Here is a 144,179-nt window from a genome sequence, read left to right on the forward strand (position 1 = left end):
CTTGTTTGTTGGAGCACCAGCATTGGTTCTTATTCTAATGGGTTTCTATCTACATAAATCTATACTAATAAAAGGAACATTTTGAAGCTCAATAGGACGTCTACATCAGCGAAAAAAACTTCTTCTAAAAAATGACACGTGGCATTAACAAAAAAAAGTATACATATAAAAATAAATAAATAATAAGTAAACATACAATATAAGAAATAGACATATTACATTAAACAATAATAAGTAAATATACAATATAAAGAAAATAAATAAAAAGTAAATATACAATAAGAAATAGAAATATTACATTAAACATCTATCATAATTTATCATCTGATTTAAAATCAAGAAAATTAGAATATGTAAATATATAATTAAAAAATGAAAAAAAACTAAATTAAACATCTGTCTAAAAATTTATTTATTTATACTAATAAAATGGAGCTTTTGAGGCTCCATAGAGCGTCCACATCAACGCAAAAAAAACTTCTCCTAAAAGATGACACATGTCATTAGTAAAAAATAAAAAATAAATATACATATAAATAAAAATAATAATAAGTAAATATAGAATATAAGAAATAGAAATATTACATTAAACAATAATAAGTAAATACACAATGTAAAGAAAAATAAATAAAAAAGTAAATATAGAATATAAAAAATAAAAATATTACATTAAACATTTATCACAATTACATTAAACATCAATCATAATTTATCATTTGATACAATTAAGAAATTAAAAAAAAAAAATCTATCTGAAAAATATATAGTAAAATAAATAATAACTAAATACATAATATAAAAAATAGAAATATTATATTATACAATTATCGTAATATTAGAAAAAATATATATAAAATATAAGAAAAAATAAATATTAAGTAAATATAGTATATAAGAAATAAAATTATTGCATTAAATATATATGGTAATATTATCATTGATGTAAAAGCAAGAAATTTAGAATAAATAAATATACAAAATAAGAAAGATAAACAGTAAGTAAATATACAATATAAAAAATGGAAAAACTAAATTAAACATTTATTTGAAAAATGTATAGTTAAATAAATAATAACTAAATATCCAACATAAAAATATTAGATTACACATATATTATAACATTAGAATAAGTAAATAAGGAACATTTTGAGGCTCAATAGGACGTCCACGTCAGCGAAAAAAACTTCTTCTAAAAGATGACACGTGGCATTATTAAAAAAAAAAACATATGAAGAAAAATAAATAATAAGTAAACATACAATATAAGAAATAGACATATTACATTAAACAATAATAAGTAAATATACAATATAAAGAAAATAAATAAAAAGTAAATATACAATAAGAAATAGAAATATTACATTAAACATCTATCATAATTTATCATCTGATTTAAAATCAAAAAAATTAGAATATGTAAATATATAATTAAAAAATGAAAAAAACTAAATTAAACATCTATCTAAAAATTTAGTTATTTATACTAATAAAATGGAGCTTTTGAGGCTCTATATAGCGTGCACATCAACGAAAAAAATTTCTCCTAAAAGATGACACATGTCATTAGTAAAAAATAAAAAATAAATATACATATAAAGAAAAAAAATAATAAGTAAATATAGAATATAAGAAATAGAAATATTACATTAAACAATAATAAGTAAATACACAATGTAAGGAAAAATAAATAAAAAAAGTAAATATAAAATATAAAAAATAGAAATATTACATTAAACATTTATCACAATTACATTAAACATCAATCATAATTTATCATTTGATACCATTAAGAAATTAAAAAAAAATAAAAATCTATCTGAAAAATATATAGTAAAATAAATAATAACTAAATACATAATATAAAAAATAGAAATATTATATTATACAATTATCGTAATATTAGAAAAAATATATATAAAATATAAGAAAAAATAAATATTAAGTAAATATAGTATATAAGAAATAAAATTATTACATTAAATATATATGGTAATATTATCATTGATGTAAAAGCAAGAAATTTAGAATAAATAAATATACAAAATAAGAAAGATAAACAGTAAGTAAATATACAATATAAAAAATAGAAAAACTAAATTAAACATTTATTTGAAAAATGTATAGTTAAATAAATAATAACTAAATATCCAACATAAAAATATTAGATTACACATATATTATAACATTAGAATAAGTAAATAAGGAACATTTTGAGGCTCTATAGGACGTCCACATCAGCGAAAAAAATTTCTTCTAAAAGATAACACGTGGCATTAACAAAAAAAAAAAATACATATGAAGAAAAATAAATAATAAGTAAACATACAATATAAGAAATAGACATATTACATTAAACAATAATAAGTAAATATACAATATAAAGAAAATAAATAAAAAGTAAATATACAATAAGAAATATTACATTAAACATCTATCATAATTTATCATCTGATTTAAAATCAAGAAAATTAGAATATGTAAATATATAATTAAAAAATGAAAAAAAACTAAATTAAACATCTATCTAAAAATTTATTTATTTATACTAATAAAATGGAGCTTTTGAGGCTCCATAGAGCGTCCACATCAACGAAAAAAAACTTCTCCTAAAAGATGACACATGTCATTAATAAAAAATAAAAAATAAATATACATATAAATAAAAAAAATAATAAGTAAATATAGAATATAAGAAATAGAAATATTACATTAAACAATAATAAGTAAATACACAATGTAAGGAAAAATAAATAAAAAAGTAAATATAGAATATAAAAAATAGAAATATTACATTAAACATTTATCACAATTACATTAAACATCAATCATAATTTATCATTTGATACAATTAAGAAATTAAAAAAAAAATTATATCTGAAAATATATAGTAAACTAAATAATAACTAAATACATAATATAAAAAATAGAAATATTATATTATACAATTATCGTAATATTAGAAAAAATATATATAAAATATAAGAAAAAATAAATATTAAGTAAATATAGTATATAAGAAATAAAATTATTACATTAAATATATATGGTAATATTATCATTGATGTAAAAGCAAGAAATTTAGAATAAATAAATATACAAAATAAGAAAGATAAACAGTAAGTAAATATACAATATAAAAAATGGAAAAACTACGTTAAACATTTATTTGAAAAATGTATAGTTAAATAAATAATAACTAAATATCCAACATAAAAATATTAGATTACACATATATTATAACATTAGAATAAGTAAATATAAAATATAAGAAAAATAAATAATAAGTAATTATACAATATAAGAAATACAAAAAATACATTAGACATCTATCTAAAAAAATCTATAATAAAATAAATAATAATTAAATATAAAATATAAGAAATAAAAATATTACATTAAACATATATCGTAATATTACAATTTGATTTGAAATAAAAATAGTTAGATAAGTAAATATGCAATAAAAAAATAAATATACAATATATGAAATGAAACAACTACATTAAACATCTATATTTTTATTACTTCCAAAAAAATTTATAAGTAAATATACAATATAAGAAAAATAAGCATACAATATAAGAAATATAAATTTTACATGAAACATAAGCATACAATATAAGAAATATAAATTTTACATGAAACATCTATTATAATATTATCATTTAATATAAAAGCATGAAAATTAGAATAAGTAAATATACAATAAAAAAATAAACAATACGTAAAATACAATTAATAAATGAAAAAACTAAATTAACATCTGTCTCAAAAAATTTGCAGTAAAATAAATAATAAGTAAATATACAATATAATAAATAGAAATATTATATTAAACATCTATCGTAATATTAGAATAAGTAAATACAATATATAAGCAAAATAAAACAAATCTGAGAAACATACAGTAAAGTAAATTATAAGTAAATATACAATATAAGAAATAAAAATATTACATTAAAAATTATTAAGTAATATTACCATTTGATATAAAAGTAAAAAAATAGAATAAGTAAATATTCAATATAAAAAAAATAAAAGTAGGTAAAATGCAATTAAGAAATGCAAAAACTACATTAAACATCTATCTGAAAAATGTATTATTTTATATTTTTATTATTTAAAAATACAATAAGTAAATATAAATTTTTAATATTATAATAAATAAATATAAAATATAAGAAAGAATAAATAATAAGTAAATATAATATCAAAGAAATAAAAACATTACATTAAATATATATCGTAATATTATCATTGATATTAAAGCAAGAAATTTAGAATAAGTAAATATATAAAATAAGAAAAGATAAACAGTAAGTAAATATACAATATAAAAAATAGAAAAACTAAATTAAACATTTATCTGAAAATTATATAGTTAAATGGAAAATGTATATTTAAATAAATAATAAGCAAATATACAATATAAGAAATATAAATATTATATTAAACATCTATTGTAATATTATCATTTGATATAAAAGCAAGAAAATTAGAATAAATAAATATATAATATTGAAAAATTCCCTATGATAGTCTTTTTTAAGTTTTTGTTACAAAATAACTATAAACGAGGTTAAGACCCGCGCCTTGCGCGGGATGAATATTATATATAAACTATTTTTAAGTATTATATATTTTTACATATTATGAAATAATAAATATATATTGAATAATTAAAAATTTAGTAATTATTACGTATATAATTAAATTGGTACAAATACTTAAATAAATTTTATTCAAACACTTTTTCTATTTTATATGTATAAAATTAAGTATAAATGATATTAACATAGATATATAGTACATTTTTAATATTGGCATCTGTTAAAAAGTATTTTATACTCATATTATTTTTGATCATTTGTATTTTTTTATAACAAAAATCTTAAATCACCAATAACAATAAAACTTTTGTGGGGTGTTTAATAGTTTTAGTAATTTATAATTTCAAAAACATTCAATGCAAAGTTTAAAATCTAAAAATTATGTTGTCAATAATTGTTCAAAATGTTTATCCAAAAAATTCAAAGCAACTTTCGAAATTAAAATACATTATGTATTTTATAAGGTATATAAATTATTTTAAAAATATTAATATACATATATATATATATCTAATATTTATTAAATGAGACTTCCTACTTATGTAATTTTGTAATCATTTGTATCTTGATATAACCATGAATCACACAAATTTTAATGTGAGATTTTTAACAACTTTAGTCATTTTTATTCGTTTTTAAAAATTCAAAATATAACATATACGAAAAAATCTAAATTTTTATTTTAATAAGTTAAAATTTTTAAAAATGATAGAGAATAGACTATTTTTTATCAAATCTTTATTATTCAAAATCATTAATTGTCATATATACTTTAGCCACATTAGGTAATTCCGTGAATTTTATTTAAGGAGACAATGAAGAACATTTATGATTAATTTATGGTTAGTTTAATAAAAAGCTTATTATATATTTATATGGACCAACATATTTTTCTAAGGATTCTAAGAATGATTGTGGTGATGACATGTGGCTACAAAAATATGTTGTAATGCTTCTCTTTTAATATATAAGGGATGAGAAAAATGACCAAAATAATTCTTATTAAAGAGTAAAAATACATTTATACCCTATGGTTAACTAACATAAATTTATGGTTTAGAGTTAAGGGGTGGGATTTTGAGGATAAGATTTCAAATTTTTTAAAATAAAAATAATAAATTAAATTTTTCAAAACAAAAAGGGCTATTTTGGTCATTTTCCTTATTGAATGCTATTTTGTGAGAAAAATTTAAAAGATCTATTTGAGAGAATTGCCCTACAATATAAGAAAAAATAAATAATAAATAAATATACAATATGAGAAAAGAAAAACTATATCAAACATTTATCAGAAAGATGTATCGTTTTCCATTTTTTATGTTGTATGTTTACATATTATTTTTTGAAAATAGAAATGTAAAATGGTAATCTTACATATGTTTAAAGTAATATTTCTATTTTTATGTTGTATGTTTACATATTCGAAATTATATATAATGTTTTTTGTTTTTTTTTTATAAAACAGTAATGTTACATTATGGAGATAAGCCGGTATTTGTTTTAAGTGAAAAATGGTAATGAATTTTTGAGGATAGGATTTCAAATTTTTTAAAATAAAAATAATAAATTAAATTTTTCAAAACAAAAAGGGCTATTTTGGTCATTTTTCTTATTGAATGCTATTTTGTGACAAAAATTTAAAAGATCTATTTGAGAGAATTGCCCTACAATATAAGAAAAAATAAATAATAAATAAATATACAATATGAGAAAAGAAAAACTATATCAAACATTTATCAGAAAGATGTATCGTTTTCTAATTTTTTCTAAGGAAATATATATTCACATAAACATACAATTGAGAATTTGTTGTTGTTCATAATACAACGTTCAAAAAAATAACTACATGGTTAACATTTGAAAATAAAAATAGCCCTGCGCGTAGCGCGGATTAACTCCTAGTTAATATAAAAAACTTGTGGGAAAGAAGACAAACGAAAAAACGTCTCTCAGTTAAGAAAGATCTTATTTATTAATTAGGGTTAGACGTAGGACGGCTGAGTAAGTAAAAAATTAACAGAATATATATATATATATTTTAATATACATCTAAAAGTATTTAGTTTACTCTATTGTTCTTCTTAGAAATAACATGCTTGCCTATTTAATAAGAAATTTCTTAATTGATGTAATTAATTTTTATCATAATTGTTTTAAAAAGTTTATTATAAAAGTATGTAAAATAAATTAATCTGAATTATACCGTTGAAATTAAATAGAATACATTAATCATTTTTCCTTCTTAAGATTTTTTTTGAATACTTTGGTACTTTTATTTTATTAAATTTATTGATTTAAATAATTCAAAAAAGTGTATACATTGGTACTCTTTAGATATATATCTAAAATTATCAAATAAACTATGTCATCCAAATTTATTAAGATTTTGAAGCAAATATTATTGTTAGGTTTTGGATTATAATTGGTGGCGGTTTTATTTCTATTTGATTACATTTTGAATAATATTTATGTACATTGGTTTAATTATATATATGATTAATTATGATTTACTTAAAAAATTTAACATATTTTTTATTTTAAAAAATTAATATTTTCTTTAGTAATATTTGTTTTTAAAAAGATAGATTGTGTATAACAAATAAGATTCATTCCTAGACTCATTCTTTTAAATAAAAAAATTTTGTTTTGAACAAATTTAAAATAATATTATTCTAATTAAGTTTTAGTTTCTTTTATAAATTCATGTAAAATTTATTAAAACTAACTCACATATTTTATTTATTTAAAGATATTTATATGTATATTCAAAGTACAAAAAAATAAATAATGAAAGATGTAATATTCACATATATGATAAACCATCATCAAAAGAGAAAAACTAATTTTATTTATGTATAATATATTAGTATATTTTTGTGTTATATTTTAAAACAGGATTTTAGTTTGTATATTAGAAAATTAGAAATGACTTTTATTTTTTATATAAATTTATGTTAATATATCTAAATGATTGAACATAAAAAAATATAATATTAATTTATTAAAATATTTATATGAAATAGTTTAGATTTTGATTTAAATATTATTAGTATGATATATATATATATATATATATAATGATTTTTCATTCGAAAAAGACTTGTGATTAGAAGATGATTTTAAATAATTTTATGGAATATTAAATGTTTTGTTAAAAATACTTGGATTAAATAATAAGAAGATAAAAGAAATAAAAAAATCTTAAAATAAGTGATGAGGTGTTAACTTTTGGTACACCACTTGCTTAGATGGCTTCATTAGAAAAGAGAAAATTCAACTTTATTAGTATAGATAGATTGATAAACATTGTAACATGTGAACTATGTTACGTGTAATCACTAAAATGATTTATATAGTTTTTAGGAATATATTGGTTCATTTAAATATATAGTATATGTTTTTACTAAACTAACCATTAAAAATATTATTTTTAAAATAAAAACTACGAAACTACATAATGTGATTAAAATGTATAATGATTTTGAATAATAAAAAGTTTGATAACAATTTATGTAAACTCTATCCATTTTGTTTAATTTAGTATTATTAAAAAATTAAAAAAACACATAACTATATAATAAAAATTTAATTTTTTCTTATATATTACATTTTGAATTTTTTAAACATTATTTGATTTGTTTTACTTTGAAAATTTACGGAAATCTGAAAAACAAGATATCCAGAAAATATACGAATAATTGCGGATATTATAGAATACTTATGAATATTTCGTCCATTTTATTTGATACAAATAATGGATAAAATTTGATACAAATGTTCTTTAAAATATTTATTTTACATGATGTATAAAATAAGTAATGAAACTATTTTGTAAATTTTAAATTTAGCTAACAATAATAATAAGACAAAACTTAAGAAAAAGTTATCATTGTCATATATTTGTTGGTTTAATATTTTATAACCAATGATGTGCATAGAATTTATTAAATTATATGTTAAAATAATAATCATATAAATAATAATCTAAATTTAATGAAGATATACATGTATTAGTACATCTTTTGGAGCGTAGCGGGTATCATGTTCCCAAAATTTTAGTATTTGTATTATTTCGATTCTAACAGATATTAATTTTTATTATTTGCTTTGGTTCGAAAATTTACGTTTATCAGGATTTTTGGATCGAATTGAAATGAATAATGAATCAAATCAGAATTTTAATAAAATGCCTAGTCCTGTTGAGCATCATCTACTTCGAGGAATACTTTTTGGGGAACTTTGCATGTTGTTCTATTTTTGAGAAAATTGATAAATTGATGAAAGGAAATAACATAAAATATTAGTAAAGAATATATTTGTAACATTCTGATTTCTGGTATATATGTGGAAAGGTTTAAGAGAATTGATTTGGCTACCTATGTCATCAAATGCGTTTACTTTTCCGTCACACATCCATTTAAAACTACAGAGTTAAGTGTGCTTGAGCTGCAGTAGTGAAAGGATAGATGATCTATCGAGAAGTGATTCGGGATACCGTGCAAGTGAGGCCAAAACACGGGAAAAGATCATAGGGTGATTGCAGGGTCAGTAGACAAGACTTTCGAGCCTTGAAAAAATTAACGCACAGCCTATCGCACAGAACGGGCCCCACGGGTCGAGAGACCAGGCGTGGGAGGCCCATTAGTCCTTGGGTTCGTGGCGTTACAAGTGGTATCAGAGCATATTAGCCATCTCGGTTCTGGATCGAGAGGCGTTTTGAGACTTGTCGTGGTGTGCTACGGGGGCGTTGCGCTCTGTGAGTGAGGATGAATTGTAACATCCCGATTTCTGGTATGTGTGGAAAAGGTTAAGAGAATTGATTTGGCTATCTACGTCATCAAAATGCACTTACTTTTTTCGTCACACATCCATTTAAAATTTTAAAGTTAAGCGTGCTTGGGTTGGAGTAGTGAAATGATGGGTGATCTCTTTGGAAGTGATTCGTTATACCGTGCGAATAAGGCCAACACATGGAGAAAAGTCATGTGGTGATTACAAGATCAGTAGACAAGACTTTCGAGCCTTGAAAAAAGTTAACGCATCGCCCATCACAACAGGACCCACAGACCGAGAGAGCGGGCATGGAAGGCCCATTAGCCGTGGATATTCGTGGCATTACAATATTAGACTCTCATAGAAATAATTTTTATGGTATAAATATATTTATATAGAAAATAAATCAATTTAACTATAAACTAATATGGTTATAGGTAAAAACAGTGAGTTTTCTCTCTAAAAGATCTATCTCCCGAGCGAAAACCCTATCTCCTCCTTTAGGGTGGCCGGCGGTGTTTCTCCTCCTCCGTTGACTCCGGTAGCCCCCCCCCCCCCCCCCTCGTTATCTTCCTTCCTCTCGCCTCTCCTCTTCCTCCTTTCCTCCATTTTCGCGGTGTAGATATGGTGCATCCGACCCGGATCTCCGCAGAAGCAAAGTGGAGGAGTGGATATGTGGTTCCTTTGGTCAATCGGAGTGGCTGTGGTTCAGATCTGGCGAGCTCTGTCTCTTTACTCTGCCACCTCTGTTTGATCTTCTCGACTAGGGTGCGTAAGTTCGCTTGGCTGAAGGCGCTTAGAGTTCCTCAGACAATGGAGATGCAGTGTTTTTTCCGCTCGTCTCGGTTAGTCTCCGGTGGCGTATTTTTTAACCCGATCAACCATTCTCGCAGGGGCTTCTATGGTGTTTCTTTCGTTTCCACGCCGGTTTGGTCTGTTACGGGATCTCCATAGCGGGGACGTGTATGAGGAGGTGAGGAGTCGGTCTTGTCAACCACGACTAACCTCTTTGGTGGTGCCGCATGTGTAGTTAACAAGGAATGTGGGTAGATCTAGGGCTGCCCTGGTCCACTTTGCCTTCTGGTGGAGTAGTTGGTTATGTCTTCGTAGTGCAGGTTCGAGAGTGTGTTGCGGCCCATGGTTAGTGATGTATTGAGATTTTTCATGGTTTTAAGCATCATTTTCATATTCATTTAGATCATTTTGGATGCATTTAGAGTTTAATTAGGTACTGATATTACGTGTATACGCACACCAAATAACCTAATGTGCACACTACCACAATCGAATGGTATGTCGATGTAGCACTTTAGGATCGAATCCACAGAGACCAACTGTTACACTTTATTTCTATAGGATCAATATTAAGCTAAAACAATATGGGAGTTTTAAGATTGAGGTATTATAACAGAAAATAAAAGACTAGTTAAAAGGTTTTCAGATGATTAAAAGAGCTAGGTTCAGGGTGATTCATTGGGATACTTAGGATCATGAGCTACACAACTATTCAAGAAAACAATATGAGCCAATCTAGAACTTGAACAACAAGAATAGATAAACCCACTGTCGTGGTGTCTACCAATTTATCAAGCAATCCTAATGCCTAAACTGTCGTTTGGATCAGAGAATGATGACAAGCATTAAGTTCAGATTCAATTTGTTCACGATTCGCCTTAACATCAGCTTTCGTTGGCTAAGGACAAATCGCCTATCTATGCTATTTCCAGTAACCTAAAACACTTTTGATGAATAGATTAAACTTGTGATCAGATGCTAAATGGCCAGTTTAACATAAGCAATAAGCATAACAATAGACAGAGATATCAAAGAATAACAATCCTATTTGTGTCTAGCTCAATGATCCATGATCCTTAACACCCTAAACCTAACAAGCGACTACTCAGACATGGACAAAGAAATCACAGAGACAAAGACTGAATAAAACATCATGCAATTCAATAGAATAAGAATAGGGTTCAGGATAATCTTCTCTATGACGAGAGAGATGGAGCCTTCTCCCTTTACAATAAGCAAATCCTCAAATTCTAAAGTCTCCAATGGTTTTCTTCTGTCTAGAATAGCGTAGAATGATAAAGAGAAACAGAAAATATGATATATCAAAGCCACAGGCGGCTGGGAGACAAAATATGGATAATTATGACAAATCCCGTAATGATTGTAGTTTCCTTAAAAATCTCTGCCGCTGGAACACTCACTCGGAACAGTCACTCGGGTTGCTCCGCTATCCGGAACAGTCATCAAGACTGTTCTGCGTGAAAATCACCAAATTGCACTATTTTCTGCCTCTTTTGTTCCAGCTGGTTCATCTCCCATCCAATGCAACTCCAGACCTGTAATGACTCGAAAAGGACTAGGAAGACTCGATAAAGACTTGAAAACCAATTTAAAAGCATATATACAAGATGTATAAAACACCATATATCAATTCCCCCAGACTTAGATCCTTGTTTGTCCTCAAACAATGTCAAGTATCAAGAACAGGGAGAAAGGTTTGAAAGTGTGGGAACTCTCCTATTCTCAGCAACCATACTTTAACCACGAATCTCTGAACCATACAAGCAGTAAAACTAGGACAACACACCCTTACCGGAACCCCACTGACTGCTGTTCAAAAATCGGCTCCATACTCTTCATCTCAAACCTGAAAAAGCAACACTATCGAGACAGAACTCCCTACATTCATTTAAGAGTAGCGTGAGCTTCTCATCACAGGCATCATTCAGGGTAGACGGTCTAGGTGTGGAACAGGCTATTTAATGGTGGAGTTAAGAGTGTTTAGGGGCTACCATTTCATTGAAGAGGATGCAGGATATCACACAAAATGGCAAGAGAGGATAGATCCATTGATGTCCACAGCCTCTACTCGTTTTTGCTCTATCTGGTGCGACTGTTCTGATGGCGGAACAGGCAACTGATTGTTCTGCGTTCCACTTTCCTTTTGGTACCCACTCCTTTGTTCGATCTTCCCAGTGGCTCATGTTTCTTTTCTTTCTTCCCCTTCTCCATCACATTAATCTCGTTTTTTTTTTTTTTTTTTTTTTGAAGACTGATATGGTGATGTGACGAAGAAGGAGGTAATACATGATCGTTCTGAGTGCCACTGGTGGTTCTGATTTTGCAACCATTCTGGTTCTCCACCCCTGCTCTTGCGCAGTTCATTGGTTATGGAGCAGTTGCTCCCTTAATCTGCTTGTTCTCCTTTCTGACTGAATTTCTGCAGCAGTAACGAGTAGCAGGCTGCGTTGATCCTTTCCTCTCCGACCTTTTTGCACATATCTGCACATATGACACTGAAAAACAAATGCATGAAGGTGGAATAAAGGCTAAGGTGCAGGGTGGGAACTAGCTAAAGATGAGCTAGCCACTCAGGATCAGCAAGATGGATAAAAAGGATAAGAAGTCCTGAGTGTGTTCTCGTTTCCCTGATCTAATGCCCATAACAAGAAGAATTTCAGTCAAGATTAGGTTCAAGTAAGGTGGAGTTAAGTCTACCCAGTGTAACCTGATCGGCTGAGAACTTCTGGAGAATCAAGTGAGATATGTCAGGGTGTTCCAGGTCCACATGTGTGTCTTTCGCCACTGCTAAGGTCACTGAATAAGATAACTAAAGCACGAGGTGGTCAGTGATCAACACAGAATAAGGTCCTAATTCCCACAAAGTTTTGACTGACTCAATAAAAACTGACTCAAATTGACCCAAAAGAAAAACAAAAGAAAGAAACGAGTTAGTAAACGACGAAAACCCTCCCCCGGACTTACTTCACAACGTCCCTGGTGTGAAAATAAATCAGAGAGAAGGAAAAAACAAGAATAAATTATTTTATTTTTTTTTTTCGAGATACTTACCTGGTGCGGAGCAGCCTGACAGAGCAAGACGCGGTTGCTCCGGTAAAGGATGCTCTGGAATGAGAGCAGCCAACTGCTTGCTCCAGTCAATGGTCTCGGATTTTCTGATTTATGACCTGAGACTCAATAAACTAAAAACAAAAATAAGTAAAAAGAAAATCCTAATGTTAATGACACTTACCAGTGGGTTGCCTCCCACCAAGCGCTTGGTTTAAGTTTCTAGCTTGACTTGGTGACTGGGATCAGTCGGGTTGAGCAGGAGGGCTTGTTCCAAAACAAGCTCCACAATCAGACATGTTCAGCTCCAGAACTCTGCTCAACAACCCTTTCACAGCAGCTTTCCCTTTCTCCTTCAGCTCATGTGTGAGAATAGCTCTGACTTTAGAGAAAGGTTTAGAGGTACCCTTGCACTTTACCTCATACTCAATGGAGTTCTCATCACACTTGAGAGGTATCAAAGTCATTGTAGGATCTCCCTTGATCCTTTTCTTCTGGACTTTCTGTTTCACCCTTGAATTCCCTCTGAATTTAGTAGGATCAGTGCTAGGATCTTCATCAGAGAACAGCCTGCTCTCACCCTTATCACCATGCTCCTTCTCTGGAACAACCTTCAGCTTTTCTACATCAAACACTGAGATGCGAGAGGCGTGTGATGAGGAAGATCTGGTGGGTACAGCCTTGTAGAAAATTTTCTTGTTGATGTTGGAGAAGCAGACTCTCTTGTTGGGCATATCGATGGTTGCTCCAACAGTAGTCATGAATGTCCTTCCAAATATCAAAGGCATCTCATGATCCTTGTTCATCTCAACAACTTGAAACTCAGCAGGAACAATGCATTCCCCTACTTGAACATGAAGGCTGCAGATGGTTCCATATGGGACTGCTCTGGAAGAGTTTGCAAAGGTCAGGGTCAGCTGAGAACGCTCAACATCAGCAATACCTAAATCGTCTACAATAGCCTTTGAGATGAGATTCACACAAGAACCGGAGTCACAAAGAGCGTCCTTGAAGGTTGTTCCTGCGATGGAACATGGGAAAACAAACTTTCCAGGATCATTAACCTTAGGCAATACCTTCAGTGCTGGTGTAGACAGTACTTTGGTATAGAGGACCTTGATCTCCTCTTGAGTCTCTCTACAGTGTTTAAAGAACTGGAGCAATGGACGAATCTGCAGAGCATCTTCGAATGCAAGTTCTTTAGGAAGCCTTCTCACCATCTTGTTAAAACCTATCAGCTGCTCTTCACTAATGGGATCCATCAGATGTCTAGGTGGAATTGGATAGGGAACCTTGGGAACATAGACTCGAGATGGTGGAGTCTCAGCAGGTTCGCTAGGAGCAGTCACTCCAGAGCTAGCAGACTGCTCTGCTCTCTCTTTTGCACCTGAAGCAGTCTCAGCAAACGGCTGCTCTATTGCATTACAGTGCTCAGTCCTAGAATTTTTATCAGTTCTTCCAGGAAGCGTCTCTTGTTGCCTCTTGACACTCTCAACTGTTTGAGCAAGCTGAACATCGATCTTTCTTATATGGATCGCAAGATTGTCATACTTGTTATTCAGCTCAGTGAACATGTTGCCCATCCTGGTGTCTATTTCCGTGGTTACCTGATTCAACGCCTTGGCCTGAACCTGCTGACCCTGCAACAGCTGTTGCATCATCATACCCAGACCCTTCAGCTCATCTGGTTGACTGTTCCCGGAAGCTGGAACAGCATGCGGATTGCTCTGCGGTTGTCGCTGGTTCTGGTTCTGAATATGCCCGGCCGTAGGTTGTTCCATGCTGAAAACGTGCCCTTGGTTGTTTTTCAGTAGCTGATAAACCTTGGCAGTCAGCTCATCTATTTTTGGGCGTCAGAACTTTTTCCTTTCTTGGAGCAATCACTCTCCTCTTTCTTATTAGCTGAGCTAGCAGCCATGTTCTCAATCAGCTTAAACGCTCCATCAGTGGTTTGAGTCATGAAGTCTCCATTGCTCGCAGAGTTTAGAGCACCTTGGTATTTCCAGTCCACTCCATCATAGAAAATGTCCAGGAGGTAATCATCATCAAATCCATGGTGAGGACATTCTCTGCGATAGTCATTAAAGCGCTCCCATGTGTCGCAGAAAGGCTCATCAGTGAGCTGTCTGAAGGAGGTGATCTTGTTCCTCAATGCAGCTGTTCTCGCCTTAGAGTAGAAATGGCTGAGGAACGCTGATCGGACCTGTTCCCATGAAGTGAGAGAGCCGATAGGGAGAGAGTTCAACCACCTTGCAGCTTTTCCATCAAGAGAGAATGGGAATAACATGCACGTGATGTAGTCTGGTGGAACACCATTCACGCGAGTGAAACTGCAGACTTTTTCGAAGCTCTCAATATGCTCCATTGGAATTTCTGTAGAGAGACCAGAGAACACCTTTCTCTGTACTAGACCGATCAAAGCAGGCTTGATCTCGAAGTCCTGCCTGGTGCAGAGTGGAGGAACAATGGCAGAGCGCGTAGTAGGGATGTTACGCGGAAGGTTTCTCTGCCCGATTGGAACAGTCTGCGCTTGTTGTTCCTGCTGCGCGAGAGCAGCCTGTTCAGCAGCATCCTGCTGAGCTTGGATGGTCTGCTGCATTTGTTGCATCTGCTGCTGCATGAGTGCCATAGCCGCAGCGAGATCATCCTGATTGGCGTGATCATCCATAGTGGTGTCAGTTTGCCTTGGCTGTTGACGATTTGTTCTTTCTAACCTTGCTAGCTCCTGGTTGGTAAATGTAACTAACTTTCCTTGTGCGTTTCTCCGAGTATGTCTACTGGTCATGCACCTGGAACATTAGCTGCAACAAAAAGGATAAGGCAAGTTAGAGGTCTTAGACTAAATAAATAACCAAAAAATAAAGGTAAAAAGATGGTCCCCGGCAACGGCGCCAATTTGATATTACGTGTATACGCACACCAAATAACCTAATGTGCACACTACCACAATCGAATGGTATGTCGATGTAGCACTTTAGGAATGAATCCACAGAGACCAACTGCTACACTTTATTTCTATAGGATCAATATTAAGCTAAAACAATATGGGGGTTTTAAGATTGAGGTATTATAACAGAAAATAAAAGACTAGTTAAAAGGTTTTCAGATGATTAAAAGAGCTAGGTTCAGGGTGATTCATTGGGATACTTAGGATCATGAGCTACACAACTATTCAAGAAAACAATATGAGCCAATCTAGAACTTGAACAACAAGAATAGATAAACCCACTGTCGTGGTGTCTACCAATTTATCAAGCAATCCTAATGCCTAAACTGTCGTTTGGATCAGAGAATGATGACAAGCATTAAGTTCAGATTCAATTTGTTCACGATTCGCCTTAACATCAGCTTTCGTTGGCTAAGGACAAATCGCCTATCTATGCTATTTCCAGTAACCTAAAACACTTTTGATGAATAGATTAAACTTGTGATCAGATGCTAAATGGCCAGTTTAACATAAGCAATAAGCATAACAATAGACAGAGATATCAAAGAATAACAATCCTGTTTGTGTCTAGCTCAATGATCCATGATCCTTAACACCCTAAACCTAACAAGCGACTACTCAGACATGGACAAAGAAATCACAGAGACAAAGACTGAATAAAACATCATGCAATTCAATAGAATAAGAATAGGGTTCAGGATAATCTTCTCTATGACGAGAGAGATGGAGCCTTCTCCCTTTACAATAAGCAAATCCTCAAATTCTAAAGTCTCCAATGGTTTTCTTCTGTGTAGAATAGCGTAGAATGATAAAGAGAAACAGAAAATATGATATATCAAAGCCACAGGCGGCTGGGAGAGAAAATATGGATAATTAGGGCAAATCCCGTAATGATTGTAGTTTTCTTAAAAATCTCTGCCGCTGGAACACTCACTCGGAACAGTCACTCGGAACAGTCACTCGGGTTGCTCCGCTATCCGGAACAGTCATCAAGACTGTTCTGCGTGAAAATCACCAAATTGCACTGTTTTCTGCCTCTTTTGTTCCAGCTGGTTCATCTCCCATCCAATGCAACTCCAGACCTGTAATGACTCGAAAAGGACTAGGAAGACTCGATAAAGACTTGAAAACCAATTTAAAAGCATATATACAAGATGTATAAAACACCATATATCAGGTACATAGCATATGCATGTGGTATTTTAGGTTTGGGAAAGCTCATGTTGAAGTTTGGAGAGTCTAATGGGCACGCATGAAAAAAGGTGAAAAGAAGCTTCGACCGCAGACGAGTTCTGTGGACCAACCCTATCTGCGGATCATGGGCAGTGAAAACAATTTAAGCTGCACAAACCGTGGATAATGGCTGCGGGTAATTGCAGTTCGCAGAATGGTGGCCGAGAGGTTGATTTGGTGTGGATGAACGGCGGGTCACGGACGCGGGTTGAGGCCATCCGTGGGATTGAACGAAGGTGAAGCGCAGACATCAACTACGGACGAGCATGGTCCGGGATACGAGGCAGAAAGGTCGAGTTTTTATGTGGACAGACCGCAGACCACGGCCGATGCCAAGACCATCTAACCCATTTCTCTATCGGGTCAAACCCGGGTTTGTCGGGTCGACCCGTTTCGAGTTTCAAGCTACTATAAATACATTTTACACCTAATTTTAGACTTATCTTGTTTTCTCTCTAAACACATTGATATATTGGAGAAAACTTGAATCTTTAGTAATATAATCTTTCTTTCTTGAGTAATCTGAATTTATTTCATCTTCTCAACATGTTTTGTCTTGAATCTATCATGAGTTTAAAGTTAATCATCAAGATCAGTGATTAGATTTATTAAGTAAAGATTTTGGGTGTTTAATGTTAGATTTATATGTTTCATTGCTTATTGAATGTGTTCAATGCTAGATTAGTCTTGAACTCTCTAATCTTGATCTCTAGACATTTCATACCCGGAAGGTGTTTGATGAAATGTCTGAACCAACTCAACTTTTCTCTAGCTTGAATAACCAAAGAGGTTTGATGTTAGGATTGTTAGATGGTTAATAAACTTGATTTAACTTCATTTTTGAGTGTATTAAGCCAATGGGAATTGATGTTTAATGCATAATGACATAGGGATTTGTATCTTGGGAAATAACTTATCTAATATTGTGATCTAGACTTAAGGAAACCTATTGATTGATAACTTGTCATCCTATATTGGATCTTAATCACTTGAAGTCAAATTCGCATGAGTCCAATTTATCTATTGATTGAAAGTTTAGTTAATTGCTTTGCTTAGTTCTTGTTACCTGTTTCTATTCACATCAACTACACTAATTGCACTTAGATTAAGCATTCTCTTGTATTATCTTTGCTTCATGATCACTTAGGATTGGATTGACATCTATCTATACTACTTTGACATAGGATTGTTAAAAGTCCTTATCATTTAGTCCTTCGCCAATAAAGCTTGACATGTTTGGGGCGTGTTGCCTTGGTCTCGGGTGTAGTTGGTTTGTCCATGAAGTCCGCTAACTGCGAGGACTTAGCAAGCTTTTTTTGACAACCCGATCATTAAGAACAGGTCACCGGGTACGCCTAAGTCTATCGGGTCCGGCTCTCGCTATAACTGCAGGTCAATTATGTGGCAAGTGATGGTTCCTTTCCGATGTATTCTTTGTGTACTACGATTGTGCTTGTAGTCAATTCATATGCTTCCTTAGGTTTGAGTTTGTGTTATTTTTCTTTCTGGTAATTTTCTACAAGTTATTTTTGTCAATTCTGTAAAAAATTCAAAAGCGGATAATAAATTTTTTTAAAAAAATTACCAAAATAATAATCAACAGCAGCATCCTGCCATCGAGACATCATCGACGTTTATATCTGGTCATAGGGTCGATGACGTTAATATCCTTCGTAGGGCAATGACATTAATATCCTTCATAGGGTCAACAACGTTTACACATGCCAGTTCTTTAAATAGTAAACAAATAAAACTCGCGATTGCAATGTCTAAATAGTACTTCACGATTACGAACATAAAAAAAAAACTCACAAGAATGAGAAGTAAATAAAAACTGTTTTTATTAAGGATGATGTGAATATCATCATCACCAAAAAATAATTTTGAATGAACCATCAATAAATCCTTGCTTATAAACTCCACTTTATCACAAAAAAAAAAAATCAATGTGGTCGTCAATAATCTTAAGCCATTCTCTTCATCTTGAGAAAAGGCTGATGCTTCTTCATGATTACGAAGGATATCATGCAATTCCACAGCCACAAGATATGCGACTAATATGTATCTTCTCCTTTAAAATGGATTAGGATCCTTAATACTGATACCATATAAATTAATATTAGTAAAGTTAACGAAGTATATAAAGTTCCTTTAGTCTTTGGTTTGTTTAAGTGTTGACTACTGCTTCAAACCGGACGGTCTATATGCGAGGTTCCAAGACGATGATTTACAAAACAATTATACAAATTAACGGATAAAAAATTTAGAAGAGATATTTAGCATGATGAAAGTAAAACCGGTTAGGCATTAATTTTCATAAGACGATTTGGATGCTGCAATTAGACATAAATCCTCGTAAAGCAGATACAATGATTTATTGTAGAGTCGTCTATGTAATAACTTTTTTCTCATAATTGTAATGCACTATAATAAATCAGCATTAAAAAACATGTTTTCTATTATCTTGCAGTTATATCCCTTATATACTAAAACATAAGTCACTTGACCAACAAAAATTTGCCATGTGTAATTTCTTACAAACGCTAAAAAAAAATGTTTTTAAAAAATTAAAATTTAACATATTACAAAAAAATTTATCAAAACTCTCTCACGCCCGTTTAGTTTTATGTTTTATGTAACAGCAAAAAAAACTTTCCTATTTTTTTCTCTAACTGTTATCGGGACACGTTCAAAAATTCAGCAACTCGTCTATATAACATTCAATCAAAATTTTATCCGTATTTTTTCTCTCTTCTTCTTCTCTATTGATTCATCTTATTTTCTTTTTTTATAACAATTTTCTATCATTCTTTCTTCAAAAGTATAAGTTGAAGATTCTATCAAATTATACTTCTATTTTATAATTTGATTTTTCACAAGGGAATGGAAAGTCACAGTTTTGTTTCACAAAGTACAACTGTCACAGACATGAAGTTATTCTCAATGTGAAAATCTATATTCTTATGGACAAAAAGGTAAACACATTTTATTATGATATGTAAAACTGTTTAAATAAATGAAACTCAGTTTTGTATAGATTTTTATATAGCAGAAATATAATTCAAGCTTCTCTGAAACAAAACAAGATAAAAATTAAAAGGGAGTTAGAAAATTGAGAGTTATGTTAATTTCTATTATGTCATATATGTGAAGCTCGGTATGGAGAAATATTCCAATTTAAATACTAAGTATTTATGTTTATACTATTTTAAAGTTTGTTAACTCTACTAATATACCTATGAAACTTTTTGCAGATAGATAATTTGGATATGAAAACGTGTCTGCAGATATATTCATTTAAGAGATTTTAATTACAGATAACATACATTTGATATTAAATATGTTCTATGAAATCTATACTTTTATACAATGTGCAAGTTTAAGTGACTTTGATTTGAAAACAAAATATGTGATTAAACTAGAAATTTATTTTGATATGTTGATAATCATTATAGTTTTATGATCAAAATTTTTGGAATACAGTAAAAATAATTGACATGTGCTTCGCAGGGGAGGTAATACTGGTAATCTTAATATTTAGGGAGTAATATTACAGTTAGGTATAATTATTTATGAGAATACTACCGGGGGAAATGGTCAGGATAGGTGACAACGGTGCAGTGGAAATAAATGTTCCCCGCACTTGTGTGAATTTATGATGAAAATACTTTGGCTATAGCATAATATTGTATAAGGAGAACACTTAAATCAAACCAAAATTTTTTGGTGAAGAACTCATTCGATGCGAGGAGCAAAACCCACGGGCTGTACTCCGGAGTTATTAATGAATATGACTACAACGACATCCTCCATGTTCCACAAGAACAGATCTATAACGCGCAACTTCTCAACACACAAAAAAAAAACTGAACAAGAGGGAAATACAAGGATTCCGGTAAACAAGGACTAATTCCTGTTGGAATTGTTAAACTCCTGTCCAACTCTATATTATCCGATTAGTACGATATTGTCCACTTTGGACTTTAAAGGCTGGCCCGCATGGATTTACTTTTGGTTTCCTTCCCAAAAGGCCTCGTACTATTAGAGTTGGACATCTCTTTATATATTAGACTTTCCTTTGTCTAATATCCGATGTGGGACTTAACTTGTTATCTCGCATTTTCCCCCTCAAGCTAAGGATCACATCCATCTCATGTGTTTCCTTCGGCGAATCATCTTTGGCACCACCTTGTACCGGTAATCGCATGGCTTCCTTTGAGAATGTTTCTCCCACTACATCTCGGTCCTTTGAGATTGTCATCACATGTTCCATGATCATCTTGACTATTTCTGCTGAACCTCCCTTATTCTTACTTGAAGTGTATTTTGGTCTTCTTGCAGATCTTCGTCAATCTGGTGCTCTGATACCAATTGTTGGGATTGTAAAATTCCATTCCAACTCTATATTATCCGATTAGTACGATATTGTCCACTTTGGACTTTAAAGGCTGACCCGCATGGATTTACTTTTGGTTTCATTTCCAAAAGACCTCGTACTATTAGAGTTTGACATCTCTTTATATATTAGACTTTCCTTTGCCTAATATCCGATGTGGGACTTAACTTGTTATCTCACAATTCCACCACAAAAAATTCTAAGATATAAGTCAAAACTACATCTCCCTAGTTTTATATCAAGCAGAAAAGATCTATCTCACCATTGAACTTCCAAACACTTAAAATAACACATGCTGAAGGACTGTCAAGACCAGCCACGCTAAAATCTAGATTCTCGAGAAGCCAACTGTTGAAACACAAATCTCACTCTTGAATCTTAAACCAACAGTCACAAAACTTCCTACAATATAATAGCCAGATTATGAAACGTTTAAGCCCCACAACTTTGTCTTCACAGACCCAAACAAATCTGCTTTCTTCTCCTTAATTTCCTTTCTCCATTCTTGAATATCTCCTTTAGACATCTCTCTTGGTCTAACTTTTCTTTTCTGTGCATTCTCTCCACAAAACTAGGCCAAAAGATTTATACAGTGTCTTACTAACTCTCAAGGCTACCATTGGTCCAAACCCAAAACTTGTGATATTATATTGTCACTTAAAAAAACATAACAGTCAATGTCTGTTTCTTGCCTATGTCAATCTACTCGCTATATAAACTTTTGAATTTTACTACAATCACATCTTCTGGTTTCCCCACTAGAAAAATAACAAGCTAAAACTCATTCGAAGAATTTATCAAAAGTTTTTCTTATTAGCTAAGAGCTAATTAGGAATTTTTCGTTCTATTAAATAAAATCTACCTCATTGCTATTTACAATTTTTTTCCAAAATGATAGTAATAATGAATTAACCAATCACTACTGCGACAAACAATCCAACGTTTTTCTCACTGAAATGATTTGAAGAGCAAGCCACCGTAAAAAGCCACGGGTTCCATTCAGCGAAACCTCTCCCAAAATATCAATCAAGACTATAAGACAAGAAAATGTACACGTCACTTTTCTTTGCGAAGGCTATATAAACCCATTGATTGGTACAATGTTCCATACAACACAAACACATACATCTACAAATTAATCATGAAGCATATTGGGCTCACATTAGTTTTTCTTCTAGCTGTGGCGACTTGCAAAGCTGATGAAGAAATTACTTGCAAAGAAACACTGTCAACATGTGGTCATACTGATCAATTCAACAGTGGCAGTTTCGAAAAAGACTTCATCTTCGGCGTTGCATCTTCTGCTTACCAGGCATGTAACAATTCAACCATTAATTATTATTGTGTTGCCAGACTTCACATTTGACGTATATAGTAAATCATTAAAAACACTAATACGTTGCATGGTTGTTTCTATTTATTTGTTTATTTCAGATAGAAGGTGGCGTAGGTCGTGGACTTAACGTTTGGGATGGCTTCACTCACCGATATCCAAGTTTGTCGTTTGCATGGTTACATATGTATAATGTCTCTTATATGTTTCTATACACTTATAGTTATGTATTCATTTACTATCAGACAAGTCAGGGTCCGATCATGGAAATGGAGACACTACTTGTGACTCATATTCGTATTGGGAGGTAAATTATTCAATATATACATATGAGTCATATGATATGACTTATATATATATATATATATACTATATATAAAATATTTAAAAATATTATATATAAATAAAATTTTCTATTTTTATATCAATACCATTAAAACAAGATCATTCCTAACTTATACCTATTAATGAAAATTGTATTTTTTCTCAAAAATACCCTTATTTTTACAAGAGATTAATAAAATTCATTAATGGTATTTAAGTCTTTTGGTTTTGGGTATACATATACACCTAAATGGATCTATAAATAATGTGCCTATATATATATTTAAAAGATATACTAACTTTAAATTTAATATAAGTATAAATATATTATGAACTATAAATAAACTAACGAACATAAAAATATTATTTTCTTAAATATACGTATCAATATTCAAAATGAGATCATTTGAATATTATAAATATTTTCAATACAAACCAAAATCATATATCTTACACCATGTATCATATACATATTTGAATATCGTTTTTCCATGTATAATGTTATATTAAGAGTGTTCAACAATATTTTAAAAACTATCTTAAAATCAAAATTTAAATCTAAAATAAAAACACAAACATATATAGGTTATTAATAACAGAAATAAACTAATATTGTCATATTAATAAGATTTTTTATATTATCATTTTTTATTTGGATAACATAATAAAATTTCATCAAATTCTAAGGAATCACTAATTTATGTAATATTAAAAAATATATGAGTAATTTAATCATTTGAAAAAAAAATACTATCAGATATTTTGTGTTTTATCGGATCAATGGTATCGGATCGCAGGTTAATAGTGAGTTTTTGGGTTTTTTACCTGGTGATATCAGATTTTTAATTAACTAATTTTTCATTAAATCTGAACCGGATTACATACAATGTATCGGGTCTATAGGTTCAACCACGAATCTAAGCCGGATATGAAAACAAATCTTAAAACTCAAACATTATTATAGAACAACTACCATATTTCGAACAAATACCATATTTTAAAGAAAAAAACCTAAAAACTCAATTGTTATAGTTCGAAACAAAAAATAATAATAGTTTATAAATCAGTTTTCGATTAATAAATGAAAAACAAACAAAACCCGCGTTTTCTAAGCGCGGGTCAAAATCTAGTTTTACTTTTATTAGTTTAAAAAATAAAACCATAATGTAATTGTTTTTAGTTTGATTTATTCAAGTTTACTTTGATCTTTTAATTTTTCAATATTTAACTTTTGATAAAAATAATTGAAAAGTTACTTTATTATATTATTCTTTATTTAATTACCATTTTTAAATATTTCTATATGTACACTTATTTTAATAATAAAAATATGATTCATATATTGATGTAAAATTTTAATATTCGTAATTATTATTTAGGACTTATATATAAAAACATATTATTTTAATAGATATAGAAAAATTATTAGGTATCATAAAATGAATATTTACTAAGAAAAAATATTTTTGATATAAAATTTATTAGTTATTACTATATTATGAAACTTATTAGGTATCGTAAAAACATATAGAAATTATGAATACTTACCAAAATGAATATTTACTGAGAAAAAATATTTTTGATATAAAATTTATTAGTTATTACTATATTATGAAACTTTTCCAAAAATATAAATCCGTATATAGAAAATCATCATTATTATATTTAAGAAATCTTACCAAAAACATAAATCTAAATATAGTAAATTTTACATGTCACAATTAGATTTATGCCATGTCATATTTCTTTTACGCCATGTCATATTTTTTGTGAAAGTTAATGTAGTGATGACACATATACAAAATCACTTCTCAAATTTAGTCTAGGGTATATATATATATGCTAACTAATATTACTCACTGAATAATCTACCAGCTACGTGTGGAATGACATGCGATTGTATATATAAACTGCAGAAAGATATAGAGGCGCTGGTCGAACTCAATGCTACTGGCTACAGATTTTCCATTGCGTGGTCAAGAATCATTCCAAGTATGTAAACATTATAGATCCATGTATATAATATACATGTATGTATATATATATATCGTAATCTTCGATTGTGATTATTTAGAAAAAGTAAATATAGTGTACATTTATATGAACAGGAGGAAAGAGGAGCAGGGGTGTAAACCAAGAAGGTGTTAACTACTACCGCGGACTCATAAATCGCCTCGTTGAGAAGGGCATAACTCCTTTTGTTACGCTCTTTCACTGGGACCTTCCTCAAGCACTACAAGATGAGTATGAAGGTTTCTTGGACCCCCAGATAATGTATGCGGAGCTGTTTATTAAAGATGACAACATATAAAGATTTGTTCTAGGACTAATGAAATGACAATTATGTAATATTCGCAGAAATGATTTCAAAGATTACGCAGATCTATGTTTCCAAGAATTTGGTGCTAATGTAACGAACTGGATCACGATTAACCAGCTCTACACAGTGCCTACTAGAGGCTATGGATTTGGATCAGATGCACCCGGTCGATGTTCTCGAGCTCTTGACCCTACATGTTACGCCGGAAATTCTTCAACTGAACCCTATATTGTTGCACATCACCAGCTTCTGGCTCATGCCACGGTGGTCGATCTTTATAGGAAAAATTATAAGGTGATTTCTCCATTAATTTGTATAATGTGTAATCTATGATTTAATCATATTATTGTGTATATAATATCTGCATGACCACAGCATCAAGGAGGTAAGATTGGACCTGTGATGATAACTAGATGGTTTCTTCCGTATGATAACAATGATCCAGAAAGCAAAGCTGCAACCGAGAGGATGAAAGAATTCTTCTTGGGATGGTATATGTTTACAAAATGAAATAATTTTATTAGTATTATCTTATGTATATACAAATTGATGAAAAAACATATGTATCCACATCAGGTTCATGGGGCCGCTAACAAACGGAGCATACCCTCAAATCATGATAGACACTGTGGGTAAACGGCTTCCATCGTTCACTCCAGAAGAATCCAAACTCGTAAAGGGTTCATATGATTTTCTTGGTCTCAACTATTATGTCACTCAGTATGTCCAGCCAAGTCCTAATCATGTTGATTGGGCTAATCACACTGCCATGATGGACGCAGGCGTAACACTCACATGTACCACTCCATATAATTTCATTTATTTACAACCTTCCTTTTAAGTACTTTGTGACCATTAATTATATCATCTTTGTGTTTACAGATCGTGATATAAATGGTCATGACATTGGTCCACTGGTATTTATGCATATGATCCATACACCCATATTCTTTCATTTATTTTGAAGCAATGTTCAGTTTTCTGATTGCTTTTGTTTGCTTTCATTTCTAAGTTCACTGAAGACAAAGTTGATGCGGCCAAAAACACCTATTACTACCCAGAAGGCATTTCTTACGTAATGGACTATTTCAAAACCAAGTATTATAACCCGTTAATCTATGTAACCGAGAATGGTAAGTTCTATTGTTTATCTCTAAATTCATCTATACATGTGATTTAAATTTGGTTCAAGAAATTGACACAAAAATATTGTGGAATTTTTCATGATATGACGATTTAATTAGGATTCAGTACCCCGGGTGATGAACCCCGTGAGGCCGCTAAGTTAGATTGCAAGCGGATTGATTATCTCTGCAGTCATCTCTATTTTCTCAGTAAAGTAATCAAGTGAGTTGATGCTACTCTCATTCCAGTGTTATATATCAAGTAATCAAGCGGATTGTACTCTCATTCACTGGTCCTGCTTTTAGGGAGAACCATGTCAACGTAAAAGGATACTTTGCGTGGTCTCTTGGGGATAATTATGAATTCTGCAAAGGATTTACCGTCAGATTCGGACTCAGTTACATTGATTGGAATAATATCACTGATAGAGACCTCAAACAGTCTGGCAAATGGTATAAGAAGTTCATTATCACCAAGGACCTTCCCAAGAAAGATTTTCTCCGCTCCAGCCTCACCTTCGAGAAGAAGAAGAAGTTCGCAGATGCATGAAATACCCATTATCAAGATCATCTTCATGTCTCCTCATACTACTTGCTCCATAGATAAGGAGCTTTTTCTACCTACTGTACTAAATAAAAGTTCCCAATAAAAGAAGATGATCCATATTAATAAATACTACTTTGCATACTATGTCAAGGAATGGACAAAAGAACCCAACCAAACTTAATTTAAGGCTCAAACTAAAACCAAAATTGATAAGTATTTATACACTAAATATTTTGGGGCAGTTTCCAAAAATAATCCAAAATGAATTTGAATGCAAATCTAAATTTTAAATTCAATCAAATGCAAAATATCTGATATTCTTAAAAAAGGTTCTAAAAAACAAAAAAAATAAATAAATAAAGGATAAAACAAGAGGAACCGCTCCCTAAAATAGGGCTTTTGGAATTGATAAGAACCTATACGTGCCCTCTTGGTATTGGTCGCCTCTCTTGGTCATGCTTTTTGTTTTCTTTCTCAAAAAATTTGTCGTCGTTCCTCGTTGTTGTTGATCTTCATGAAATGGTCGTGCGTGATGGATCGACGAATCTGGGTTTCCAAGAGCGTTCTGCAACTCTCGTTCAGCCATGTCTGATTTCTGCTGATTTGGATCTTTGATCCTTGAGTTTTTAACAAATTACGGTTTGACCCCAAAAACTTCTGTTTGTTATAGAAAAGTCCTCAAAACTGTCCTAAAACTTCAAATTGTGTTTTCCAGCCCTCTCTTTATGAAATATGTACAAATGCAACATCTAATGACACCTAAATGCAACTTCTAAACATTAAAATTGATCAAAATTAATAGCTAAAAACATATGAAAACACTATACATTAGTTGCTCTCTTTCTCCAAAACCGTCTATGAAATCAAGGTGAAAATTCGAATTCTTTGAGTCCGTGATAAGACAATACATTATGTTTTTTGTTACAAAATGGTTAGTTGAGACTCTAATGACATTCTTGATCTTTTGTTACACAATTGTGACTCTTGTTTGTTACTGAACTTGCAGATTTGTTGTATGTCTTCTCCAACTTGTCTCGGAATGTTAACTTCATTGAACATATGAAGCTCACCGGAATGTTAAATTCGTTATATAAATTTGTATTTCTATTTTTCATATGTTTTATGCCATATTTGTTTAAATGTTATAAAATCCAATAATTTATAAGTTTTGTAATATTTAAATTTAATTTCAAAAAAAAAAAAGTTAAAAACCTCGTAGGGATTCTTCCATTGGACCTTCACACAACTAATTACATTAATATGAGTTTTAAACTTCATAAAGTACATAATTAGCTATTAAATTAATTTTAAGAATCCATTAAGGACTCTAACCAATGGAGGTGGTCTTAAAGGACGATAAAATTACAACTGTTCTTTTATGATTAAACAAAACAAAATTTTTTATGATTAAAAGAAATAAAACTGTAGAAAATTTTACGGTTATAACCCTGAAAAAACTTCTCAAAAAGTCTAGGAATATACTTCTTGAGAAGTCTATGAAAACACTTTTCGAGAAGTCTATTCATATATTTAAACTTGAATTTATAAATATTTTGCTGCTGTTTCATTTTGTCCTGACTTAAGGTCATATGAACTTTCTTTTGCAGTAAACTATGTAATCCTTGTGTAGTGAACCATGTTTATATTGGAATTTTTCTATTTGTGTATTCTAATAATTTAGTTAAAACAAATGTTCCAATTTCTGGTTTGACCAACAACTAACGACATATCCACGAACAACACACCTTACGAAACAATAGTCTGACCAAATGATACCAAATAAAGAGATGAAGAAGAGATACAAAAAAGCTGTGACGTTTTCATCATAAATGAATCGCTGCGTGTTAGACATAACGGCAAGCACACATCTTTTAATGGTGCTATAGACGGAGGGGATGATTCATTAAAAAAGATTATTTGTGGGGGGGGGGAGGGAAGGGAAGGGTTTGTACGGTAAATCTTTAATTGAGGGGTTTTTATCCGAAATAAACTTAATTGAAGAGTTTTTGCATTAAAAATCCTATAATTAATTGGGTTGATTGTAACTTATTTTAGCCGTTGAATTTAAAATATCTTACACAAATAAATAAGCCAAAATTTAGGCAAACAATTAGCAGTCTAGAAGTCAAGTAGTACATCACATTGATGGCCCTCTATGTTATGATTTGTTTTTTTTTTAATTGTGTGGGGGTTATTTTTCTTTTAGGCAAGCTTTTGGGTCTCTGTCTAGTGTCTACCATATTTATACAATACTCAACTCTATATCTACGATCTATATATGTTACTCTTTAAAAAAGTTGAAGAGGGGTTTTTATCCGAAATAAACTTAATTGAAGAGTTTTTGCATTAAAAATCCTATAATTAATTGGGTTGATTGTAACTTATTTTAGCCGTTGAATTTAAAATATCTTACACAAATAAATAAGCCAAAATTTAGGCAAACAATTAGCAGTCTAGAAGTCAAGTAGTACATCACATTGATGGCCCTCTATGTTATGATTTGTTTTTTTTTTTAATTGTGTGGGGGTTATTTTTCTTTTAGGCAAGCTTTTGGGTCTCTGTCTAGTGTCTACCATATTTATACAATACTCAACTCTATATCTACGATCTATATATGTTACTCTTTAAAAAAGTTGAAGAGGAAGCTAATATCCATATATTTAATTTATGCAATATACCAACTGTGTGAATATATATTTATATGTATGCACATTCCTCTATTCTACCGTAATGACTTCAAAACTCTACTTTATTTTCAAAATATATAATCTATACAATACTAAAAGGACTTGAGGGTCATCAGCTAGCTATGCCACATAGGCAAAAAATTCATGGCCAATTAAATTGACATCTCAGCTTTAAAATCCATGTCATCCAACGAAAAGAAAAAAACCTACAATTCAATCGGCGATTATGAATCGTTTCTTCACCCTCTTTCATCAGTTCAGCCATTATAACTCCTTCAAAACATACAAACCGACGATATGAATCCACTCTCTTATTCTATATAAGCCAATGACGATCCAAGTCCATAAGTCCAAACTCACAGGTTTTGTTTCTTTAGCGTATATGTTTTCTGTATTTATACACAGGCTCAGTATGTTAATTAATCATCTCATCGAAAGAGGAGCTCAGTGTAAGTAACATTTAACATCGCATGCTTTGGATACTACAATGTAACAAGGCGTTCGTTGATGTGGTTAATCAGCTCGGTAGATGTGAACGTGTGTAAGCTTTCTTCTCTTTGTTCTTGAAAAGTTAACATCTCTTGGCTTCCTTAAAAAATAAAAAATTTGCTGGTTTGTTAACGAAATTTAACAATCATTTAGATCGTCTAGCTGATGGAACTCAAGATAGCGATGGTAAAGGATAATAAAACTCAAAGACTGTTTATCCTCGGATGGATATGTTCCCATATGTGTCTTAGGGCGAAAGATGGATCTCTATTCAGTATACTCCTCTATACTTATGTTTTGATTTTCAAAGTATTGAATTTTTTTGTGTTTTCTCCACTCATCTCCTAATGTTGTTGTCATCTCTTCTTACCACAGAGGAGATCCTGGATAACTGGTCTAGGTCAGAAGATATTCAGTCATAACGGTCTCTGGATCGCTTCTTTGTGATTCATGGTATGTGATGTTTCTCATATAGTTAGTTTCACCATTTGCATTTTTTTTTTTTTTTGGAACAACCATTTGCATTTTAAAACTGATATTTTCTGTTGCAACATCAAATATATTTGATTCATTTGGTGAGCAGATTCCAATTCTGTCATACGTGTATCTGAGAGTGAAGGAGATATGAGCAGAACTGGACATAGAAAGGTCTCTGACAAACAAAAAGGAGATATGTCTAACGGGGAGTGTAGACCATCACTAGATGGAGATTAGACCCCGAATAGTCAATTTGCAACTCAGAGTGGTGACCAAGACTGTCCTGGTAAGACGGTTTGAATTAAAAAAAATGTATGTAACAGTGAATCGATCTTGAGAATGGAAGATCGTAAGAGACGTACAAAATAATTTCTTTTGAACTTCCATAAGTCTCATTTCTTTGTCATGAATGCATAGTCTAGTGAGCTACGTTGGTCAAAGAAATGCTATGTGGTCGCATGTACAAATTTAGATGAAAACAAGATTATTTGGAAAAAGGAGGAGGCTTTGATGATCCTTACATTGATTTCAGTTGTGCGAACATTGCTTCTAAGTTCACTGCGAAAAGCACAAGGCAGTGTAGAAGAAGGTTTGGTTACAATGATGTATTTCTGGGTTTTATTTTAACGCCTAAAATGAGTTTTTATTTTATTTTGCAGATGGTGTACATATACCTTACGACTATGATCCTCTGAAGAAGATGCACTTCTGTGTGTGGTTAGATATTTTTAATCACATACGTTTATAGAGTTGGCACCCGAAGAAGATGCATGCTACACCAGTTTCTTAAGTTCGGCTTTCATTGAGGTTTGATTACCTTTTTCCTGGATGCATCATGTTTGTTGTTATATTGACATCATCTTGATAGATGTCTTAGCTTAGAAACACTGATCTGAGAAGTCTATTACAGATGGCTCGACCAATAAAGACTAAATTTGTGTAAGTAAGAAAAGCTCAGTCCACACCAGAAATTTGAAGATGCTAGAGTCTAAGGTATCTCTATAATCTAATGTCTAATATTATAATTAAATTAATTTCTTCTGATTTTCTTATTACAGTTATCATCCCTATAATTGTTCATATTGAGCTGTTGCAAATATGAATATTTTCAGTTGATTTTTTTGTTCTGATGGCTTAAACGATCATCTCCAACAATCCCGTTGTCATTCATGTCCTTTCACGTTCTCTTTTCTGTTTTGAAATTAGTCCTGCAAATTCAAGGTAATATCAGTAGTGGTATAGCTTTGCAGAATCTTTGGAAAACATGTTCTCTTATACTGTGTTGCAGTTCTTAGTCTACATTGATTCATTAGCTTCTTATAAAGTTGCTTGGTACTGTTATGAGAAAAAAAATTGATTTTAGAAATTTCAAATCTAGCAAAGTAACGGAAAGAATATGATTGGGACCCTGTTTCTTAATACTCCAAGAGAATCCCGGTGTTCAGATCGCATACCGGTTTGTGAAATATTTACAGTAGAATTTGGTACGAAGAGTCTGAACAAAGGTAAATTCAGGAAGGGTATTCTTGCGCAGCTACATGATTTGTTGAAGATTGCCTCTACAAAAGCATAGTTTTAACTACGATTATTACCGTTCTTTTTGAGAACGAAATATATGATTTGGAAAAGTACTTTTTTTTTCTTCATTGTATAGCTATATGTTTTTTTTAGCATTAGCCATCATGATACATATATAAAGATACTTTAATGTTATCAGATGAGATCAGTTTACATATGGAGTTAAAATCTTAGTGGCTGCTATTGAACTCTCCTATAGTCCTATTGACACTCAACCTTCCACTGAATCCAACTATGACAGCTGCAAAATCCAACTGATTTCTCCCAAAGAAGAAAAAGATGACGATGAGGTCTCATAACTTGATCAATAACTATTTATGCTTATAATAATGAGTAATGACTGTGTATTATTAGTGTGTAACAGGTTACGAGGTGAAGAAAGTTAAAGAAGAGTCATTTTATTATCACATAAGTCAACTTAAGACAACGAGTAACGACTCTAAATGATATAAATTCTGAATAATGAAGGGGAGAAAGAAATATAGAAAAGGAGAAAACTAAAAATAAAATTAAAAGTAAAGTTTTGTTTTGTTTTAAATAGAGAAAATATTACCCTACAATTATTCTTTTTGGAGTAAATAAGCCTAGCATTATTTTCACTTGATTGGTTGAAAATGAAGTAATTTAGCTGAAAATATTTATTCTAACTTATATACTTTAGGGATGTTATAAGAAAAAACGGTTGTCAAAAGAAAAGTTATAAGAAAAAACATTCAATATTTTTTCTATCTGCAAATTCTTTTAATTTTAACTAAAATTAATAAATAAATTTATAATATGTAATCCGCGCGTAGCGCGGAAACGGACCTAGTAGAGTTAATAGCTCTAGTTAAGGTGGTAGATTATAGTCTGAGCTACATTCACTATAGGTATAAACAAAGGTGTTTTTTTTTTTGTGAGAGAGTAGTGAGTATTAGTACTTGGGGAGTTTAGAAACAAATTCAGACCCCAAAAGCCTAACATCCATCGATAATTTGTTGATTTAACAAAGCTGTGAGTTCTCATGGAAAATATATAAGGACATGTGTCAGTAAACTCCCTTTTCACTAAGAAAGAGAAAAATCTCTACTTTAGTACAGATAAATTACTTTTCGATTAGGAATATAGGTTACTAAATATTTATTCTAATGATTTCTTTTATAGCAAAGATATCTACAGAATCAAGTCACTGCTCACCCATGAGATTGCAAATCTAAGCTTTTGCGTTTTGCATGGATTATATTTACCGAGTTGGGTCAGGTGGGTGTGGCCCCTTTGACACGGCATGGTCTTTCTCCCACCGAAAAAAATAATAATGAGAGCGAAACAAAAGCAAAAGTACTAAGCTGGGTCAGGTCTCAGGTGGGAGTTGCCCTTAAAATTTTCAAGACTTACAAATGCGTACTGTACGTGCTATCCTGTATGTGTATGCGTTCACATCATATATCAAAACTGTATATTGTAATGCATATAGTTTTTTTTTTTGCAAATTATACTCTAAATGGATATTATTTTAAGTTTCTCATCTAAATCCATTATTTTTTTAATAGATAACTAAAATATCTAATACAAGGAGAATAAATGATTTGTATGATAAAATATAGAGAAAACACAATATATAATAGTATATAAAGACTACGAATATTCTTCTAGGTTTAAGTTAATATTTCATCCGTTCCTGAAATTAAGATTTTTTAGATTTTATTCTTCTTCTACAAAAATAAATTTTTTATACTTTTGAGAAATATTAATTGTGAATATTTGAAATTATTAAATTTTATTGGTGAATAGTTATTGGAAAGTGTATTGAAAAATAAATTGTAAATTCAATTGTAAACATTTATTATATTCTTAATAAACATGAAAACTCTAGAAAATCTTACTTTCGGAAACAGAGAGGGAGTAGTAAAGATAGATATTAACTTTGGAAACAATCTAAACTTCATTTAAAACATGATCAGAAAGTATAAAATATATTATATACGTTTCCAAAATAATCACACCGAATTTTTCATCATTAAATTGATATCCGCAAATATTTGGATCAATAACTATATTTTGATTCATAATATCTATCAAGTATATATTTTTGAATATGCTGAACTAGATTCCCTAAATATTGGTGATGCCTTTTTTATAAGACATAACAATTTTTTTTTTGGACAAAACATATTTTTGGTTGTTAATTAAATATGAAGATAAATATTGATCTTTGTATAGGTTTAAGTTTAATAAAATATTAAAAACTAGAGGGGAGCTATATGAATATTTTCACAAAATAGTAGTTAGGTAAATTAAAAAATAATCCACTAAAATTATAAAAAAGTTTAACTCTTCAAAATTAACTATATGAGGATAAATTTACAATTTTTTGAATAATTTATAACATCTATGAATATTTTTAAGATACAAAAACAAAAATGTATCTATACTATTAAACACATAATCTTATAACTAAAAAATACTTGTCTATTTAAAATAAGAAAAAAATCTCGCACTTTGAAAGCGCGGGTTAAAATCTAATATATATATAGTTACATTCACATATATATTATCTATTTTACGTGCATGACATGAAACATTTATAAAAACTTCTGTTTTCATATTATAAAATCTGATTATTGCTGAATACATTTTTAGTGGTCACAATTTATTTAGTATTTATTTTTTTCTCAATTAAAAATAATTACCGTATCATATCTATCAAATAACAAATACATCAAAATCTTAGAAAATCTCTAGATCTAACAAGTGAATTACTCAGATATTATAGTAGAAACATAAATCATAATATGAAATAAGAAAATGTAAGAAATATTGGAGGTTTAATCAATCTCCAAAAGAGGTCTGATATTCTCTCCAAAAACCTCTCTAAAAAAACTTAAACTAAATAGTGGCTGTAAAATAGAGATATATATATAGGTTTAACACATTCATGGGTTTCTTGAAAGTTTCTCCGGTTTTGTCAAACCGCACTAGCGTTGATCGACGCTCACATCATATCTCGACTCTCATCTCTGCAAAACTACAAGTTGTCTTCTCTTCAAGCTCCATTTTACTCCATAATCTTCGATGTACTCCAAAACACACCTAAACTTGTAAATGATCTAAAACAGACGCAAAGTACATAATAAAGACTCTAAATATGGCCTACAATATATCCTAATAGTGGTAAATTCTGAGACCTATCAACTTCCATGTGAATGGTGGGTGCAGTCCATCTGAGTTAAACCACTTTCCAAGCATCTTCGTCTAATCCACGGATTATATGTCTCAGACAAGCCTTCCAATGACCAAATTGTCTTCATCCAACATGTAGGGGCTCAGTAGAATTACGAGTTCTCTCATGGTTTCAAAGACTTCCATAGGACCTCAACATGTATGTGGATAGGAAATCCAAGTGGCAACCTGCTATGATACCAAATGAAAAGTTTATACTAAGCAAAACCAGGAAGAACACAAGGGATTAGAAGCCATGTGTCTCTTATTATTAAGAATCAGTTAAATAATCTTACACATTTATTTAATCTGAATTACTGAACGTTACACACGGCTTGAAACAAACCAATTATTATTCTACCCTTTTGCGTGACAATACCAGTTGATCACGTTTCCAGTTCACTCACCTCTGAAACTCCAAAACCTTTTTATGTCTCCATGAGAATACTATGCCAAAAATTTAACTTTTTCCCTAAGTCTAAGCTATGATATATATGATTTCAATGTTTCTTATAGTGCAATATACCTTTTCCTAAAAAATAGCATCACCACATCTTCCAGTTTGTGATATGACTATCTTCTAGTTCGTTAATCACGTTCAAGATGAACTAATAAGAACTCCCTACATCACACGCTTAATAGTTCTTTCTGTCCACGTAGATGTGGTACACATCATCTTCATCTTCATGTGTAACACAACAGAAACATACCAGATTTCACACTTTTGAATATGCACGAGTCAAATTCCAAGGAACCATGTCAACCAACACTCTTTCTGTGTCATTTCACCAAGATGTCAAGTTCCAATTAATTTCTTGAGGTTACAGATAACCTCAGTATGGTAAAGACTTTGATAAGAAGATTTTGTCTAAAGTTATCTCATTTCAAAATCAGTTGGTTCGTCAATTGTCTTTTCTTATCAGTTGATCTCTTTGACTCGGGACTAAATGATGCTGGAATTCGTATTCTTCCGTAGAACTTCCTGGTTAATCTCATAAAAGACATCAATCTATGGCAGTATATTTCTATTCTACAAAGAAAGATAAATCTCATCTACGATTACATTTATTATTTATCCACCTCAAAATGTTACCGTGACCCTGAGCTCTGATACTAATTTTTATGTTGAGAACCTTTGGCGGATCTAAGAGGATTTATAGCTGGGGGTACTACCTTAGAAATTGAATAAGCTGGGGGCGCTATCATATAATTTGAGTTAGTTAGAAAGCATTTGCATATAATTGGTTAAAGAAAACAAAAAATGAACCGGGGGCACGTACGTCCGCCACTGTTGAGAACATCAAAATGACCCTTACAATCACAAAATCGACCCACTAAACCCCTAGCTAACAATCTCGCATCTCTCGTTCATGTTGGATCAATCATGAGAAAGACAATTTGTTGAGTTCTCAAGATTAAACCGATCAAATGTACGCCTTGGCAGGGATCTCTTCCTAGGAAGATTTGAATAGTTACGAAAAAAAGAGAATCAAGAGAGAGATATTATAAAGCTTCAGAATAAAGAAAGCAAAACTGAATAAGTTGATTGACTTCTTCTTATAACTCTATTTCTATTAGCTAGGAAATAATGTTGTTGGTGAACTTTATTTATCCAGCATTGAATTACTAAAATAAAAATAAATATATTTTAGGAAAAATAAAATAAAAATATCATTTGTCTTGCGGGTTTTTCATAACTTTTGAAATTCTTAAATGAATAACTTTGGAACAAAACTTATGTTCAACCTTTAAATTCACTTCTGTTTTCAGGACCAATCAAAGTGACACGTAGATAATTAATTAAAAAATATTAAATTTATTTAAAAATAACTAAAAAAAAGAATAACGTCAATTTTAACGACGATGATGCCGCCAGCTAAAGCGTAAATCCTAAATCTTAATTTATAAACTCTAAACCTTAAATTCTAAACCCAAACCCTAAACCCAAATCATAGACCTTAAATCCAAATTGTATACCTTAAACCCAACTGTAAACCCTAAACCCAAACCACAAACTCTAAACCCAAACCATATATCCTAAACCTAAATCCTAGACTCCAAACCTTATAGCGTCTAGGTTTAGGGTTTGGGTTTAGCGTTTACGGTTTGGGTTTTAAGTCTAAGATGTGGGCTTAGCGTTTACGGTTTAGATTTTAAGTCTAAGATTTGGGTTTAAGGTATACAACTTGGATTTAGGGTCTAGGATTTGGTTTAGGGTATATGATTTGGATTTAAGGTTTACGGTTTGGTTTTAAGGTCTAAGATTTGAGTTTAGAGTATACAATTTGGGTTTAGGGTTTAAGATTTGAGTTTAGGGTATAGAGTTTGGGTTTAAGATTTACGGTTTAAGGTTTAGAGTTGAGAATTTAAGATTTTGGGTTTACGGTTTAGCTGTCGGCGTCAGCGTTGTTAAAATTAGCATTATTCTTTTTTAATTACTTTTAAATAAATTTAATATTTTTAATTAATTATCTACGTGACACTTTGATTGGTCCTAGAAGGAGAAGTGAATTTTAAGGTTCACCGTAGTTTTTGTTCATAACTTTGAGCTATATCATTATTCAAGCTCTCTACTTTCTAGTTGCACTGGAGGATTCTCAAATCCTCTTAAAACTTGTGTAAACAAAAAGAACGATTTGTGTTCAACAAAACAAAAAAACAAAAAGAACGACAACAACCATTGCGCAGCGCAAGATTCACTTAGTAAGGAGAAGAGAGTAAAGCTATGAATCTAAACCAAGTGGCTCCCACTGAGGAACTCTCTTGGTAAAGAACCTCCCAATAACTCTGGAATCAAGAATCTGAAGAGCTCCTCCAGATTTAACACATCTTGGTGTCTTGTACTGATTCACTGAAGATCCTTGTGAGATGCTAAAGTCCATTAAGGCATCAAAAGTACCCAAACTCACCACTCTTATCTCCAAAGCCCCTATTGATCTATCTTTGTTCCTGCACCTCCTGTACACGTAATCCAGACAATCCTCCACCTCAGAGCAACAGTCCTCCATCATCTTCTTGTCTAGCTTTGGTGGGTCATTGTCGTAACGTGGCTTCAGCTCCCAGAAGAGCACGTAATGCCCTGGGATTGATGACGTGTCCGCATAGCTCGTGTACTCGGTGAGCAAGAGACCTTGGAGATGGTTGAGTTTGGCTTGTGTCACTGCCTTCATGAGATCTTCTTCGCTGGTTTTGTCTGTGTCGATGCTTAACACAACGTTTCTTCGCTCCACGAAACTGAATTGGGGTGCCTTGTTGTGGAAACCTGTCACCTTTAGGATATCTCCAACTCTGTATCTGTATAAACCTGTTTAGGAAAGATCCCAAGACTACTTGTGTCACACGTTACTCTCATTACGTGAAATAATTAGGGCTGGACATTTAGACACCCAAATAAACTGAACGTGAAAAATTAAAACATTTTCAAAATTAGTTGTAGTTTCAAAAAATATAAAAAATATTCTTAGTACAACGTTTAGGTGAATCCTTGCTAAACGCCTAAACCTTCTCTTATATCAAACTGTAATTAATATTTTTCCAAACACATTAAGGTGTGTTGAAAATAAAACATTGCTCCATATTATAGATTTATATATTTATTTAAAATATATACAAAATACATTTAATTTTACCAACCAGATGTAATATTAATCAAAATAACATTAATGTGTTTATTTATGTTTCTACTATGTTTTTAAAAATGAATTTAATACGAACTGAGCCAAATGCAAATTGTTGGTTTGGTGTACGTTTTTCAAACCCTAACTAAACCGGAACGAACCAAAAATGTCAAGAGATAACTGACCTGCGAATGTTGTGATGATGAGTTCATAGTACCGTCCAATTTCCACACTGACAAGATCGACAATACGGTCTTTGTCCGTAAGGGAAACATCATCCGTAGAACGCGATTCAAGGTGAGTCTCTTCATGAGACTTATCATCAACAGGCAAGAACTCAAAGTAAGCCATGTTAGGAAGAAGTGTGTAAGAAACATCGGATGGCTTACACAGAGGATTGATGTTGAGACCAAAGAAACACTCAGAGGAAGCATACATAACCGAAACCAAAGGCAAACCTCCGCTATAAAACTCGAGTTTCGGAATATACTGAGCCATCGATCCGGTCACAATCACCTCAATATACTTCGTCTTAGGCCAAATCCTTTTCAAGATTCCTTCCCGCGACTTCGCATTGAACAAAGCCTCGATCTCATCAGCCAGTTCTTGGTTAGGACCGTTAAGGATTGACAAAACCGAGTCTCTACAGCCCGAGTCAGTGATCCAGCTAGCGACAGTACCGGTTCTAATGTCAGCACACAGTTCGGTGAAATGATTCTCCAAGAACTTGACCGCTCGAAGAAAGGCGGAAGCGAAGATAGCACCGAGTCTTAGGACATCAGATCGCTGGAATAAACCGCAAAGAAGCTGACAGTACATGCTTTGCTGGCTGTCTTCACAAAGAATGGCATCGTTAGGGCTAGTGATGACATTGTACTTGTTGAAAGGCCTGTTCTTGAATTGTTCACTTTTGTAGTAACTGGTTAACACAGGACGTGCCTGTAGACCAGAAGGAGTCTTGATCTCTGGTTTTATGAACAAAAGGTACATTCCTTTTCCTTCATCAAGCCCATTCACAAACCTACAAATGAACCCACATTTAATCCATTAGAACTACAATGTTTATGATTTTTGTAAGGAGATTTGGTTTAAATTGAGAAAGTAGTAATATTACTTATTCATGACGGGCACAAGCATATTGTAGAAAAATGTCTTTCTATCCAACTCTTCAGCTGTAGAAGGCATCAATTTTGGTTTTCCACCCGAAGTTCCCGAGCTGCATCATATATTTTATCCAATAACCAAGAACTTTAGAGATTTCCCTAATTTTATATAAAACAGAAATTTTATAAACTAATACTCAATAAATTAATAAACAGCATAAATTAATAAATTTATCCGGTTTCAAATCAGACCGATATAAATATGACATAATTCGATAAACAATAAGATAATGATATTTAAGTAGAAAACTCTTAACTAAATATATGGTCCCATTAAAATCATAAACTAATAATTACCACATATATAAATTTTATTATAACATAAACAAAGGATTTTATTTTTAATTTGTATTCAAAATAAATTTCATCTCTAATTTTTATTCAATATTTTGGTGTTATTTTATCTAATTACATATTAACGAATTTAGAGGGTATCATACATTTTTAACATACATAAAATGCATCAAATATTCTAATTAAATTATAAATAAATTAAACTATATAAAGTTTAAATAATATTTATATATATATATATATATTGTGAAATAAAATTATTTTTGTATATAAAATAATAAAATATCATAGTCCCAAAATTATTAATTTATACAGTTTTTACTGTACATGCTAAATAGTTATCTAAACTCTTTAATGTGATATTTTTTAGTGTACCATCCATGGAAATTTATCTTAATAGAATAATATGTTAAGACATTAATATTTTTTGCCAGCATGAAATATATCAAGAGTATATTTGTAAGAAAATGATTGATTAATTAATTAAAAAATAAACCAAACAAGAATATTGCATATCTTTTTCATATACTTTTAATTTAATTTTAGATATATTTATTTATTTTGTACATAATATTATAAAAATTATTTGACTCTGTATTCTTATAAATAAAAAAATCTGTTCGTAAAGAAACTAAAATAAAATTATAGACTAAAATTCTTTATTTTTATTTTAAATAAATAAATATTTATATGAGAAATTGCCATAAATAAATAAATATTTTAAATAAATAATATTTTTTGAAAAGAAATAAAGAAATTTTTTTTTATTTAAACATAAAAAATATTTTTATTTTTTATTTATTAAAATAATGATTTATTATAATATATATAACAAAGGTATAAGAGTCTTTTGTCACTTAATGAAGAAGACATTTTTTAAAATGTTCCTTTATTGGTGGTAAAGATGAAAAGTGATATTATGAAAGTTGTAAACATAAAATTTTCCCTATTTATATTGTTCGTATATCTATATATATATATATATATATATATATATATATCTAATATTAAGCCAAATGATAGTATTCACCATACAAAAATTTATAAAACGGGTTAAGTTGTTAAATTAAGTACTATTTTATATACAATTTTCATGAATACCATAAATAAAAATAAAATTAATTTATAATAATATCTTTTATGCAAAATAAAAATAAAAATAATCTCACATTTTAGAAGCGCGGATCCCTAACTATTATCTAGTTATATAGGAATGTAATGTAAAACCACATAAAAATATCTAACCGTTCTTTGTGTTACATTGTTAATTAAGATCATGTAGAAATATATATGGATAGACTTTTAGTTTATTTTCATTTTGGTATTTATTGCTAGCATGATTTTTAAATATTGAAAAGCTTAAATCCGTAATAAAAAAGTACTCAAACAAAAAAACTGACTTGTTAAAATTATTGTGTAAACATATATATGGTGGTAAGATGAAAAAAAAGATTTGTAAATAATAAGTTTTTGTTCTAAGGTTTCAAGGATAACATAATATGGTGGTGACATATAAGGATAACATCATGTGTGTAATTAATATCTTCTTTGTATTTATATAGATAACATATTCAGAAAGTCATTTAATTACCTTGTGAGAAGCTCAGTGATGGGTTGAGCAGAGAGGATATCGGATGAGTCTCCATCAGAGATTCGTTGGATGAAGGGCTTTATGTCTTCATAATTTACCACAGGGGCTTTGTTCTTGAAATTTTCTTGAATATTGCAAGATTCTCCATCAAGAAACGACCTGAGATATTCGGTTTCTGAATTTTGAGAGAGTATTTGGTGGAGAACTTGTTGTTGAATGGCATCAGCATTTGTGGTTAGATCCTCAAGAAGCTGGAGACCAGCCTCTGTATCGTTTGGATCATAACTTGGTATCATCATTTTGTTGTTGCAACTATAAGTTTAGAAAAAAGACTTTTTTTTTTAGTTGAGAGATACTCTTCAAAGGTGGTGGTGTCCGAGCAGAGAGAGGCAAGATATGGCTTATATAGTAAAGTAGTGGAAAGATTTTGGGAAATGATGAATATAAGAATATTTAAAAATTTTCGATTTTAGCTGTTATAACAAGTAAATTCGAATTTGTTATCCAAGAAAACATGGAAGTAAGAAACAAATCTTTTAAAATAAGGAAACATATACATTATTTGTTGAAAAAAACAAGGAAATTATCTTTTACAATTACGAAAATATGGAAGTAAGAAAAAAAATCTTTTAAATTAAGGAAACATATACATTATTTGTTGAAGTAAAAAATAAGGAATTTTTTTCCAATTTTTAGCATTATATTTTTCAGTTTCTGATCAGTTTTAAATACACGTAAATATATTTGTTTATTCAGTTTTTCTTGAAACTTATATCTGAAACAAATATATATATATATATATATATATGTATATTCAAAAAATTATAGTATATTGACATATTAGTGTACTAATCAGATTTTAAATGAAAATATAATATAATATGCTCAATGACGCTTGAAAACATATATTACAAGATCAGAAAAAGAAGATGTGAATTTCGAAATAATCTATACTATTAGTCAAAACTCTCAGATCAGAAGTCTTTTTGCAATTAGGGTTACTGATTTGGGGATTTTTGAGTCGAGGATTTCTGGGAGTTATGTCGCATGAGGGGATTTTAAAATCGGATTCAAAAAATCACGTCGTTTTTGCACCCTTCGTGTTATTTTTAAACATCTACGTGCTTAAATGAAACGTCACATTCAATTTAATGGGTCTCTGTTCAGAATAGACGGCACCATTGATGGAGGATTACATACAATAACGTTTCAATAGTTGAGGGTTCAAAACAAAAAGTTTTAGTTGAAAGTTTTCCATCCAATCTAAAAATAGTTAGGGGTTTAAATCGCTAAAATCCAAGGGATTTTAAGCATCTCGTGTTGTTTCTGTAACTAAATGAAACGCGGCATTTCATTTTAACGGATCTCCGTTCATATAAGACGATTTTGTTGATCGAAGGTTAACGACATTAACGGGTTAATAGTTGGAGGTTTAAAAACATGAAGTTTAGTTGGAGTTTTCAATCTGATTTAAAAATAGTTGGGGGTTTAAATCACTAAAACCCTATTTATATTATATTTGGTTTAGTAATATTTAATCAACTATATTTTATTTTATATATATATATATATCACATAAGAAAAAATGAATCATCTATCTTTTAAAATACATTTCTTTAGATAGTCAAAATCACTCATTGTGATAATTTCTGAAAAGAGTTGCCAAAATATTTAAAAATATTATAATATTATGCCAATTGTTGTTTTGCTCTCACGTTAAAATTAATGCCTTTGAAGTCTTTATTTACTTTAATAAATAATTAAATTAGATTTGTTAATATATATAATTACCCATAATTTTTTAAAAAATTATTAATTTCATAATCATCATTATCTAAAAGAATTCTATACAATGTTATTCAAAAATATTTACATCATAATCTTTTTAAAATAAATATAAATCTATGTATATAGTTTTATGTATATATGACTGTTTTCAAAAACTTTACGTAGTAAAAGATATTTTATTAAAATAGAAAAAAGTTTATCATATATAAAAAAATTAATATTAAATTTATTATTAAATATTTCAAAAGAATAAGAATAATTTATTTTAATAGCTTTGAATTGATAATATAATTTCTACAATTTTTTGTGTGCTTATTAAGTCCACAAAACACTTACTATATTAATAATAAGATGATTACAAAACTTAGTGTACAATATATGGAATTTAAATTTCCTAACATTTACGTAAATTGTAACTGCCACTCAGTGTCGTGCCAAACAATTAGGTGGCTTAAAGCATTTTAAAAAAATGTGGCCTTCATAAAATTTTTTTGTCTCTTTTAAAACATCGTCTCAAAGACAAAATTATGTGTGTCCATCGAGAGGGTCAAAGTTTTTTAAAAGTCACGGCTGGAAAAAGTTTTTTTTGTTTGTTAAATAAATTAAATTTTCTTTTAATGTCATTTTGATAGCTATAACATTAGAAAGTGGAAACTCGTAAAAAGAAACGAGGATCATGCAGAATTCCTTTAGTTGTTTTTTTTAAATTATTCTTAATATATTATCTTTTGCTTATTATTAATTTTTACCAAAACTCCTTACTTATGTATATATATATTTCAGTTCAATATATTCTGTTCAGGTAAAAATAAAAAAAATATTATTTTATTTTGATATAAAGTAAAATATGCGGATCGTTTTGCGAAAAAATTATAAAAAGATAAGGGATGAATCAACACAATAATAGCACAAGGTTCTCTCGAGGGAATGACACATCAGATGTTTAGAAGCCTGTGAGACTGCCGTGTCAATTAATGAAAAAAAGTAGAAAACCAATCAAAACATTTCATTTATACACATAAGTTTTAGTAAACTACACATAAGCATAAACATTTGTTCAATAAGCGATTTTGTTAATATCAAACCAATCTCGGACAAACCCATAGCTCCATCGTAGCCAAGTAGATTCTTCCTGCAATATTTTGGGTTTAGCCGTAGATCTCGATTTCTCATCAATGTCACACAGACCGGAAATAAAAAAAAATACATGAAATATATATATACAATAAAGAAATAATTATATTTAGGGTTTATAACTATTACTTGCAGCATAAGTAACCGGATAAAGGGCACTTCACCTCACGACAAGGCTCACGGTTGATGATGGTGGCTCCGTCGGAAAGGGTGTGGCTGATGACATGGCTGTGAGCTTCTGTTGTGCTTAACTCACGGTGGTGAAGAGCAATGACAGATCGCATCTCTTTGGAGATCCACCTTCCTCTTGGCACACGACTGAACAACATGACGACAAGAGTGGCGATAGAATCATGGACTCCGCAGTGACAGCGCAGCTTTCCGGTGGACTGTGATAACTCTGACGTCGAGCGATTGTGGTGAGAAGTGCAGTTGATGATTGAGACAAGAGATGGTGACGATCGCAACACTCCTCTCCATATCGGTACAGTTACAACGTCAAATAAAAGGAGAGGGGATGGGAAAGGTGACGCATGTTTTAGAGAAAGAGGTACTTACGTCAATATAAATACTTACACGGCTTAAGAAAGATTAAATAATTGGTTTGGGTTCTAAAATTATTAATTGAACCAAACAAACAGGATTTAGAAAAAAAAAAACACCGGGTCAGGTCGTTACAATTTTGACTTGTACCAATCAGAAGTCTGATCGCCAATGTCCACATGAGACAAATTAAAGACTACCTAAAGATGTTAATAACTTTAAATTTAAACATGTTGGTACTAAATAAATCTTCAAATGTTAATAATTTTAAATTTAAACAAATAACAATTATCAAATTGAAAATATTTTGATAAAAAATATGGAAACAATTCCCGCAGCGTAGCACGGGTGTTTACCTAGTATGGAGTAATAAGATATTCCTTACTCAACTTTGGAGTGAGAGATTTGAAGCATCAATGAAACGCCTGCACTTTGTACATAACTAGCTAGAGATACAAAGTGATTTAATTGGGTTAACCTTGTATACTGATGTGCGAATTTCCAAGGACTAATTTTGACAGGTCTCTTTGGAATCCTTTAACCCCTCTCTTCTGAGTCAGTTGCATCTGGATCTACAGTCTACGGAACAATTCCAGGGTCCAAATGAGGAATAATTACTTCATCCTGCAACGAAAGTAAAGAGTATCAAGTTGAAGCTACATGATATTGATGTATTTAGAGTTCGTGGAAAAGCAAACGGTACCTGATAATCAACAAACACTCTCGGAGGAGTGCACCAATAGCCCCCTTGTATGGTAGACAGAGGGAGCTTCCACCACTAAAGCCGGTCGTGGCAGATCCAGAGGGAGATTACATGTCAGTCATTTCTCATCATTCGAAGCTCCAGCTGGCGCCTCACTCATTGCTCTTTAGGTTGTAATGGCCTTAATTATGGGTATCACACAGAAAAAAAAAATAATTGACAAGGCTTAGAACATGTATCAGCCAACTTACAAACAAAATTGAGGACATAAATTATATACAATAACACATCGCTTTTTACAAGTGATGAGACTAGTAGCAGAAGAAGCACAAACAAGCTAAAGAAACAAAACACACCAAATGAGGAATGAGATAAGTACGGTACCTAACCTAAACCCGACTAGCAAGGTACAGAAGGAGAAACGAAATGGTCGCACTTTATTACAGCTCGCACTAAGATTCCTTGTTAAGGACTCACGGGCTCGGTAGAAATTGGTAGGGCTTGCCAAAGCCTGGCTCCTCCTAACCGCAGAAGCCAAAGAAAACAAACCAAGGGATAGCAAAAAACTAAAGCCACCGAACACGTACCTGAACTTATATGATATCTTCTTGAATTTGTAAAAAAAATTTTTCTGAATTTAGCAATGTCTTCATAAATGTGTAAATCAATTTCTTGAATGTAACTTGTTTGTATATTTTGGAAGTTCTTCAAAAATGTGTATGACATTTTCGTGAATTTAATTTATATGAATATTAAAAAATATTATTTAATGTATAATATATTTTGAAAATTTACAAAGATGCTTTTATATATGTATAATATCTTTATAAAATTTAGATATCAAAATCATGAAGGTCTTAAAAAAAACTTTAGGAAGACGTTATACATATTTAAAAATTGTTAATAATTCAAATTCAGTAATGTATTCATAAATATATATATATATATATATATATATATATATATATATATATATATATATTTATAGGGGTTATTGGTTGTTGTATTTTAATAGATTTGAAAATCTGAACTAAATCTAGTGAATTGGTTCTGTGATTTTCAAATCTGTATTAAAATCATGTGTTATTGGTTTAATGATTCATAAATTCTATATCAAATCAAGTGTTATTCAATCGTACGGATTTACTAATAAACGACGAAGAAGTTGTCTTATTCCCAAACTGGGAAACTGGAATCAACTGATTTGAAAGTGAGATAACTTTTTCTTCCCAACTCCTATGAGGTTTTTTCAACTTCCTGGTCATTTTCCACCACTTTATGTATCCATATCAAGCTTCTTACAAAGTGTTTCATCCTGGTTCGATTGGAACGGCGAAGAAGTTGTCTTATTCCCAAACAGGAAAACTGGAATAACCTGATTTGAAAATGGGATAACTTCTTCTTCCCAACTCCTATGAGATTGTTTCCACTTCCTGATAATTCACCACCACTTCCAACTCCTATGAAAGTGGGATAACTTCTTCAAGCTTCTTACAAAGTGATTCATCATGGTTCGATTGGAACGACGAAGAAGTTGTCTTATTCCTAAACTGGAAAACTGAAATCAACTGATTTGAAAGTGGAATTTGAATGGATTTGTTTGGATTTTTTAGTTAAAAATACAAAGACTCAAATCCTAGGAAAAACCTCTCGGATTTGCATAATTTACTTGGATTTATAAATACTATATGAGTTTCTAAATCAATCAAAATATATAAACCAATAACACCTCAGAAAGTTTTCATGAATTCACATTTAAGAATTTATGAAAAATTTCCAAAATTTTATGAAGATATTATACATATTATTTATCAATATCCTTCTAAACTTTACAAAAGAAATATAAATTTTACTTGTTGAATACAGATCTTAAAATATAATTTAAATGATAATATGTGAATAATAAACTACAGAACTAAAGATCTATTTTTCATAATAATCTAGTGTCATTAATTTAAAAGAAACCTAATTTATTAATTTAGACTTTTATATTTTCATCCCTCAAAATAATTAAGTTAAAATATCCCAAGGAAATTTTCCTTAATTTTAATAAGAATCTATACTATTATTTATGAAGTGATTTAACTTATTTGTCATGATTTCCATGATTTTAGGTAATTTTGCTTATTTGTCATGTTTTAATTATGTTTAAGCTGAGTCATTAATTTATTAATAGTTTTTAGTTGAGTCCATAATTTATTAATTTAAATAATATAACTATAAAATATGTAATTAGATATATAATTATTTGATTTGGCTTATTTGTCATGTTTTCCATGATTTTAGTCAACTTTGTTTATTTGTCATGTTTTTATTTATGTTTTAGCTTAGTCACTGATTTATTAATAATTTTTAGCTGAATCACTAATTTATTAATTAAAACAATATCCGTAATGAATTTTATATATAATTAAAAATTAATTTTGATTTAATAATATTTAAATCTATATGTTATATTAATTGTTTTTTATTTGTCATATTTTATTAGGTTTTAAACTTTTATATAGGTCATTGACTTATTATTATTTTTTAACTGAGTATTTATTATTTTTCACAAAATCCGTAATGAATTTTATATATAATAAAACACGCATTTTATTTATTTAATATTAAGTATATATGTTATATTAAATAATTAGGTATAAACTAATATAATAAAATTGTGAAAATATATTTAAAAATGAAGAGAATTATTATATATATTGTGTTGCTATCTGAAAACAATATTTTTATTATAAAATTAAAAAACTAAGATATTAAACAGTTTATAATTAAATATTAGTTTATAATGCTGATTTTTGGATTAATAAGATATAAAATAATGAGTATTCCTAAGATAGTAAGATTATTATACCCGCATGTGCGGGCAAAACACCTAGTATATAATAATTGAAGGCCTAAATACATTTTCTGACCTAAATATATTACATCCGGCCCTGGTGAAGACGATTTTAAGATTTTTCTTCCGTTCCTCTATCTATTATATTAGTCTGCGTCTGCTCTTGCTTGTTGCCTATTCACCGGACAAAACCTAACTCTCGTATTCTCTGAACGATAAGAGAACCTTGGAGATCTTTGTGAAGATATGGACGACAAGATCAGTCAATTACCTGATGACTTGCTCTTGAAGGTACTAACGTTTCTTCCAACGAAAGTTGCCGTAAGCACAAGTATTTTATCTAAGCGATGGGAGTTTCTTTGGATGTGGTTGCCTAAACTTGAGTACGATGATAGCGAATACTCGCCGGGAGAACGCTACAAATTATACTCCTTTATTGATTTGAGTCTGCCATTACATAAAGCTCCAGTCATAGAAAGATTACGTCTCAACTTTGACGTATACGGCAGATCATACCGAGCCTACAGTATCGAGAAGTTGGTTTTAATTGCAGTGACTAGATGCGTCCGTGAGTTAAGTGTCACACTTGTATCTATGCCTTATAAATTTGCTAGATTACCGAGTAATTTGTTTACCTGTAAATCGCTGGTGATCTTGGAACTTACAGGCCCTATTTTCGTGAATGTTCCTCGTATGGTTTATCTCCCCTCCCTGAAATTTTTGATCCTTGGATGTATGGTCTACTCAAATGAAAAATCTCTTCACCAACTTCTTTCTCATTGCCCTGTTCTTGAGGATCTAGTTCTGGAACGTAATGATGAAGACAATAATAGTCCATTTACATTGAGTGTAATTGTCCCGTCCCTGCAGAGACTAACCCTAAAGATATCTAGAGGATATCATTTTGAAGGGCTTGTGATAAACACTCCTTCTTTGATGTATTTCAAAATTCTGGATTATTTAGAAGAATATGCACGTGATGATAATAGTAATTACTCGTACTATTTTGAAGATACGCCTAAGTTGGAGGAGGCAGATATTGAATCGACATACCCTGATATCAACAAGTTTGTTAGATCGATCAGATCTGTTAAGAGGCTTTCATTATGCATTAGAGTCAATGCTGATGAGGAGGTAACAAGTTCCCATCTATCTATCTATCTACCTCATTTTAGAACACCAAACCAGGTTTTATTGACACTACAAGAAAACATGACAAGTTTTGACCAATTTTTTTACCACTTAAATGATCAAAACAATTTTTGACCACATTCGGACCATTTTTTGACGATTAAAAAATGTGGACAAAAAGTGGATAGAAATTACTGACGATTTTTTTTTATTAGAAAATGGTCAAAAAATTGTGACCAAATATTGGCGACTACAATATGGTCAGAAAAGTGGTCACAATTTGATCAAAACGCAAGTCCACTTATATTTATAAAATCTAAAAAAGATCAAACAATAATAGAAACGATGTCGTTAGTGGTTTGTTTAATAAAGTCAGATTGTCTTTAACCTAATCCTTACTTTTTCTAAATTTATCTTTTTATCTCAACGCCGCCGATTCTCAAAGAATGCCTACTCGAGAGGAATTTCTGCGTTTTCTTCAACAAAAGCCGATTGGTGATGAAACACCAAGTTATGTTGATTCCTTTCAAGTATTTGAGACTTACTTCTCTCAACCAAAGCACTTCTCACAACTAAACCCGGCCAATATCAACGTCACACAGATACCATCAAATTCGACACACCACTAGACTTTTCCGTTTGCAAATTTGCTAATCCCGGTATGCTCAACTCACCACTAGTATTTGATTCTATTAGTTGTTCTGAGCTGCTGAAAGTCTCTCTTTGTTACAGCTTTACAGAGACACTACGCGATCTTGCAAGCCATTGCATTGGATGAAGACGAGCTTCGTGAGACTAGAGATGAGACTCTTCCTGACGAAGAAGGAATGAACAGGTTACAACTTTTTTGAAAAAAACTTTGTTTTACAAAATAAAAATGTTGGGATCTTATCTAGTGAACCTTTTTTATATTGCAGACCTGGAGTTGTATAAGCAATAGAAGAATTTAAGAAGTCTAGCTACAGCGATGACTCTGAAGAAGAAAGTGATTCAGAGGAAAAGAAGAAATCAAGAAAGCGTGAAAACATGAAGTTATAATCATCTACCTCCCGATGTGAAAACGTAATGGTTCATTATTATGCTTCCATCTTATATATTAAAACAGAAGTCACAATCTTGATTCATGTGTGATTTTTTTTTAAAATGGACCTAATGGATCTATTCATAGAAATTCATACTATATTTTAATTCAGACTAATAATAAATATAATTTTAAAAATATTTTAATCATAGTATCTTTTGATATCTTTTCATTTTAAATATAAATATATTTATTTTAAAATTCTAACAAATCTGTTTTACAAGATTTTTACAAGATCTTCATTTTTGAAGTATTTAAATATTTTCACTAATTTCAAAATTAGTTTAAAATATTATTATACATTAATATATTCAGTTATATAAAATGAAAAATAAAAAATCTATAATATTTTAGTTATTATATAATCATAATCAATCATATTAAATTAAAATTATTATATTGATCTAAATATAATAAAATTATATTAAATTTATATATTTATATATTTTATTTTCGTAATTATAAAATATTTATGTTCAAAAATAAAATCAAATATGTTAGTAACATGGGTTAACATTATCAAACTATATAATACATGTATAAAAATTAACATGTATTTCTTTAAAGTTAATAATATAAAATCTTTGTAACTACTTTACTCATAATAGATTTTCATTTTAAATATAATATATATTTATATATTATATTTTAAAAATTCTAATAAATCTGTGTAATATTTAAATAATAACTTAATGTATTTTAAGTTATCGTTTAAAAATGAAAATAAATAAATTATATCCTATTTTATCTACTTTTATAGTCATGATCATGTTAAAATATAATTATTATACTAAAATAAATATTATAAAATCATATTCAATTGATAAATTTATAAATTTTATTTTCATAAATATAAACTATTTATTTAAAATATAATATGATGGTAGAACGACTTAAAATTAAAAAACTATATAATAATGTCTAAAAATTAACATATCTTACACTTTTATATATACAGTAATAAATTATCTAAAATGAATAAGTATAAAAATATTGGTAAAAAGAAATCCAGTTTTGAAATACGGGTCAGAATTTAGCATAAATTAAATATAATTTTTTTTTTAATATATTTTTTTATGAATATATTAATTTGCTTAATAACTAAATGCAAATACAATAAGATAAATATATAATAAGAAGTGGCAAATACATAAAGTTTAAACAATTAATTAATTATAACATGTAATTATAAAATTATTGTATTTGAAATAGTTATATAAGTATTTAAGTATATGATTAACATTAAAAATATATACCACTTATGTTCTAAAACAATAATTTATGTATAGAAAAGTGAAAACAAACACCCGTGCGGTTGCACGGGTCAAAATCTAGTTTTGTGGTTAAAACTTTAGTAATGACTAATTGTAACTTTTTTTCTTAACGTTGTGTTAAAACTTTATTTAAGTATTATGCTAAGACTATTTTGTTGTTAATTATTCATGTTTTCATTATAAAATTTATTTGATTTAGTTATTTAGTTATATTAAATACAATCTTGTTGATTAATAAATAAAATTGTTATAAATTGTTATAATGTCGAAAGAAAACAGTGGTCAGCAATTCGTCAATAAAATAGGTTAGTAACACGTCAGGAAATGGTCAAAAATGTTGTGACCAGTTTATGACGAAATTTCTGACTACATTACTGACCATTTATATGGTCAAGAATTTTTGACCACCTTCTAACCAAATTTGATTTCTGACGGACGATTTTTGACGACTTTAGAAGGTTAGAATTTGGACAAAAATGCTTGTTCCTGACCATTTTCTTTCCTATTTAGTGGTCAAAAATTAAACAAATTCTTGTAGTGTGATGCTGAAGCCTTTGTTATTATGTGCAGGCTTTATATCATGAGGGTATTGTATTTGACCAGCTTCAGCATCTAAAGCTATGTTCATGTGGTCCAAATTGGTCAAAATTACTTGTCCGGTTACTCAAAGATTCTCCTTTGTTACGAGACCTTGAGATCTATCTGAATGAAGTAAGTTTCTTCGATAGATCTATCCTTTTGGTGTTATAATTTACTGTAATATTTAAGACATAACTCTTTATTTTTTTTTCAATTTTAGGATCATACATCTTCTAGAGTGGATGCACCGGTTTCCTGGCAGAATCAACTGGATTGTGTGCCTACATGTTTATTGGCAAGTCTTGAAACTTTCAAGTGGACAGTGGTGTATGTGGATCACAAGAAGAGATAGATCTGGTGAAATATATCTTGAGAAATGCTCGGTGCTTAAAGGTTGCTAAAATCTTGTTTGGGCCATCGTTTTGTCAGCAAGAAGAGGAGAAACTTGAGATGGCAAAACAAGATTTGTCACTTTCTTTCAGAGGTTCAAAAACATGCCAAATCGTATTTGTTTGACGTATTTGATATGCATTTTATGTAGACATATATCTATATTCCCATTGCCAGATATTGTTTTTCCAACTTGGACAAATAGTATATGAATTTTGAAGAAACATTAAAGTTCTCCTTCCCTTATTCATCTTAAAAACTGATAAATTTTGTTTAAGATGATAAACTCATCCGTCCATCTGAGCATGCTTCTTAACACGGCTTTTGAACTGCCTAGATCTGCTCTTGTGCCTTGAGATAACTTATGTTCTCCCTTGCCCCTTGTCATATCTAAACCACGCTTGAACTGGATTTCAATCCTCTTGTTTGCTGAAAGCTCCCCTCCTCCGGGAATAATCATTTGGTCTGCCGGGTTTATCTGCAACTCTTGCAATGCCAGCTGAAATTCGGGAACCATGTGACAACACATAAGCTGCTCCCAGCTTGAAGCATCGAAAAGAGTCTTCCAAGGGAAAAGAATAGTGTGGACAGACGCATCACAAGGATGTCAAGCATCGAGAAGGTTTTACTCATTGATAATTACGTCCATAAGAAAATAACGCTTAAAGAGTTCTTGAGGCACAGAACAAGGTACAAAGAGGAATCTGTTGGTGATTTCGATAATCAACCTGCATTGAAGTCTCCCTCGCCTTAAGCGAAGAAGATGGCACCTAGAAAGGAGAAAAAAAATGAACAGATATCAACATTTAGAGTTCAAGATTGTGAGAGAGACAACAATATCTTGTAACGTGGAGCAAAACTAAGTCAGAACTTTGCTGTTTGAATACAAAGGGTTTCTCTGTCGGCATGCTTTGATGATTCCGCAGATGTGCGGTTTCGCCAGCATCCAGCCTCATATATTTTGAAAAGGTGGACTAAAGATGCTGAGAGTGGAGCATTGGCTGGTGAAGGATCAAACATTCTTCTTATCGCATGGATCTCCCACATTGAGCATTGATGATAAGTTAGAAGCAAGACAGTTCTTCAATTTTGTCATCTCTGCTCACTGGGACACCGAGTTTCCATACGTCAACACTGTTCCCAGAAACTCCACCATCCACGATTTCTATGGCTTTCCTGATCCCATGTATAAGACTCTCCCTCTTCCTCTTTCTTACAAAGAAAAAACCCTAACCTTTGTCTGAACCTGATTCTAATATGGATAAGGTTCTGTCCTAAACCGTACCCATATAGCTGATCGTTGAAAAGATTCATCAATTTTCAATTTGGTGTCAATTACATCAAAAGTTTCAATCTTTGTGGTCAACTGGATCAAAAGTCTCAATTTTTACATAATGGGTCAGTTTTGATTCTTGCAGCTGAAGTATAAAGCACCAGGAGCTAAATGAACTGGGGAAAAAGGTTAAAGAGTTGCTAATGGGAGGAGGAGGAATGAAGCGTGTTGATGAAGATACAGAGAGAGGACTTGATTGTGGAGCTTGGCTGAAATGTTGTGTATAACTGACTAATTTGGGTTATGAGGCATTAGTCACAGAAGCATTTATGTAACATTTCACATTTGAAACACAAAATGTCGATGATGAATCTGGTCAGAAATCGATTAAGTGTGATTGGAAATTTCTGTTCTTAAGTTTAAAACGGACATTTATATTATAGATTTCTTAATATATACTTCTTCCATTTCATAATATATGGTTTTTCAAAATATATGATTGTTGAAATTTCTACGCTAATTTTAACTTTATTAAAAATTGTTCAACCAATTTCATTTTACAATATTTTTATGATTGTTGGATTATTTTTAATATATACTATGACTGATGTTTCCTTTTAAAGTATGTTTTTTAATCTTTGTGTTTTTAGGCATAATCTTTTTTTAAATATTTGTACTTTTAGGCATAACTTCTTCTTTTACATCAAAAAATTATCTTATATATTAAAACAGAAGTCACGATCTTGATTCATGTGTGATTTTTTTAAAAATGGACCTAATGGACCTATTACTAGAAAGTCATGTTACATTTATCATATTAATTGTTTTGTCATTTATTTTCAAATTAATGTCACCTAAAATCTCACATTATCAACTCATCTTTTATTAATCGTGATGATTTCTTTTTACTATATAAAAAATCAATGACATGTGTCTCATAGACCAGATTTATTATGAATGACCATACATTTAATGTTACTAAAAGTATACATTAGTTCATAAATTTATGATAGTCTTATTTCATATGTCTCTGTCGTTTTCATTAAATACTTAATCGTGTACTATATTTAACCATATACAGATAAACGTATCTCATGGCCATAACTTCTATGACAATGCTTGACCAAACTAACTTTGTTACTAACAGTGTTTTATTTTTAGTAAACATGCTTCAATGATATTTGAGTTAGGATGCTCTTTGAATTTATTGTTGCACTTGTGTTAGTCTTATTTGAGTTATTGTTCTCTTTGTATTATATGATCTTTAATTTTTATATACTGAAACACAGACATCATTTGGAGAAGATGAAGTTAGCTGTATTCAAAATAATAAAACATCAAATACGGGTATATTCATTTAACAGCAACAATATTTGTTGTTTGTTACAAAAATCATATCTAAATGGTATAATCCTATAATTCTGTTACTGTAACATTATTGGAAAACAATCAGCATAATATCAAAGAAAAAATCTATTCCAATATTAAATAATATAATTCAAAAAGTTACTAAATTCAAATTACGGGTATATTATTTGCCCGCAACTATATTGGTCGTAGATTTAAAAATTTCACTAAACTTAAATTGATGGAGTCTACGGTAGTTACTAGAAAATAGTTTCATCTCACCATGAATTTCTATGTATATTATATCATGAAATGTTTTTAATTTAACATATTAAAAACAGATATCAGTGTTTTTAGTTTAATATTCAATCGTAATAATATTCAAATATTAGTGTAGATTAATATTTTAATATGTTCATAAATACAAATAAAATTACTAAATAATAAAATATTTATTTATATTACTTATAATTTTAATTAAAAAAATTACAGGTAATATTCTATTTCAATAAAAGAATATAAATACAAATAATATTTAAATTTGTTGAACTTTGCATATATTAGTGAGAAAATCTAATAAGATAAATATATGTCACAATTACATGTAATAGTTCAAAAAATTTAATTGAATAGACAAACATGCACACTATAAAATTATTGTATCTAAAAAAGTATAAAAACTTTAAATATATGATTAATTAATAAAAAATATATACCAATAATAATGTAAAAACAGATGTATATGTTTATAAAGTGAAAATAAACACCCGCGCGGTTGTGCGGGTCGAAATCTAGTTTTATTATTAAAATTTAAGGTTGTCTAGGAATCCATACCAAAATAAAACAATCAACAAAAACAAAATTTCTATGAAAAGAGCGTGCAATTTTACCTAAAAAGTTTGATGTCCGGTTTTGGCTCCTTCCAAAAGTTATGTAATCTTCCTTGTAGATATATCTGCCAGTTCGATCCAAAAGTTAATTTGGCCATATTGTCGGGTCTTGAATCATTGAAATGACATTTTTGCATTATGTCCTAAAAATGACATGTCGTGTATTGAACATATTCTACATCGACTAAATAAGTGCATCCAATCATCATGTATGCAACGGTAGCATAACTTCTTATATTATAAAACAGAGAGTGTATTATATATTTATGGAAATAATTGAAAAGCATAAGTTTAAAAATAAAATAAAAAATTTATTAGCTAAATGATAAGGGAAGAATGTGGTTTTGGTGATGCACTATCTGTACTATTAAAGTAAAATCTCTATTAGGATTTTGCCATTGATTTTTAATTTATTTACATTGTCATGCCATTGTTTATTTTTAGGATTTGTTTTAATTAATTTCACCCATTTAATAAGGAAACAAATCTTTTGAACATATTAATTTTGTTTACATATACAAGTTTGTTTAAATTATTTGTAAATAACAAGTGTTTACTACGCTTATACTTAAGCAATTAATTATTGCTATTATTTAGGTCTTTTTAGTATTAAATAGTTTATGGATTTATTTAAGAGAAATTTCCAAAGATAGACATAAAATTTTTTTTGTCACATATATAGACCTTAAGAATAAAAATGACCAAAATAGACTTAATATTTTATCAAAAGAAGTAAATATACACTTATGTAGGGTTAATTAATCTAGACATTAGAGTTTAGAGTTAAGGGGTGGGGTTTAGGGTTTAAGGTTAATTTAAGGTTTAGGGTTTATAATTTAGAGTTTAGGGTTTAGGGTCGAGGAGTAGGGTTTTGAGGGTAGGATTTCAACTTTTAAAAATTTTAAAAAAATTTAAAATTTTTAAAATAAAAAATGTTATTTTGGTCTTTTTAGTTTTTGGGATATATTTTTGTGACAAAAACTTAAAAAGGTCTATTTGAGAGAATTGCTCTTTATTTAAACTAACATATCACATTTTACAGCACAAATATTTCTTTATTTGTCTTTTCAGGTTACAATATAAAATTAGTTGGAATTTTAAACCAATGATTACTATTTTCATAGTATTGATAAATTTTATTTAAATAAAATGATTACTATTTTCATAGTATTGATAATTCTACAAAAAACGTTTGTTTAGTATTTTGAAATATAGTTAGAAAAAAATGAAGTAATTTGTTTTTTTTTTGAATAATTGATAAACATGAAAATTTATTGGGTTAGACTAGTTTATTTTTATTATATATTACATAATTTAAATCAAAATAATTTTATATACGATAAACTATTATAATATTTATGGCATCCAAAACATATACATACCAAAAATAAAAAATATTACAAAAATATTAGAATATTTAATATATGTTTACATAGTATATCTTTAGAATGGGTTAAAATTTAATATAATTATAATATATATGTGCCAAAAATAATAATATTAACACAACAAAAAATAAAATATCAAAAATTAAAATTTTGTTGGAAAATAATCCCGCGATTTCAATAAAGATATTTGATTTCAATAAAAATCTAGTAATTTTCTTATAGGAAAAGGCAGACAATAAAGATATTTGATTTTCTTCTTTGTTTCGTGTAAGTACACGATTTCCTTTACTCATTTGATTTCACATGTTCCCGGTTGCCTTTAGTTATTTAAGTTTAAATTGTTGACAAAAACGAAAATCGATACCGTTTTACTCAAACTCTTTTATTTTCTAAGACATAAGGGTTTGTCCGAGGTTTATTACACTGATAAGAAGTTTTGAGTTTTAATTTACTATAGATTTTGACTCTTAAAAAGCGTGAATATTTTTTTGTTGACCATAAAACAAAATATTAAATGAATTTATAACTATTATTATATATCTATAATATTTAAAAAGTGTTCTATTATTATTATTTCAGTCTTGTACAATGTTTTTCATTGAATTTTCATATCCGAACCAGACTTGTGGTCGAACCAATAGATCCATTTACTCGTATATAACGAGGGTAAGATATAATAAAACAAACATGGTAAAAATACCTTTAAATACGGTTTATATCGTATAAGCTGTGGTGTCTTAGATGTCTAAAAGTATAGATAGGCGACAGGTTTTGAAAGTCAAAAGTGGGTCAAATAATTTATATAGTTTTGTAGTCCATGGTGTACGAATATTTTAAAACGGTTCAGTTATAAAATTGTGTAACCGATTTGATGGTTACAGTGAAAACCGGAGACATTAGTAGTGTTTAATGCTGATCACATATTGTCATAATATATAGGGGAAAGAGATAATATATCGACTCAGCAGTTATATCATCATTTTCTTAATTGGTATAATCTTATCAATTTTATTCTTTACAATATCCAGTTCTCCGTATTATTGTCCCATCATAAGAAACATAATCGTTGGATTCGTGTAAACCCAGAAACGATGATACAAGATTCTGCCAAGCATTAGCGAAAGAAATGCTCATTTTTTACAGCATGAGAAAAGAGCAACACATTTTGAAATCGACTCATGGTCGAGTATCCTGGTGACTATGCTTGTATATCATCCTTCAAAATCAAGTTTTATAGCATATAATCTGATTCAGTACAGAAGAAGTATAGTACTTCATAATATGGTAAGCTACAAACCAACCTTTTCGTTCTTGAGAGAACTCTTACAAATTTGCTTTCATTTAGTTGAAAGTACTTAAACTACATTGTTTTAAACTGTCACGTTCATGAAATTCAAGTTTTTACCAAAAAAAAGAAGCTTACATTGGATTTGTTTTGCGGGATTAAGTGAAAAGATTTTTTTTTTTCTAATCTATCTGGAACGGGAGATTGTGGCTCATGCTCCTCAACTTATTGGTAAAGAGTGGGGGTTACATCTCTGTATAGAACTGGGATTATGAGATTGCAAGAGGCTTATTAATTATTATGATCATGCGATACCGCAGAAAAGGTTTTTTTGACTATCAAATCTTTGAGACGTACGAGGTTCCACACCTGTATCTGAATTTTGATGATCGCATTTTCTGTTAAAATTGCAAAAAATAATTACAATACATAATTCCAACAGAGCATTTCGGACCCTGCATTCAAATATAAGCATTATATGAACTTGCCCTTGAGATGACATATGGAGGAAGAAGCTCTTTAAAAACTGTCTAAATGCCCAATAAGATTGCCCCTAATTCGAATTGTAGCTCAACAGGAATATTACTTGGTTGTACAAAGAGTAAGGAGTATTCAAAGTCTCGATGTTGGGTTATTGAAAAAAAGGTATTTTTTTCTTGTTTTGTACCAAAAGCACAAGAAATAAAAACTGCTACGAAGGATACTGATTTGCAGATAATCAATAACGATGTTTTAAGTATATAATCTATATGGCTTGGTCTTACTTTTCTTTTATCGGTTGGAGAGACATAGTCACTCGTTTCATGTGATAAAGCATCGATCAACGAATCAATAGGATATGCGGTGCGGTGAGGTTAGTTGGTAAGTGTGGCCTTTTGGAACACATGATACTCTCTTTTCTTACTTAACGGATGGCTTGTTTGTTGGAGCACCAGCATTGGTTCTTATTCTAATGGGTTTCTATCCAGGGGCGAATCCAGACCATTAAAGTAATGGGTGCACTATTGATGTTAAAAAGATAAAAATGCATTAAACAAGGATCGAACCTGTGAAATCAAGGGTGCACAAGCTTCTTTTTACCATAAGAGCTAACGAAACTTTGATGTTTTTCCTTATAAAATTTCGGATTTTAACATAATCGTGGGTGCACGTGCCCACACATCCTAAGCCCTGGCTTCGCCACTGTTTCTATCTACATAAATTAATATAAAAAACTTGTGGGAAAGAAGACAAACGAAAAAACGTCTCTCAGTTAAGAAAGATCTTATTTATTAATTAGGGTTAGACGTAGGACGGCTGAGTAAGTAAAAAATTAACAGAATATATATATATATATATATATATATATATATATATATATATATATATATATATATATATATTTTTTTTTTGATGAAATTTAAAATTTATTGATCCATCGGGAAATAATGTTATGTACAAGGTACAAATATTGAACTAAGTTTCCTCTATGCTATGGTATGATAAATAAAGAATGATCTGATCTAGAGAGTGGCCTCGAACCATCGCGTTAATAGTCCTCCGTATTTGTGGTCCGGTTTATATCGAAGGGAGACAATCCTATTTCTCATGGCTTTGTCAATCCTTCTTCTCATCTGATCAGTACTCATACCAGGCTGTTGGTGGCGCCTAGCATTCCTCTCCCTCCATACATGATAGACTGTACTCTGGAATAACATTCTTGCAAGTATGGTATCCAATCTCTTATCGGTCATACGCTGCAGTCGAGTAATGGTCCACTGCCAATCTGGATTGATTCCATTTCCAACAAGCCGGCGTGCAAGCACTTCCCAAACTGTGTATGAATATGGACAGGAAAAATAAAGATGATCTCTAGTCTCGTCTCTTTCTCCACAGAACACACATCCCTGCACCATCCCCCACTGTCTCATTCTATCCCCTGTAGACAATCTGTTCTTGATAGCTAACCAAAGGATGAAGGCGTACCTTGGAACGCCTTGTGGCAACCAAACCACTTTGCTCCAAAGAACTTTATCTCTTTTAACCCGCACTTGATCCCAAGTTCTTGATGCTGAGAATGTAGGCAAGTAATCATCCTCCCCATTCTTCCATAGTACTATATCAGTACCATTCTCAGGTTTAGGAGGAGTGATTGCCAAGATGCTGCGATATAGCTCCTGAAAACGTCGACATCTCTGCCCTCTGACGGCCCAACCCTCCATGTTCACAGCATCACTTACTCGAGCATGTCGTAAAACTCCAAGATAAGTGGTTCCAGTTGCGCCTGTGATATCGATCAAACGTCCCTTCTCCGTCCAGTTATCAAACCAAAAGTGGCATTTCTGGCCGTCTCTAATGTCAATTCTAAGAAAATCATATGCCTCATTCCTTAACTTCAGCAATTTCCTCCATATCCAGGAACCTTTAGAATCATCTCTAACATCCCAGAAAGAATTATACTTGAGGAGATAATGCGTTACCCAGCTTACCCAGAGAGATGACGATTGAGTGAATATTCGCCATATGAGCTTCATAGCAAATGCCTTGGCTGAATCCCGCAACTTTCGGATCCCTAGTCCCCCCTCCTCCTTCGGAAAACAAAGATCCTCCCAGCTCACCTTTGCCTTGTGAGTTTGTGTAGGCGATCCAGACCATAGAAAAGCGCTACACATACTCTCAATAGTGTCAAGACACTTGGCAGGTAAGATGAATGCAGAACTCCAAAAATTAACAGTACTAGAGATGACTGATTTTATAAGTTGTAATCTGCCTGCAAATGAGAGAGCTCTGTTAGACCAGCTAAGCATCCTCCCTCGAATCTTGTCTATCAGTGGCTCATAGTCATGACTAGTAAGAGATTTCGTAGTCAGTGGCATGCCCAAATAACGGATAGGCAACGTTCCAACTCCAATACTCAAAGCCGCTGCTGCGTCTAGAAGTGGATTCAGATTATTTCCGGAAGCATAGAGTGAAGATTTAGCTACATTGATGCGCAAACCTGACATGCGTGCAAATCGGTTCATGACTCCAATGACTCCCAAGAGCGACTCTGGCGTGCCATTGGTGAAAACCAGTATGTCATCGGCAAAACTGAGATGCGTAAGCTGAACCCCCTGACACTGTGGGTGGTAGTCAAATTCGCCTGCTTCTGCTGCCTCATTCAATAGTTTCGAAAGAACATTACTGAGAATGACGTACAGGTATGGTGAGAGAGAACAACCTTGGCGTATTCCTCTGGCACTTGTGAAAAAGCCCTCCAGACTCCCGTTAACTGACACCGAGAATGCAGCCGTAGAGATACACAACCTGATCCAATGAATGAACTGTGAGGGAAGCCCCATCGCTTGTAGAACCGAGATAATGAAGGACCATTTCACTGTGTCGAACGCCTTCGAAATATCAAATTTGATGGCACACTTCTCTTTCTTTCCATTCCTGTGATAACCATCCACTAATTCCGAAGCTAGTAAGACGTTTTCCAGGAGAAGCCGCTCAGTAATAAACGCACACTGATTCCTCTCAACAGCATCCGGGAAAATAATCTTCAGCCTGTTAGCAAGAACTTTAGATATCACCTTATATAATAGATTGCAGCAAGCAATGGGCCTGTAATCTTTCATAGTCTGCGCATTTATAGTTTTAGGGACCAGAGTGAGAATAGTAGCATTTACTCCTGTGGGCATGAAACCGAAGAGAAAAAAAGATTGCACTGCAACAATGAAATCCCTTCCTACTATAGGCCAAGCAGCTACAAAAAATTCCTTTGTGAACCCATCAGGTCCTGACACCTTATCATTAGGAAGGGTGTGAAGCGCCTGTTGAATTTCAGTAGATGTGACAGGCCCTACTAAAACAGCCGCTGCTTCCCTTGAGCATCTATACGTCAACAATGTCTGTAATGATGCCACTAAGACGTCTTCCGTTGTAGGATCCTGACTCTGTAGAAAGCTTTGAAAATGATTGACCGCCTCCCTTTTGATATCAGGTAGAGAAGTGAGAACTTCGCCTTGTGCATTGATAAGACATCGAATAGTATTCCTGGCTACCCGAGTTTGTACCATAGAGTGAAAGAACTTAGTATTTTGATCCCCAGCACCCAGCCACCGTACACACGATTTCTGCCTATAAAACTTTTCTTCTATGCGAGCAAGCTTACTCCACTTCTCCTCCGCTGCCGCTGCTCGAGCAATGTTTGCTGGAGAGGGGTCAAGAAGTACTTTGTTTTGCCAATCACAAAGTTCCTCATATGCTTGCTTTGTGCGAACTGGGAGGTCGCCATAGTGAGTTTTATTGAGTGCTCGAAGAGGCTGCTTGAGGAGCTTTAACTTCTGATGGAATCGAGTCAGAGCTGTTCTGGAATGAAACAAAGCTGCCGAAGTGTCCCAAACGCCTTTGATAGTAGGAAGGAAATCGTTGTGTTCCGTCAAGTAGTTGAAGAAACGGAATGGTTTCCTTGCTTCGTTAGTGGTACCAGTAAGTCTTATCAGGCATCTCGCATGATCGGAAATGCCTCCTGCATCAAAGTGAGCACAAGATTGAGGATACCGACTCAGCCATTCTTGATTAACCAACGCTCTATCCAGTTTTTTGCCAATTGGGTCCCCTTCTCTTTTATTCCACCAAGTAAACATGGCCCCTGTGTACGGCAAATCCATCACTGAACAATCAGTTGTAGCTTCCTGAAAATGTCGCATACCTACTTGATCAGTACGATAATCCAGAGCACGGGAATGTTCACTAGAAGCTAGTGTGACATTAAAATCTCCAAGTAAAATCCATGGGAGTGCCAGATGACTATATGCAGCCCGTGTACCCCGCAACTCCTCCCACAGCTGCACTTTCTCAGCGGCAGTATTAAAAGCATATATAGCAGAGCAGATAAACTGGTCCCCTGTGCTTGGTATCTGTATTGCACATGTGATGACTTGAGCACTCATATGCAGCTTCGTTACTACAACCTGATCACTCCAACAAACCCAAATCCTCCCCAGAGGATGGTAAGCATAATTCGTGAGAGAACTCCACTGCGGTAATGCCGCTAGCATACATCTTTGATGATTACCTTCCTGCACCCTCGTTTCCAGTAAACACCCGAACAAAGGCTTCTCAGCTTGAACCCAGGATCGAAGAGCTCTATGCTTGCATGGCATGTTGAAGCCACGCATATTCCATGCGTAGAAGGACGTCATATCTTCCTAACGGAAGATTTTTTGGATGTGCCTTGTTTACCCACATACAACAAATCCTTAGCACGAATCACTTTACTACGGGAAGGTTTATGAGCTGAACCAGCTGCAATTTTCTTGCCTCTGTGAGACGCCTGCGTCTGTTGCCTGTTCTTCCCCTCTTCTTTACTTTCTAGAATCTCACCCTCTTCAGTCTCCTTTCCATACTCATCTTTATTATCCTCCTCTTCTTCCTCATCAATGTCCTGTAAGGGACTAAACCGAGATGGTGAAACCACCAGTTCTTCATCTGCTACCAAATCCTTACCCTGCTTCTTCCCTTGAACCAGTGCCCAACCTTCTGCTACACTTGCCCGAAACGCCTCCGTCGTAGGCTCAGATATCTGTATGGCCTGCAAATCCCCCATACCGAAAGTCTTCTTTTGTGCAGTGTCCTCTTTTTGATGATCAATACCCTTATCAGTCTCTACTAACTCAGCGACTTTATCAGATGACGGCTTAGGAGTGAGAGCTTCTAGGTCGTGTAGCAACCTCTCAATCGTGCCTTCCACACTGATAGCTTTGCCTCCATCTTGAGGTATAGCAGCAAAGTTAGAGCTTAAAGCTTTATCATTTTCTTTAGTAAGAATTTTGATTTCCTTACTCGAACAATCCTGACCTTTATGCCCCCATTTTTTGCAGACAGTGCAACGTGAGGGCAACCAAGGAAAGGAAACATCAATCTCACACGTACGTTCATCCTTGTCCCGAAATGAAATCTTCTCCACCAGCTCTTGATGAAGATTAACCTCCACCAGAACCCGAGCAACATCCAACCGAACACATTTCTCAGTATTTGGATGGAGCTTCACAAATTTACCCGCTGCTTTAGACAGGCACCTCAAACCTTTGTGGGAATAGAGATTATTAGGTACACCCCTTAAATCAACCCACAGTGGCATAGACGAGAGATCCGGAGGGTTAAGAGCAGACTCCGGTGACCAAACATTCACAACCAGCGGTATGTCCGCAATGTGCCAATACTTTCTCTGAATAACTCTGGCTCTCATCTGACTGTTTTCAATCCTAAACAAGACTGTATTCTTCTCAATGAACTGTACATCGATCCTAGTACCACCTTTAGGAGCAGCCCAGATACGGTTGACAGTAGCGTGGATTGAACCTACATGGGGTGCATCTCCAATGAAATATCCCACAACATAGCTCTTCCAAAGCAGTTCAGCCTCATCAAAGATCGCATCCGGTATCGCCATAGAGGCAACCCCGTTAACGATATCAATAGACGCCTCTGCCTCAACTCCATCTTGCTGCCTCTTCACCCACGGAGAAGACCTTGTCGGAGCCGGCACAGAACCAGAATCACCTTGCTCCTTGGAACACACCGGGGCTATGCCCACCAGTTGATTCCCCATTAAACCATCTTCCACTCCTCCCGTGTGCTTTGGTGAGCCCTCCTCCTCGCAAATCTTACTCATCTCAACCAAACCCATCTCCTCCCCTCCCGATGTCTCCTTCGTCCTCTCCAGATCCGGTATCGACCTAGAGACCAATCGTGCTTCTCCATCCGTGAGATTTTCTCCGTCGCCGTCGCCTATTAGGGTTTCGTCGCCCATGTTTTTTTATTTCCTCAGATCCAAATCATCAATTCTATATATATATATATTTTAATATCCTACTATATAAAAGGAGCTATTTTAAAGGCTTCTAAAGTGTGCCACATATGCAAAAAATTCCTGGCCAGTCAATCTAACAGCTCATCTCAAACTGGGCTGATATTCATGTCAATTACGAAGCCCAAACAATTTATTTAAATCCCAGTCAATACTGAAGTCAGCCCAATATCCATTTACGGTATATGATACCAAGAAACTAAGAAGCTCATTCTATTTTATGAAATTACATGCTTTTGTTTAGTCTTTCGCCACAGTGACCGGAGGCGTGTTGAATCACAAAGCTTCTCACGCATCCCATTATTATACTATTTCAATTGAGGTTCTTAGTGTTGTTCTAACTTATATTTAAAAATAAATTTTATTAAATGTTATAGATTTTACTATTATCTTAATAAAATTTAATATAGATTTGATATATATTATATCAAATTATATAAAACTAATAAAAATGATATAAAATTGTATAATTATCAAACATTTGGCCTAAACAATATTTTTAAAATTTTGTAGATATATAAGAAACTAAATATCATACGATTAGATATTAGATGTTTAAGAATTGCATATTTTTAAAAGCTTTAGTAATACAAATTGTATAATTATATAAAAATAATAATATTACTAAATCTGGAATGGTATATATGAATATATATTTATTTTATAGATGATGCATAAGATATTACCAACATTAAATAAAATTATCCGTCTCATGTTTATTTTTTTAATTGTAGAGATGACATGTAGCAAAATGCCCAAAATGACCCTAATACCCTAGATATATAGAAAATATAAAAATTTGAAATATAATACAATAATTATTTGTAGATAACTGGTACGTTTAACTTTGTGGGACAAGGAGACGTCTAATTTCAGGGAGTAAAATCGCATATCTACCAGAAAAAACTAAATCGTAATCATCACAAGTATCATTCTACGGTTACATGAAGGTAATAAACTAAACATAAAGTTTATGTCAAACTAAATTCTTACAAATATTTCATTTTTTCAGGGAAACTATCACTCACAACCACACCTGGATCGCGCTTCTACTTTGACAACAATATTGATATCATACAACGCTTCCAAAAGAGGAATAAATGTCTATCCTAAGCCTCATAGCAAACGACACCAGTCAACTTTTTTAAAATTTACGTTACAGCTTTCTACGTCAATTAAATAGGCACACTAAAATACTATTTTCTCTTACGAATATTAAATTCATCAACATAATTTATTATTCAAACTTACTTTAGTTTATAAAAAAAAGTGATCACCGCTTCCAACGTCTTCGCATTATAAAAGAAACAAAACTTAACTTACACTTTCAGAAACTTTAAAACTTCCAATTTTAATTAAACTGTTCTTTAATTAAACATGTAATCCGCGCGAAGCGCGGACACGGACTCTAGTACATCTAAAAGTATTTAGTTTACTCTATTGTTCTTCTTAGAAATAACATGCTTGCCTATTTAATAAGAAATTTCTTAATTGATGTAATTAATTTTTATCATAATTGTTTTAAAAAATTTATTATAAAAGTATGTAAAATAAATTAATCTGAATTATACCGTTGAAATTAAATAGAATACATTAATCATTTTTCCTTCTTAAGATTTTTTTGAATACTTTGGTACTTTTATTTTCTTAAATTTATTGATTTAAATAATTCAAAAAAGTGTATACATTGGTACTCTTTAGATATATATCTAAAATTATCAAATAAACTATGTCATCCAAATTTATTAAGATTTTGAAGCAAATATTATTGTTAGGTTTTGGATTATAATTGGTGGCGGTTTTATTTCTATTTGATTACATTTTGAATAATATTTATGTACATTGGTTTAATTATATATATGATTAATTATGATTTACTTAAAAAATTTAACATATTTTTTATTTTAAAAAATTAATATTTTCTTTAGTAATATTTGTTTTTAAAAAGATAGATTGTGTATAACAAATAAGATTCATTCCTAGACTCATTCTTTTAAATAAAAAATTTTTGTTTTGAACAAATTTAAAATAATATTATTCTAATTAAGTTTTAGTTTCTTTTATAAATTCATGTAAAATTTATTAAAACTAACTCACATATTTTATTTATTTAAAGATATTTATATGTATATTCAAAGTACAAAAAAAAATAATGAAAGATGTAATATTCACATATATGATAAACCATCATCAAAAGAGAAAAACTAATTTTATTTATGTATAATATATTAGTATATTTTTGTGTTATATTTTAAAACAGGATTTTAGTTTGTATATTAGAAAATTAGAAATGACTTTTATTTTTTATATAAATTTATGTTAATATATCTAAATGATTGAACATAAAAAAATATAATATTAATTTATTAAAATATTTATATGAAATAGTTTAAATTTTGATTTAAATATTATTAGTATGATATATATATATATATATATGATTTTTCATTCGAAAAAGACTTGTGATTAGAAGATGATTTTAAATAATTTTATGGAATATTAAATGTTTTGTTAAAAATACTTGGATTAAATAATAAGAAGATAAAAGAAATAAAAAAAAATCTTAAAATAAGTGATGAGGTGTTAACTTTTGGTACACCACTTGCTTAGATGGCTTCATTAGAAAAGAGAAAATTCAACTTTATTAGTATAGATAGATTGATAAACATTATAACATGTGAACTATGTTACGTGTAATCACTAAAATGATTTTTATAGTTTTTAGGAATATATTGGTTCATTTAAATATATAGTATATTTTTTACTAAACTAACCATTAAAAATATTATTTTTAAAATAAAAACTACGAAACTACATAATGTGATTAAAATGTATAATGATTTTGAATAATAAAAAGTTTGATAACAATTTATTTAAACTCTATCCATTTTGTTTAATTTAGTATTATTAAAAAATTAAAAAAAAACACATAACTATATAATAAAAATTTAATTTTTTCTTATATATCACATTTTGAATTTTTTAAACATTATTTGATTTGTTTTACTTTGAAAATTTACGGAAATCTGAAAAACAAGATATCCAGAAAATATACGAATAATTGCGGATATTATAGAATACTTATGAATATTTCGTCCATTTTATTTGATACAAATAATGGATAAAATTTGATACAAATGTTCTTTAAAATATTTATTTTACATGATGTATAAAATAAGTAATGAAACTATTTTGTAAATTTTAAATTTAGCTAACAATAATAATAAGACAAAACTTAAGAAAAAGTTATCATTGTCATATATTTGTTGGTTTAATATTTTATAACCAATGATGTGCATAGAATTTATTAAATTATATGTTAAAATAATAATCATATCAATAATAATCTAAATTTAATGAAGATATACATGTATTAGTACATCTTTTGGAGCGTAGCGGATATCATGTTCCCAAAATTTTAGTATTTGTATTATTTCGATTTTAACAGATATTAATTTTTAGTATTTGCTTTGGTTCAAAAATTTACGTTTATCCGGATTTTTGGATCGAATCGAAATGAATAATGAATCAAATCAGAATTTTAATAAAATGCCTAGTCCTGTTGAGCATCATCTACTTCGAGGAATACTTTTTGGGGAACTTTGCATGTTGTTCTATTTTTGAGAAAATTGATAAATTGATGAAAGGAAATAACATAAAATATTTGTAAAGAATATATTTGTAACATTCTGATTTCTGGTATATATGTGGAAAGGTTTAAGAGAATTGATTTGGCTACCTATGTCATCAAATGCGTTTACTTTTCCGTCACACATCCATTTAAAACTACAGAGTTAAGTGTGCTTGAGCTGCAGTAGTGAAAGGATAGATGATCTATCGAGAAGTGATTCGGGATACCGTGCAAGTGAGGCCAAAACACGGGAAAAGATCATATGGTGATTGCAGGGTCAGTAGACAAGACTTTCGAGCCTTGAAAAAATTAACGCACAGCCTAACGCACAGCCTATCGCACAGAACGGGCCCCACGGGTCGAGAGACCAGGCGTGGGAGGCCCATTAGTCCTTGGGTTCGTGGCGTTACAAGTAGTATCAGAGCATATTAGCCATCTCGGTTCTGGATCGAGAGGCGTTTTGAGACTTGTCGTGGTGTGCTACGGGGGCGTTGCGCTCTGTGAGTGAGGATGAATTGTAACATCCCGATTTCTGGTATGTGTGGAAAAGGTTAAGAGAATTGATTTGGCTATCTACGTCATCAAAATGCACTTACTTTTTTCGTCACACATCCATTTAAAATTATAAAGATAAGCGTGCTTGGGTTGGAGTAGTGAAATGATGGGTGATCTCTTTGGAAGTGATTCGTTATACCGTGCGAATAAGGCCAACACATGGAGAAAAGTCATGTGGTGATTACAAGATCAGTAGACAAGACTTTCGAGCCTTGAAAAAAGTTAACGCATCGCCCATCACAACAGGACCCACAGACCGAGAGAGCGGGCATGGAAGGCCCATTAGCCGTGGATATTCGTTGCATTACAATATTAGACTCTCATAGAAATAATTTTTATGGTATAAATATATTTATATAGAAAATAAATCAATTTAACTATAAACTAATATGGTTTTAGGTAAAAACAGTGAGTTTTCTCTCTAAAAGATCTATCTCCCGAGCGAAAACCCTATCTCCTCCTTTAGGGTGGCCGGCGGTGTTTCTCCTCCTCCGTTGACTCCGGTAGCCCCCCCCCCCCCCTCGTTATCTTCCTTCCTCTCGCCTCTCCTCTTCCTCCTTTCCTCCGTTTTCGCGGTGTAGATATGGTGCATCCGACCCGGATCTCCGCAGAAGCAAAGTGGAGGAGTGGATATGTGGTTCCTTTGGTCAATCGGAGTGGCTGTGGTTCAGATCTGGCGTCAGATCTGGATTTCTGGCGAGCTCTGTCTCTTTACTCTGCCACCTCTGTTTGATCTTCTCGACTAGGGTGCGTAAGTTCGCTTGGCTGAAGGCGCTTCGAGTTCCTCAGACAATGGAGATGCAGTGTTTTTTCCGCTCGTCTCGGTTAGTCTCCGGTGGCGTATTTTTTAACCCGATCAACCATTCTCGCAGGGGCTTCTATGGTGTTTCTTTCGTTTCCACGCCGGTTTGGTCTGTTACGGGATCTCCATAGCGGGGACGTGTATGAGGAGGTGAGGAGTCGGTCTTGTCAACCACGACTAACCTCTTTGGTGGTGCCGCATGTGTAGTTAACAAGGAATGTGGGTAGATCTAGGGCTGCCCTGGTCCACTTTGCCTTCTGGTGGAGTAGTTGGTTATGTCTTCGTAGTGCAGGTTCGAGAGTGTGTTGCGGCCCATGGTTAGTGATGTATTGAGATTTTTCATGGTTTTAAGCATCATTTTCATATTCATTTAGATCATTTTGGATGCATTTAGAGTTTAATTAGGTACATAGCATATGCATTTGGTATTTTAGGTTTGGGAAAGCTCAAGTTGAAGTTTGGAGAGTCTAATGGGCACGCATGAAAAAAGGTGCAAAAGAAGCTTCGACCGCAGACGAGTTCTGTGGACTAACCCTTTCTGCGGATCATGGGCAGTGAAAACAATTTAAGCTGCACAAACCGTGGATAAGGGCTGCGGGTAATTTCAGTTCGCAGAATGGTGGCCGAGAGGTTGATTTGGTGTGGATGAACGGCGGGTCACGGATGCGGGTTGAGGCCATCCGCGGGATTGAACGAAGGTGAAGCGCAGACATCAACTACGGACGAGCATGGTCCGGGATACGAGGCAGAGAGGTCGAGTTTTTATGTGGACAGACCGCAGACCATGGCCGATGCCAAGACCATCTAACCCATTTCTCTATCGGGTCAAACCCGGGTTTGTCGGGTCGACCCGTTTCGAGTTTCAAGCTACTATAAATACATTTTACACCTAATTTTAGACTTATCTTGTTTTCTCTCTAAACACATTGATATATTGGAGAAAACTTGAATCTTTAGTAATATAATCTTTCTTTCTTGAGTAATCTGAATTTATTTCATCTTCTCAACATGTTTTGTCTTGAATCTATCATGAGTTTAAAGTTAATCATCAAGATCAGTGATTAGATTGATTAAGTAAAGATTTTGGGTGTTTAATGTTAGATTTATATGTTTCCTTGCTTATTGAATGTGTTCAATGCTAGATTAGTCTTGAACTCTCTAATCTTGATCTCTAGACATTTCATACCCGGAAGGTGTTTGATGAAATGTCTGAACCAACTCAACTTTTCTCTAGCTTGAATAACCAAAGAGGTTTGATGTTAGGATTGTTAGATGGTTAATAAACTTGATTTAACTTCATTTTTGAGTGTATTAAGCCAATGGGAATTGATGTTTAATGCATAATGACATAGGGATTTGTATCTTGGGAAAGAACTTATCTAATATTGTGATCTAGACTTAAGGAAACCTATTGATTGATAACTTGTCATCCTATATTGGATCTTAATCACTTGAAGTCAAATTCGCATGAGTCCAATTTATCTATTGATTGAAAGTTTAGTTAATTGCTTTGCTTAGTTCTTGTTACTTGTTTCTATTCACATCAACTACACTAATTGCACTTAGATTAAGCATTATCTTGTATTATCTTTGCTTCATGATCACTTAGGATTGGATTGACATCTATCTATACTACTTTGACATAGGATTGTTAAAAGTCCTTATCATTTAGTCCTTCGCCAATAAAGCTTGACATGTTTGGGGCGTGTTGCCTTGGTCTCGGGTGTAGTTGGTTTGTCCATGAAGTCCGCTAACTGCGAGGACTTAGCAAGCTTTTTTTGACAACCCGATCATTAAGAACAGGTCACCGGGTACGCCTAAGTCTATCGGGTCCGGCTCTCGCTATAACTGCAGGTCAATTATGTGGCAAGCGATGGTTCCTTTCCGATGTATTCTTTGTGTACTACGATTGTGCTTGTAGTCAATTCATATGCTTCCTTAGGTTTGAGTTTGTGTTATTTTTCTTTCTGGTAATTTTCTACAAGTTGTTTTTGTCAATTCTGTAAAAAATTCAAAAGCGGATAATAAAATTTTTTAAAAAAATTACCAAAATAATAATCAACAGCAGCATCCTGCCATCGAGACATCATCGACGTTTATATCTGGTCATAGGGTCGATGACGTTAATATCCTTCGTAGGGCAATGACATTAATATCCTTCATAGGGTCAACAACGTTTACACATGCCAGTTCTTTAAATAGTAAACAAATAAAACTTGCGATTGCAATGTCTAAATAGTACTTCACGATTACGAACATAAAAAAAAAAAAAACTCACAAGAATGAGAAGTAAATAAAAACTGTTTTTATTAAGGATGATGTGAATATCATCATCACCAAAAAATAATTTTGAATGAACCATCAATAAATCCTTGCTTATAAACTCCACTTTATCACAAAAAAAAAAAATCAATGTGGTCGTCAATAATCTTAAGCCATTCTCTTCATCTTGAGAAAAGGCTGATGCTTCTTCATGATTACGAAGGATATCATGCAATTCCACAGCCACAAGATATGCGACTAATATGTATCTTCTCCTTTAAAATGGATTAGGATCCTTAATACTGATACCATATAAATTAATATTAGTAAAGTTAACGAAGTATATAAAGTTCCTTTAGTCTTTGGTTTGTTTAAGTGTTGACTACTGCTTCAAACCGGACGGTCTATATGCGAGGTTCCAAGACGATGATTTACAAAACAATTATACAAATTAACGGATAAAAAATTTACAAGAGATATTTAGCATGATGAAAGTAAAACCGGTTAGGCATTAATTTTCATAAGACGATTTGGATGCTGCAATTAGACATAAATCCTCGTAAAGCAGATACAATTATTTATTGTAGAGTCGTCTATGTAATAACTTTTTTCTCATTACTATAATAAATCAGCATTTTTTTTTTTTTTTTTGACAGCAAGACATTCACAGACTCATATTGACTCTGTAAACCAAATCGGCAACTCCGCATCCATATGAACGATGAAAGACGGTTGTTTTCTAGCACTACGTGCCAAGCTATCCGCCCTTTGGTTCTCCGTTCGGGGAACATGGATGATGTCTGAGTTGAGGAAGCTTCTTCGTAAAAGCTTGATATCTTCCAGATAGGTTTCAAATGCTGGTCATTCTTCTGGTTCCAAAACCATCTTCACCAATTGAGAACAATCCGTTGCAAACGTAACCTGAAACTGTCTTAGATTCTTCATACATTCCATTGCCCAAATCAACGCCTCCATCTCAGAATGAAGAGGTGACAGACACGCCCTGACATTCCTTGCTCCTAATAAACCATCAAAACCTGGTAAGGTACTATACCATCCTTGTCCCGAAAAAAGTTCATTCTCTTTCCACGAACCATCTATAAAACACCAGCGTCCTGTAGTTTCTAATGTAGGTCGGGCCTGTACTTGCCTCTCCCTTCTTTGATCAGTGTTAACATGTGCTTCAGCCCAAAGTGTCGATTCCAGTTCGGCTAATCTAAGTGTTTCCCTTGGATCAATATCCAGATTACTAAACACTTTATTGTTCCGACCTTTCCATATATACCATAATATCCATGCAAATTGGTGGTCATCCATCTTTGGAGTAACTCGCCAAAAGAGATGATCCATGTTACCAAAAAACGAACAAGTTGGAAAAAAATCTGGACTCGATGGTATTTTAGATAGTGCCCACACTTGACGTGCTGGAGGACATTCAAAAAACACATGATTAATTGATTCCTCCGGGTCTCCACATCGAGCACAACAAATTTCTCCTTGTATTCCTCTCCCCCGTAGATTCTTCATTACCGCTATACAACCTGAAACGAGTTGCCATAAAAAGTGCTTCAACTTCGGTGGGCACCGCACTTCCCAGCAAAAAGCTTTTAACGGATCCACTGTGGGTCCATAAAAATCTGGTGGTTTTTCCTTATCAGGATATACCCGTTCCACCTGATACCCTGATTTGACCGAATATTTCCCATTATTAGTGAAATGCCATCCATTCCTATCATCCATCTGAGTTCTACTTAATGGAATACTTTCTATAATTTGTGCATCATGAGGATCCACCAAAGCCCTGATTGCCTCAAGATTCCAAGTTCGGGATTCCAAATTAATGAGGGAATCCACTGTAAGATCCGGGTAACTGTTGTGAAGATTTTTGTTTGCTGGTCTCGGGCGAGTGGCTGGGATCCAAGGATCATTCCATACAGAAATAGATGAACCTGTTCCCACCCTTTTAATTAGTCCTTTACAAACCAGAGATCTAGCAGAGATCATACTTCTCCAGCCATATGACGGGGAGTAAGATCGGATCGGTTCAAGGGGTGAAGCATTCCTATAGTACCGTCCTTTAAAGACTCTAGAGAAAAGAGTGTTTGGTTTCTCAATCAGCCTCCACAGTTGCTTTCCAAGCATCGCCGTGTTAAAATCCATAAGATCCTTAAAACCTAATCCACCATTGTCTTTAGGGAGGCATAACTTATCCCATGATTTCCAATGCATGCCTTTTGTGCTCCCTCCTGGACTCCACCAAAATTGAGCTACTGCACTCGTTAATTTTTTAACAGTAGCTTTTGGTAATCGATAAACAGACATGACATGATTTGGCAGAGCCGTAACCACCGACTTAATAATCACCTCCTTCCCACCTTTAGTAAAATATCTAAAAGTCCATCCATTTACCCTCTTATTCAAACGTTCTTGAACAAATCCGAACACTTGGACTTTAGATCCCCCAAGGCTTTCGGGTAACCCTAGATAAGATCCCATTCCTCCTAAATTCTGAATACCCAAAATATCCCTCAACTCTTGTCGACTGGACTCTTCAATCTTATGACCAAATTGAATTGAAGATTTCTGAAAATTTATTTGTTGCCCGGAAACAGCCTCGTACTCTTTTAAAATCCTGAGAATAGTTTGACATTCTTCTCTGTTTGCCTTGCAAAAGAAAAGGCTTTCGTCGGCAAATAATAAATGTGATATTGCCGGACAAGCTCTTGCTACCTTCATACCGGTTAATTGTTTTACCCTCTCCGCTTTTTTGATATTCACAATTAAAGCCTCAGTACATATAATAAATAAATACGGAGACAAAGGATCCCCTTGACGTAGACCTCGCTGGGGAATTATAAGGCCTCGCGGCTGGCCGTTGAGGAGGACCCTATATTGAACCGAAGAAATACATTCCACCATTAGATTGATCCAGCGAGGATCAAACCCCATTTTGTTAAGAAGGGCCTCAATAAAACGCCACTCTATCCTATCATACGCCTTGCTCATATCCGTTTTAATGGCCATAAATTTATTTTGACATGACTTATTTGTTCTCAGACCATGAAACATTTCCTGAGCTATAAGAATATTATCCGATATTAACCTTCCTGCCACAAAAGCCGATTGCGTCTCTGAAATTAATCGTGGGAGGAAAATTTTCAGTCGTTGACACAGAACTTTCGATATAATCTTGTAACCTACATTGCATAGACTTATCGGCCATAGTTCCATCATCCTTGTAGGTCTCTCTACTTTTGGAATCATGTAAATATTAGTAATATTTAATCGTGGATCCAAGTTGCCTGTAACCAAGAAATTATTCACCATCTCAACCAAGTCCTTCTTAATAATATGCCAGGAGTGCTGAAAAAACAGGGCTGTCATTCCATCCGGGCCTGGCGCTTTCTCTGGATGCATCATGAATAAAGCCTGACGAACCTCTTCCTCTGTTGCTGTTCTCAATAGTATCTGATTCATTTGGGGGGAAATAGACGGCACTATCTCATCCAGAAAATTATCAAAGTCCGTTGGATTTGTAGTATTAAAAAGACCATCAAAATAATCCACCGCCACCTTCTCAATCCCATTTTCCTCTGTAATCCAATTTCCGTGTTCATCATGGAGTCCCACTATTTTATTACGGACCCTACGCTGCTTAGTCAGAGCATGGTAAAATTTGGTATTAAGATCTCCAGATGAATGCCACATATTCCGGCTTTTCTGATGCCAATATTCCTCTTCATCTTTATACGCCTCTTGTAACTTTCTGGATACCTCAAGGATGTCCTCTTGTGATCTACTATTATCTGACTGGACCTCCTCGAGTGCATGTTGAAGATCTTTAATTTTATCATTTCCGTATGGTTGATTATAATACAGCATTAAAAAACATGTTTTCTATTATCTTGGAGTTATATCCCTTATATACTAAAACATAAGTCACTTGACCAACAAAAATTTGCCATGTGTAATTTCTTACAAACGCTTAAAAAAATAAAATGTTTTTAAAAAATTAAAATTTAACATATTACAAAAAAATTTATCAAAACTCTCTCACGTCCGTTTAGTTTTATGTTTTATGTAACAGCAAAAAAAACTTTCCTATTTTTTTCTTTAACTGTTATCGGGACACGTTCAAAAATTCAGCAACTTGTCTATATAACATTCAATCAAAATTTTATCCTTATTTTTTCTCTCTTCTTCTTCTCTATTGATTCATCTTATTTTCTTTTTTTATAACAATTTTCTATCATTCTTTCTTCAAAAGTATAAGTTGAAGATTCTATCAAATTATACTTCTATTTTATAATTTGATTTTTCACAAGGGAATGGAAAATCACAGTTTTGTTTCACAAAGTACAACTGTCACAGACATGAAGTTATTCTCAATGTGAAAATCTATATTTTTATGGAGAAAAAGGTAAACACATTTTATTATGATATGTAAAACTGTTTAAATAAATGAAACTCAGTTTTGTATAGATTTTTATATAGCAGAAATATAATTCAAGCTTCTCTGAAACAAAACAAGATAAAAATTAAAAGGGAGTTAGAAAATTGAGAGTTATGTTAATTTCTATTATGTCATATATGTGAAGCTCGGTATGGAGAAATATTCCAATTTAAATACTAAGTATTTATGTCTATATATATAAAAGAAGCATTGTATCTCTCCTGGGCATGCCAGCTCAGATGCCACGTCGGAAATAGAAGCTCTCTCGCGCTGCCACGTCGGATCCGCACCGTTTCACTTAAGCGTTGCTCTGTCCGAACGGGCTTCACGTGGGCTTCGTCACGCGCTAATCAAATGTTTTCTGTCGCGAGGCCCGTCCGCATACGTCTTCTACGGGGAACCCTAAACAGATGCTCCCTTCCTGTTCTTCGTTCGTCGCCTATCGCCGCAGCGGCTGTCTAGAACCTGTAACGGTTTTGCTTTCAATCACCTTAAATCGTCTTTAATTCACCAATAATGGAGTTTCAATAGGATGTAGTCTTGAAGAATCTATGTAAGAAGCTTCGTTTGCGTCTTTACGCCTTCCTTTCTAATCCTTTGAAACGTTAATGGTTATTTATTCATGGTTGTCTAATCTATGCAAGTTGGTCTCTCAGCACCTATAAAAGGTAAGCCATCTTTCCTTGAACATCATCCTCTCAATCCGTGATAACACCAAAGTTAATTCATTATGTGAGTGGCTAACTCATCAATCCTCTGCTTTAATGGATTCTCTAGCTGCGACACAAGAAGTTACGATGAACGGAGTCCTCATCGGTTTGAATCAGCCCTAGGGACGACAGAGTCGCGGAGATCTTCGATTCCGTACCTCTCATTCCTCCTCTCGAGATCTCTCGCTCATCATGGTCACTCTCTCTTCTTCTTCTTATGATTTTAATAGGCTTTGAAATTGAACTTTGATATTGGATTACGGATTGTGGAGTTTTTGTTTGTCTACGAAATGAAATTGTATTCTTGACCTTCTGAATATTGCTTGATTGTCTGTAAATCTTATTGTTTTGTCTATTCTAACATAAAAAAAATTAGGTCTTGGATTGTTTTGGTTTAACCACAAGCGCAACATTTTTACTAGATCTTTTTGAGAGAAATTTAGTGTTTGCATCCATATGTGTTTTTGATGCCAAAAAGATAATTTTTGTTTACTTATGTGTTTTTTATGCCAAAATATAGTTTTCTGTCGTTTGTCTGTGTTTAGTTAGAGGAGCATTACGTGGCTATGTGAGGAGATGGAGTTGAGATGAGGATGCTAGCTCTTACAGCTTTGGATGTTCTACGGTTCGTCAGATTTTTACAATTGATACAGGTTTTTGTGTTTTGAGTGAACTTTTGACGCTGAGGATATGCAAGAGTTCAATGTCTAGCATGCAGGACAACAGATGACTAATTGCAATAAGCTGGCTAGACTTGATGGAGTTCCATACCGTGATTTCACTGGATAGGTCTTTGGTTTTTTTTTTTTTGGAAAAGAAAAAAAATGTAGTTTGCATTTTAGGGGTTAACATGTTAAACTCAAGCATCTTTCTTAGTTGTTGTTTGTCTTGCGCTGTTGGCAGGAGAGGATTTGACTATTCTCTATGGGTTCGAATGTAAGGATAATGTTTGAGACCAACACACAAAACCCACCGGGTCATATAAACGAACAGTGTCACTTACCAAATAACCAAAATTTTAGCAAAACACCCTTACAAAGCTGCAGCGCAATATAGCGTCCCAATAAAAGCCACCCTCAAGAACTGCATACTAACCTCCCTGCAACCCACGTTAGTCAGGATAGTTGTTTGCTTGAACTCTGACCTCACAGCACCTTCTGTTTTTTTTTATCAGCACCTACAACAACTAAAACAATGGAATCAGAAGCAGAGCTTGAAGGTCATTTGTTTGAATCATCAACCTTAAACTGTTGCTATTAAACCAATATAAACCCGGTAAGGACTACATTATTACTTTTAAAAAATTAGGAATCACCCAACAATTATGTTGTCAACGCTTAGAACACATTTATATTAAAAGGAACAGTCAAATTCCTTAAAAAAAAGTAATAATTTCAGTCCACTATGGAAACCATGGTATACTTCTTATTGAACCAAATGACGTGTCGAAGTGTCGAACCCGGACATGGAACCATGACCATGGGTAACAAAAACTCAAAATACATGTGTTAATAACGAAGCCATTACACAATCCACACGTCACATATCAAACATACAATAGTACAAGCTTCTGTTGGGGCTTTTAGAATAGCGCAAAGAAACAAAAAAAAAAGATTTTGAACAACCTAGCCATAACAAAGTACCGCTTGCAATCGTTTTTAAATTGTGCTTTAAGGTTTTAAGCAACAAATGCCACTGACCGACAAATAAACAACAGACCTGGGAAACTGTGAGCTTACCACGTCTCTCAATTTTCTCAACACCAGTTTCAAGATCATAGAAAGTATAGACCATAAATAATTTAAACTTTTTTATTCTTTAATATGATGCATTTGTAAAATAAACAAAAGAGTTTTTTTGGTTGAATAAATTTAAAATTCAATTCATGAAAAGGAAAAATTTCTCAACACCTCATAAACCGTGCAATATGAATAACACAGTGTGTTGACCCCGCACGTTGCAGCCCACGACCGCAGTCAGAAGTGCCGAAAATCCTACACTCCACTGATTTAGGTGGAGATATTATGGTGCGTAGACTGCCAACTACAAGTTTGATTATGGAATATGTGACATGCTCCGATCTCCGAACGACGACAATGGCTGCATGTGACTTAGATTCCATCTGAAATAACAAATAGAAGTTCCACATGTAGGCTTATGTCAAAGCTTATGATCTCCTTATTTCTCACACAAATGAGGAACTACAACAATGAGGCTGTAAAAATGGCGGACGTCCCGCCTACATTCTAAATGCATGGATCATTAAACATCATTTTAGAGAATGTAACCACCAAACTTCACAGTTCATGTTATTGCCACAAAGAAATCTTTAAAGACGTCCGGATGACCGAGGTTAGAGCTACACATTTACGTTATACATTTTTATATACACGAGTCTGTTTGCAGTGAATAATTGTCGTAATTTTCATTGCATATTTGATATTGGGACGACTCATTTCTCTCAGTGAACGGAGAGACACAGCGTAAGCGTCGAAGTGGACAAGTTCTTCTGCTATCCCGATCTTATTTTTAAAATTTTAATAACAGTTTAATATCAGGACATACAGTCATTTAGTTGGTGACCTTATTACACTTACTCAAAACATCGTCTACGGATCCTCGCATCGTATCGTTTATATAGTCTATCCTCTGATTTGTGTTTATGTGCTTCACATATTTTTTAAATGAAAATACTCAAATAACACTAATATATAGGTTTATAAAATATATATGTTTACATACACGCATAAATATAGTAGCAATTTTTCCAGAACAGAAAACTAATCTGCACACATATAATATAGATAGATACATATATAATTAAACAATTCATTCCAACGAAACAATTAAAATTAAATTATTTCATACGGAGAAGAAAAAAAAACATAGTATCCGTTCCTTTGTCATTACCATTAAAACACTATTTAATTTGTACAGCTGAAGCAATAGTTGCTATTATTGTCCAGACATCCATAATCCTAAATTTAGTATATCTACCAACTACTTAACAACGTATAACAAAACTCGGATAAACCATCAAACTCCCATGCATTCCTCCCTCCAACAGCAAAAAAAAACCATGAGACATATGAACAACCAAGGTTTAATATACTAATACTTTAGTTTCAAGATCATTTTATAATCCACAACCCGCCCGTAGGGCGGGCCGATCCTAGTTTATACTATTTTAAAGTTTGTTAACTCTACTAATATACCTATGAAACTTTTTGCAGATAGATAATTTGGATATGAAAACGTGTGTGCAGATATATTCATTTAAGAGATTTTAATTACAGATAACATACATTTGATATTAAATATGTTCTATGAAATCTATACTTTTATACAATGTGCAAGTTTAAGTGACTTTGATTTGAAAACAAAATATGTGATTAAACTAGAAATTTATTTTGATATGTTGATAATCATTATAGTTTTATGATCAAAATTTTTGGAATACAGTAAAAATAATTGACATGTGCTTCGCAGGGGAGGTAATACTGGTAATCTTAATATTTAGGGAGTAATATTACAGTTAGGTATAATTATTTATGAGAATACTACCGGGGGAAATGGTCAGGATAGGTGACAACGGTGCAGTGGAAATAAATGTTCCCCGCACTTGTGTGAATTTATGATGAAAATACTTTGGCTATAGCATAATATTGTATAAGGAGAACACTTAAATCAAACCAAAATTTTTTGGTGAAGAACTCATTCGATGCGAAGAGCAAAACCCACGGGCTGTACTCCGGAGTTATTAATGAATATGACTACAACGACATCCTCCATGTTCCACAAGAACAGATCTATAACGCGCAACTTCTCAACACACAAAAAAAAAACTGAACAAGAGGGAAATACAAGGATTCCGGTAAACAAGGACTAATTCCTGTTGGAATTGTTAAACCCCTGTCCAACTCTATATTATCTGATTAGTACGATATTGTCCATTTTGGACTTTAAAGGCTGGCCCGCATGGATTTACTTTTGGTTTCCTTCCCAAAAGGCCTCGTACTATTAGAGTTGGACATCTCTTTATATATTAGACTTTCCTTTGTCTAATATCCGATGTGGGACTTAACTTGTTATCTCGCATTCTCCCCCTCAAGCTAAGGATCACATCCATCTCGCGTGTTTCCTTCGACGAATCATCTTTGGCACCACCTTGTACCGGTAATCGCATGGCTTCCTTTGAGAATGTTTCTCCCACTACATCTCTCGGTCCTTTGAGATTGTCATCACATGTTCCATGATCATCTTGACTGTTTCTGCTGAACCTCCCTTATTCTTATTTGAAGGGTATTTTGGTCTTCTTGCAGATCTTCGTCAATCTGGTGCTCTGATACCAATTGTTGGGATTGTAAAATTCCATGTCCAACTCTATATTATCCGATTAGTACGATATTGTCCACTTTGGACTTTAAAGGCTGACCCGCATGGATTTACTTTTGGTTTCATTTCCAAAAGACCTCGTACTATTAGAGTTTGACATCTCTTTATATATTAGACTTTCCTTTGCCTAATATCCGATGTGGGACTTAACTTGTTATCTCACAATTCCACCACAAAAAATTCTAAGATATAAGTCAAAACTACATCTCCCTAGTTTTATATCAAGCAGAAAAGATCTATCTCACCATTGAACTTCCAAACACTTAAAATAACACATGCTGAAGGACTGTCAAGACCAGCCACGCTAAAATCTAGATTCTCGAGAAGCCAACTGTTGAAACACAAATCTCACTCTTGAATCTTAAACCAACAGTCACAAAACTTCCTACAATATAATGGCCAGATTATGAAACGTTTAAGCCCCACAACTTTGTCTTCACAGACCCAAACAAATCTGCTTTCTTCTCCTTAATTTCCTTTCTCCATTCTTGCATATCTCCTTTAGACATCTCTCTTGGTCTAACTTTTCTTTTCTGTGCATTCTCTCCACAAAACTAGGCCAAAAGATTTATACAGTGTCTTACTAACTCTCAAGGCTACCATTGGTCCAAACCCAAAACTTGTGATATTATATTGTCACTTAAAAAAACATAACAGTCAATGTCTGTTTCTTGCCTATGTCAATCTACTCGCTATATAAACTTTTGAATTTTACTACAATCACATCTTCTGGTTTCCCCACTAGAAAAATAACAAGCTAAAACTCATTCGAGAATTTATCAAAAGTTTTTCTTATTAGCTAAGAGCTAATTAGGAATTTTTCGTTCTATTAAATAAAATCTACCTCATTGCTATTTACAATTTTTTTTCAAAATGATAGTAATAATGAATTAACCAATCACTACTGCGACAAACAATCCAACGTTTTTCTCACTGAAATGATTTGAAGAGCAAGCCACCGTAAAAAGCCACGGGTTCCATTCAGCGAAACCTCTCCCAAAATATCAATCAAGACTATAAGACAAGAAAATGTACACGTCACTTTTCTTTGCGAAGGCTATATAAACCCATTGATTGGTACAATGTTCCATACAACACAAACACATACATCTACAAATTAATCATGAAGCATATTGGGCTCACATTAGTTTTTCTTCTAGCTGTGGCGACTTGCAAAGCTGATGAAGAAATTACTTGCAAAGAAACACTGTCAACATGTGGTCATACTGATCAATTCAACAGTGGCAGTTTCGAAAAAGACTTCATCTTCGGCGTTGCATCTTCTGCTTACCAGGCATGTAACAATTCAACCATTAATTATTATTGTGTTGCCAGACTTCACATTTGACGTATATAGTAAATCATTAAAAACACTAATACGTTGCATGGTTGTTTCTATTTATTTATTTATTTCAGATAGAAGGTGGCGTAGGTCGTGGACTTAACGTTTGGGATGGCTTCACTCACCGATATCCAAGTTTGTCGTTTGCATGGTTACATATGTATAATGTCTCTTATATGTTTCTATACACTTATAGTTATGTATTCATTTACTATCAGACAAATCAGGGTCCGATCATGGAAATGGAGACACTACTTGTGACTCATATTCGTATTGGGAGGTAAATTATTCAATATATACATATGAGTCATATGATATGACTTATATATATATATATATACTATATATAAAATATTTAAAAATATTATATATAAACAAAATTTTCTATTTTTATATCAATACCATTAAAACAAGATCATTCCTAACTTATACCTATTAATGAAAATTATATTTTTTTTCTCAAAAATACCCTTATTTTTACAAGAGATTAATAAAATTCATTAATGGTATTTAAGTCTTTTGGTTTTGGGTATACATATACACCTAAATGGATCTATAAATAATGTGCCTATATATATATTTAAAAGATATACTAACTTTAAATTTAATATAAGTATAAATATATTATGAACTATAAATAAACTAACGAACATAAAAATATTATTTTCTTAAATATACGTATCAATATTCAAAATGAGATCATTTGAATATTATAAAGATTTTCAATACAAACCAAAATCATATATCTTACACCATGTATCATATACATATTTGAATATCGTTTTTCCATGTATAATGTTATATTAAGAGTGTTCAACAATATTTTAAAAACTATCTTAAAATCAAAATTTAAATCTAAAATAAAAACACAAACATATAATAGGTTATTAATAACAGAAATAAACTAATATTGTCATATCAATAAGATTTTTTATATTATCATTTTTTATTTGGATAACATAATAAAATTTCATGAAATTCTAAGGAATCACTAATTTATGTAATATTAAAAAATATATGAGTAATTTAATCATTTGAAAAAAAAATACTATCAGATATTTTGTGTTTTATCGGATCAATGGTATCAGATCGCAGGTTAATAGTGAGTTTTTGGGTTTTTTACCTGGTGATATCAGATTTTTAATTAACTAATTTTTCATTAAATCTGAACCGGATTACATACAATGTATCGGGTCTATAGGTTCAACCATGAATCTAAGCCGGATATGAAAACAAATATTAAAACTCAAACATTATTATAGAACAACTACCATATTTCGAACAAATACCATATTTTAAAGAAAAAAACCTAAAAACTCAATTGTTATAGTTCGAAACAAAAAATAATAGTAGTTTATAAATCAGTTTTCGATTAATAAATGAAAAACAAACAAAACCCGCGTTTTCTAAGCGCGGGTCAAAATCTAGTTTTACTTTTATTAGTTTAAAAAATAAAATCATAATGTAATTGTTTTTAGTTTGATTTATTCAAGTTTACTTTGATCTTTTAATTTTCATTATTTAACTTTTGATAAAAATAATTGAAAAGTTACTTTATTATATTATTCTTTATTTAATTACCATTTTTAAATATTTCTATATGTACACTTATTTTAATAATAAAAATATGATTCATATATTGATGTAAAATTTTAATATTCGTAATTATTATTTAGGACTTATATATAAAAACATATTATTTTAATAGATATAGAAAAATTATTAGGTATCATAAAATGAATATTTACTGAGAAAAAATATTTTTGATATAAAATTTATTAGTTATTACTATATTATGAAACTTATTAGGTATCGTAAAAACATATAGAAATTATGAATACTTACCAAAATGAATATTTACTGAGAAAAAATATTTTTGATATAAAATTTATTAGTTTTTACTATATTATGAAACTTTTCCAAAAATATAAATCCGTATATAGAAAATCATCATTATTATATTTAAGAAATCTTACCAAAAACATAAATCTAAATATAGTAAATTTTACATGTCACAATTAGATTTATGTCATGTCATATTTCTTTTACGCCATGTCATATTTTTTGTGAAAGTTAATGTAGTGATGACACATATACAAAATCACTTCTCAAATATAGTCTAGGGTATATATATATATATATATGCTAACTAATATTACTCACTGAATAATCTACCAGCTACGTGTGGATTGACATGCGATTGTATATATAAACTGCAGAAAGATATAGAGGCGCTGGTCGAACTCAATGCTACTGGCTACAGATTTTCCATTGCGTGGTCAAGAATCATTCCAAGTATGTAAACATTATAGATCCATGTATATAATATACATGTATGTATATATATATATCGTAATCTTCGATTGTGATTATTTAGAAAAAGTAAATATAGTGTACATTTATATGAACAGGAGGAAAGAGGAGCAGGGGTGTAAACCAAGAAGGTGTTAACTACTACCGCGGACTCATAAATCGCCTCGTTGAGAAGGGCATAACTCCTTTTGTTACGCTCTTTCACTGGGACCTTCCTCAAGCACTACAAGATGAGTATGAAGGTTTCTTGGACCCCCAGATAATGTATGCGGAGCTGTTTATTAAAGATGACAACATATAAAGATTTGTTCTAGGACTAATGAAATGACAATTATGTAATATTCGCAGAAATGATTTCAAAGATTACGCAGATCTATGTTTCCAAGAATTTGGTGCTAATGTAACGAACTGGATCACGATTAACCAGCTCTACACAGTGCCTACTAGAGGCTATGGATTTGGATCAGATGCACCCGGTCGATGTTCTCGAGCTCTTGACCCTACATGTTACGGCGGAAATTCTTCAACTGAACCCTATATTGTTGCACATCACCAGCTTCTGGCTCATGCCACGGTGGTCGATCTTTATAGGAAAAATTATAAGGTGATTTCTCCATTAATTTGTATAATGTGTAATCTATGATTTAATCATATTATTGTGTATATAATATCTGCATGACCACAGCATCAAGGAGGTAAGATTGGACCTGTGATGATAACTAGATGGTTTCTTCCGTATGATAACAATGATCCAGAAAGCAAAGCTGCAACCGAGAGGATGAAAGAATTCTTCTTGGGATGGTATATGTTTACAAAATGAAATAATTTTATTAGTATTATCTTATGTATATACAAATTGATGAAAAAACATATGTATCCACATCAGGTTCATGGGGCCGCTAACAAACGGAGCATACCCTCAAATCATGATAGACACTGTGGGTAAACGGCTTCCATCGTTCACTCCAGAAGAATCCAAACTCGTAAAGGGTTCATATGATTTTCTTGGTCTCAACTATTATGTCACTCAGTATGTCCAGCCAAGTCCTAATCATGTTGATTGGGCTAATCACACTGCCATGATGGACGCAGGCGTAACACTCACATGTACCACTCCATATAATTTCATTTATTTACAACCTTCCTTTTAAGTACTTTGTGACCATTAATTATATCATCTTTGTGTTTACAGATCGTGATATAAATGGTCATGCCATTGGTCCACTGGTATTTATGCATATGATCCATACACCCATATTCTTTCATTTATTTTGAAGCAATGTTCAGTTTTCTGATTGCTTTTGTTTGCTTTCATTTCTAAGTTCACTGAAGACAAAGTTGATGCGGCCAAAAACACCTATTACTACCCAGAAGGCATTTCTTACGTAATGGACTATTTCAAAACCAAGTATTATAACCCGTTAATCTATGTAACCGAGAATGGTAAGTTCTATTGTTTATCTCTAAATTCATCTCTACATGTGATTTAAATTTGGTTCAAGAAATTGACACAAAAATATTGTGGAATTTTTCATGATATGACGATTTAATTAGGATTCAGTACCCCGGGTGATGAACCCCGTGAGGCCGCTAAGTTAGATTGCAAGCGGATTGATTATCTCTGCAGTCATCTCTATTTTCTCAGTAAAGTAATCAAGTGAGTTGATGCCAGGGGCGTAGCCAGTGCATGACCAATGGGGGCACGTGCACCCCTAATTTTATTGATATTTTAAATTTAGTATGTAAATTTTCAAAAAGATCAGCTAGGAAAGATGATTAGAGTGTCTTGTGCACCCATTGATGTCTCAAGTTCGATACCCCTTTTCACATTTATTTTAATTATACTAGATGTGCACCCATTGAATATTGTGTCTGGCTTCGCCCCTGGTTGATGCTACTCTCATTCCAGTGTTATATATCAGGTAATCAAGCGGACTGTACTCTCATTCACTGGTCCTGCTTTTAGGGAGAACCATGTCAACGTAAAAGGATACTTTGCGTGGTCTCTTGGGGATAATTATGAATTCTGCAAAGGATTTACCGTCAGATTCGGACTCAGTTACATTGATTGGAATAATATCACTGATAGAGACCTCAAACAGTCTGGCAAATGGTATAAGAAGTTCATTATCACCAAGGACCTTCCCAAGAAAGATTTTCTCCGCTCCAGCCTCACCTTCGAGAAGAAGAAGAAGTTCGCAGATGCATGAAATACCCATTATCAAGATCATCTTCATGTCTCCTCATACTACTTGCTCCATAGATAAGGAGCTTTTTCTACCTACTGTACTAAATAAAAGTTCCCAATAAAAGAAGATGATCCATATTAATAAATACTACTTTGCATACTATGTCAAGGAATGGACAAAAGAACCCAACCAAACTTAATTTAAGGCTCAAACTAAAACCAAAATTGATAAGTATTTATACACTAAATATTTTGGGGCAGTTTCCAAAAATAATCCAAAATGAATTTGAATGCAAATCTAAATTTTAAATTCAATCAAATGCAAAATATCTGATATTCTTAAAAGAGGTTTTAAAAAACAAAAAAAATAAATAAATAAAGGATAAAACAAGAGGAACCGCTCCCTAAAATAGGGCTTTTGGAATTGATAAGAACCTATACGTGCCCTCTTGGTATTGGTCGCCTCTCTTGGTCATGCTTTTTGTTTTCTTTCTCAAAAAATTTGTCGTCGTTCCTCGTTGTTGTTGATCTTCATGAAATGGTCGTGCGTGACGGATCGACGAATCTGGGTTTCCAAGAGCGTTCTGCAACTCTCGTTCAGCCATGGCTGATTTCTGCTGATTTGCATCTTTGATCCTTGAGTTTTTAACAAATTACGGTTTGACCCCAAAAACTTCTGTTTGTTATAGAAAAGTCCTCAAAACTGTCCTAAAACTTCAAATTGTGTTTTCCAGCCCTCTCTTTATGAAATATGTACAAATGCAACATCTAATGACACCTAAATGCAACTTCTAAACATTAAAATTGATCAAAATTAATAGCTAAAAACATATGAAAACACTATACATTAGTTGCTCTCTTTCTCCAAAACCGTCTATGAAATCAAGGTGAAAATTCGAATTCTTTGAGTCCGTGATAAGACAATACATTATGTTTTTTGTTACAAAATGGTTAGTTGAGACTCTAATGACATTCTTGATCTTTTGTTACACAATTGTGACTCTTGTTTGTTACTGAACTTGCAGATTTGTTGTATGTCTTCTCCAACTTGTCTCGGAATGTTAACTTCATTGAACATATGAAGCTCACCGGAATGTTAAATTCGTTATATAAATTTGTATTTCTATTTTTCATATGTTTTATGCCATATTTGTTTAAATGTTATAAAATCCAATAATTTATAAGTTTTGTAATATTTAAATTTAATTTCAAAAAAAAAAAGTTAAAAACCTCGTAGAGATTCTTCCATTGGACCTTCACACAACTAATTACATTAATATGAGTTTTAAACTTCATAAAGTACATAATTAACTATTAAATTAATTTTAAGAATCCATTAAGGACTCTAACCAATGGAGGTGGTCTTATTGTACGGTAAATCTTTAATTGAGGGGTTTTTATCCGAAATAAACTTAATTGAAGAGTTTTTGCATTAAAAATCCTATAATTAATTGGGTTGATTGTAACTTATTTTAGCCGTTGAATTTAAAATATCTTACACAAATAAATAAGCCAAAATTTAGGCAAACAATTAGCAGTCTAGAAGTCAAGTAGTACATCACATTGATGGCCCTCTATGTTATGATTTTTTTTTTTTTTTTAATTGTGTGGGGGTTATTTTTCTTTTAGGCAAGCTTTTGGGTCTCTGTCTAGTGTCTACCATATTTATACAATACTCAACTCTATATCTACGATCTATATATGTTACTCTTTAAAAAAGTTGAAGAGGAAGCTAATATCCATATATTTAATTTATGCAATATACCAACTGTGTGAATATATATTTATATGTATGCACATTCCTCTATTCTACCGTAATGACTTCAAAACTCTACTTTATTTTCAAAATATATAATAGAGTTAATAGCTCTAGTTAAGGTGGTAGATTATAGGAAACTAACCTAGCCGCTCTGGAGGGGATGCAAAAGGCGATCTCAAGATCCACATCGTCTTGACGACGATCCTGCCCTCGGCGGGCTCTGCATCAACGCAGGGGAGACTACCCGACACTCTCTGCTTCGAGGCGCTCCCACGGTGGTACTGGAGAGCCTTTCCACTGCCGTCTCGTACACGTCTTCTTGTCACAGCATCGTTTCTTCGTTTCTGAATCACGTTTTTCAGCCACGCTTCGGACCTACAGCCCCCGATCTTACGGCTCGCTCAGGCTTTAATCATACACTCTTTGGTGTATCCACAGTTCTCATATCTGATTACTACGGCCCCGATCCACGCCTCATCTCTTACGGCTTGCTCAGGCTATAATCATACACTCATTGGTGTATCCTCACCGGCTCGAACCTTTGTTCAGGCTACTCTTGTTCTCATCTCATTAGATGGGATCCTTGATCCGTAATCGCTCCGCACACTATGCGGGTATGAAAGGGAAGGGAATCCTTTATGAAGACGACGATGCACCGATCAAGCTTGTGGATAGCGAGACCTCTTTCGTTATCAAGGAGTTTAACATGACTCTGATTGGGAAGATCCTCAACCCAAAGAAACAAAATGTAGAAAAATTGCTAAAAAAGATGCCTTCCCAATGGGGCCTGTCTGAGAGAATAACAGCAAATGATATTGGCAACGGAAAGTTTCTGTTCAATTTTATGAATGAGGAAGACCTTAACTTTGTCCTTCGACAAGGTCCTTTCCATTTCAATTTTTGCATGTTTGTCCTGGTTCGATGGGAGCCGATAGTACATGATGACTATCCATGGATTGTCCCCTTTTGGCTTCAGCTTGTTGGCTTCCCACTACATCTATGGACTGATGGTAATCTCCGCAATATTGGAGGACGACTTGGGCATGTTGACACGCTGGAGTTGACTGAGGGTCGTATGCTGATTGATATTGACTCTCGTAAGCCTCTGAAGTTTTCAAGGAAAGTGGAGTACAAAGGAGATGAAGTTACTCTAGAGATCAAATATGATAAGTTGTTCAAGCACTGCTCAACTTGCGGAATGCTCACTCATGAGAAGGACTATTGTCCAACAACGGATGTTAGAACACGGATACAACCTATGGAACGGCGTGATGTTTTCTCGCGAGTGCAGACGCCACAGGAACAGAATGCTCGACAACACCTGAACCGTAATGTGCAGGCTGAAAGTCATCGCTCTTCTCAATCCTCGATGGATAGAGATCGGCCTCTTGCCCACATCTCCACTCCTCACAATCCAAGGCTTAATGATCGTTATCATTATAACGAAAATGATGTTGATGATAGAGGTAATCAACGTGAGGAACGTGGGCTGCAGTCACGTTCATGGTATGATAATCGCTGGAATGGAAACGATGGGAGGAAGGGTCACGCAGATCGAATCATCCGACGTAGGGATGAACATCCAAGAAGCTCTCGGCATGGAGGATCTCGAAGTGGAACGGTTCCTTATGACCGCCCACAAAGGCCTGTGTGGAGGTCTAAACCTAGGTCAAGGGTCACGGGCAAGGATGATGCGGTTGTTTCATACGAACAATCGTCACGTTCGCTGGCTTTGGTGATACATAGTTCCGAGGACAATAAGTGTAGCGGGTCCCAAGGCACAAGGAAGATAGCAAGTGCTATTGTCACTCCTTCACGACTGGACCGTCCAATGGAGGATAATGTGACTGTCAGGAACAAAGGCGAAGGTCGAGCTTTAGCTTTCTCTCCATTCGATGGACAGGACCCTCCTAGTGCTGATGATCAGATCATTGGGGCTTTAAGTGATATGGAATTGGTAGAACAATCGACTGATGGCTTTGAAGATGATATAGACGGAGACGATCTCTTAGCAATTGATCTCATGGAGATGGAAGGGAACAACCTCCAGGATGCAACTGAGGATAAGGGAACTAGCGAAGGTATGAAGTCCACGAGGACCAAGAAACATGGAGGTAAACGTAATGCCCCTTTGGGCATCAAGAACAGGAAGTTTGAGATCCTTCGTAGGGGGTCTCCAAGTAGGCGCTCGACGTCGTCTCGGGCACATGTCGAGGGGGGTGACAAGCATCGAAGTAGGCATGCAACACATTTTAAATGAAGACGCTCAAACATGATGGTTTGATGAATTCCATAAACTCATCCACACATTTTAAATGAAGACGCTCAGTTGGAACTGTAGAGGGATAGGGAATGACCTCACAGTTCGACGCCTTAAGGAGATGTGTCAGAAGCATCGCCCAGGACTTGTGTTCCTTTCTGAGACGAAGAACCGAAGGCTGCTGTTGCAAAACATTCAAGCCGACTTAGGATTTGATCATTTGTTTACTGTTGATCCACTTGGACTCAGCGGAGGTTTAGCTTTATTTTTTATGGATGAATTTCAAGTTAATGTTTTATTTTCAAATAACAGAATGATTGACATTGAGGCAGTCATTGATGGAATAAAAGTGTTCATGACGTTTGTTTATGGTGAACCTGTTTTGGAAAGAAGAGACCAAGTTTGGGAACGTCTTACGCGTTTCTCAACAACTAGAACTGGACCTTGGTTCATGATAGGTGATTTTAATAAAATTTTGGGTCATAATGAAAAGGAAGGAGGGAGACAGCATACTGATAGCTCTTTCCTACCTTTCAAGCAAATGCTTATAGATTGTGGGATGTTGGAGTTTCCTTTTACAGGAAACATGCTTTCATGGGTAGGGAAGAGAGCAGGACGTGTAACTGTTAGATGCCATTTGGACAGAGCAGTAGGAAATGCTGATTGGCATGAGAAGTTTCCACACTCCACTATAAAGTACATGAGGCTATGGGGATCGGACCATCGGCCGATTCTCGCAAATATACTCACAAAGCCAACGAGGAGATCAAAGAAATTTAAATTTGATAGAAGATGGCTAGATAATGAGGAACTAAGGCAGGTCATTCTAGAGGGATGGAAATCTCCTGATCTCCACCCCGATGCGAATATAATGGAACATATATCCAGCTGTCGAAAAGCCTTGAGTGAGTGGAGGAGGCAACATAATATCAACTCGGCAAAGCTAGTGGAGGAGCTAAAGGAGAAAGTAGAAGGCTTATATGCTGACAATGATGCAACGACCGAGGAAATTGCTGCAGCGTTGAAGGAGCTCTCTGATGCTCTCAAAGCAGAAGAAATGTTTTGAAAACAGAAGAGTATAGTGTTTTGGCTGAGAGAGGGAGACAGAAACACAAAATTCTTCCATGCCTTAACGAAGCAACGGAGAGCGAGGAATAAAATCACGCAACTTCTGGACGCAAATGGTGACGTAGTGGAGGATGAGGAAGGACTGGTAGCCATTGCTACTAGCTATTTTAGGCAAATCTTCGAGTCATCTATTCCAGAAGAAATTGAAGAGGCGCTATCTGAAGTTCCTACGACGGTTACGGGTGCAATGAATGATAGCCTTACGGCTCCTGTCTCTGAATGGGAAGTCAAGCTAGCCCTCTTTGCCATGTATCCGGATAAGGCACCGGGGCCAGACGGGATGACTGCGCTTTTCTATCAGAAGTTTTGGGATATAGTTAAAGATGATTTAACTCTTATGGTTAATAAATTCCTCTTCGAAGGGAGTATTGCTAATGGGCTGAATGATACAAATATTTGTCTCATCCCAAAGATACCTAAGCCTAACGATATGGCGCAATTCAGACCCATAAGTTTGTGCAATGTAAGCTATAAGATTGTCTCTAAGGTCTTATGCCAGAGATTAAAGAAAATCTTGCCAGGGTTGATATCTGAAACCCAGTCAGCCTTTGTAGCTGGAAGACAGATTTCAGATAATATTATGATTGCTCAAGAAATGTTTCATGCACTACGAACTAAGCCGAGCGGACGTAATAAAAAGATGGTCATCAAGACAGATATGAGTAAAGCATACGATAGGATGGAGTGGTCGTTTATTGAAGCTGTGATGAGAAAGATGGGATTCGCTGAAACATGGATCACCTGGATTATGAGATGCATTACGTCGGTAAAGTACAAAGTTCTTATGAATGGGCAGCCAAGGGGAAATATTGTTCCAGGTAGAGGCATGCGTCAAGGAGATCCTTTGTCTCCTTTCATTTTTATTCTATGCACGGAAGCGCTCGTTTGCCTTCTTAATCATGCAGAGAATCAAGAGAAGATAACAGGGATGCGTGTCACACGCGCATGTCCTTCGGTATCTCACCTTCTCTTTGCTGATGATAGCCTTTTCTTCTGTAAGGCGGAGCCCCGTGAATGTGAAGAAGTAATGAAAGTAGTCAGGAAATATGGCAAAGCATCTGGTCAATGTATTAACTTTGACAAATCTTCCTTACTCTTTGGTAAGAGGATTAATGCAGCTACTAGGCAAGAGATCAAAGATGTACTTGGAATACATAATGATGGTGGGATGGGGAAATATTTGGGAATCCCAGAGGATATTAGTGGCTCTAAATGCAAACTCTTTGCATTTCTAAAAGATAACCTGATGCATAGAGTAAATGGTTGGACTGGGAGATGGCTCTCAAAAGGAGGAAGAGAGGTTATGATCAAATCCATTTTGCTCGCGCTGCCAACATACGTTATGTCGACATTTCTGCTCCCATTGGAGATTTGTGAGAATCTTGCTAGTGCCATTGCACAATTCTGGTGGAGCTCGAACCCACCAAAGAGAGGTATACACTGGGCGAAATGGGAAAAGGTTTGTTTACCTAAAGAAGAGGGCGGGATCGGATTCCGCTTAATTCATGAGTTTAATCTAGCACTTTTGGCAAAGCAATTATGGAGATTGGTCCAATACCCTGATTCTCTGGTTGCCCGAGTGATGAAGGGCAGATATTATAGGATGACCTCGCCGATAAGGACAATCTCGGCAAGCAGCCCATCATATGTGTGGACAAGCATTTACGCTGCAAGGAAACTTTTGAGTCTGGGGATTAGACAGAAGATTCATTCTGGTTATGAGGTCAAGGTATGGGAGGATCCGTGGATCCCAACGACGCCTGCTAGACCAGCTGCACCTGTAGCGCCAGTGATGCATCCGAATATGAGAGTTAGTGATCTGATTAACCAGGAAATGAAGGAATGGGATGTAGGATTACTAGAGGATTATGTTCAGCTTGGAGACATACCACTCATCCGTAGTATGGCCATAAGCTCTAGCCATCGCCGTGATACATTCTGCTGGAGTTACACGAGAAATGGACAGTATACGGTTAAATCTGGATACTGGGTTGCTCAGAATCTATTGAAGTCAGAAGAGGAAAAAATAGTGCTGGAACCAAGTATCACAAAGCTTCAAGCCTTTGCTTGGAAGCTGAAAGCGCCAAGAAAGATGTGCCATCTTATTTGGCAATTGATAACGGGACAGGTGGCACTGACGAGGAACCTAGTCAGGCGGAATATGAGGTGTGATAATTATTGCCCGAGGTGTGGAGAAACAGATGAATCCGTAACTCATGCAATATTTGAATGCCCACCAGCTCTCCAAGTATGGTCCTTATCAGCAACCCCTACAAGTCCAGGGATATTTCCACTGGCGAGCGTCTACACAAACATGGATTATTTATTCTGGAGGAAGAATGCCATCATTCAGCCGGACCAAGATAGGGATCCTTATCCTTGGATAATATGGTATATTTGGAAGGCTCGCAATGATAAACTTTTCAGAGGTATAGATAGAGATCCTTTGGAACTTGTTCGACATGCAGAGAGTGAATGCCAAGCATGGTTTAATGCAAATGAGATGATTGCACCAGTAGGACATGCCAACGATAATGAGGTGAACCAAGCCATAAGTTTGGGTAATATTTGCATGCTAGATGGATCGTGGACAGCTTCTGACAGATTTAGTGGATGTGGATGGATCTGGACTGACAGTGCGGAAAACGTGCAACTTATGGGAACACGAAATTTCACTCGTTGTGAATCAGCACTACACTCGGAGGTAGAAGCACTGCGATGGGCGATGGAGAATATGCTTCAACACTCACCGTGCCAGAGATTTGGAACAGACTGCAAAGAACTAATCGCCATGATAAAGGAACCTCAGGAGTGGCCAAGCTTCGCGACAGAACTGGAAAAAATAGAGACCCTGCAGATTTGTTTCCCGGAATTCGAGATCATCTATGTGCCACGAGTGCGCAATCAATCCTCAGATTTTTTAGCTAAGACTGCAAGAACTTTTCATAGGGAGTTATTTTTTATTGGTTGTTCTATTCCGGTCTGGTTACCCAGACCACCTCAAGTTTGAGTAATAGAATGGCCGTTTGACGTCAAAAAAAAAAAAAAAAGGCGGTAGATTATAGTCTGAGCTACATTCACTATAGGTATAAACAAATGTGTTTTTTTTGTGAGAGAGTAGTGAGTATTAGTACTTGGGGAGTTTAGAAACAAATTCAGACCCCAAAAGCCTAACATCCATCGATAATTTGTTGATTTAACAAAGCTGTGAGTTTTCATGGAAAATATATAAGGACATGTGTCAGTAAAATCCCTTTTCACTAAGAAAGAGAAAAATCTCTACTTTAGTACAGATAAATTACTTTTCGATTAGGAATATAGGTTACTAAATATTTATTCTAATGATTTCTTTTATAGCAAAGATATCTACAGAATCAAGTCACTGCTCACCCATGAGATTGCAAATCTAAGCTTTTGCGTTTTGTATGGATTATATTTACCGAGTTGGGTCAGGTGGGTGTGGCCCCTTTGACACGGCATGGTCTTTCTCCCACCGAAAAAAATAATAATGAGAGAGAAACAAAAGCAAAAGTACTAAGCTGGGTCAGGTCTCAGGTGGGAGTTGGTAAAACGTTTGAAAGAGAGGGAACAATCATCAAGAACACACAGAGAGTTGAGAGAGATACGCAATGGAGAAAGTGAATCAAACATTTTATTTATCGCATGGATCTCCCAGGTTGAGCATAGATGACACTTTGGAGGCAAGACAGTTCTTCAAGTCATGGTCCGAAAAAGTTCTTCAACATAAACCCAAATCGATCTTGATAATCTCCGCACACTGGGACACCGAGTTTCCAACTGTCAACACTGTTCTCCGCAACTCCACCATCTACGATTTTAATGGTTTCCCTGATCCCATTTACAAGGTCATTCTATCTCTCCCTTCCTCTTTCTTACCAAAGAAAACCCTAACTTTTGTCTGAACCTGATTCTATAACATTAATTCTCAATGTTAGGCTTATCCTAAACCGTAATCAGATAGCAGATCTTTAAAGAAATTCATCGATAGTTTCATGTTTTTATGAATTTGACGCTTGCAGCTGAAGTATGAAGCACCAGGAGCTATTGAACTGGGGAAAAAGGTTAAAGAATTGCTAATGGGGGCAGGAGGAATGAAGCGTGTTGATGAAGATACAGAGAGAGGACTTGATCATGGAGCTTGGGTTCCTCTTATGTTGATGTATCCAGAGGCGGATATACCTGTTTGTCAACTCTCTGTTCAGTCATCTCAAAGTGGGACTTACCATTACAACATGGGCAAAGCATTGGCTCCACTGAAAGAAGAAGGTGTTCTTATCATTGGATCTGGAAGTGCCACTCATAACTTGAAGAAGCTTGAATTTAGCATCCCTAATGGCTCACCGGTTCCTTGGGCTTTGGAGTTTGATCATTGGCTCAGAGATTCTCTCCTTCAAGGAAGGTATGCAGTTACAAATCTTTTAATCATTTTCTGGTTAATTTTGGAAGGACCATTGATGATGGCTTATGTTTTCGTAGATATGGAGATGTGAATGAGTGGGAAAAGAAAGCTCCAAATGCGAAAATGGCGCATCCATGGCCAGAGCATTTCTACCCATTACACGTTGCAATGGGTGCAGCAGGTGATGCTGCAAAGGCGGAGCAAATCCACACTAGCTGGCAATTTGGTACTGTATCTTATTCTTCTTATAGCTTCACCTCTTCCCCTTGAAACATTTCATCTCTATCTCCTTGACTTGTTGTGTATCTACTTTAATGTAAGCCTTGTGTATTTCACCTATCTCTAATAATGCCAATCCTTCCTTGTGCGAAAATTCAAACTCCTCTTTGTGAATTGCAATGACAAGAAAACAACATTTTAGATTGGTTTCTGTATATAATGGGACTGTATTAAAGTGGCTGAAATGTTGGTTATGATTGAATAATTTGGCGTCTCTGTCTTTATTACTCATAAGCATTTCTGTAACATATGTATCCAATCTTAGGCCCCCATAAGTCTCTTATGTGTGCTAGTTAAAAAATAATTTGGATATCTCTTCGTTTTACGTTTATAATCTCGCAAAACTAATCTCACTACACAACACACAAAAGAATAAATAAGTTAGGCTAAATCAAACCAAACACAGTCACCAGGCATAACAATCACAATTGAGCTAAGTTGGTGAACGTTTGAAAAGAAGAAATAAGGTAATGGACGGTCACTTGATCGATTTAGAAACACAAAATCTTGTCTGGTCATATATTGATTGAGTGTGACGGAAAATTTCATTTCTGGAGATTAAATCGGACATTTTATATTAGTGAAATTCAAGAATATCGCCTTGACCCAGGGAGTTTCTGCCCTGGGTTCTAGTAGAACATGGCCACCTAGCCGCCCTTATAACAATGGAATTTCGCGTTATTCTTCTTATAGCTTCACTTCTTCCCTTTGAAACATTTGATTTATGTTTGTTCAAAAAAAAAAAAAAGAAACATTTGATTTGTATTTCCTTCACTTGTTGCGTATCTACTTCAGTGTAAGCTTTGTGTATTTCCCTTACCTTTATTAATCATTATCCATGTATTTGAATAGAAATACTACTCCTATTTGTAACAATGATGTATGAATGATCCAAGTGAACGTGAATAAAATGTATTCTCTGTCAATTAAAAGAAACATTTGTCATAGCCTTCTGCTATTTCATCATCAGCACTTTCCCAATACCATGCTTAGATGCATCTCTTTATGTCTTATGTGATTGTGCACATCAGACAGAGAAGTACAAGATGATAACATAGAAGCTTGCATGAACCTCTAATCAAATGTTTTGATCTTGGGTTAGGAGGTTGCTTTTGAACCTGTAATAAGATATGATATTGTATCAAAATAATACATCCTGATCCCCCTCTCTTGTAAGTAACAAGTTTCACTATTTCACCAATACAACACACACAAATGGTGTTTTCTTGCCTCTCTCATTTCATTTTGATCTTCTCTTAAGTTTACACCACATCCCATTCTTGGCATGGATTGTAGCGCCGCTCACGAGTTCAACAGACTCTGGCGGTCCACGCAGCTCCACGTCGAATTTCTGCAGCAACATAGCTAGTGCCACGGTCGACTCCATTAGTGCAAACTGGTCTCCAATGCATTTCCTTGGCCCTCCACCAAATGGTAAGAATGCAAAGTCTGCTATGATCTGTTCTCACCAAAGGAGACAATAGTCTTGTTACAAAGCAGAATAGAGCTAAGTCCAGAAGCAAACTATAAGACAATGGCTTAAGGGAAAGACTGGATTTTGCAAGTTTTGGATGTTCACCTCGTTGGGGTAAAGTGCACCAGGGCTTCGAGATGGATCAAAGCCAGCCCAGCCTTCAATGCCATTGCTCTCCTTTTTTCTTAAGAACCTCTCAGGCTCAAACTCTTGTGGGTTATCCCAAAAGTATGGAGATCTATGGAGATTGTACACCTGAATGTTAAAAAATATAGATAATTAAACAAAAAGCAGGTTCCACTGACAGAATCATAAACGAATATAGAAAGATACCACTTACAGAAATGAAGATATCAGTCCCTTTTGGAACTTTATGACCTTCCTTTTCACCTTTGTATCCTCCTGCATATGCAAGACATGGAGAGTTAGAGATCTTTGACCTTCCTTTTCACCTTTGTATGTTAATGAAAGCATACCAGGCAAGGTTTCTGGTTTAAGAGTGCGTCTGATGAGCAGAGGCGGCTGAGGATAGAGACGAAGGGATTCTACAACGATGAGTCGTATGTACCTGCAGAAGCATTGAGCAAAGCAGTCAATGATCGAAATACAGATCAAAAGAAAGATAATTTATAAGTGAACGTACTCGAGCTTTTTCAACGATTCATAAGTAGGTGCACCGTCACCAAGCACAGCATCAATCTCTGCTTGAGCTTTCCTAATTTTTGCAGGACTCTGTGAATATAAAAGCAGAATGCTAAACAACTGTATAATGAGCTATTTAAGCAGTCATGGGAAAAAAGGAATAAGACACTTTAAGTGGATACTTGTGCAAGAAGGTAAACAGCCCAAGTAAGAACAGCTGCGGTTGTCTCGTGACCAGCAATTAGCATAGTCATTAAGTCATCCCTCAGCTGTTGAAGACAAAACCATAATCAGAAAATGATAACAAGATCGTTAAACAGTAATTAATATAGTCTTGCCTGTCGGTCATCAATATCAACACCACGCATATCCACCAAGAACCGTAAAAGACTTGCATCCTTGAGATTAGAGTAGTCACGTTGCTGGAGCTTCTCTACATCTGTTTCCTGTCTTGTCTCTTTTGCATTTTGAATGAGTCCATCAAGGCAATCGTTTATGATCTTGAGATCGCTTTGGAACTTTCTCTGCCTCGGAACGATCCATCTGGCTGGCGGAAAGTTCCAATAGGGAAAGTAGAAAGTAGACCGATGCTCTGCCTCGAAAAGAGTTCCATAAACCGCCTGTTGATGTTAACATAAACGATTCAACAAGGGACCAACCAGCTTTTGCTACAGAGAGACTAATTCAAAGAAAATATTAAAAAAAGAAAACCTTAATGACAGGGGACTCTTTTGTGACAGAGCCAAAGTCGTAGTTGAAGACGCTAAGCCCTATAATATCAAGAGCCAAACTCGAGAACTCTGCTTCAAGATCCAACTCGATCTCTGTGTCCCCCTCTCCTCTTGAGACTTCTTTCTCCCTCAAGAGTTTCTCGGATTTAAGTATCATTTTCTCGGAACAGTCGCTGAATACTTTGACCATGGCTTCAAGATACAATGCATGGAACGCAGGAGTTATAGCTGCATCAAACACAGATTGATCATCAATGGGGCCCATAAGCAGATAGATTAACAAAACCAGCTTTTACCTCTTCTTCTTAACTTCCAGGTGTCAAGGTCAGCAGGTATCAACCCTTTCCCCATGATGGGCTCCAAGATCTCAGCAAGAACTCCCTAAAGCAAACACACACAAAGGAAGTTACTTGATGGTACCCAAAACAGAAAACAAATGATTATGTTACCTTGTCATAAGAAAATGCGTTTTCTCTGAGGACATGCCTTGCAACAATAGGATCAGAGATGACAACAAAGGCCTTTGGACCAAACGCAAGTTTATACACTCCTCCATGCTTCAGAATCAAAGATCATCACGGAATCAAAACAAAAGTTGATAATTTCATATTAAGATAAGAGCATATACATACCTCCATGAACCAGTCGTAGAGCGATAAGAAGAGAGGCTTCCCAAATAGATCAGAGACAGCTCCTTCAGCAGTGGGCATTGACCCCAAACTTCCACCGCTTAACAGGTTTGTAAACAGGTTGCTCGCATTGTCCAGAATATTACTACTCTTTGGGTCCTTGGTATTAGTAGATTGGCACCTAAAAAAATGTCGTCACCCACAAAACCAAACTCCATTACTAACAAAACAAGTCTCTTACTTTCTTGGTTCTGTTCTTCACGTATACACAATAAAAATCTATGAAAGCTATTTCCATATCTATAGACTGAAGCAGAGAGCTTCAAAATTTCATCAATCGATCACTAATCTAAAGGTGAAATCGAAAGAGGAGAAACCCAAACCCACCTGATGGAAAGAGAAGGTCTCTGAGTATTCCCGGTTTGAGGGTAGGAACCGAAGAGGCAGGGATCGCTCTTACCCAGATGAAGACCGCCATGGAAGGAGCTCGAAGGAACAGCGGAAAGGAAAGACATGGCTGCCATCTTCGCATGAAGCGGAAAGATGTAAACTTTGAAGAAGATTGAACATCTTGTCCTTCTTTCTTTCTTTATAGGTGATTAATTCTTATCTACCACTGAACATGGTCACCACAAGCAGCAAGCATATCGATCGACACAGATTGCATTAGCAAAGACGATTAGTGACTAGACTGACACGTGTTCACTTATACGGTAATTAATATACTGTTATTTTCACCATTAGTTTTTCGTTTTTTTTTTTACTGTTTTCATTCTTTTTAGTCAACATCTTTTGTATTGAAGTCCATAGAGAGCAAAACTTCCACTAAAAAAAGACCCACTCGTGGCCCATTACACAACCCAACAAGAAAATTTGAAATTTATGCAATGCATTTGAAAAAGTTAGATCTGGTTTTTATTTCATGTTCGTTTGTTATTCTTTTTACCTTCTTAAAAGTGATTTACATCCAGGGGATCATGACTAAATTGATTCAAAAACGTCCATATTGAACTAATAAGGCTTTGTTTATTCTGTCAAGTAAGCAAAATTCTGCTTTCATCTCTACTTGTTACTAATAAGACTCAAATGCAGCAGGGAACTGTGTATGATCAAAACACTCCAATGGTTTACAAAACAGATAAGCGAATAAAACAAAACAAAATCAACCCATATATCCAAATATTGTGACTTGCATGTGAAGCATATGAGCAAAAGAACCAACAACATAGAATTAACATTGAAGTGGTACGTAAATTGAACTTTCAGCATTTGCAGAAGTTGAGAAGCTTGACATCAGCGACTGGGTCTCTCTTCTTTTTCGATTTCTTGAAGTGTTTTGAAGCTACCTTTAGTAAACCATCCCATCCCTAAACAATACCCACAATAATTAATATATAAAAACAGAGACATCTAAGATTCTAAGGTTTGTATGTAATGTACCTTGGTGGGAAGAGAAAAGCAGCCAACTTTAGGAGAATCGTCACTCTTGATCGAAGACATGTCTAGTTTCACTAACTTCTTCTTTTTGTTTTTCTTTTTCATTGAGATCTTCATCTGCTTCTTGCTTTCCAGAAACTCTCCGAGCTCAAGGTTCCTACAAACGAAAGTGTCAGAGTCTAGATCAGAAGGGCTTGCGTAGTTTCGAGGCAATAGAGGAGACCAGAGAGAGCTCTGTGCGTAGTCGAATCCAAAAGCAGAGTTGTCTGGAAATTTGCGGAGTAGCTCTCGACGCATTACTGGTTGTAAGTATTCGACTGTTTTTGTTGTAATAAGAGGAAAATTCTCCTTTTCTTCTTCTTCTTCTTGACTTCTTCTCGCCATTTTTGCTTACCTTCTTAAGTTTTTTTTTCTGATCTTTTTTTTTTTTTGCTTTTCTTTTTCTTTGAATCATTGGGTCCCCTTTTATATTTTGGGTTAAGATCGAGAAAAAAAAAACGACCGTTGGGGTCATGTTTTGGGACACGTGTTTTGTGATTATTAGACAATAAAATTTTGACTTTATGTCTGAAAGTTACCGTTGGAAGACGTAATATTGCGATCGGAGCAGGAATATATTGTACAGTGCGCACGGCCCGAATCTAACATCGTTAATACTACTAGATCGTTTATCCGCGCGTAGCGCGGATTGTATGCTATACATTTTTTTTTAACTTCTGATATTTTAAAATTATTTCACATTAAATCATTGTTAAACATTTAAATAATAGAATAGATCATGATAATTTGAGATTTTCAGTTGTGATATTTAAGCATTACAATATTGATTGATTTTGTCATGCATGGTTAATATATTTACCATGAAAAAATGAATCTTATAATTTTCATGATTAGTAATTGATTGTATATGTTTAAGTATAATCAAAAAGGGAAATTACTAAAGTGTTACAAAATATTTTTTTAATAAAGTATCTATTTATTAAATATATTTAAATTTCTGTGTAATATTTTTAATTTTTACGTTTTTTGGCCACTATTTTCTTTATTATGTTAAGGATTTATTAATTCAAACTAAATATAATTCCTTTGAAAAATTTATTGTAAGAAACAATAATGTAATCAATTTCCTTATAAAAGTTAGTCAGCTTATATATATATATATATATATATATATATATATATATATATATATATATATATATATATATTTCACTAAAGACTAACATCTAAAAGAGTATATTGCCCTACTTAGAACTTTAGTAATTTCTTTTATTGCATCTATGTTTGGTTTGGTATACTTTATATCATGTTTTTGTTTATTATTTTTCATTTATTTATATGTTCAGTTATATATTTCTTACGATTATAACATATTTTCTTACAATTATAACAAATAAAACTAATTTAATATACTCATTGTTTCTAAGTTAAACTATGTGGTATCTCTTATTCAAATAACAAATTAATTTTGTATAAATAATTTTTGCTCTATGGTATTTATTTGTTAGATTTTTTTTTTGGTATGAATATTTGTTTTGTTAGCCTACTTTATAATCAATAAAATTTATTTTCACATTATGTGATTTTAATCTCTTATATCTTTATACTTTGGGTTATGTTCTTTAATCTACTTATATTTATTGTTTTTATTGGTGTATTGTCTTTTATAGTGTAGAGTTTTTGAGTTTAGCTTTAAGTGAATTATGTCTATATAAGGGTTTGATCTTAAGAGAATAAAAGTATGTTAGCTATTTTTTTGTCAACATTATGTTAGCAATTGAAATATTTCTACTGTAAAATTATCTCAATGTGAGCATCCTCTAAAAAGATAGTATCCAACATTTATGTTATGTCTAGTCAAATATTAGTACCACCTAAAATAAATCGAATATGATTTTAGGCAAAGGTACTAAATCTAGAAGTTCCAATTAAATTTGAGAAAATATTAAATTCTAATGTTATTTCAATTATGTATTTTATAAATTCTTTAAAATGTTATGTAATTGGATTAACGTATTTATAACTATTTCTAAAATACTTTAAATGATAGTGAATTATGTGGTATTCAATATTAAATGGAATATATAGCAGTGGTACTTAAAAGGATTTTAACAAAAAATTTAATATAAAAATGTAAAGAATCAAATATATATATTTTAGCTGGTGATTTAAAGGTGGTTTTATGTGGTTTATCTATCAGATGTGTGTCAAAATTATTGATATCGATGATATTGTGGATTCAGAAATGTAATGTTGACTATAAATTTGAAAGCATATTATTCTATCCTCAAATCTACTCATAAATGATATAGTGAGCCATGAAATTAGTTCTTTTTATTATCAGAAATTATACTCGATACAATGTTATCCTTAGATTCATGGAATTGATAAGAATTGTTATCTTCTTTCTAACTTATTTTAATATTTTATAGTTCTTTTAAATCTGAAAAACAAAAAAAAACAATTTTTTTTATCTTTTTCTTTGCCTCGGCATGTGCAGAAATATGTTAAAAAGAGAGAGATTTGTGATATACAGACAACCTCAGAATCTCAAATGTTCTTACATCAACTGTCTACAGCTTCTTTCTTTAACCTTGTTTTTAATTGTGGTATAATTCAAACATCTTAAACCAAACTGGATCGTACTGGTCCATTGCTTAGAAAATAAATAATGCCAAAAAGTAACAAAGAGGCACAACAAACACAATCAAGGTTACAACTTTAAGAACATGAAGACAACACTTTAAAGAGGAAGATGAAGTGGAAAAAAAAGCTCAAACAACTTCATCCGACCTCTAATTCTCTTTCTGAAACTCCTCTTCCGCTTTCTTAAAAACTTGATCCCAATCACTACCAGAACTAAAGTCAAGATAATCATAAGGAACAGCTGTTTTCAAACCAGGAAGCACACTGCAACGGCTCTCAACAATCTATCTGCTCAGGTTCTTCCCATGTATACATCAACGACAATGTTGAGCCACACCAAGTATTAAAATTATCAGCCTAACCCTTCTCTCCGTTACATAAATCCTCTGATTTCAACCCCATCCCAACATTATAATCAAAGAACTCTCGGACTAACGGTTCTGATCGTAAGTCGTAATCCATAGTCCATATCATTGACCATTGTCTGCAACTCCTCCAAGCTGTATTTCTTTTCATGCACCACTATCACACTGTTAGCATGTGTGCGACTAAACAAAAATAAAGAGCAACGTTTGATTACCAGAGAAAGCGGTTTTCCTCTCTTCTCGTCTAAGCCATAGGTGAAACCATCTCTGCAATGAAATCAAAGAATCCCTTTCATTAGCAAAGGAAGAAAACCGTAATATGCGATCAACAAAACAGACAACAACATCTTCAAATCGAAACTAACGTATATGTACCTTCTCTTCTTGATTACCCTAGAGTACCCTATCATAAAAAATTGGCACCGTTGATAGGTTACTACTCTATCAATCGAAGGATGTCAACTGAAGTTCAGCTTCGCCTCCCTCAAGCCTGGGACAACATCGTTGAAGATTAGAGAAGCCAGAGCCATCTCATATATTTTGACGTTTTCTTTGATTGATGCATGAGATTTCTTTTGGTGGCCCTGTGGAGTGGTGAGAATCAAAAAGAGGATAGATATATAGAAGGTGAATGTACGGGATGTGAAGAGATAGCATAAAAGAAGCGAAAATCAGAGAGAAATATATTGGGGGAAGACAAGGGATGTGAAGAGCTACAGTAATGAATTCGATTTGATGAGTCATTGTTGTGGATGGGAGCCGTTATACCGGCGACTTGGAACGTGCGGTGAGGTTATCACAGTAGACGAAGAGACAGGACACCGTAGATGGGAGATAAGTTTGTTCGTAAATTTTGGTGGCCTGAAGATGGGCTTATTTTACGCAAACAATACTAAAAAGACTCGGGCCTGAAAAATGCATACGGGTTAGTTTTGCTTTGTCCAGTTTGTAAATGACGCAGAGTTTAAGCAGACGTGGCAACTCATAAGTGGTGTGAATTAAAATGTCGACGTGGATAGGCTGGCTGATGCTCATATATCCCTTTTAGTATAGGTTATATTTTATTTACTTTTTTGTAAACAATTTATTTTATTCATTTTGCGCCACTACAATACGTAGCTTCGATCTAACTCAACACGGCAATTTTGGTTATTTTGATATATAACCTGACCAGTTATAACTAATTGATTGATATTTGAAACATTCAAATTTCAAATTTGGCGGAGGTCTCTCTTGACTAGATTGAATATAGGAAAAAACGCGGTTGTCTACGGTTTTCTAGACGGTGAAACGTCGACGAGATTGGCAGAGTTTGAGTTTTGAGGCTAGGTTCTTTAGGGATCCAGTGTTGTGACCGCGGGATTTCTCCGGGAGTGACTCCGACTTTGAGGCTTCTTCTGTGATAGATCTGTAGAAGTCGGTAAACCAGACTGGCATAAACGATATAATAAAAGCGAAGTAAAGAAAATAAATGAATGTAAAAAACGAATACAAGAACGATAAGAAATCGTATTCGCAAACAGACATGGAGTCAAGATATGATATCTTTCCTTAACTCAAAATATTTGTTCCCTTAGCGAGACGGGACTGTACGAATATAGAATCTCATGATACAACCATGGCAGACGAATCACGTTTCACTCGTGATCGCCCTATCAAACTATAAACTCTACGAAACACTCTCGTATTTATGACTTACGCTAAGGTATTTTTGCTGTCGGTTTCGATGTAAAAAGAAATGAGAAATGAAGAGGAGGAGAGTATGTATTTAAAGAGGAGACGATGAGCGGTTTTTCGAAATTGTTGCAAACGTTGAGCAGCTTTCTCAAGTTTCTCTCTTGTTGACTCGTTCTGATCCATTTCGAACAGATAAACTTCGTGTCGTTTTTATACGAACTACATGCCGTTTACACACAAATGTCATGCTGTTTTTTAGAAATGAACTGGCAAAACGTTGTACTTAAGTTGGTCCAAAAAGAACCCAAGACCCAAGCCCAAGCCCACGCCGAGCCGAGCCGACGCTGAGCCGAGGTCTATTTTTTCTTTAGAACATGTTTCACCTTTTTTTTGGTTTTCTGATTTGATTTGTGTTGGGCTTTTTAAAGTCCATGTCCAAATAATTCGCGAATGATTAGTACGATATTATCCATTTGGGTCTAAGAGGCAAAACCGAATGAATTTGGTTTTGGTTTCCTTCCTAAAATATTTCGTACTACTTAGAGTTGGACATCCTATTATATATTAGATATTATTTGTTTAAACTTCTAATGTGAAACTTTTTTTGCATTCACATCAAACTTCCTCTCAAACCAAGTACCACACCACACAAACCCTTTTCCTCCATCCTCCAGCAAAACCTGGCACATATCTTATACCGACGTAATCACCAAAATGAATTTTCACCTAACTCTTGTCACACCATTAGGATTTATTCACCTAACCCTTGCAGAGCACCATTAGAAAATTCACCACCTAAACCTTGCATCACTGTTAGGAATATCCACCTAATCTTTGTATTGTCGGGAGGGAAAGACTTTCAACATAAGTCTTCAGCACCCCTAATCGCGAAGTTTCCTTTAGGATGCTCCTTCCACAACTGAAGCGTTTGGGATCTTTTTGATTGGTCTCTGCCACATACATCTCACTCCCAACAATGATCGTTATCCTCGAACTTAAAGAGTATTTTGGCCTTCATGTAGTTTTTTGTCATCTCCGCTCTGATACTAATTGTTGGACTTTTTCAAGCCTATATCCAACTCACTCGCCAACGATTAGTACGATAATGTTCACTTTGGGCGTAAGAGGCAAGTCCACATGGGTTTGGTTTTGGCTTCTTTCTCAAAAGGTCTCATAGTAATAAGAGTTGGATATCCTATTATATACTAGACATTATTTGTTTAAACTTTCAATGCAAGACTTTTCTTGCATTCACAACAATTCGACTATTTTTTTTTCTTTGGGGGGATTGTGGAGTTGATGAACTGACACTTAGCGGCGGAATAATGGATGGTCTTGATGGTCTAATAGATGCGAGATCTTGGATCTGTGTGATCTCTAGCGAAGATCCCGTTTTAGGACAAGAAGGGAGATGTGGCTCATATAGATTTTTTTTTTTTGAGGAAGGGAAAAGACGCTCTGTTGTGCTGCCGCAGTACGCTTTGGTGGGTTTGTATGGTTGGTCAAGGTGGGTTAGTTGTGAATGCTTCTCTCGTCATTTCTCAACAGCTTTTGGTAGGTTGCCACATGAAGTTTAAAGATGCGTTTCTCGGGGTCGTATGAAGTTGTCGTCCAAGTTACCTTCTTTGATCGGGGAGGGTTCTGAGAAGAATCGTCGGCCGAGTTTAATCCGTTTAATTCTTTTTTTTATTCAATTAATTTCTATAAGACTATTTACCATGGAAGATTTATCAAATTGTATTAACAACTGTCGATAAGCTTACAATGGTTTGTTGTAAAAGTAAAATACATGATGTGGCAAATTTAGTGTTGAAATTTATCAAGATTGTTGAAAAAAACATGCGTCCTTTTTATATGACGTGGAAAATGTTGATTAGACCAAAATATTAATGTTGTCTCTCAAATTTTAATTTCAACGAAAATAGATGGATGAAGACAAGTGTAAGAAACTGATTGGATGCTCATATTTTCAAACTTTTTTTCATCTCAATTATTTAACATCAATTATTGCATTTAATTATAGATATATATATATATATATATATATTTGTTTTTTATTATCAAATTTATCATTTTTCATACTCTATAAATTGAGACTTGTTTCATTTCATTCGGACAAAAAAACTAATTTTTAAACTATATTTTTGCTTTAGCTCCTACTAATTTTTTGTTTTAGCATTAAACATCCTTTTAGTGAAATATTAATATATAAAATAAAAACAAAAAACAAAATTAGTTCTTAATTATTTGATTTAATTTCAAATGATATTTTTTATTAATAATATGTAATCACAAAAATATAAAATAAAACAAAAGTATGAATAAAATTAGTGAGATAAGGTGTCGTAAATATTTTTTAGGACAACCATTGTAGAAAATAAAAACTGAGTGGGTATTGAATTGTGATGTGGAAGAAATATAAGAATATATGTAAAACTATCTACAATTGTTCTATTATTCTACACCCATCTTTTTACTTTTTTTTTTCATTACACATCACTTTATTTTTCTTCCACATCATCATTCAACACTCATTATCTTTTATATCACACAATGTTTCAGTTTTGAGTTATAAAATTTTGTTTTGATCTATTTTGTTTTTATTTATATAAATAAGAGTCAATTTATAAATAGTATCAATATTATACTAAAATTATTTATGTATCCAAATCAAATAAACCAAGTTTCTATTTATATAGTACAAAAATGACAAATTTTGATATAAAAATAATTTATAAAAAACTTATTACACGATAATTCATTTGAAACTCCAACAACCAATTAGAATTTAACAGTTATATTATTCTATATTTATTTTTCAAAAAAAGTCACATACCTTCAGGCGGCGTGGAACATACCATAGAGTTTGATTGGCCAGTATCTTTAATGTGGTCCTATTTTTTTGTTTTCTAAGTAGTTGAATCTTTTCAACTAAGTTTAATCCAGATTTTTTTTTCTTCTTTCAATACCATCACTGTAAACATTAAACAGTTGAATTAATTTTTCAACTGGCTCAATGTACATAGTGTAAGAGAGAATATGGTGCGAAGTAAAAATAGAGTGTTGTAAACATGTAACCAAGGTACATAGTCTAACCAGGGTCAATTAATAAATTATTTATAAAACCCAAGACAATCATATTTTGTTGGTTTCTTATGAAGGAAACATTAGACTTATTACCTCAATGTTTAGAGGTTAAGATGTCTAAACTTGCCACAAATGTTTATGCAATTTAACAAGTTCTTAGATACCTTGTGACAAATTTATTAGACTACCCAAATATATACCTTTTCAGATATAAAATGAAAACAAAAGTGAAAATATTGTTCTGTATATAAAAAATATAATAGAAAAATAGAAAAAAAAATTAATCTAAATTTAAAGTAAGATATAGAGTTTTATTTTTGGAGTAGGATATAGAGCACCCCTGGAAAAGATTTTTCACTAAATGTATGTTTGTAGGTGAAAATAGAGTAATATTAGAGATGTTCTAAAAGTGAGATAGTGCATGAGAATGAAAAAATCATCGTTTAATGATGCAAATCATGCAATCATATAATTACAGTTTCGGAAATATTTTTGTATGGAGCACAAACATGTAATATGTGTTGGCTATGGTATTTGTACTCCGATTAATACCCGGATTAAATTGAAGAGATGCATTTTTCATCCAAAGGTCCGAAGTGATGACCAAGACCCGCCTCGTTAAAACAGAAAACCCAAAAATTATACAAACAATACCTCAGATTCATACTTTGCGGGACCACTTTTCATATAGAACACGCCAGACACAAGTTTCTATTATGTATATAGTTTGTAGGTATCAAATATTCTTGGGACGAAGAACGACGAGCTGTCTTTTCATTGTAGAGCCATTACGCTTATAGAGGGATTTTATATGGCCTCATCGGCATGGACCTAGAGAGATAACATCCGAACTCATTTTTCTCTTTATAGACTTTCGAATGGTAACCACGGTTTTGGTAATAAAAACGGTACGAAATTGAAGTGCGGTACGGTTCAACTGCAGTTCATGCGGTTTGCGGGACAAGTGCGGTTTTAAAAAATTTGCGGTGCGGAATTATGTTTGATTAGAGAAAACATATTTTGCGGTTTTGCTAAATAAATATTAAAATAATATAAAATATTTTTAAAAATTCTACGGTTTTTAATTTTTCTAATTAAATTTTAAAAACTTTAGTTTTCATATTGAATCAAGTAACCATTTTTAGCAAATCTGATTAATTTTTAACTATTTTTGCTTAACTCAAATACATAATTTAATCTAATATCTAACATGATAGTAGAGTGAATCGCAATTTGACCAATTTGACCGATCGGCCAATTATAATTTTCAAAACACTGGTTAGATATTAATTATGTAACTAAATAGACTAATAAAAGTTGTTGAGACATAATAAAATTACTAGGTGATAATCCGCGCCCTGCGCGGAGCGAAGAGTTTATTAAAATATTATAACTTTTAATATGTAGACATAATAAAAGTTAAAGGCATAGTAAGAAAAATATATGTAAGAAAGTACAGATTATAGCTAGGAATTTTAGTATGTCAATATAAATTTATATGCGATGGCCATTAAAATTAAATTGTATATTTGTTTGCATGCGGGTAAATTATAAATATAATATTAAATGAAACATAAGCAATAGTGTAATAAAATATAAAAGAAACAATGTATAAAAAAAACAAAAGAAAGTGAAATAGGTAAAGAAAATCAGTGATGGTCACGCAACAAATATTTCAGAAATATTCCCCTATCGATTAAGGTAAATTTTTCAAGTTTTTGAAATTTGATTCTTTGAATAGTTTAACAATTCAATTTTGATTCCTTAATATTTTGAAGCATTAAGTATAGGTATGATACCACGAAAATATCATACCACGATTTGTTTCCTTTATCATTTTGTTGCCTTGAATACATACACAATTCAATTATGTTTTCTTAAGCGTATATGACTTAAGATGAGACACTTATTTTGTTGCCTTATTTAAAAGGAAAAACTTCTAAATCTTCGAACATACCATAAAGCCTCTCTTAGATCGAGTTAATATGCTGCCTTAGTTAGATCCCCGTTTTTTTTAAAAAAATCGAAATGTAATCAAGATGATAATTCGCGAAATGTAATCAAGATGATAAATCGAAATCATATAGTATAAACAAATGATCAGTGGCATTTGTCTGTAATTATTCTAGTTCATAAAGGGTTTTTTTAAAAAGTAAGTGAGTGTGCATTAGGTGATGACACCTAGGAAATGACACTCATGTAATAAACACATGAGGCAAAGGTTTATTTTTACCAATGCTCCTCCTTTAATAAGAAAGGGATATTATATTTTTGGTTTATATAAAATAAATTAACTATATTTTTGGTGTAACTTTTATGCCTAAAATGATTTTAAATAGTATGAGTGATGATTATTTTGGACAGCAATAAATAGGGTTAAATATATGGAAAGTTATATAGTTACTGTAAATAAAACTTAGTTGTGTTATAAATTTTACCGTATGAAAAGATGTAAAATAATTGTTTTTAAAAAGACCAAAAGATTAATTATTGCACTTCTTCACCACGTTTTCTAATGAAACGTGCACCAAATACATAAATCTAATATTATTACTCTATGTTTGTATTAATAAAATAAAAAGGTGTGTGCAAAAAAGTTACATAAGTGGATGTTTCTTCGGAACCACACCTATTTACGTGAGTTCACGGTTTTTACGGTATGTAGGTTTTTATGTGAGTTATCGAAACCTGTGCACAGATTTCAGTTTCCTGTAAGCGTTTTTTATCAAAAACGCGAAGTGAAGAAATAAATAGTTGATTGGCGTAGTTAAAGCGTTTTTTTAAAAGATTCTGAATTCCGCACCGCTTTTAAGTCGCCATTCATTACCTTTGTGTGACAAGCTCGTCATGTTAGTGAGCCCATTTCGTTCTTAACCATCTTTCATTTATGTAATCCCCAGTTCGATTTACTTATAATAAACAAAATTTCCGACCTTCTTTGTCTATAAATAACTCATTAAATACTTAATGTAATTCCTCTTTCAACATTGTGTATAATTTCTTTTATAAAATTACACATTTATATAACAATATAAAACAACTAATATTAATTCTAGAAAATAAAACCTATATATTTTATATATGTGGGGCACTTGCCACACATTTAACAAGCTGGATCTGCCCATGTCTAAAATTAGAAAAGCAAAAAATAGTTAGATAAAACCTAATTTTCTATAAGATTATTGATTGAGCATAGAAAATTCTGACTAAATTGTTAGAGTAGTGATTTTTCTTTTTCAGATACAGAGATTTAAGGCTCATCGAGCTATGAAAATTTGTTAAGTCGTCTCAAACTTAGAGCTGTATGACTTCTCCTCTACGGATATTTGATTTAATGTAATACTCCATCCGTTCTACAAAGATAGACTTTTTAGTATTCTCACACATATTAAGAAAACACATTAAATTACCATAATAAATGTATCGTTTTCTGTAATTTTCAATTTTCAATAACTTTTAACTAATAGTAATTCAATAAAGTCAATTAATTATCTTGAAACTTACAATTTTTTATAGAAAACACAAAAAAATACATCTTTTTGAAACAAACTTTTTTTTAAAAAAAAATCTATCATTAAGGAACGGAAGAAGTATACATAAACTGATGACTACATGAAACACACCGGCTCGCTCATCATCCACACACACTAAACATCGATGCAAAGCCTTTGAACCCATGTGACTCATTCACAAGTTTGCTTCATTTGCAGCCATTGGAAAATATATTTAGGGAGCAATGTACGTTAAATCTTATCATTCAAATCTCGGAAGTGGTGAAATGACTAAAGTAATTTGTTCTTGTGTTCCATTTGACTAAGTATAAGCCAATTCCGTGTGCACGCAAACTTCATTCTGTAACAAGATGGATTTAGTTTCAAGTCGTCTTTAGTTGGAAGATATTTGTGAATTAATGTTCAACTTTGGCATTTATTGAGCAAAAAGAAACTAGTATAGTGCCACTAAAAGTCTAAAACCTCTTTATCACAGACACCAAAAAAAGCTTCATGTTGTCACTCTCCAGGATTTGTTATGGATACCATTTTCAAAAAATTGGCTGACATCCACGACCTACTGATACAGAATTAGCGATCAACATTGGTAATTATTTGAGCTTCTTTTATCATACTTTGTGTAGTATTGTGGTGCTTGTCGCCACGCTTATTTATAACTGGCAGACATTTTCACCAACACTGAAAGATTTTTTAATTTGCCTTTCTATCTTGTTTGAAGAATACTGGATAGCTGATACTGAGTTAGGAACAAAATTAATCCCGACAATTTGGCCCTTGGGTTCAGCACAAATTAATAATGGTATTGTCACATGCAGAGATCCATGCATGTGAACTGTGGTTCATTATTACTATTATTAGTATTATTTTGAATTGTGGTTCATTATTATTATTATGTATTTATTTGTATATACACACTAGTACACCGCATGTATGCTTCATTAGTTACGTGACATGACATTATCCCATTCTATTTAAAACGAGCAAGAACAAAGATAATCTTAATTATAGGAATGGATTCACGGGCTACACTAATCTTACTACACGTCAAATCTCACCCGCAACCTTCTACCCGCGTCCATACTACATTTCTCTCCTTTATCTACTAGTTTTTATATCATGTACCCCTTAAAAAATAATGTAGTTCTTTAAATAGTTTTGACAGAGCTATCTTATCCTTATTCTATTTTATTTATCAAGTATCCAAATATAGGTATTGGAGTGCATGTTAGCGACTCAATCTGGCATAACCAGACAAATATGCAATGAAATACTTTCATACATAGATTATCATCAATCACGGACTCCAGTCAATTACTTCTCGTGAAAAAAGCTGTGTTCTTCATAGCTGCGTGGAACAAGGTATAAAATACGTAAGGTATACTAATAGGGCATGTTTTGATTAGTGGACAGTAGATAGTTTATGAATTATGATTGTATATGTGTTTCGGTAGGTTCCTTGTTTTAAGTTTTGAAAATATAGAAAGGAAAATATTGGGACCGACATAATATTGACGTCAAAAAAATTCCATGCTAATTTAGGTTTACCGACAATTAATCATGTCGTAATTCTTTTGGTCTTAGATCAATGGCTTGTGGAAACATGTGATAGCAGTCTAACACTATATTAGCAGTTTAGCACTCGATGCTGCATTGCACTTGCACACTTCTGTAACTGTAACTGTAATCTGTTATACTTAATACACTAATTAACTACTGTCATTATTTTGACTTTGATTATACTTAAATCATACCATAGCTTTGGACCTAGCTAGAGTTGATTCTCTTTCTATATTTGTGTGTTTGTTATGGGCTACATCGACTAGGCTACAATATTTATAGGTAGGGACAAAACAAACTAAATTCCAAAAATTCCCTAGAATCCTGATAAACAAGTGGATCCAATAATGAAAGGAGCAGGAAAAGAGGAAGGATCTCTACAGCCTTTGGTTTTAGAAAATTTAGAGGTGCCTCTTCAGTCAAATGATAAAGACAAATTCCTTCGTCAATTGTCTCGCCACTAGCCATTACATTAGGATATAGTGTGAATCTCGCAGTTTTTTCTTTTTTTTTTTGCTGTTGCTGTAAATGGACAACGTTATAGCCTTAGTAATACCATAAGCCAAGTCCAAGAAAGTAAGAGCACCATTATCGCGATTCGTAATGGGGTCTCTTAAACTAATTTAAAAATAAAAATAAATAAAAAATACATATTAACAGAAGAACCGTGTCTTAATTAGAGGAAAGAAGAGTCGTATATTCTTGGCCACGTGTTGGCAAATGAGAGGAGAGAGGAGAGGTGTCTTTGGTTTTTGTCTTTTGGTTTCTTCTCTCTCTCTCGAAACCTCTCTATGTGCAACGACAAAGGCGATTCCCTTTTTCTCTGTGGCTTCTCTCCGTCATCGGCTCTCCCTGTCTCGGTGGCTGTCGTCAGTGAAGGAAAACGCTGATACTCTCCCTCTCTGTGGGTCTCGTCGACAGAGCGGACCTCTCTCTCTCTGTCTCTCCTCGAATCGAAGGTAAAGTTATTGGTGTGTTCTTCATCTATGCATATCTTTGATTATGCTTCTTTTTGTTCTGATTTGTTTATCGGTTTGATTTTGTGTCTCGGTGGCTCTCTTCGGTGACTCTCCTCGACGGCGACAATGGCTCTCCTCGACGGCGACGAAGGTCTCGGTGGCTCTCATCGAATCGAAAGGTAAATCTTCTAGCTTCTGTTTCATGTTCTTGAATCATGCATGTGTTTGTGCTTCTTTGGTCTCTGGATTGATTGTTTGTTGTGTTTGGATTCTGTCTGTAGATTTATTTCTTAGTTGGGTTCGATCAATTGTGATTTGTTTGATGCTAGTTCATCAATTTTGATTAGGTTTTTGGCTGTTGATTCTTTTGTTTGTTTCTGTCTTTGTGTCGCGAGATGGATGGATCTGTATCTTGTTTGTTTAGCTTCTATGATGAATGTCTTGGTTAGTGTAAGCTTGTACTTGTGTTGAATGAGTTAGATAGCTTGTATTGTATTTGTTTGTTGTGTTTGAGCTTGAATTGAATTTACGTTAATTAATGGTTGGTTTAGAGTCACATGTTTATGGTTGTCTGTTGGTAATAAATAGAAGTGATCGTCTGGTTGAGCTGTTGAAGTTGAAAAAGCATTGTTTGTTGAATGATTCTGTATCTTGTTTGTTTACCGCTTGTGTTACTCTTTCATCTAGTCTGAAATGAAATGGTGTGGCTTCTGGTCTGAAAAGAAATGGTCTAGCTTCTGGTCTGAATTGAATTTACGTTAATTAATGGTTGGTTTAGTGTTAGATTATGGTTGTCTGTTGGTAATAAATAGAAGTGATCGTCTGGTTGAGCTGTTGAAAAAGCCATGGTCTGAATTGAATTTACGTTAATTAAGCGGTTTCACTTAGTCTTGCCATCGTTGTCATGCTCTGCTTGTTCTGTTGTCTTGTGCTTATCTTAAATGCTTGTATTAAACATAGCTTGTTCTCTTGTTCTCTTGCTCTGTCATATTCTTGTCGTAAACATCGCTTCTGCTTGTTCTCTTGTTATGTCATGTTCTCACGTGCTTGTTCTCATTGTTTTGCAGGTCAAGAAGATTGAAAAAGTGGTCTAAGAAGATTGTTGTCACATGTTTATGTCTTGTAGTGGGAGCATTGAGAGCTTCTAATGTCATAGACATAAATACATTGGTCTTGCGTGTCGTTTGTTGTCACATGTTTATGTATTCTTCTGTACTTTCACTTTCTATGTCAAGGACTTTTATGTGTTTGGTCATGGACTTGTATGTGTTTGGTCACGGGCTTGTATGTGTTTGTTATATGACTTGTATGCTGTATATATATCTTCTCTCTAGACTTGTAAAAACATCAAACCCATTCTCCACACGACCAAACTCATCTTCTTTCTCGAATTGTAACAACACCAAACTCATTCTTCTCTCTTTCTCCACAACACCAAAACCATCTTCTCTCTTTAATCACTAGTCTTATAAACTCATCTTCTCTCTTTAATCACAACACCAAAGTCATCTTCTTTCTTTAATCACAAGTTTTATAAAGCCATTTTCTCTCTTTGATCACAGCACCAAAGCCATCTTCTATCTTGGCATATGGTTCTGCGGATGATACGATCGACGAATACCTCCGGCTCAGTGAGACAACAACTCGGTTATGTGTGGAAAAATTTAAGGAAGGAATAATGTATTTATTCGGTGATGATTACCTAAGAAGACCAACACCAGCTGACCTTCAACGTCTACTTGATATTGGAGAGTATCGTGGATTTCCCAGGATGATAGGAAACATCGATTGTATGCATTGGGAGTGGAAGAATTGTCCCACCACTTGGAAAGAGCAATATTCTCGTGGTTCGGGTAAACCAACAATCGTTTTAGAGATGATTTTTTCGTATAATTTCTGGATATGGCATGCATTTTTTGGACTTCCAGGTACCTTAAATGATATCAATGTTCTTGATCGCTCACCTGTTTTTGATGACATAATAAAAGGTCAAGCTTCTCAAGTCACTTTCACTGTCAATGGAAGAGAGTATCATATGGCTTACTATCTCACCGATGAAATTTATACGAAATGAGCGACTTTTATCCAATCTATTCCAATACCACAAGGGCCGAAGGCGGTTTTATTTGCTCAATGCCAAGAAGTTGTCCGAAAATATGTCGAGCGTACTTTTGGATTTTACAAGCTCGCTTTGCCTTTGTTTAAAATCTAACACTATTTTGGGATAAAGTCAAAATTGAGAAGATTATGAGAGCATGTATCATACTCCATAATATGATAGTGAAAGACGAACGAGATGGATACACTCAATTTAATGTTTCAGAGTTCCAACAAGGAGAAGACACCGGAAGTTCATATGTGGATCTCGATTTTTCTTCAGATATGCCTATAAATATCGCCAATATGATGGGTGTTCGAATTAGAATTTGTGATACAAAAATGCATCATCAACTGAAAGCTGATTTGGTTGAACATATATGGCGTAAATTCAGACGTGATGAAGACAACAACTGAGCTCGGATGCTTCTTTCAAATTTTTCTCATTTATTTTACTAATCTTTGTTTTTATGTTTTTTATTTAAAAATCTATTTTTAAAATGTTATGTTTAATAATTTAATCAATAAATTTTAAATTAATAAAATAATGTTTAATTTTTTTAAAAAAGTCTTTAAATAAGAGACTTACAATGGACTACACAAATTTGCCCGTCTCTTAACCAAGTTTCTTAATTTCACTTGTCCAACTAAAAGATATTAAAAAATGATTAAGAACCCTTAAATGTCTCTTATGGATAATGATGCTCTAAGAGCACCAACAACGCTTAGTTTCCAACACTATTTCTAGACTAATTTTTATTAATATTTTAATAGCATTAAGTGACATAATTAGTTTTTATTTTTGTAATTATAATTGGACCAATATAAAATGGACATGTGTAGATGTAGTCTCTACAAAACATTGCAACGTTTCTCTGCAGAGAGATGACGGTGACACTTTCTACAGTTTCTCTCCAACTTTTTTTTTGAATTATTTTTTTGGTTGAAAGACTATTTTAGAGATCATCACTAATGATATATCTAAATTCTTAGACTGTAAGGGCAACATTATCAATGGTGGAGGAAAGTTCTTACGTGTGGACCCCACCACCTTTTCCCAAAAACTGTGCCCAAATGTCCTTGATTAACATACGTTTGCGCGCACTGCGTTTGTTACATTGTTTGCGGGCTCCACTAACGTTTGGGGCCTGCAACTAATTTATCTTTTTTTTTTAATCAGAAAAAGAAAAAGAAAAAAAAAACTTAAGAATCCCAAAAAGCCTTTCCACCGATAATGTTGCCCTAAAAGATATAGGAGTTGTAGCTTTTGTTTAGGACCCATCGTATAGCTGCTACTCATGGATATAGTATCCAGTAAGACAACGAACATTTCCAACCTTTCTGATTGAAAGAATTGAACTATACTAAATACTAAGTTAAGATTCGCGCCTTGTGCGGGATAAACATTATATATAAAATTATTTTATGTATTAAATATTTTTACATATTACGAAATAATAAATATATATTGAATAATTAAAAATCAGTAACTATTAAATATATAATTAAATTGGTGCGAATATATAAATCAATTTCATTAATCCAAAAATATTTTTTTAATATTTAATAGGATATGTAATTAAATTTAAATGATGGTAACATACATAGTATATTTGAGTATATTTTAAATATTAATGTCTATTAAATGATGATTTCTACTCATATAGTCGTTTTGATCATTTGTATCTTTTATAAAAAAAAAATTACTGATAACAAAATTATCATTCTAGGATTAATAGCCCTTAATAGTTTTAGTAATTTATCATTTAAAAAAAAATAAGTTGTCGATGTTCGTTCAAAAATTTTTATCAAAAAAATTGTTCAAAGTAAATTTGAAACTTAAATATTGTATTTTATATGGTTTATAGTTTAATTTAAAATGATATATATATATATATATATATATATATATATATATATATATATATATATATATATATATATATATATTAATCTTAATAATTAATTAAATTAGACTTTTGCTTATATGATTTTGTAATCATTTGTATTTTGTCATAACAAAAAATTTAAACCAAGAATCATAAAATTTGAATGTGAGACTTTTAACAGTTTTAGTAATTTATAGTCGTTAGTAAAATTCAAAATATAACATATACAGAAAAATCTAATTTTTTTATTATATAGTAATTGTGGTTGTTTAATTTATTTAATAGTTTAAAATTAAACAAATATAATAGAATATACACTAATTTTTATCAAATATGTATTATTCAAATCATTAATTGCCATATATAATTTAGGCACATTAGGCAATTCCATAAATTTTATTTAAAGAAATAATAAAGTACATTAATGCTGAATTTATTGTTAGTTTAATAAAAAGTTTATTATATAATTAGATGGACCATAATATTTCTCTGACATGTGGTTACAAAAAGAAGTTGTAATGTTTCTCAAATAATATATAAGGGATTTGTGTCATTATTTTTTCGTTTACTATCGTTTTTCATTAATTTCTAGTATCCGATATAACAACAAGTTAAGAACTATTGTCAAAGACAAATAGAGTTGTGCACATAAGTTCTTTCAAAAAAAAGTTGTAGAGCTAAAGAACATACCGAAATTCCGGAAAGTTTGACGTGACCTTTTTACGTACTTTTCGTGACCCCTCCCACCCCCATATACTTGTCACTACCCCTATTCTAAAACGCGGCCGCCGCGACCGGATTTGCGGCGTTTACACGCTCGGCGGAGAACCACCGCGTCGATTTGGTCCAAATCGGACAATTAGGCGTTTTTTTTTTAAAAAGCTTCGTTTTTGGTCATTCTAAAGCTCCAAGTCGTTTTAGATATGACTAATCTGCTTGTACAAAGTGTAAATCGTGGTTGAAAAGTCAAAACAACTGAAAATACTGTATTAGAAATCATTGGCGACCGCACAAAACATTTGCAGGAAATCCTAAAAAATAAGAATGAGGATGACGAAGGCTTATTACAAAAATACCCTTCAGTAAATAAATAGTGAAAATAAACAAAAAGGAGCCAGGGGGAACTCAAAGTCAAGACCTGGTGGAGTGTAATATCAGGGAAACTGCCACTAGACCACGTTACTATCACTGGTAACCATTACATAACTTTAGATATATATAAATATATTAAATTCTATTAAAAACTAAGCCCCGCATACACTCCGAGTACTTCCCGATTTTTTTGAAATTCGCTAGGCGTAGACTAACCGCCCGACTAACGCCTAGCGTAATTCCGAACAGGGGTCACTACTAAAGTGTCGTCATTAATATTGTACTAATTATATTACAGTAAATACAGTCCAACATTGGTAATCTTATATAAATCGCAATTTGGCATGTTCATATCATCACGGATTCACGGATGATGATAATGAGCATAAAAGGATAAAAATATCTTAAAGATTCCTTTGGTCTATATAAAGAGGAAGACACTCAATAGCTTTAACGTACTTCATCACTTCCGCACTAAACCAAACCATAAAACTCAAGATGGGGCTTCTTCACAAACAAAACCTTTCCTTTGTGATACTTCTCCTTGGTTTCCTCGTCGTCTCTTACGCTTGTGACTGTGGTGACCCTCCAAAGCCATCTCCACACCCCGTTAAACCGCCTAAACATCCCGTTAAACCGCCTAAACCACCCACCGTTAAACCACCTCCACACACTCCGAGACCGCCAACCGTCAAGCCTCCGCACACTCCATCCCCTCCACATTCTTTTCCACCGTACACTCCAAAACCGCCTACCGTTACGCCTCCTCCTCCCTACACGCCATCCCCTCCACCGTACACTCCAAAACCTCCCACTGTCAAGCCACCGCCACAGCCAACTCCAACCCCATCCCCTCCACCACCGTACGTCAAGCCACCACCAGTGCCAACCCCAGAGACGCCATGCCCGCCACCACCGCCACCGTCACCACCACCAACCCCATGTCCTCCTACACCTCCAGCGCCAACCCCTGAACCGGAGACTTGCTCAATCGATGCGCTTAAGCTAGGCGCGTGTGTGGACGTGCTAGGCGGTTTGATTCACATCGGACTAGGTAAAAGCTACGCAAAGGCTACTTGTTGTCCGGTTCTTGGCGGTTTAGTGGGTCTTGACGCAGCGGTTTGTCTCTGCACCACAATTAGAGCCAAGCTTCTCAACATTGACCTCATTATTCCCATTGCTCTTGAGCTTCTTGTCGACTGTGGTAAGACTCCACCTCGTGACTTCAAGTGTCCCGCTCCACAAAGAAAGAGTCCTCTCTTGGGTTGATCTCTTGTGTTTCATTTGATACAGTACAAGTACAAGTATTTGAGATATCAAGATCTAGGTTCTTTTTCCTGTTTTTCAGTTGCTGAAACAGTACCTACAAAGGATCTAAAATTTATTACTTCTCTAAATCAAAAAGCAACTTTTATGTAAGTGTAAGGTGATTGTACGTCGAAATAATGTGATTTTAAATTTGATTTACAAAATCTAATATATACAAAATTCAACTATCAGCGTATCTATATTAATTTGTATTTATAAGTTTAGTGATTTAAACTCTCTATTATTATATGTTTACAAATTTTGGTTAAGAGTACTGATAGATCTAGAAGAACTTTTAACCAAAATATTATCATAACTTTGAAATAATAGGAAGCGTTTTCATAGAATTTGAAATAAATATCTTTTTTTTTTACTTCAAATTTGAACTGGATTTTTAAAGAAAATCAAATTTAGCCTGGGACATATGACCGTGACCCGTTGGTCGTACCTACGTCGACCAGTACTACTACTGATCTATGTCTACAGTAATGTTTAAAACTAAACAACTACTGTCTAATCAGAATGCTATGATTTGGTTGGTCGAAAAACAATGGATGTTGTGGAATCAGGAGAAAAGAAGAAAAAATCCAAACTTTAGAAACAAAAATGAAAAGCAAATACCCAAGTAGATTTTATTTTTATAATAATCAGTGTGTATGAATTTTTGCACTCTTAAAATTCATTATAATAGGCCAAAACTCGATTACTATAACCAGCATAAGAAACTAAGGGTGAGCATTTTGGTTTAATTTCAGATTCAGTTTAGTTTGGTTTATTTGGGTCTAAAAAACTTTAACCAAAGTCAACCCAAATTAGTTTGGTTTGATTTATCTTTGGTTTGATTCGGTTTTAGTTGGTTTGGTTTGGTTTAATTTGGTTTTGTTTGAAATTAAGTTATGATTCTAGCTAGTTTTTTTTTAACGCTGATTTATTAATGATCTTACAATTATGAGAGAGGAAATATTACATAGACGATTCGACAACCGACAATACTACCTGCCTTATGAAGACCTACGCCTAAATGCATCACCTGAGCCGTCCTATGAAGATCCACGTCTGGCCAGATTTACTTGCACCATGTTGAAGATCCCTTGCAAGCATTTCCTCTGTAGTCTGCATAACTGTTTAATAAACCGCTCTCTCCGGGACTTGAAACCTGGATTTCCTGTAATCTGCAATAAATTGCATAGTCTAGGATTTGAACCCCACACCTGAATGTAGAAGCCTTTAAACCTTAACCAATAGACTACGGTGATTCTAGCTAGTTAGAATCCTATTTGAAATTTAAAGTGTCATGTTTTAAATTTGGACCAATTCAACATGTCGTGAGAAAATATAAAACCACAATTTATATACAACAAGATAGGAGCCCGTTGCGTTGAAACGGATTTTTGTTTGATGTTTTAATTTAATAAAAATCATAAAATAATAATTCATTTTATTATAGTATTATGATTTTTTGCATATGTTGTTTTGAGATTTATTTTATAATTAAAACGTTTTCACACATAAGTTCAAGTTAATATTTGTATTTTACAATTATGGTGCGAGTTGTTACAAACTTTATATTAAGGATTAGAGATAATATTATACATAAACATTAAAGCTGAACACAATCTGAAATAAGAAATGAAAAGTAAAAAGAAATGAAAGTTAAATACACCAATCGAATCAATGACAACACTATACATGTTCTTATGTACTAATTTAATATTTTATTAAATAAGTTTTTGAAATTTTATTTTGCTAGAATTTTTTTTTTAAAATGAAAACATTATATTTTATAAATCTCCTTTTTATTTACAATTAAAATAAAAATATTAAATACTCTTTTACAATTTTGTTTAAGATTTTAGAAAAGATAAACTTCTATCATATAACCTATTACAATTATTTTCTCGTTAGAATTTCACTGAAAAATATATTGCTACCAAATAATTATTTTTAGTTATTAATATTATTTTTAAAATTGCTATTTTTACAATTCGTATCAACACAAATTTTAGGCTTCTTTTGTCAATTAAATAATTTTTAGTATCATGTTCATCATCAAACACTCTCTTAAAAATAATATCAAATAAAGTTTTACAATTCTTTTTTGGTTAGGACTTAAAAATATTATACAAATTTCTTTTGTTTAGTTTTTTTTTTATAAAAAAGGAAAACAACTATCAAATATTCTTTTACAGTTTTGTAGGATTTTAAAAAGGAAATTAATATTACATAATCTTTTACTATTATATTTTGTCTGGGATTTAAAAAAATAATTTTTTTATCAAATAACTATTTCTAGTTAATATTAACTATTTTCAAAAGTTGCAATTTTCAAAATTCGTTTTTTTAATATCGTTAATGTTTTTACAATTTTTCTTGTAAATTGAATAATTGTTACTATCATGTTTATCATTAAATTTTTGAAGTAAAAATACTATTAAATAACTTTTTACAATTATCTATAGTCACAATTAAAAAAAGTAGGAAAAATTCTTAATTGGTTAAAATTAGAAAAGAATTTTCTTTTAGAAATCTCTTTTATTTAAGATTTTATAAAAAGAAGAAATATTGAAACATATCACAATCTAATATTTTAATTGACACATATCACACTCATATAAGGTGAAATATTTGAAGTTAATTTTAGTTTTATATTTTTTTAACAAAAAATTATTAAAAAGTAAAGTTAGTTAATTATAAGAAAAATAAGATTACTTTTACGTTTTTATTTTATTTAGACTTTTAGAAGGAAATAAATTATTTTATTTCCTTTAAATTTTTATACAACTATTTTATTTTTAATAGAAAAATTCTGTTTAATTATTTATATATTTTGTCTTATACGTACAAACACATATTTATCATATGCACACATACTTATGTAAGACAATAACATCAAAAGTAAAAGTTATGCTAGTATCATAAGATGTAACTAGATTTTGACCCGCGCTTAGAAAGCGCGGGTTTATTTTTTAAATTTAATAATTTTTAATATAAATTTTTATATAAGATAGTTTATAAGTTTGGTCATATTATCTGGAACCGAATAATCAACCCGTACCAAATTGAAAAAATGAAACCAAACTTGAACCCAAATTTATAAATAACCGAACATATCATATATCTCAAGAACCAAGATAAATAGATACCTGAATTTTTAAAATACAAATTATGTACCTACAAATATTAATTATATGTAATTTCTAAATAACCAAATATCTTAAATATACTATTTATAAGCTGAATTATCCAATAAAAACAAATTACTCAAAACATTTTTTTCAAATATTAAAAAAAATGTCTTTAATAAGTCCTCAACATTCAGTCTAATTTTTTACTAAAAGAAACCAAAACACCAATAAGTGATATCCACAGTCAAACCAGTAAACACAGTCACCATATATAATCTAGTTTCAGTTTAATAAAAATTCATTATTTAAAATCCTTTAAAATCAAAAACCTATATTAACTCGTGAATCTATACCAGATGACATGGTAAAAATCTAAAATAACATGATAATATTTTTTCAAAATTTGATTAAATTTCTCATATAAATTTTACTAAGATATAAAATTGAATAAACTACACTTTTTTATGTTATACATTCTAGTTTATAGGTTTTATAATGACTATATTAAGATTAATTTTTTGAGTTTTAGAAATAAAATTATTATTAAGTTGAGTATAGTTGAGTTACCTATAAATGTTAAAAATAAATAATATATTTTATTTAAACATAAAAAAACATTCTAAAAATGCTATAATTTCCTGAGAAAATATCTATACAAAACCATTTCTCCTAATAAACCCAGTTGTAAAAGATTTTCATCACAAAAATAACCTAGGAAGGTTTTCAAAGAAAAAGCTATAATTTTAAAATATAATTAAGCTTGTTTGTTGTATTGTGAAGTATTTTTCTAATCGTAATTGAAAGTTAATATGTTTTGACCGTCGAATGGTATCATGTTTTTAACTTTCTGTTAACCGTACTTGCATCATGTTTTTATGTTAGTTTGGGTCATAAAATATTTAATATAAATTAAAAGTATAGTATTGTTCAGACTTTAATTACCAATAAATCCAAATGTTTTTATAGTAACTGCTTTTGTTAAAGAAAAATGATCGTGGGTTGTATGATTATTAAATCAGTTATAAAATAATCGATTTTTTTAATAGGTTTAGTGGCACAAAAGTAATATTCCAAAGAAAAATAGGGGTAAAATATATCAATGATTTTGAATTAATAATATTGATGTATAAATCTTTGGTGTATTATATTAAGTTGAGTATTAAATAAGAGCATTGGTTATTTTATAGTTAGAGAAATATAAGGTAATTGATTAGTGTATAGTTAGAGAAATATAAGGTGAAACCAAAAAAATAGTTAAGTCTAGTGAATAGGTCCAACAACTTTTCATAAGTAGATTTTTTGGGACTGCTTCTCTTTTAATAGTATAGATAAGGATAATAAAAAGTTGAGTTGTATATGACATCCTAAAATCATGAAAAAGATGACAAGTAATCAAATTAACTAAAATCATGGAGAATATGACAAGTAAGCAAATTTACTTCTCAAATAATAGTATAGATAAATAGATAGATTTAATACAACCTAAAGAGATCTTCAGCATAATGCTTATTAGTTTAATTTATTAAATACTTCATCAAACGATAATTACACAAGATTACATATAACTTTATTCAAGCATAACTACACAAACAAACCCTTTAACAAAAAAACACAAACTTTATTCAATCAGATCAAGCACTCTTCACTCCACACAATACAAACCAAAACGGTTTATTTATTCCCGTAACCGAAAACGTACGACGAATATAAAAAGTTTGTAGCCACCATCATTTTTGCAGTAGACGTTGCAAAAACCTTTTATTGCCACTTCCTTCTCTTATTTTGTTTGACGATAAGATGATCAGCCATCAACCTTCATGTCGGTTTCAGTATCCCACTTGAATGCCCCACTTGGCTGAGCCGCGTCCGCGATATCCTCCACCGTCAGGTGCGAGTTAGGTGTCTTCAACGGTACAATCTCATGCCCGTACTTCTCCGCATCTCCAGAGTAATCCTAATATTGTTCCCATTTTAAAGACATATATTATGTTTTATAACCTAAGAGAAAAAGACCAATTTCATGTGTATAACTTTAAAGTCTTAAATATACTTACTTGGTCAGCGTGCATTTTCCTCACAAACTTCTTGAACAGTTCAAAGTTGTTTTCTTGAAAGACAGTATCGGACAACCGTAGGTAAGTAAAGCCGTACATTCTCAGCTTCGGCTTACCGTTATGGTTAACCCCGTTAGGCCTCGCATTAAGTAGAATCTGATTGTAACCTTTGGTTCCATAGGTCTCTAATGCATTCTCACCAGCAACTTCTATGCCTTCTTTCCATGCTTTGCTCAATACCTGAATAAATGATTTACCAAAATAAATCAAGATACAGACCGTTGAATATGAACGCACAAATCTTGAAATCTATTCTCTTGGTGTACCATTTGAACAAGTTCTTGTGGAGCACTTAGGGCTTCAGCAGTATTGTCGGTATCTTTCATCTCAAGGCAAGTGAAGTTGAGAGTGCCGTAGTGTTTTGAGAGCATCCGAGCGATCGGGCGATAACCATCTCTCTCGTAAAGGTTATAATATCCCGCAGTAAGCTCCGCCGCGTGGCTGTGGTGGTTGTACAACCAGTGAATTCCAGAAACCTATCTCGTTCACGTAATCAATTTAGATTCATAAACTAGTTACCTTGCTAGACAAGTAAACTTGAAAAATGCTTAAAAAGTGTTGATTTTTTTTTGTTATTAACATTGAAAGCCAAATGAAACCATTAGTGATTGAGCTGGTTTTCTGTTAATACTGATATAGCTTTTTGTCAGTTCCGTTTGATGCAATTTGAATTTGTTTTGTTTTAGTTTATCAACATGATCCATGTATATGTCATTTGTTTATAGTAGTAATAATAATACCTTGGCAGCCAAGTTAACTTTAAGTCCAGCGAAGATCTTGTTGGCTTCTCCTATGATCTGATCTCCATGAAAGATAAGCTTGTTCGAGTACCATGTCAAGAAAAACTTCCCCTCCTCCGAGACATAGGTTCCATTAGTCTTGAAAAACCCAGTTTCCTCCGCCTTGTCGTTGTATTCTCCGGCGTTGTCCGGCAGATCCCACTCCGGATGACCTGCTTTGGCCGCTGCTTCCTTGAACTCGCTCTTCGAGTACTTGTCATAACACTGGAACCACCAAAACGCAGCGTTTCAATTGATAAATCGTACTAATAACAAACATGTATGTTATATGCAAAATTAACCTGAAATTCTCCAATGCCTGGAAACACCCATCCTTGGCTTTGTGGGTAAGCAGGGTAACGGAGTTCACCGGCAGGACCAAGTCCGACCTCGATGTCAACAATGGCTCCAGCTTCTAGCAACTCCAACATGTTTTCTTTGAAGCTACTCATGTAGTCACTATACATCTGAATGATGAAAATGTAAATATATTCAATAAAACGCTGATCGGGGTTTTCTCAAGAACGCAAACGCTAGGATTCTACGTACCTGAACAGGGGTTCTTCCAGCGAAGAGAGGAAGATTGTCGACACCGAGTGAGAGATACTCGATATCTCTTGTTCCTCTACGGTTAGTGTAGTAGATATCTGGATCGCTCTCACCAACCTCACGAACCCATTTCGGGATGGGGATCGTGACGACGTCGCCAACGTTTCCACCGCATTGGTGAAACGACATGATTGCTTGGATTTTGAGTCCTAAACGGGCGATTAGCTGGAACAGCGTTTTGTAAGCGGTCCAGTCATATTGTTTAGGACCTTTGGACTCTATGATTCCCCACCAAACATCGACCATAACGCCGTCGATTCCAGCTTCTTCTTTGAGACGCTTGAGGTGCGTTTCAAGCGTTTCGGGGTCCGCGAACACGTTTTCCACATTCACCACTCCCAACTGCATTCAACATTATTTTAGTCTTCTAATAATAACAAAATGAAAACAAGGGAAAAACTTAAAAACATTTATTAACTGTAAGATAAAGCAGAAGGAATATTACATTAACAGTGGTAGTAACTGAACCGGGATTAACCATATATTAAAATTCAAGAACTCTCAGCTTTAGACGCCAAGATTTATATAAAATTTAAGAGATGAGTTATATTTTAACATGTATAAAAAAAATTTGCTACGTTTTAAGAAGCTAATTACATATGGCCTTACTTGAACTGAACTATAGAAACATTAGTGAAACAATGTAAAACCAAGTTGTGATCGATGATGAGTTACCGGAAGCATAACATAGACGGGAACATAGTTGAGAAGAAGCTTTTCGTTGTAGTTTGCAGCCATTTTTAAAGCTTTTTAGGAATGAATAAGCAGTAAGTGATACTAGTTGCTGAAGCTCACTTGCGTCTAAACAAAGCTGTGCTCTTTATATAGAGAAATATAAGAGTGTTATTGCAATTTGCGAGAGTAGTTGTGAAACGATTGGTGCTCTTGTTTCCACCGTCCACTGAGGGTTGTATAATGACTTTATTGCCCTCTGTTATTTGGCTTCTTCCTTGTCTTCTTTCGTCATTTTATGAACCTTTGCAATAATTGGGGTTTCACGATTTTGATTTTCCGACATTTATTGTCTTGTTGCCGGCCTTTTTTTGCTCTCCTCGTGTTTATTAAGCACGTGGAGGAAATACAAATGAGTGAGTGTATGTTGTATCGTCACTCGTCACCGTTCAACTTATGATTAATTGTCAGACTCGATTTCTATGCTCTCAGCTCTATCTGAAACATTTAGCTAGGGATGTGTCTTAGAGATCATGAGCATAGAAGTAAAGAATGTAAAATGGTCTTTTATTCCATAACCGATCAAATGATTTTGGTAAAAGATATATATACAATTGACTAATCATGTAAACCAAATAAAATCACCGTGAGATCTTGGATCCGGTCCAAAAAGAAATCCACTTGTTTTAAGTGCAAAAGGAGAAAATTCTAGTTAGTTCCCCTCTCATTTCCTGTAAGAGAAAGAGTCCTCTTAGATTAGAATCACAAGAGACACAACAAGCGAAGCTCTGCACGAGCGAAGCTCTGCACGAGCGAAGCCCTGTTGTCGCCTCACCATTGCCGACCAGCTACCTCTGACGCCCTAAGCCGCCGGTCGCCATCACCGAAGTCCGCCGCCGATCTCGTAACCCTACTCGTCATTTTCTCATCAGCTGCATGTAACCAGATCAGATCTCAGCCCTAAGGTAAGGTTCATATCTTCTTATTCCATCTTTCTCTTATCATTGGGTATGACAGATCTGAGTTTCTGACCGCCTTTTCTTCCATTCTAGATCCAGATCTGTACCGTCAAGTCAAACTAAGGTGATGACCCGACCGTTAACTCTTCTCATGTCCTGTAAGTTTTCAAGGGCAGTCCCTGATAGAACCAAAATAAGGATCACTCTTTCGGTAAGGTTGATATGAACTCAGATCCGAGAGGATTGAGAACTGATGGATCGAGGGGTGACACTAAGGGTTGCGGAATAGCCCAAAGATACTACCAGACTTCGATCGTTGCCGGATGTGACGCACCGGTCCAACAAAAGAAGGATCGAAACTTGGAGATAACCTCACCAAGAAACTAAGAACAAGTTCTACAAAGAACAAAGAGTTTTAACTCAACAAAAGGGGAAAACAATCTGCTTTATTTCGTGGCTCTAAGGCCTTATTTATAGGATTACAAGTTGTAGAGATCCAAAGAAGAATGTGCTAAAAACAAGACATTGGAAATAGAAACAAAGACTTGACTAAATAAAGTCTTTGACTGAAACTTGGACTACCTCTTCATATAGCCACGACCAGGACTTTGAAAGGTGAAGAATATACTCCTGATATGGGCCAAGACATGTCCCTTTGAGGCCTGGTCGAAATCCATCTTTTCTCTTAGCCAATATTTTATCGGTTTCTCCATTTGGGCTAAACAAGCTCGTTTTTGAATCTTTTTGAAAACCATCAAGCCCAATGATTTTTTGGACATTTAGAACATGAATAATCACCTTTGGCATGATTGAATTGACCGTTGGTTCATCAGAAAGAAGGTTAGCCATTTCGAGCTTCTCGGGTGGTCTGAATTCGCGAGAACTGAAGATCACCTGATTTGTAAATAGCATAACTATCACATATGAACTCCGTTTGATCTGATTCTTCTTTGAGGAGATCCGTAATTGAGTTGAGAACATTCTCCAAGTGATTTCATGTGTAGAAGCCTCGTGGTTTAGCAGATATGAGTCAAACAATGAACATATATCATTACTGCTTCCAATGATCAAACCATGCATGTCTGTTTTGCCCGGTGCGCTACCCCATGGCACATCATTCCCTCCCTCTTCAAAAGGATTTGACCTCAAATCAATTTTACCTGAATCAAAAGAAAATGAATCAGACAAAAAGAATTTTAAAATCATGTAAAATTCAGAGAAGGAAAATTTTGGACATAAACTTCCTTGGAGTTTTGAACTTGCTTCCCTCAAGTATTTCCAGTTCCATGTTCGAAGAACATAAGTCCTTAGGCATTCTCCAGCGCTTGCTCTCCTTGGAAACTGATCATGCTTATCCTGTTCATTCAAAACAACTAGAGAAACCACATCAAATCTGCGAAAGAAATAATCAAAGGGTTTCTCTATCTTTAGGACATCAAGATCAGGATCCAAGCCCTTAGGATAATCATCAAGCACGTGGGCAAGCATCAAACAAGTAAACTGATCACCAAAAATTGGTTTATCAATTTTAAAATTAGACCAAGCTGAGAAACGGTCAGGAAAAAAAAGAGACAATGCCAAATCTGAAAAATTCTTATCATGAATGAAATCAAATTGATTCTTTGGTCTAAGCAATTTTGGTTCATGCCTTTTCCTAAACCAAATCTCTTTTAAAGCACAGGTCAATGAACACAATTCATGGAAAGGTTTAAACAAAACGTTTTTCAACCAAGTAAAGATGTGATTTCGTTTAGAAATTCTCGGTTTCAAAACATTTTCATGATGAGCAGAGATAATCAACCCATGATCCTTACAGTGCTTTTGGTTTGGCCAGGAGGTTGACTGAGGAAACACCTTTGGTTCATTGAGGATCGGTTTTGGCTCAGGTCGATTCTTTCTGGGCCATGAATCTCCTTTAGAAATCTGGTACTCGCGGATAGTTGGACTGAAGAACCTCCGGTTTGGAAAATTCATAACTTCTTCATCCGTGAAGATTTTCATGCGATTCCAAGCCTCAGTGAATCCTTGATGAGTTGGCTTTCTTGTAAAATTGGATTCAAGACAAAAGACCTTAGGATTGTTGAGATATCCTTCTTGGACTGAACCTCTGTTGCTGGCACCAAGGTAGTCGGTTTGAACAACAAAGCTTCTCCAAATCTGAGGTTGTTGGGCACGGCCAATGCTTTCATTCAGAGGCTGAACCTGTCTTTCCTGGATAGTCAAAACAAACACTAAAAGACCAGGATCAAATGTGCAAGATAAATATTTGTTCAAATCACAAATCAAGATATCTTTTCCAAGAACAAATTGCACATTTTTCAGCCTTTCAAGGTGCTCATCAAAGTAAATATTACAGACAAGAATTTTATCAAGATATGCAACAACAGTATTCATTTTCAAAATGGGCATATCCTTTCCAACATCTGAACACACAAGCTTAAGTTCAGTTTGAGAATCATTTATCAAAAGTTCAAGGCATTTCTCAAAGAATGTGTTGTAAACCAAAATATCATCAGAACTCAAGACAACACCATTATCACGAAATGATCTCAGAAAATGCCAAGTATTATCAGTTTCAAAACTCAAGAGATCAGGCTGCAAAACAGAACCACAAAATTCAAGATCACGAAAATCATTTTCAGTTTCAAGTGATTTCTGTTCCAGCAACTTCTGAATCAAAATTTCGTCCAAGGCATAAGAGGATGCAAGCAATTCATCAGTGATCAGTACATGTCTAGAAGAACTCAGATCAAAGCTATTTCCTTTGCAAACTAACGAATCAAGAGATTTTTCAGCACAAAAATCAGTTTGTTGCAAATCAAGATCAAATGGCCTTCCAAGAATATGAAAACCTTTGTTATGTTCCAAGAACTGATCAGAGCTCAAAATAATTCCAGAAGTAATGCCATTGACATTTTGAAAACGTGATTGATCAAGACATTTATCAGGTTCAAAGATTTTTAAAGAATTAATCATGTTATCAAAAACAGATTTTGAAACACAAAAATCTTTCATCTTGTCAAGACCAAAACGAATTACATCATCAGTACTGACTTTCACAACCATGTCAGGCAGAGAATTAAGAGAAGAAGGTTCCTCACAGTGCTCTTGAAGATCATGAAGCAAAGGGGCAGGAGATGAAGGAGCAGTAGTTGTGCCGGAATCAAAGCAAAGATGGCTCTCCATAAAGGTGGATACGATGCTTGTTGCTTCTTCATCAAAGACTGGATCAGGTTCGTCCTCCTCATCAAAGATAGGTTCTGGGACTTCATCAAAAGATGTCCAAATCTCAAGCCATGGGCACTGATGTGGAATATCCAGTGGCTCTTCCTCAAAAACCTGTTGAGACAAAACAAGGCTACTCGGATGCTCCGGTTGCAAAACAGTTAGTTCTACATTAGCCTGTTCATTATCATTTATAAACTCAGATTCAAGATAAGGAAGGTCACAACTTTCTTCACAAGACATCAAACTTTCAATTGGTTCTTCATCAGTTTCATCAAATATAGGTGAAGAATCTGAAAAATCTTTAAATTCTTCAAAACAGTTTTCAGATTCACCTTGGGTTTTCTTACTGATGGAAAAGGATGGCTCAGCTACTTGGGCACGTGTGGATGTGCTCTTCTTTTGGCTCTTGCTGACGTCCTTGAGGGCTTTGTCCACACCCTTCACAAAGTTATCACAAAATTGTTGGACTTCAAACTGAAAATGTTGCCTTTTTGGATCAACCACATCTCTGGTTGTTTTTCTCCTTACAGCTGGCTGTTCCTGCACACTAACAAACTCATCAAAATAATTCAAAGGATATTTAAAAGGAGTTTGAGAGTTAGAATTTCGTTGAGGCTTCTCCTTGTTACTTTTCCTTTGCAAACCAAACATCATAAACCTGAAAAATCTCTACACAAAAGTTAGTAGATAAAAACCTCACACTCTCAAGTGTTTGATCCTCACCCACACAAGTGTTTCTCTCAGATTTAGGTGATCACACACAATTTTTTACTCAATGTTCTAAGAGAACAAATCAAAGAATCCCAATGGGCAAATCCAAGCAAACAAGGGAATTTTCTCAAGATAGAAAGATAAGAGATTTTTGATTTTTGAAATCCGTTTTAACCACCTCAAAGGCTGGATTTCTCCTCAGCCAGCAGGCTTTCTCTTCCACCACCAATCCACAAAACAAACTTTGAACTTTTTTTTTTTTTTTTTTTGAATCAAATCGTAAATCTTTTTTTTTATATATATATATGGATGGTAATGAGGGGCCCGGATTTAAGAAAGGTAGAAGAAGAAGTGTTTGAAGATGATGGAGAGATGAGAAGATGGAATGATAATAGAGTTACTGGAAGAGTGGCTCTGATACCACTTGATAGAACCAAAATAAGGATCACTCTTTCGGTAAGGTTGATATGAACTCAGATCCGAGAGGATTGAGAACTGATGGATCGAGGGGTGACACTAAGGGTTGCGGAATAGCCCAAAGATACTACCAGACTTCGATCGTTGCCGGATGTGACGCACCGGTCCAACAAAAGAAGGATCGAAACTTGGAGATAACCTCACCAAGAAACTAAGAACAAGTTCTACAAAGAACAAAGAGTTTTAACTCAACAAAAGGGGAAAACAATCTGCTTTATTTCGTGGCTCTAAGGCTTTATTTATAGGATTACAAGTTGTAGAGATCCAAAGAAGAATGTGCTAAAAACAAGACATTGGAAATAGAAACAAAGACTTGACTAAATAAAGTCTTTGACTGAAACTTGGACTACCTCTTCATATAGCCACGACCAGGACTTTGAAAGGTGAAGAATATACTCCTGATATGGGCCAAGACATGTCCCTTTGAGGCCTGGTCGAAATCCATCTTTTCTCTTAGCCAATATTTTATCGGTTTCTCCATTTGGGCTACACAAGCTCGTTTTTGAATCTTTTTGAAAACCATCAAGCCCAATGATTTTTTGGACATTTAGAACATGAATAATCACCTTTGGCATGATTGAATTGACCGTTGGTTCATCAGAAAGAAGGTTAGCCATTTCGAGCTTCTCGGGTGGTCTGAATTCGCGAGAACTGAAGATCACCTGATTTGTAAATAGCATAACTATCACATATGAACTCCGTTTGATCTGATTCTTCTTTGAGGAGATCCGTAATTGAGTTGAGAACATTCTCCAAGTGATTTCATGTGTAGAAGCCTCGTGGTTTAGCAGATATGAGTCAAACAATGAACATATATCATTACTGCTTCCAATGATCAAACCATGCATGTCTGTTTTGCCCGGTGCGCTACCCCATGGCACATCATTCCCTCCCTCAATAAAGTGTATATGTTTATTTGCTTGATTAAACTGTTAGATCTATTTGTTTACTTGTAGTGATGTGATAAAAACATATAGAGCTATTAGGTTGATAAATGATAAACCGGTTTGTGAGATGCAATGATGAGATGCATGTGGCGTGTGAATGAATGAGACCATGTGAATGGGTAACAGAGAATGATTGAGGTGTGTGTATGTGACACCAAGAACGAGACCATGTGAATGGGTAACAGATAATGATTGATGTGTGTGTATGTGACACTAAGAACTTAGAGTGTGGTCATATGAGGATATGGAGAAATGTGGAATGTGGCACCGGCAGGATCGAGTCATGCCGAGTCTAGGCATAAGTAACTATGGGACTGGAGAACGGATAGTGCCTTACTGAGCCAAAGAGGCCGTGACCGGGTAGTCACATAGGAGCTACGGATCGTAGCCCAGTTTGGGCGCCCATAGGAAACACAACGAAGGGGGTTTGTGATGGCTCCCCCGGGGTGTGAAATAGGTCTTACAAGTATAGGTTGTTTGTGGCATGCTAGTCTGTATTAGGTTGTGACTGTGATAAATGTATGCTTGTCCTGATATGAGTTCATAGGTTCCTAGAACTTACCGTCACTGAGTAATCTCAATATTCACCCCTCTCTTTTGTAGATACGAACGGGGAAGTCAAGGAGTAAGAGTTTGGTGGTGTCATCTTTCGAGTTTATGGTTTATTTTTAAGTTATTCATGACTTCAAACACTATCTCTTTGCGTTTCAGGTTTTCGTTTAAGATTATGTTTATGTAAGATAATGGTTTTAATGGAATAAATAAAATTTTGGACTCAATGGAATGTGGTGGAGGAATAAGTCTGATCTTGGGGGACGCAGTCCTTACAATCATAATACCAATTAACTAAATCAACTAAACAAGATTCTATACATTGATATTCCCTCTCAAGATGAATGTGTGTAAATATTGATAACACCCATCTCACTCATGTTATCCTGAAATAGAGCTTGGTACGATACCTTAGTCAAAATTTCAGCTAGTTGATAATCGTACGCACATACGTTGTTTTCAGCGTGCTAAGTTCTATAGTCTCTATCACCTTATGGCAATAAAACTCAACATGTTTGGTTCTTTCATGAAAAACGGAGTTACTAGCAATGTGGAGAGTTGTAGTGTTATCACAATAGAGGAAATACAGAGAAGAAAAAGGAACCCATAGAGACACTACATGAAATGTGAGTATTAATAGCAGAATATGATAGCGTTTTTTTCGATTTTGCTATGATTGACATACTTCTTACTTTTAGATAGCGCTTACAAAATTGCAAACGCTATGCAAAACTAAAACGGAAAAATAATTGATTTTTCCTCCCACACTTGTTTCCCTTTCTCTTTCACTCCATTTTATTTGCCTCCAAAAATCTTAAACCCTAAAATCAAAATTTTAAGCACAACCTCTAAACTCTATACAAAAATTTTAGACTCTAATATTTTAATATGAAATTTCAAATTTAACTTCAAATCTTAAATATAAACTCAAAAAATATATATTTTTAGAAATTAGACTCAAATCTTAAATCAATATCCCAAACCTTTAACTTTCAAATCCTCTACTCAAACATTTATTCTAAACACCAAACTTGAAAACTAATTTTAAATTAATCATATATCCTAAACTATAACTAAAAATAGTAAAATTTTAATATTTTTTATTAGTTCTAAGAATAATCATATACCATAAGCTCTAATTAGAAATCTTATTTTCTATGCATACACTACAAAAAAGGAGATATTGTTACAATTTTCTGGTTAAATTAAAATTTTTTTTTTCCGATTACGGAACGGAGAAGAAATGAAGAAGAAGCAATCGAAATCTGGACCTTCTGTACCAGAGACTAATAGAGGAAGAGATCGAGTTTCCTTTATGATTTCTTCTTCGATTGGCATGATGAAGCAGCTTCAGTGTCGGAGATCAAAATCATGCAATTCTGAATCCAAGCGCTTCGCAATCGGAGATCAAAGCATGCAATTCAGAAGCCAAAAACTTCACTGTGGGACTCTTCGTTTAGGCTCAAGTAAGTGTTCATCTGTGGGAATCAATTCTGAAACAACTACGAGTCTTAAAAAGCTCATCTTTTTTTTCACAGATCACGCGTTCTCCTGTGGAGAAACCGATATTATTTAGTGAGGAAGGAGCGGCCAATGCAGAGGAGCTGAGACGGAACAAGAAGAAATGAAGAAGCAATCCAAATCTCGACCAAAATAGAGACTCATAGAGGAAGAGGTCTAGTTTTCTTCTTGATTGCTTCTTTGATTGGCATTCGGCATTCACGCTTTCATTGGCAAGGTGAAGAGATAAAAACCATTTTTTCCTATTTTGATTTTGAACTATTAAGTAAATGGGGATGATTTTTCTTCTGATTTTCATTGGTATAACATGGATCAATTAGTTCATTCCGATCAATTAGTTCATTGGTTTAGGAGGATTGCAGAGTTAAGTTCATTCCGATCAATTAGTTCGAAATCCTAACTAACTAATTTTGAAAATAACATTGTATTAAGATTATTTTAGAGATTCAAACTAAATCATTTTTAAAAGTTTGAAATTCAAACCAATATATACCTTTTTTAATGTACATCAAATATGATATTAATTGAGATCTTTAAACAAGGTTGAGGTACAACCATTTAAATTTAAATTATAGAAAGTTAAGAACAATTAGGGGTGATTGGTTGGGATTTATCTCTCTACTTTAGCTTTATTTATCTATTCTATTAAAAGAGAAGCAATCTTGAAAAATCTACTTATACAAGGAAAGATTTATCTTTCATTTTTTAGTCTAACCTATTATATATAACTAAATCTTATAACCAACCTATTTTATAGCAACCAAATAATAATCTCCTACATTTAAATAAAACATATTACTGTTTATTGACTTTAAATATTATAATCTAAACTGTCGACCTATAACCTTTTAAATATATACGTAAGTTTTGTATGAACCATTGTTCTATTAGTAATGTTTATACAGGCCGTCTAATAGCACGCGCAAGTGGAGCGGTCGAACAGGGTCTGAAATATAAAAATAAAAAATTTAACTTTTGAAAAAAATATATAGTTAAATTCTGGTAAGAAACTTTAAAATTTTAGATATAATGCTAAATTTAGAACTTATAATTAAAAAAATCAGAAAAAATTATTAAATTTTAAAATTACTTGATAAAATGTATGATTAATAAAAAAATTGAACAGTCCCAAATTAATTTGAGACGGCCCTGTGTTTATATAATATGTTTGTATCGAATGATGGTATGAAATTATTATAACCAAACATTATACCTCATATAACAAGACTTTAATGAATCATATATTAGATATCTATTATTTAAATGAGTCAGTGTTTTCATCACAAAAATATAACAAACTAGGGCCGGTCCGCCCTACGGGCGGAATGCATATTCGAAAATAATTGAAATAGTTTGAATAAATAATTATTTTAATTTTTATTAGTTAATATAAATAGTAGTTAAATTATGTACTTTTTTTAAAGTCTAAATAAACTATGATATTTTGATAATTAGTTAAGTTTTTTTTTTTCTTGAAGTGGCATTACATCAGTTCTTGCCGAAAATAAAGTAAAGACAATTTTAAAGTTGAGGTTAGTCTTTTACAATTTATATCTTTATGTATAGAGAGGGAAAGTATACATGCAAGTCTTTGTTTTGATTATTTGGATCCATTGTTGCATAACTATGTTTTCTATTTTTCTCAACTGTCTTAGCCATTCTACTAATTTGGTATTTTGTTTTAAGTTAAAAATTGTTTGTTTTTCTCATTTTCATCAAATTAAATAAAACATGATTTTTATTGGTAAATATTTGTTCTAGAAATATATTTATAAAGTAAAAATATTATATTTTAAAGTTAGTGTAAGGAATATATGTTTATGTTTAAATGAATCTGATTTCCAATCATATAAACTAATTTTATCTAGGATATATATAGTTATATTGTTTTTGTATAAAACCAAATAAACCGAAAACCGATAGTATATAAATCGAAAGAAACCAAATTAGATATGAATCCAATATGGTAGTTAATTTTTATAAACCAAAATACCAAAAAAAAACTAAAAAAAAAAGAACTGAAATCAGACAGAAATCCGGAATGAACATACCTAGATAGAGTCATTAGAAGGAAGCACTGTTTTAACAGCCCAATCAGTAGATATAAATGTTAAATTAGTAATAAGTAGATTAAATAAAGACCCAAATATGAAAACATGAACAAATTTGTTGAAAATAAAATTTTGAGGTTAAGCGCGAGTTTGTTATGTTTAAAATTTTTTTTTTTTTTTGACAGCAAACATTTACAGACTCATATTGACCCTGTAAACCAAATTGGTAACTCTGCATCCATGTGAACGACGAAAGACGGTTGTTTCCTAGCACTCCGTGCTAAGCTATCCGCCCGTAGATTCTCCGTCCGTGGTACATGAACGATGTCTGAGTTGAAAAAACTTCTTCTCAAAAGCTTTATGTCCTCCAGGTAACTTCCAAATGCTGGCCATTCTTCTGGTTCCGAAACCATCTTCACCAATTGAGAACAATCCGTTGCAAACGTAACCTGAAACTGTCTTAAATTCTTCATACATTCCATTGCCCAAATTAATGCCTCCACCTCCGAATGGAGAGGTGAAAGACATGCCCTTACATTCCTGGCCCCTAGTAAACCATCAAATCCTGGTAAAATGCTATACCAGCCTTGTCCTGAAAATAATTCCTTATCCTTCCATGAACCATCTATGAAGCACCATCGTCCTAAGTTCGGTTCTGTGGATCTGTTCTGGACCTGATGTTCCCTCATTTGATTCTTGGCTACCTGTGCCTCAGCCCACAGTGTCGATTCCAATTCTGCTATTTTCAATGTATCCGTTGGGTCAATATCCAGATTGCTAAACACTTTGTTGTTCCGACCTTTCCATATATACCATAATATCCATGCAAACTGGTGGTCATCCATCTTTGGATTGACTCTCCAGAATAGATAATCCATATTGGCGAAAAAAGAACTACTAGGGAAAATATTGGGATTCGATGGTATCTTAGATAAAGCCCAGACTTGACGTGCTGGAGGACATTCAAAAAACACATGGTTGATTGATTCCTCCGGGTCTCCACAGCGAGCACAGCATATATCTCCTTGTATTCCCCTAGTTTGTAGATTTTTCATCACCGCTATACATCCTGAGATAATTTGCCATAAGAAATGTTGGATCTTCGGGGGACACCTCACTTTCCAGCAGAAAGCTTTTAATATATCCACCGTAGGTCCAATCAAATCTGGTGGTTTTTCCCTGTCAGGATAGACTCGTTCCACTTGATAGCCCGATTGAACCGAGTATTTCCCATTTTTTGTGAAATGCCATCTATTTCTATCTTTCATCGTAATTCTACTTAAAGGTATACTTTCTATGAGTTTTACATCATTAGGATCCACCAAAGCCCTGATTGCCTGTAAATTCCATGTTCGGGATTCCGATATAATAAGAGAATCCACTGTGAGGTCTGGGTAACTCTTTTGAAGGTTTTTGTTTGCTGGTCTCGGGCGAGTGGCTGGGATCCAAGGATCATTCCATACTGAAATAGATGAACCTGTTCCCACCCTTTTAATTAGTCCTTTACAAACCAAAGATCTAGCAGAAATCATACTCCTCCAGCCATATGACGGAGAGTATGAACGGATCGGTTCCAGGGGTGAAGCATTCCTGTAGTACCGTCCTTTGAAAACTCTTGAAAAAAGAGTATTTGGCTTCTCAATCAGCCTCCATAATTGCTTTCCAAGCATCGCCGTATTAAAATCCATCAGATCCTTAAAGCCTAGTCCACCATTATCTTTAGGATCACATAATTTATCCCAAGATTTCCAATGCATGCCTTTTGTGTTTCCTCCTGGACTCCACCAAAA

The 144,179-nt window shown here is 33.2% G+C and overlaps 9 protein-coding genes, 3 long non-coding RNA genes and 1 other non-coding gene across 14 annotated transcripts; 8 read left to right on the forward strand and 5 right to left on the reverse strand.

Annotated features, from left to right (window-relative positions):
• The first annotated feature begins 15,295 nt into the window (after positions 1-15,295).
• On the forward strand, positions 15,296-15,402 carry LOC117127650. The gene has a single exon (XR_004450670.1). It is a non-coding gene; the product is annotated as a small nucleolar RNA R71 (small nucleolar RNA).
• Positions 15,403-22,890: 7,488 nt separating this feature from the next.
• LOC103833498 (myrosinase MA1) lies at positions 22,891-27,610 on the forward strand. Its single transcript, XM_033277812.1, has 12 exons — positions 22,891-23,135; positions 23,258-23,318; positions 23,402-23,463; positions 25,397-25,472; positions 25,589-25,754; positions 25,839-26,094; positions 26,176-26,291; positions 26,377-26,597; positions 26,683-26,717; positions 26,813-26,933; positions 27,045-27,147; positions 27,231-27,610. The coding sequence occupies exons 1-12, from the start codon at positions 22,965-22,967 to the stop codon at positions 27,472-27,474; spliced, it is 1,632 nt and encodes a 543-aa protein (XP_033133703.1). The 5' UTR covers positions 22,891-22,964; the 3' UTR covers positions 27,475-27,610.
• An 899-nt stretch (positions 27,611-28,509) lies between these two features.
• Positions 28,510-47,671, reverse strand: LOC117127445 (indole-3-acetic acid-amido synthetase GH3.17). The gene is made up of 4 exons (XM_033277810.1): positions 42,566-47,671; positions 40,632-40,733; positions 39,703-40,538; positions 28,510-39,204 (listed from the first exon to the last, which is right to left on the reverse strand). Exons 1-4 carry the CDS (start codon positions 42,862-42,864, stop codon positions 38,624-38,626), a joined length of 1,818 nt encoding a protein of 605 aa, XP_033133701.1. The 5' UTR covers positions 42,865-47,671; the 3' UTR covers positions 28,510-38,623.
• Positions 47,672-49,368: 1,697 nt separating this feature from the next.
• LOC103847623 (putative F-box/LRR-repeat protein At4g15060) lies at positions 49,369-51,788 on the forward strand. The gene is made up of 3 exons (XM_033277816.1): positions 49,369-51,362; positions 51,436-51,538; positions 51,621-51,788. The coding sequence occupies exon 1, from the start codon at positions 49,819-49,821 to the stop codon at positions 50,836-50,838; it is 1,020 nt and encodes a 339-aa protein (XP_033133707.1). The 5' UTR covers positions 49,369-49,818; the 3' UTR covers positions 50,839-51,362; positions 51,436-51,538; positions 51,621-51,788.
• Positions 51,789-84,782: 32,994 nt separating this feature from the next.
• On the forward strand, positions 84,783-89,854 carry LOC103833558 (myrosinase MA1). Its single transcript, XM_033277813.1, has 12 exons — positions 84,783-85,147; positions 85,270-85,330; positions 85,414-85,475; positions 87,415-87,490; positions 87,607-87,772; positions 87,857-88,112; positions 88,194-88,309; positions 88,395-88,615; positions 88,701-88,735; positions 88,831-88,951; positions 89,063-89,165; positions 89,475-89,854. Exons 1-12 carry the CDS (start codon positions 84,977-84,979, stop codon positions 89,716-89,718), a joined length of 1,632 nt encoding a protein of 543 aa, XP_033133704.1. The 5' UTR covers positions 84,783-84,976; the 3' UTR covers positions 89,719-89,854.
• Positions 89,855-90,092: 238 nt separating this feature from the next.
• On the forward strand, positions 90,093-99,747 carry LOC103833499 (extradiol ring-cleavage dioxygenase). Its single transcript, XM_009109580.3, has 4 exons — positions 90,093-91,574; positions 97,895-98,709; positions 98,884-99,263; positions 99,341-99,747. The coding sequence occupies exons 2-4, from the start codon at positions 98,473-98,475 to the stop codon at positions 99,531-99,533; spliced, it is 810 nt and encodes a 269-aa protein (XP_009107828.1). The 5' UTR covers positions 90,093-91,574; positions 97,895-98,472; the 3' UTR covers positions 99,534-99,747.
• Positions 99,748-100,625: 878 nt separating this feature from the next.
• Positions 100,626-103,663, reverse strand: LOC103833500 (cytochrome P450 97B3, chloroplastic). Its single transcript, XM_009109581.3, has 12 exons — positions 103,406-103,663; positions 103,022-103,199; positions 102,839-102,946; positions 102,686-102,770; positions 102,370-102,617; positions 101,997-102,278; positions 101,841-101,927; positions 101,660-101,748; positions 101,493-101,584; positions 101,357-101,418; positions 101,122-101,271; positions 100,626-101,001 (listed from the first exon to the last, which is right to left on the reverse strand). Exons 1-12 carry the CDS (start codon positions 103,540-103,542, stop codon positions 100,783-100,785), a joined length of 1,737 nt encoding a protein of 578 aa, XP_009107829.1. The 5' UTR covers positions 103,543-103,663; the 3' UTR covers positions 100,626-100,782.
• Positions 103,664-104,105: 442 nt separating this feature from the next.
• Positions 104,106-105,592, reverse strand: LOC103833501. Of its 2 annotated transcripts, XM_009109584.3 has the most exons (3): positions 104,679-105,592; positions 104,459-104,612; positions 104,106-104,385 (listed from the first exon to the last, which is right to left on the reverse strand). In XM_009109584.3, exons 1-3 carry the CDS (start codon positions 104,837-104,839, stop codon positions 104,281-104,283), a joined length of 420 nt encoding a protein of 139 aa, XP_009107832.1. In that variant the 5' UTR covers positions 104,840-105,592; the 3' UTR covers positions 104,106-104,280. The 2 variants fall into 2 exon arrangements, with proteins under 2 accessions (XP_009107832.1, XP_009107831.1); XM_009109583.3 differs by having other exon boundaries at positions 104,459-105,569.
• A 1,437-nt stretch (positions 105,593-107,029) lies between these two features.
• LOC103833502 lies at positions 107,030-117,029 on the reverse strand. Its single transcript, XR_626209.3, has 4 exons — positions 115,058-117,029; positions 107,842-113,101; positions 107,682-107,733; positions 107,030-107,609 (listed from the first exon to the last, which is right to left on the reverse strand). It is a non-coding gene; the product is annotated as an uncharacterized LOC103833502 (long non-coding RNA).
• A 19-nt stretch (positions 117,030-117,048) lies between these two features.
• LOC117127450 lies at positions 117,049-121,893 on the forward strand. Its single transcript, XR_004450457.1, has 2 exons — positions 117,049-118,437; positions 119,326-121,893. It is a non-coding gene; the product is annotated as an uncharacterized LOC117127450 (long non-coding RNA).
• A 1,801-nt stretch (positions 121,894-123,694) lies between these two features.
• On the forward strand, positions 123,695-124,808 carry LOC103833504 (36.4 kDa proline-rich protein). Its single transcript, XM_009109585.2, has one exon. It carries the CDS (start codon positions 123,835-123,837, stop codon positions 124,603-124,605), a length of 771 nt encoding a protein of 256 aa, XP_009107833.1. The 5' UTR covers positions 123,695-123,834; the 3' UTR covers positions 124,606-124,808.
• A 4,452-nt stretch (positions 124,809-129,260) lies between these two features.
• Positions 129,261-132,157, reverse strand: LOC103833505 (beta-amylase 5). The gene is made up of 7 exons (XM_009109588.3): positions 131,947-132,157; positions 131,212-131,613; positions 130,965-131,129; positions 130,624-130,887; positions 130,150-130,359; positions 129,824-130,063; positions 129,261-129,723 (listed from the first exon to the last, which is right to left on the reverse strand). Exons 1-7 carry the CDS (start codon positions 132,007-132,009, stop codon positions 129,571-129,573), a joined length of 1,497 nt encoding a protein of 498 aa, XP_009107836.1. The 5' UTR covers positions 132,010-132,157; the 3' UTR covers positions 129,261-129,570.
• A 5,343-nt stretch (positions 132,158-137,500) lies between these two features.
• On the forward strand, positions 137,501-140,879 carry LOC108869268. Its single transcript, XR_001955527.2, has 2 exons — positions 137,501-140,283; positions 140,356-140,879. It is a non-coding gene; the product is annotated as an uncharacterized LOC108869268 (long non-coding RNA).
• The last annotated feature ends 3,300 nt before the right edge of the window (positions 140,880-144,179 follow it).

This window comes from Brassica rapa, chromosome A08 (assembly GCF_000309985.2).
Source record: "Brassica rapa cultivar Chiifu-401-42 chromosome A08, CAAS_Brap_v3.01, whole genome shotgun sequence".
NCBI lineage: Eukaryota > Viridiplantae > Streptophyta > Magnoliopsida > Brassicales > Brassicaceae > Brassica > Brassica rapa.

Coding starts and splice junctions, on each gene's coding strand:
- LOC103833498 (XM_033277812.1), top strand. CDS start 22,965: ATGAAGCATATTGGGCTCACATTAGTTTTTCTTCTAGCTGTGGCGACT. Junction 23,319..23,401: donor CTTCACTCACCGATATCCAA/GTTTGTCGTTTG, acceptor ATTTACTATCAG/ACAAGTCAGGGTCCGATCAT. Junction 26,718..26,812: donor GTCATGACATTGGTCCACTG/GTATTTATGCAT, acceptor TTCATTTCTAAG/TTCACTGAAGACAAAGTTGA.
- LOC117127445 (XM_033277810.1), bottom strand. CDS start 42,864: ATGATGATACCAAGTTATGATCCAAACGATACAGAGGCTGGTCTCCAG. Junction 40,734..42,565: donor ATCACTGAGCTTCTCACAAG/GTAATTAAATGA, acceptor TATATGATGCAG/CTCGGGAACTTCGGGTGGAA. Junction 39,205..39,702: donor CATCATCACAACATTCGCAG/GTCAGTTATCTC, acceptor TTTCCTAAACAG/GTTTATACAGATACAGAGTT.
- LOC103847623 (XM_033277816.1), top strand. CDS start 49,819: ATGGACGACAAGATCAGTCAATTACCTGATGACTTGCTCTTGAAGGTA.
- LOC103833558 (XM_033277813.1), top strand. CDS start 84,977: ATGAAGCATATTGGGCTCACATTAGTTTTTCTTCTAGCTGTGGCGACT. Junction 85,331..85,413: donor CTTCACTCACCGATATCCAA/GTTTGTCGTTTG, acceptor ATTTACTATCAG/ACAAATCAGGGTCCGATCAT. Junction 88,616..88,700: donor CGCAGGCGTAACACTCACAT/GTACCACTCCAT, acceptor TTGTGTTTACAG/ATCGTGATATAAATGGTCAT.
- LOC103833499 (XM_009109580.3), top strand. CDS start 98,473: ATGGAGAAAGTGAATCAAACATTTTATTTATCGCATGGATCTCCCAGG. Junction 98,710..98,883: donor TCCCTGATCCCATTTACAAG/GTCATTCTATCT, acceptor TGACGCTTGCAG/CTGAAGTATGAAGCACCAGG. Junction 99,264..99,340: donor GATTCTCTCCTTCAAGGAAG/GTATGCAGTTAC, acceptor ATGTTTTCGTAG/ATATGGAGATGTGAATGAGT.
- LOC103833500 (XM_009109581.3), bottom strand. CDS start 103,542: ATGGCAGCCATGTCTTTCCTTTCCGCTGTTCCTTCGAGCTCCTTCCAT. Junction 102,771..102,838: donor ACGCATTTTCTTATGACAAG/GTAACATAATCA, acceptor TGTTTGCTTTAG/GGAGTTCTTGCTGAGATCTT. Junction 101,272..101,356: donor GGACTGATATCTTCATTTCT/GTAAGTGGTATC, acceptor TTTAACATTCAG/GTGTACAATCTCCATAGATC.
- LOC103833501 (XM_009109583.3), bottom strand. CDS start 104,839: ATGGCGAGAAGAAGTCAAGAAGAAGAAGAAGAAAAGGAGAATTTTCCT. Junction 104,386..104,458: donor GCTTTTCTCTTCCCACCAAG/GTACATTACATA, acceptor GGTATTGTTTAG/GGATGGGATGGTTTACTAAA.
- LOC103833504 (XM_009109585.2), top strand. CDS start 123,835: ATGGGGCTTCTTCACAAACAAAACCTTTCCTTTGTGATACTTCTCCTT.
- LOC103833505 (XM_009109588.3), bottom strand. CDS start 132,009: ATGGCTGCAAACTACAACGAAAAGCTTCTTCTCAACTATGTTCCCGTC. Junction 130,888..130,964: donor CAGGCATTGGAGAATTTCAG/GTTAATTTTGCA, acceptor TGGTGGTTCCAG/TGTTATGACAAGTACTCGAA. Junction 130,064..130,149: donor CACAAGAACTTGTTCAAATG/GTACACCAAGAG, acceptor TCATTTATTCAG/GTATTGAGCAAAGCATGGAA.